Source organism: Bufo bufo, chromosome 1 (assembly GCF_905171765.1).
Source record: "Bufo bufo chromosome 1, aBufBuf1.1, whole genome shotgun sequence".
NCBI classification, from domain to species: domain Eukaryota; kingdom Metazoa; phylum Chordata; class Amphibia; order Anura; family Bufonidae; genus Bufo; species Bufo bufo.
Genome location: NC_053389.1, coordinates 742,983,573 through 743,092,094, shown reverse-complemented (window position 1 = coordinate 743,092,094; position 108,522 = coordinate 742,983,573). Strand labels below are relative to the sequence as shown.

The 108,522-nt window shown below is 45.0% G+C and overlaps 1 protein-coding gene across 1 annotated transcript; it reads left to right on the top strand.

Moving 5' to 3' along the window:
- The first annotated feature begins 43,521 nt into the window (after positions 1-43,521).
- Positions 43,522-108,290, top strand: CDS2 (CDP-diacylglycerol synthase 2). Its single transcript, XM_040414456.1, has 13 exons — positions 43,522-43,660; positions 83,461-83,603; positions 91,808-91,904; positions 91,981-92,078; positions 93,535-93,674; positions 95,110-95,168; positions 98,162-98,244; positions 100,469-100,556; positions 100,941-101,009; positions 103,454-103,606; positions 106,169-106,288; positions 106,458-106,561; positions 107,621-108,290. The coding sequence occupies exons 1-13, from the start codon at positions 43,616-43,618 to the stop codon at positions 107,748-107,750; spliced, it is 1,329 nt and encodes a 442-aa protein (XP_040270390.1). The 5' UTR covers positions 43,522-43,615; the 3' UTR covers positions 107,751-108,290.
- The last annotated feature ends 232 nt before the right edge of the window (positions 108,291-108,522 follow it).

Genomic DNA, 108,522 nt, shown 5'->3' with positions numbered 1-108,522 from the left:
CTAGCAACCCATGTCCTCAGCTCTATTCACTAAATCCCAGTGACAGGTTCCCTTTAAGCCTATATATGCCAAGCTAGGTAGCAAAGAGACCTTCACTAAATCCACACCCTTTATTTTTTTGGGAGACGGAATTAAATAAATCCTTCTCAAATGCTCAATGGACAATAGCCTTACGACTATCCCCCAGATTCCTTAAATGCACTACACATTATGAATCTATAATGAAGACCACGCTACGGTGGTATTACACGCCAGACAGATTATGTCACATGTTCCCTGGAACCTCAAACCATTGTTGGAGGGGATATGGAAGTAGGGGTACTTTAATACATATATTATGGTCTTGCCCCAAACTTGAGAAATTTTGGAAGGAAGTCTATGATATAGCGTTTGAATTAGCTGGCTGCCCATTGTCCCTATCCCTTTCCTTAGCCCTATTATACCTTGACCTGGGGGACATCCCTTGCAGAAGCAGAGGAATCCTAGCACACTTATTTTTAGCCACAAAATTAGCGATCACCTCAAATTGGAAGAGTGACTCAATTCCTTCATTGTCCAACATAACACACAGACTTAACTCTACGTATACATATGAGAAAACACTCTCATTCTTATGTAAGCATCACAAAGGATCTTTAACCCTTAGGATACCGGATGTTTTTTTTTTTTTTTTTTCGTTTTCATCTTTCTTCCCTATTTTCCACGAGCCATAACTTTTTTAGATTTCCAGTCACATAGCTGTATGAGGGCTTATTTTTTGCGGGACAAGTTGTACTTTCTAATGCCACCATTAATTATGGCATAAAACGTAGTGGGAAGCGGGAAAAAAAAATTCGAAATGGGGTGGAATTGGAAAAAAAAAAACACAATCCCACTACTGTTTTACGGGTTGTGTTCCCACTGAGTTTTGTTCACGGCAAAACTGACCCATGCCCTATATTCTCTGGGTCAGTACGATTACAACGATACCCCATATGTATAGGTTTTTTATGTGTAAATAGTGTAAAAATACATTTAAACTTGAGAATTTTTTTTTTTTTTTTACATCACCATATTCTGACCCCCATAACTTTTTTTCTACTGAACCGTTTAGGGGCTCATTTTTTGCAGGATAATTCATAGTTTTTATTGATACGATTTTGGAGTGTGCATGACTTTTGGATCACATTTTATTTATTTTTTTGGGGTAAGAGAAGCAATGAAAAAATGGCAAATCGGCCAGTTTGACCCTTTTTTCCGTGACGCCATTCGCCGTATAGAATTTTTTTTTCGATTTTAATATTATGGGTGTTTTCGGTCGCGGTAATACCCAGGATGTTTATATTTATTGTTATTTAGTTTTTTGGGTTTTTTTATTATACGGAAAGGGAGGAGATTTAAACTTTTATATTTTTTATATATTTTTTTACTTTTTTTATCATCATTTTAAGGCTCATAAATGATTCTTTAAACAATGTTTTTGAATTTTTCATTTTGATCTTTTAGCAATTTAAAAAATGAATTTTTTTTTGCATTTTGCTCATTTCTTATGTTGGCCCGCCATCTGGTGGTCAAAATAAGTATTGCAGCATTAATGCTCTGAATTTCTTTGTAGAGATTCGGAGCATTCAGCGCATGTACTGAAGTCCCGATTGGCCGCACGGGGCTTCAGTACTAAACTAAACTAGGTTTTTGCACATTCAGGTGCCGTGATCTCACTTGATCCACCGAGATCCTGGACTGTCCTGCCAAATCAGGGACAGTTGGGAGGTATGTTATTAAGTCTTGCCTCTGGAGGCCACTATTATGTCCATAACTGCCACACCATGCTCTTGGCATCCCCACGATTGTGTACTGTTGGTGGGGCGATGGGGTGAATGAGTGAGATCCTCCCTCTGTCTAACCACTTAGATACCACAGTCTCTATTGTCGGCGACATCCAAGGGGATACAAGTATTGGATCACTGGCCTTTAAAATGGGTGATAAAACGGTAACAACTTCTAAAGCTGTGTGATCACTGTGATGTACATGTACACCATGATGCACCAACTAAGGCCCCTTTCAGACGAGCGAGTGTCTTGCTGCAGACTAGCAGCGAGGCACCCGGCCTGAACTTCCAGCACTGCCAGGGTCATATAGGCATGCTATGCTATGTAACCCTTACAGTTCTGGAATGTATTGGATAACACTGACAGCATTATGTCAGTGTTATCCAATACATTCCAGACCTCTAAGGGTTACATGGCATCATAAATCAATATATTGCTATGTGATCCTGGCAGTGCTGGAAGTTCAGGCCGGGTGCCTCGCTGCGAGTCTGCAGCGAGGCACTCGGTCGTCTGAAAGGGGCCTAAAGAGTTCCATGACATACATGTAATGCCAGTGGGTTGAATTCATGGCCAACCTATTAGACCTTACTGATTATATTCATGTGTGTGCAATGGTAGAAAAGTTTTTGACATATACAGTACATGTCCTACATATATGGACCCAAATGAACTCCAGACGAACAATTCTTGAAAAGAATCCAGAATGAAAAATACATGACAATTCTGCCATTCTGAACTTGAAATTTACAAACAATGGTGCACTACAATGGTAAATGTAATTGACAATATATGGCTAAACCCTCACACTGATATTAAAATGAGACTTTCGCCAATATATTCTTATATCAAGAACATACCGGAGCCCACGCACCCCCTCAAGGTATCTCAAAGTGGCACGGCACCTAAAGCTAACCTACCTGTGCCGTATGGGAAATTACAAGGGCATAAAGTCATACACACAGCGAACAGCTCCCAGGTTACCTCCAGCGTGAAATAGGAGTCCCACCTATCACTGACTCATGTGACGCAGGCTGCACAGGTGCATCTGAATGTTACCCATAGATCAACATTTTTTGTAAATTTCTGTTTTATTTAGCCAATCACATCCACACATTTGGCCACCCTGTGCAGGAGTCTTTGTGGTACATGTGGTCCGCTGTGGGCATCCTCCATTGTATGCATTTTTGCTGGATATTGCTATTAGCAACGGACCACATGTGCAGGATTTGCACCCCCCGGTTAGAAATGCGCAACAGCATTTGGGGTTTTGAGCGTTTTCTGCCTTTTAAGACCACTTTATTCTGTTATTCCATTCTGAACTTGACCTTAAAGTAAGCCCAATAACCATGATCAGTTTTATATTGATGACTGCAGTACTGCAGGATTCTCCGAGACAGCATCACCATTAAAGACATATCGGCTTGAATGAACAACTGAAGAGTCTTAAACCCTTCCTGACATGGGCTCAAAAGCTGAGCGGGCGCCATTACACAGCAGACACCTGAAGGTAAAGTCTATGATCGGCGATAACGCAGATCACAAAACTTTTTACCCCTCAGATGCCAAAGTCAGTTGCGACCACAGCATCTGAGAGGTCTTTCCCTGGAAGTGCTGTGCTCTTGGGGCACGAATGGCTCCCCCGCACTGAGATGGGGGGCTGTTTATTTGCTGTCCTAGCCTTGGGCCTTCTGAAAGCTCTGAGACCTGTCACAGCAATGTTCTTATGGAGCCCTGTGGAACATAGTGTATCTCCCATAGGCTGCAATGATAAATCAATGCAGTCTATGGGAGAAGAGATCTGACTATCACATGTTTTCTCCAGTATTAAAACTGTGGTAACACTGATATGTCAGTTTTACCTCATACGGTAAAAAAACAAAACAAAAAAAGCTTCCAGCTTCCTACTGCATCATATGCAATCTTAAATGGTGCCATTAGAAAATTTTCTTGCAAAAAAACAAGCTCTCATATGGCTATGTAAATGGAAAAGTAAAAAAGTTATGGCTCCAGGTAGGCAGGGAGTAAAAAACTAAAATGCGAAAATGGAAAATCTTTCGGTCAGGAAGAGGTTAAAACCTTATTAATAGTAATAATAATAATAATAATAATAATAATAATAATAATAAATAATAATAAACAGGAACTTTCTTAAAGGGAACCTGTTACCGGTTTGTAACCATAAGAATCATCGGCATCCTGAGATAGTTCTCCCCCACCCTAATCCTCCCAGGTTTTTTTTTTTTAACACCTCCAAGTACTTTTTTTTACAGTCCACTTTTGCTTTTTTCAAGTTATGTAAATTAAATGCTTACCTCATCACTTCCCATTCCTAACCCCAACTCCCGTTACATGAGTAACAGAATCTAAAGATCCTACCCTCCTCCTGAACTCACGTCCCAAATCCCGCGCATGTGCAGAACCAGTCACCTCACTCCTCATCTCACACTGATCATATAATGTATACTGCGCAGCTGCGAGACTTGGAAGAGAAGGGGTGAAGATGAGCAGTGGAGAGGGCGTGTCTTATTCGTTTGTGGGCGTGGCTGCACTCCAGAGAGGAGTCCAGCGTTCTCTGACTCTTGAAGCATGGAGGAGGCAGGACTCATCTAAGGTGCATTTACATATATGGCACGAACATTTATTTTAGGGTTTTCTCTGAACTGATAGTTCATTCAAATATACAAAAGAATGGCCAGCTCACAAGAAGTTAATTACATACAATTTAATCCCAACCTATAAAATGAAGCCAACATATTGCCACTGAGGAAGAAACCCATGTGGTTTTGAAACGCGTCTGGCTAGAAAAGTGACTGCACCCCTGTTATAATTGGTGTAATACCCCTACCATCGGGAATCGAAGAATTGGAAAATCTACAAGTACGAGGTTGAACCAGTATAGTGCAGTGATCTGCAGGCCGTGAGCAGCCGAAACTTTCTATTTGCGCAGGTGTCTAGCACTGTCAGGATTCGGGGTCCACACGTGGAGCAGTCGGCGTCCGGAACATCATACTGCGCAGGCGAGCAGCGTTATCGACGGCCGGAGACTATCCGTGAGCAGCTGACATCTGAACCGCATGCCATTAGACTCCACCGTGCAGACACCACCTGTATAGGGTAAGAAGCGCATAAGCGCTGCAAAAGAAAATCATCTGTTACATCAAAAGGCGGCGAACTGTCCGGATATGTAAGTGGACTCGCACATCGCCACTGTTAACTATCTAATGCACTCATTAGTGTGAATTGAGACATTGAACACTCACATATGTTCTATAGAATACTTTGCCAACTCAAGGAAAATACACCAATAGGAAAATTGAATAAGAAAAAAACGTAGGGCTGCAGTCCATACATTATAGAGTAAGCTGCGAGAGCTCCGCAGCTTAGTATAAAAGGAGGGACCGTGATCATTTATTAATTGTTATTTTTTTATATTTTTATGTATTAACTTTTATTGTCAAGTCTTGGATCTAATAATACATTTAATTGCATGCTGCCATATGGTATATCTATGTCAGCATAAGAACGTATATGTATGTATACTGTATGTATGATCAGCCAACACTTGGCTTAATTTTATAGGTTGAGATTAAATTGTATGTAATTAACTTCTTGTGAGCTGGCCATTCTTTTGTATATTTGCTGTTTGGCTATTGGGTGGTAGCAGGCCGTGCTCTATTTTGATGAGCTTCCCACAATTGGTCTTTTGATAGTTCATTCAGAATTGATTTTAACATCATTATTAATGTCTTAAAAAGTATTTATAGAAAAGTGAGTGGATAAATAAGCTTAGAAACTGATGACAGGTTTCCTTTAAAAGTAAGACATCAAGGAACAAGGAAGCCATGTTAGACCTTGAGGACAACTCTGACATATTTGTGGACCTAGAATGATCTAAACCTGAGCATAGACATAAAGATCTCCCCACAATACCTCAAGCATTCTAGTTATTTTCTGCCATCAGCTGGAATGAGGGCGTACATGAAACGACAATGATAATAATCATTTTTCCCATAGAAAGTTGTTGACAATACAGAAAATTTAGTGCATTTGCTTTGTTCTCTTCTGCTTTCACAATGGTAAAGTAAATGCTCCTGTTACCAACTGATACACTTTGAAGCATGACGCATGAATAATGATTTTTATTTGTGAAGCAGTAAATGAAATATCATGCCGTTTCCATGGTCCCCCACAGTTTTTTGTCACCCGGGTTCAAGGACGATGCGTCATATTGAGATTTGACCACTATAGCCGCAGTACATGCTGCAGTAATCAAATGAGTCAACACGTTTGTTAGCCCAGGGGATTTGTGGGGGTATATGAGATGGGGAAACAGCTCTCCTTGTCTGAACACTGTGTAGATTAAATTAAATTATCTGGACTGACATTCTGCTGTTTGGCCACAAGATGCTGCTGTTTCCTAAACACAGCTACAGACTGCATATACAGTTGCAAAAAAAAGTGTGTGAACCCTTTGGAATTATATGGATTTCTGCACAAATTGGTCATAAAATGTGATCTGATCTTCATCTAAGTCACAACAATAGACAATCACAGTCTGCTTAAACTAATAACACACAAAGAATTAAATGTTACCATGTTTTCATTGAACACACCATGTAAACATTCACAGTGCAGGTGGAAAAAGTATGTGAACCCTTGGATTTAATAACTGGTTGAACTTCCTTTGGCAGCAATAGCTTCAACCAAACGTTTCCTGTAGTTGCAGATCAGACGTGTACAACGGTCAGGAGTAATTATTGACCATTCCTCTTTACAGAACTGTTTTAGTTCAGCAATATTCTTAGGATGTCTGGTGTGAATCGCTTTCTTGAGGTCATACCACAGCATCTCAATCGGGTTGAGGTCAGGACTCTGACTGGGCCACTCCAGTAGGCGTATTTTCTTCTGTTTTAGCCATTCTGTTGTTGATTTACTTCTATGCTTTGGGTCGTTGTCCTGTTGCAACACCCATCTTCTGTTGAGCTTCAGCTGGTAGACAGATGGCCTTAAGTTCTCCTGCAAAATGTCTTGATAAACTTGGGAATTCATTTTTTCTTCGATGATAGCAATCCGTCCAGGCCCTGACGCAGCAAAGCAGCCCCAAACCATGATGACCCCACCACAATACTTAACAGCTGGGATGAGGTTTTGATGTTGGTGTGCTGTGCCTCTTTTTCTCCACACATAGTGTTGTGTGTTTCTTCCAAACAACTCAACTTTGGTTTCATCTGTCCACAGAATATTTTGCCAGTACTGCTGTGGAACATCCAGGTGCTCTTGTGCAAACTGTAAACGTGTAAAACAATGCTTTTTTTGGACAGCAGTGGCTTCCTCTGTGGTATCCTCCCATGAAATCCATTCTTGTTTAGTGTTTTACGTATCGTAGATTCGCTAACAGGGATGTTAGCATATGCCAGAGACTTTTGTAAGTCTTTAGCTGACACTCTAGAATTCTTCTTCACCTCATTGAGCAGTCTGCGCTGTGCTCTTGCAGTCATCTTTACAGGACGGCCACTCCTAGGGAGAGTAGCAGCAGTGCTGAACTTTCTCCATTTATAGACAATTTGTCTTACCGTGGACTGGTGAACAGCAAGGCTTTTGCAGATACTTTTATAACCCTTTCCAGCTTTATGCAAGTCAACAATTCTTAATCGTAGGTCTGAGAGCTCTTTTGTGCGAGGCATCATTCACATCAGGCAATGCTTCTTGTGAAAAGCAAACCCAGAACTGGTGTGTGTTTTTTTTATAGGGTAGGGCAGCTGTAACCAACACCTCCAATCTCATCTCATTGATTGGACTCCAGTTGGCTGACACCTCACTCCAATTAGCTCTTGGAGATGTCATTAGTCTAGGGGTACACATACTTTTTCCACCTGCACTGTGAATGTTTACATGGTGTGTTCAATAAAAACATGGTAACATTTAATTATTTGTGTGTTATTAGTTCAAGCAGACTGTGATTGTCTATTGTTGTGACTTAGATGAAGATCAGATCACATTTTATGACCAATTTGTGCAGAAATCCATATAATTCCAAAGGGTTCACATACTTTTTATTGCAACTGTATGTCTATATTCATGAGAGGTGGGGTTACACAGAGCCTGGAGAGGAAGAGAAAGCGAGCACCCATCTTAGAGGGAGCTGAACGGATCTCACAAACGGAAAGCCAAAACGCTAGTGTGAAAGTTCTTTAAGTGAAGCTGATTGTGTCCAAGACCCTGATCCTGTCCAGAGAAACGAGGATTGCTTCCAGGAACGCTGATGAGAGCTGAGGAGCAATGCTACATACACTGTGGCAATGCATGCTTGTTGGAGAGGCATTTGTTCAGTTCCGAGCCACCAGCGGAGGCAGAGCAGTCCCGGGTCGGTAAGATTGTGCACGCACCTCATCACAGTGTTGGCGCCTAGAGACTGAGACCAGGCCTGTAGTTAGTTAGGGTCTCTATTTGTGTCAGGCCACAATTGTTTCTATTGTTCATTGCAAGGACTCCATAACTTAAAGTGACATTTCACACTGGAGAGCTGATGAACTTCCCACAAACTCAAGCCAGGCTGGCGTTTTGCTCAGAAGGTATACTCAGGCATGTGCTATAGGACCAGTTATGGGAGGGGGAATGCTGTAGAGCTTTGTAAGTTTGTAAGCTGTTGTGCTGCACCGCAGGCTAGCCCACACCACACACCCATATAGTTATTCTTGTTTATTTTAGGGTAATTACAGGTAAGGTGTGGCGGTTTAGTCATGCCCGCCAGTAGCTAAATTACCTCGCTTTCCTTCTGCATCCATCAGAGGGCACGGTGCACAAGGGTCTCAAGCCTTCGGGGTGTTTGTATGTAAATTTATTGTATGTTCCCAGCATTCGTGGTTGTGTTTATTGCCACATTTAAGTAAAATTTTGTTTTGGCAAAAGCTGGTGTTGGGGTTGCTTTCCTCGTTCGTGACTTCACTGCATCCTGGGGAGCCCACCCCAGTACACGACTTACAAGTATACAGCTTTTTTTCTGCTGCAAACCTGTTACATGTGAACGTACTGTACCTTTAGGCTATCTGCACACATTGCGGATTACAAGTGTTTTTTCCGTACAGAAAACACTACTATTCCACAGAGTAATAGAAGGTTAGGCTACTTTCAGAGTTTTTGCTGGATTCGGCAGGTTTCAGCAAAAACGCTTCCATTACTGATAATACATCCATCTGCATCCGTTATGAACGGATCCGTTTGTATTATCTTTAACATACCCAAGACGGATCCTTCATGAACTCCATTGAAAGTTAATGGGGAACGGATCCGTTTTCTATTTTGTCAGAGAAAACTGATCCGTCCCCATTGACTTGCATTGTGGGTCATGACTGATCTGTCTTGCGCCGCATCCCAGGATAGAAAGCAAACTGCAGCATGCTGCAGTTTGCTGCTCCGGTATGAGAATGGAAAGGAATGCATTTTGGAGCATTCCGTTCTGTTCAATTATGTTTTGTCCCCATTGACAATGAATGGGGACAAAACTGAAGCGTTTTTTTTTCTGGTATTGAGACCCTATGACGGATCTCAATAATGGAAAATAATAACGCTAGTGTGAAAGTAGCCTTACACACAAAAAAAAAAAACCCCAAATAAAAGGTTGAGAAACATCCAAAACACCTCAAAAAACTACCCGACTTTATATAAACAGAAAAACCTACATAAAGATACCCGAGTCTCTGTAGCTCAAAAGGTACAATAATCTTTATTAAATAAATGTACATAACAGGATAAAAAAAATAAAAATAAAATGAACATAATCAGTATAAGCTGTGGTACCACTTGAGGGACAGTATGACAGTATAATTACCGTAGAGCAGGGATGCTCAACCTGCGGCCCTCCAGCTGTTGTAAAACTACAACTCCCACCATGCCCTGCTGTAGGCTGATAGCTGTAGGCTGTTCAGGCATGCTGGGAGTTGTAGTTTTGCAACAGCTGGAGGGCCGCAGGTTGAGCATGCCTGCCATAGAGGGTGGCTGTATAAACGGTATTCAATATATTATCCTATAGATAACAAACAGTGATGCTTAGATATTGTAAATAAATAGCAAGTGCTGTAACATCGATCAGTTATATCTAATACATAAGCCTCTACCTCCAAAGTAAATAGCATGTGGATCAAAATAATCGTTACATACCCATGGTAACTGGTCACCCCAAAGCACGTTTCGGCAGGAAGGTTTTGCCGAGAAGCGCGTTGGGGTGTGCAGTTCTCCTGAGGTGACCAGTTACCATGGGTATGTAATGATTATTTTGATCAATATAAATATATATTGTGGGGTTTCGCTCTGGTAGATAGGGTAAGCAGGCGCAGTGCAGAGGCAAAATACAAGTTCTTAACTCAAAACGTCAGTGTTTTTTCACACTTGAGGCAATTGCACAAAACAGCACGTAACTTTGCAGTCTTGGTGTTAATTCACACACAATGGAAAGTTCATGTAACACAAGTCACCTTGCTGGCAGTTCTGCCTCCAGTAGTCCACAGCAGGCTTTAGGGGGCCTGTTTCCCCAGCATGCGTCTCTCAGCCCTCCAGCACGGCACAAAGCCTCAGATCCCAAAAACAGAGACCTCTCTGCTGAGCCCAGCTGCCTATTTAAGGACAGCCAGGTGCAGCCAAAACCCGGACTGGCACTTAAACTCCAGTCCGGTATTTGACCTCACCTGGCGGAAAAACCAGCCCAGTCGCACATGCTGGGAGCAAAATACCTGCCTTGCCAGACACAACCCCTCACTGTGTCACATACACCCCCCCCCCCCTATTTAAACCCTGAGGGGGTGGACACACGTTAGACAATGCATCCGGGACAGGGCATCCTCTTTTCCCTGCAACCTGCCTGCTCTGTGTTCTACTGAGAACTTAATGTTCTGCAGAGACAAAAAACATCTGGTGACCCGGGCATTCCTGTCTTTGGCCTGGCTTATCCACTTGAGAGGGGAGTGGTCGGTCACCAGGCGGAACTTTCTCCCCAACAAATAGTAGCGGAGAGACTCGAGTGCCCACTTGATAGCCATGCACTCTCTCCACTATACTGTACCTGGTTTTGGCTGGGGTGAGCTTGTGGCTTAGCAAGACAACGGCATGCTCCTCCCCTTCCTGAGACAGTACAGCACCGAGGCCTACTTAGGAGGCATCCGTTTGTACCAACGAACTCCCTCTTGAAGTCGGGAGTCACCAAAACCGGTGATTCACAAAAGCCTCTTCCGCCCGATCATCCCAGCGAACCATCACTGATTTTCATCCCTTCAAGAGCCCTGTCAAGGGCGCGGCTAGAGTAGCAAAGTAGGGAACAAACCTCATGTAATAGCCCACCATTTCCAGGAATGACTTTATTTGCCCAGTGGTGACAGGTTGGGGCTGATTCCGTATCGACTCTATTTTGTTCACTTGGGGTTTGATGACTCCACGTCCAATGACATACCCCAGGTACTTAGTCTCTTCTAACTCTATCGCACATTGTTTTAGGTTAGCGGTTAGGCCAGCTTTCCAAAGGAAGTCCACTACAGCCTGCACTTTGGGTAAGTGACTTTCCCAGTCGGTGCGGTGGATGACCATATCAACCAGGTAAGCCGAAGCGTACCGACGATGTGGACGAAGCACAATGTCCATTAGTCACTGAAAAGTGGCGGGGGCGCCATGCAGACCAAAGGGTAAGACCTTATATTGATACAGACCCTCAGGCGTGATGAAGGCAGTTTTCTCTTTGGCAGCCTCTGTTAAGGGCACCTGCCAGTACCCTTTCACTAGTTCCAAAACATAAAAATACCGGGCTTGTCCCAACCTCTCGATGAGCTCATCCACCCGGGGCATTGGATATACATCGAATTTGGAAACCTCATTAAGTTTTCGAAAGTCGTTACAAAACCGGCACGTCCCGTCCGGCTTGGGTATCAATACTATAGGACTGGCCCACTCACTTTTTGACTTCTCAATGACGTCTAGCTGCAACATTAGCTGCACCTCCATCGATATGGCTTGTCGCCGAGCCTCAAGTACCTGGTATGGTTTTGATAGGACTTTTGCCTGAGGCTCAGTGACAATGTCATGCTGGATTATGGAAGTGCGTCCAGGGAGGTCAGAGAACACATCCGTGTTCCAACTAACGAATTCCCTGGCCTTCTGAGTCTGTTTAGAGGAGAGGATGTCAGCAATTTTTTACTGTGGCAGCCGCCTCTCTTGCATCAGACAGAGGGTCCAGTACCTCTTCTCCGAGAAAACCCAGCCGCAGGCTGTCTTCTGTACAGGTTTCCCTATCTTTCCATTGTTTGAGTAAATTCACATGGTAAACCTGCTCCAGTTTTCGCCTCCCTGGCTGGTTTACCTTGTAGTTTAAATCTCCAATTTTCTCGAGTACCTCGTAGGGCCCCTGCCACCTATCCAGGAACTTACTGTCCACGGTCGGCACCAGAACCAAAACCCGATCACCCGGGTTAAAGATCCGGACCCGAGCCTGCCGATTATAGACCCGACTCTGGGCTCGCTGAGCTGTTTTCATATGCACTGTCTCTATCCGATCTTGCATCTGGATAACGTAATCAATGACACTTTTATGTGGAATGGGTTGTTGTTCCCATGCTTCTTTGGCCACGTCCAAGAGTCTGCAAGGGTGTCTGCCATATACAGTAGCAGTTTGAAGGGCGAGAACCCAGTAGATGCCTGGGGTACTTCTCGCACTGCGAACATGAGATAGGGCAGAAGGAGGTCCCAGTCCTTCCCATCTTTAGACACTACATTTTTCAACATATTTTTTTATGTTTTGTTAAACCGTTCTACCAGACCGTCCGTTTGCGGTTGGTAAACGGACGTCCGTAGTTGTTTTATGTGCAACAACACACAGAGTTCCCTTATCACCTTAGACATAAAAGGGGTCCCTTGGACGGTCAGAACCTCTTTAGGTAGTCCTACTCGGGAAAACATCTCAATTAACTCCTTAGCTACAAGTTTGGCCGAGGTATGTCGCAGTGGCACAGCCTCCGGGTACCGAGTGGCGTAGTCTAGAATGACTAAGATGTGTTGATGCCCTCTGGTGGACTTCGGTACTGGGCCTATGAGGTCCATAGCTATTCGGTCAAACGGTACTTCGATAATTGGGAGAGGTACTAGAGGACTACGGAAATGTGGCTGGGGGCTAGTTATCTGGCAGGGCGGGCAAGACTTACAAAACTTTTCCACTTCTTTGAAAATGCTGGGCCAGTAAAACCACTGTAGAATACGATCCTGAGTTTTCTGCAGCCCCAGGTGACCCCCGAGAACGTGTTGGTGGGCTAGATCTAACACAAGCTTGCAATAAGCCTTGGGGACCACCAATTGTTCAATAGGCTCACCCCATAGTTGGTTTACCCGATACAACATATCCTGATGAACCACAAAACGGGGAAACACTGAGTCTGCCCCAGGTTGTTGTAGTTCACCATCTACTATTAACACATTTTCCCAGGCACGGGATAGGGTTGGGTCCAGACGTTGGGCGGTACCAAAATTATCCCCGGAGACATTGAGGTCTGCCAATTCAGGACCCCGCGGCAAGTCCTCCACATCTCCCACATCACACTTAGCAGGGTTGTCTCCCTCTCTTCCACCGAAGTGGCGGTCACCCCTACCGCTGGCCCTTCGGTCTCAGATTCCCAGGGTTCTGGCCTCCCCCTGAGCCGGGCCACTCTGCTAGGGTTACCCCTGTCTCATGGGTATCAGTCACTCTCATAGCACGCCACAGTGCCGGGAAGTCTCTCCCTATTATAAGTTCGTAGTAAAAGTAAATTTTGGGCAACTGCCACTTCGTGAGTCCATCTGCCAGCCCCTGTGGTTAGAGACATGGATGCACATGACCCTGACTTTCCGGCCAGTATACTCCGCTGACCGTACCAGGGGAGCCCTTACTAGGGTCAACAGACTCCCTGAGTCCAGCAGAGCCTCCGCTGGAGTGTCTCCTACCTCCACCTGACACAGGTGGTTTAGAGTTTTTGGGATACCTGCTGCACACAGCTTTCTGGCATATAGCGACTGACAGTAGCTATAGTTAGTATCCATGGGTTCCACCTGATGGAGACAGTCAGCTCTTACATGGCGTAGAGGGTACACCCTGGGTGGGTTTGGTTGGCACAAGTCGTCGGGATGGAGATTTATGGGGTTTGACTGCCCCCTCCTAAAAGAACCCCCTGTAACAGTCTTAGTAGCCTTGTAGTTCTCCACCAGGTCCACCATTTCTAGGGCGTTGCCAGGAGACACCTGGCCGATCCAGTGCTGGAGATGGGGTGGCAGAGCCCTCCAGAACATATCAGCCAATAGTCTATCCAGTATAGCCGTAGGACTCAGCACATCAGACTGTAGCCACTTTTGCAAGAGGTGGAGTAAGTCATAATACTGGGTCCTCGCAGGATCAGCCGGCTTAAACCCCCACTGATTTACCTGCTGGGCCCAGACCAACACATTCACGCCCAGTCTTGCCAAAATCTTACCCTTTACTTTTTGATAGTTGGCCGCTTGATCGTCCGGCAAGTCGAAATACACCCGCTGGGAATCGGATGCCAGGAATGGAGTGACGACCTCAGCCCACTGGTCATGGGGTAGCTTTTCCCTGATGGACACTTTCTTGCACATCGCCAGGTAGGTTTCGGTGTCGTCTGCGGGGGTCATCTTAGGAATCGCGGCATGGACTGCTTTCCAGGCATCGTGGACGCTCGGGGTTGCTCCTGCAAAGCCATCACTTGTTGTAGCAGCAACTGATTAGTCTCCTGCTGCTGCTTATTAGCCTTGCGTTGCTGCAAGTTTGTCTCTCGCTGCTGCAGATTAGCCTCCACAGCACGTAACTTTGCAGTCTTGGTGTTAATTCACACACAATGGAAAGTTCATATAACACAAGTCTCTTTGCTGGTAGTTCTGCCTCCAGTAGTCCACAGCAGGCTTTAGGGGGCCTGTTTCCCCAGCGTGCACCTCTCAGCCCTCCAGCACGGCACAAAGCCTCAGATCCCAAAAACAGAGACCTCTCTGCTGAGCCCAGCTGCCTATTTAAGGACAGTCAGGTGCTGCCAAAACCCGGACTGGCACTTAAACTCCAGTCCGGTATTTGATCTCACCTGGAGAATAATGAAAAAGTGAGGAATCTAACATGTTTGTGTGCACAGTTGCACAGTTGGCACATGGCTGAAAGAAATAGTCAAGGGGGTCTGGTCCGAATGGAGAAGATGAGGAAAGAGAACATCTACATTAGAGGAAACATCACTGGATAGAATAGGTATCTGGAGCTATATTCTATTAACAATAATCTTGTATTGTATTGTAGTTGAAATGAATACGGCCTATCAACTGGAAATCTTTGCTATGTGCAGCCCATATATCCCACCGAGTTTGAGACCTCTGATTTAAAGGGCATTTATCAGTAGACCCGTTACATGTGCACTTGGCAGTAGAAGACACCTGTGTTGCTGTCATGTTCACATGTGCCCGCATTGCTGAGAAAAATGATGTGCAAGGGCGCTGCAGTTAGATTTTCCACAGTGCGGGAGCACATTGACCCCCAATGATCAGATATTGATGACCCTATTAATGGGAGTGGAGGGCATAATATGGTTCACTACGGGCCCTGCGAGATCTGTGTACACCCCTCACCACAGTCGTGGTATTTTGTTTTCTATTTATAACATCAAATGAGAGATTTCATGTAATACTATTTCTTTTAGCATACGCAATGGAAAAATGTAAGACGGAGATGTTAGAGTACTATACAAGAATGAAATATGTGTACAGCTCTTGTACAGACAGCACTAAAGAGTCTACAAATTGACTGCCTCAGAAAATATCTACAGGGTATCTTTAGAATCACAAAATCTTTCCGTTGTATTTGTACGAGATATAAATGTAATCATATCATAAAAATCCCATGCAGCTCCCTCAGCAGGATGATTTATTTATACCAAGTGCTAAGAAATGTATGGAGGATCTCTGTAGTAAAAGAGCTGTAAGACTCAGTTCACACTCCATAGTTTCACTATTCGATTACCTGTCGCTAAAATATAACTTTTATTAGAATAATTAAAAATAGGAGTCAATTCAATAAACTGCCATTGCAATTTTTATTGCAGGTTCACCATGTTCTTATGGAGCTCTGCCACCTACAGCACTCAATAGGACCAGGGCTTTACATACAACCACGTACGGAGGAGCCGTTCATGCCCAGGAAGCACAGCACACCTGGGGAAAGCTGCCTTAGATGCCGTGGTCACAATTGACTATGGTATCTGAGGGTTTTAATGTCTGCGATCGGCAGAAACGTTGCGGCTACGGTGCCTGCCGCGCTTGTGAGCAGGTGCCATTTTTAAAGACCAGACTTCCACTGTACATGTACTATCAGAACTGTGAGTATAACTACTACACTGGCCACCGGCCTGGTCGCTGCAAGGGTAAGAAATTGTGGGGTTCATTTTTTCCTGTTACACCTTGTGAAAATGACAAATATGGGGCTAAAGTGGCATTTTATTTTCATGGCCAAGGGTCTCTAAATTCTATGACAAGTGTTTCTAAATTTTATGAATAGTCTGTTGGGTCTAAGAGCTCACTACACCATTGAAAAATTTCTTGACAGGTGTGGTTTCCAAAATGGGGTCACTTCTTGTGGGGCTCTTTTTTTATTTCACATCAGAGCCTCATCTATTGTTAACCAATGCTGTGTAAATCACCCTATAAGGCCTCTATTAGGAGCTCCATACAGTATTAGAATGTATTGGCTCTGATGAGCCGAAGTTATTACTTTGCAAAGTCTCTCGAGACTTCGCATATTAACTTCAGAAATTAATTTATACTGTAAAAAACCATTTCCCCGAACTCGGGTTTGGCTCCAAGTGAATCCTGTAACGTAAGTGTGAAAGTACCCTTAGTGATGCAATGGGACCACCAGATATAGTTTTGCTTGTCAAATCTGTCCCTGTCTTATGCCATGTCGTGGGTTTCTGTCCATGTAGATCAGCACTTTGTGGCAAAAGGTTCTGCAGCCACTGAGTTTTTTAGCTATGTCTCTTTGCTGCATTTCTTTTTTTCTTTAAATCTGGCATACTTGAGGGTGTAAGAAAGAAAATACAGGATGAGCTGACCTATGATGGCCTTTCCTGGCAGGACTCGGACCACTCTCAGTTCAACCCTTGTTCCATTACACAGTGGAGGACATGAAATTGCTCTGTATCTTTCAGTTTTATATGAGGACTAGCAGAAGGACCCGGCTTCGCACGGGTATATTTCATCTATTTCATTTAATGTTTGTGTGTGTCGTTAAAAGAAAGACAGTATCCCCCATAACAGTGACCTCTACTGCACCCGCCCCTTTAACAATGAACTCCACAGTCCCCCACCCCTTAATACTGACACCCCCCCCCCACAGTACTCCGCCACTTTAAAATGGGACCTCCACAGCAGCCTATCCCCTTAACTTTGACCTTCACAGCAGCCCGCCCCTTTAACAGCGAGTTTCACAGCACCCCACTCCCTTGACAGTGACCTCCTTAGGGGCCTGCCCCCTTAATAGTGACTTCCACAGTACCCTGCCCCCTTAACAGTGACTTCCACAGTGTCCGCCCCTTTTACAGTGACCTCAACAGCAGCCTGCCCTCTTAACAGTAACATCCACAGTGAACGCCCCTTTAATGCTAGGGCTACACGACAACATGTGTCGCGCGACATTTTGTCTCAACAAATTTTATAATGATAGGCTATGGTGTCACACTGTGACATGTAACATGCTGGGACTACAACACAACAGTCGCAAAAAATCCATCCAAGATGGATTTTTCTGCGACTGTCGCGTCGCAGCATGTCACATGTCACAGTGCAACACCATAGACCAGGGATCAGCAACCTTCGGCACTCCAGCTGTGGTGAAACTACGACTCCCAGCATGCACACTTGCTTAGCTATTTTCAGGACTCCCATAAAAGTGAATGGAGCATGCTGGGAGTCGTAGTTTCAACACATCTGGAGTGCCGAAGGTTGCTGACTTCTGCCATAGACTATCATTATAAAAATTGTCGTGCGACATCAATGTCGGGCGACACATGTAGCAGTGTAGTTGTGCCCTATTGTCACGGCCTCGGTGTTGTGTGCTGTGACACGTTTGCCGTACATGCCGGTTGCAAGGGGCAACGTGTGGTTGTCTGCATGTATGTGCTTTGCTCCCCTTCTCCTGGTTCATCCTCTGTCTGGTGCTGGAGGGGTTAACTACCTTGCTGGGTGTGGTCACTAGGTGCTTTTGGCCAGGAGTCAGTTGTCCTCCAGCTTTGGTGTGTGCTGGAGTTATGCTCATTGTCTGGTTGTTCCATCTTCCAGTGTGAGGGCCACCTTGTGGGACATTGATGTCTCCAGGGATGTCTTCCCATTCTATCCTCCATGTTCCCCTACCTTATCTGTGTGGTTGTTTGGTGTGGGTTTATGTTCAGGGTTTGGGGTCTCGTCTTGTTGTTGTTACATGTCTGGTCAGTTGGTGTTTTTGTGTCCGGCGTGTATACAAGTCGTACCCTGTTTGTTGTGCCTCTGGAAGGGGGCTCCATGGTTTCCCGGAGGGGTGAACAAAAAGTCAAGTCTGTGAGCTGTTGCTGGAGTGCTGGTTCCTGTGTGTCAGTACTTACTGCATCTGTTTGGTGTTTGGATTGCAGTGCGTTTGTATATGGGTTCCAGTTTCCCTTGGTGTGGTCTTCTGTTGTGCCGTCCAGCAGCTGCAGCAGGTAAGTTACCATGTCTTCCTGGGTTTTTGGTTTAGTGGTTATCCCCGCCACTGGATACTTACCTGCCGTTCCACTTGACTTCCTCTCCTTGCTGTTAGGCCTGCAGAGACTCCTGCTCTTCCGTGTCTTGGAAGAACAGGTCGTCTCTCCCCTGCTCCTATGTGAGGGATTATCAGGGTGACTCTGGGTCCTAGGTATCCTGGGTATGAGCCGTCCTACCATCCAGGTCTGCTCATACGGTGAGGAGTTAGGGCGAGGATTAGGGGCGCTTTAGGAGGTGACCTGCTCCCAGCTTCCTGGCCTAGCTGCTTCCCCGCTTACCTTATATCGTACGGTGTGTGGGGGGGGGGGGGTTCCCCCACTCCCCACTGTGACACCTATGTGTCGTGCGGCACATGTCGTCCTGTAGCCATAGCCTAAAGCTGACCTACAGCAGTGAAGAAGTGGCTGGGTTGTTATGGAAACCTGGAGTAAAACTGTGTTTATGTGGAGACTAAGGGCCTGCGAGCTTCTACTGGCTGATAAGGGACATGTGACCGTGTGTATGGCAGTTGGGATATGAAGAGAAAGACTTGCAGGCTTGTATTGGCTAATGCAGGTAGTTTTTTGGGAATATCTCAGGAACGGTATGTCCTAGAGAGCTGAGACCCCCCTTCCCCCACAAGATTTTTTTCAAGGTAGTAAGGTATGTGTATACCAAGTTTCGTTGAAATCGATGGTTGCGTTTTTGAGTGATCGCGGAACATACATATATACTGTATGTCCTTTATATAAATATATATCCAATTTATTTCGGAAGTAAAAGCATTTTGTAGCATGTAATACACTCATCTACTTACAAATGGCTGGAAAACACTTCTTTTCAGCCTTCCATGTCATTCATTATACAAGCCAAGATCTTCCTTCCACCCGGGTCAGTTCACTTCTGATTGATCTGTGCAAGGCAACCGAGAAGCCACCATAAGACGATAACGTCTCTGTAGGAGACAAAGCATGCACCGTGCAAATTATTAACCAATTAAGGCCTCAATTAACCTCTAATTGACTGGGCTCTCTCCTGGACCAGTTATTAATTCATAATGGATAAGAGAAAAGGAGACAAGGGAGATTTACAAATACATGAATCTGTTGAATTGGAGTATGGGAGGCTGAGATGTGCCCACCATGCAGCCAAAAAATGCTCCATCGTGGAAATCTGGCGCAGTTGTCAAACTGATTGTCAGAAAGACAGTTGTTAATGGTCAACAGCAGCGAGTTTTTGCTCACTGGCCATTAACAATCAATGAACAATCATTGGCTGCTATGTAGGATCATACCCCTGTATATTATTATACTCTTTGTATATTATATCACAAGAGTATACATGCAGGTGAGATATTGATATATAATTAGATTCTATTTATGACAGATGGGTGGATTGCAGATTTTGGGAAGAAAGTTGTAGGACTAGAGCACTTTATTACTGACTAATGGTATCATCTCTTAAGCTGGCCATACAATCTTTTGTCGACCAAACCCACCTAGAACGACACTCTAAGGCCTCTTGCACACGACCGTATGGCTTTTTCAGTATTTTGCGGTCCGCAAAAAATACAGATGACTTCCGTGTGCATTCTGTTTTTTTGCGGAACGGAACAGCTGTAGTACTATCCTTGTCCGTTATGCAAACAATAAGGCCCCTTTCACACGGGCGAGTATTCCGCGCGGGTGCAATGTGTGACATGAACGCATAGCACCTGCGCTGAATCCTGACCCATTCATTTCAATGAGGCTGTGTACATGAGCGTATGTTTTTTACGCAGCACTTGTGCGTTGCATGAAAATCTCAGCAGGTTCTATATTCATCGTTTTTCACGCATTAAAGAAATTAATGGGGCTGCGTTATAATCGCATAGCACCCGCAAGCAAGTGCAGATGCGGTGCGATTTTCACGCATGGTTGCTAGGAGATGATGTTAGTAAATAGGGATGAACTCCGGACCCCATTAAAGTCACTTCACTGTATTATTTTACCTTCTAACATGGTTATAATGGAAAATAATAGCATTCTTAATACAGAATGGTAACTAAAATGCCCATTGAGGGGTTAAAAAAATAAAAAATAAACTCACCTCATCCACTTGCGTAAAGGAGACTGGGGGCACTTGACTATCTGGCGTCAAATGGACACAAATCACGTACAGTAGATTAAAAATATTGATTTATTCCCAATAGATAAAACAAATTGATGTATCACTATACCAGCCCGAATGCATTAGTGCTATATGGCATGATGATACATAAGACACTGTATAAGAATATATAAGATAAAAAAAGCACCAAAAAAGTATTTAAATCACTGGTGAAAAACACATTGAAAAAAACACATTAGAAAAAATCCAGACGAGATGATTATATGGGGGTTATGGATATACCGTAGTCTGATTTTTGTATCAAATGTCAGGGCAATAGAGATCCAAATGGAGTCAAAATAAGCGTGGTTGGATCGTTGTTTAGTCCATTAAATATCTCTGGTGTCCCGAAGTGGAGGTAAAACTGGACATGTATATATGCACAGCACACAGTTACTATACTACTATATATAGCTGAATGATATTGGCGTTCAGTAGGCAGTAATTGCTGCAATATTCTACATTAGGTTGGTATAATCCACAGTTAGTATAGGATGTTAATATGGGAAATTCATTGCTATAAATCGCTTGATAGCTTTCACATTAAATTGTCAGTCAATACTGCGGTGCGGTACTTCACCGGTCTTGAAGTTGTTGTATGGCGTAGTGCGGTTAGTCAGCTGTGTTCAGCAGGACTTTCTGTCCGCCCGATGTTGGTGTGTCACGTGTTACACCACGTGGTTGCGTATTAGCCCACGTGATCGGACTGGGTCACGTGATATGTACTGCCGTAGTTTGACGTCCGGACAACACCTTGAGTGGCTTGCTATAAAAGTGAAATATAGTTTATAGCTTGCAGGCTTTCCGGAAGACGCATTGGCCAATTTCAAGAGGTAAATTATATGGGTCACTTCTTGCTGTGATTACTGCTGTACACCATACGCGTTTCGGGGCAGAACATGCCCCCTCCTCAGTGGTCAAGAGTAAATGATTGGTGGCGTCTTTTTATATGGATTATAATTAAAAATAGGGGCGTTTCCTGGAAATGTCAGTTTCTTTGGAAACACTGGCCTGGAATCCCAACATATCTGTTATACATGGATGAATGTTGTATCTTGCTGTGTAAATTGATACGACACATAATGAAATATTACCATATTTAAAAACCATTATTTCAGATACTTTCCTTTTAGCTCATATGTAATAAATACATAAATATTAACTATTACAATAAATACATAATATAAAAATTAAGGAAACGATCAGTTTTGTAAAGATACAAACAGAAGTATAAAAAGATAGTACATTAGAAAAATGCTCAATGGTTGATATCATTCCATCTAAAAAGCGCACCTGCGGTTTTGTTGCGTTTTTCTCTTTTTAGAACATATGAAACAAAGGATTTTGTATCTTATGGTAATTGATTATATTCTTATTGCGTATATCTATATTATATATAGGTGGAAAATAAGTATCCAAAAAAACAAAGAAAAAAAGAAAAAAACATATATATAATATATATATATATATATATATATATATATGAATGAAACAACGGACAGCACTCCAGGTAAAAGAAAGTGGTGTTTATTCACCCATGTGGATGGCAACGTTTCAGCTCATACAAGAGCCTTTGTCAAGCAATGAACACAATACAAAAGGGGGTATATATAGGCCAACCCCTATGACATCACAGTGTAATCAATTAGCAGCCAAATACAATAAAGTGCAAATAGTGCATGTATAATACATAAAAATGTAGATATAGCAGTGTAAAATGTAGAGATGAATCAATAATATACATCAAATACATTACGTAGTGAATGCATCATCGCAAATAGAGTGCAAATAGATAAATTGACTAATCAATACATATCAGGTGTGTACCAGAGTGTGTATAAAGTGGGAGGGACGAAACGATGCTGCCAAAGGGAGGAGGAGGGATGACATACCCAGTGTCGCTGCCCGTGCCACACATGTCGAACATCGCCACGTCCGGCGTTCAGCTGGATGCAGTGCGCAGGCGCCAAGTCGCGTGAGGAGCAAGATGTAACTTCCTCATGTGACGTAGCCGGAGCATGCGCATAAGTGTAAAAAGCTATGTCGGCCATCTTGGAAGAGGTAAAAAACCTCAGATGAAAGAAACGCAATTCCTAGACCGCATCATAGACGCGATATAGTATAATAGCCCCACAAATAACGGTGAGAATATGCGCAAGATGGCAGAACACTTAAATCAAAGAGGGAGAAAATACCTAATGTTAATCACTGTGTGTGCGCATAGCCTGATAATGAACAGAGTAGCGCAAAACGGAAATAATGCCGTTTACCTGATTGTGTGTCCATAAGGGACAGAGAGAGGAGAATGCATCCACAAGATGCAACTCGTCTCCCACATGTGCCATTTGAAGCAATGCACCAAGCAACGGATGCTGCGGGCATGCCGCAAAAAGGCACACAATGCCCAGTGGACACACACACAATGTAGGACACACAATGAACAGTGCAATGCACCAAGTATGAAAAAAGTATGCAGAAAGTGTAACCAAAGCAAAAAACAACATAAATACTGCATAAAAGCATGTAGGCAAATACGGAACACATCGGGTACGTCTCACTTCTCCAACCCGCAGCATCATTCTTGTCTGTGCAAAGAAAGAAGAAAATAAAAATAAGAAACTGGCTTAATAGTGTTCATAATACACTAGATACCCTCAAGAAGTAGACACATATCACACACATAACAATTGTGGGGCAAACCGCTCCTCTAAACATATAGCCCCGGATTGTAATCCGCATTGAGACCATTGGGTCTCAAGCTGTTGAGGGTATAGATCCAAAAAAGCTCTCTTTTTCTAAGGATCAACACCCTGTTGCCCCCACGTCTAGGCATGGGAATGTGGTCAATGGCCCAACATTTAAGATCTCTTTCGGAGTGTTGAAGCTCCGTAAAATGTTTAGCAACCGGGAGGTCCTTTTTTTTTTTGCGTATGGACAATCGATGATTGTTCAATCGCGTTCTGAGATCCGTCGACGTCTCACCCACGTATAATAATTTACACGGACAGATCAACACATAAGTTACATAGTTTGAATTGCATGTAAGGTGGAATCGAATTGGGTAAGAAACTCCAGTGGTGGGATGAACAAAAGTGGAACCCCTACCCATATATTTACAGTCAATACAACATAAACAGGGAAAACTACCCTTGCCATGTGTGGTTAAGGAGGTTTAAACAGACCTGGACCTAGGCCCAATGTCTGCTCTGACAAGTTGGTCACGCAGATTTCTGGATCGACAGAAAGAGAAAAGGGGAGGGGATCTAAATTCTAAGATCTCACTGTGACACCCACCCAGGATCCCCCAGTGTCGCTTGATAATGCGATTAATGGCCTCACTTTGCTCCGTATATTTGGAGATGAAGGGTATCCGACTAACAGACCTATCGGACACCTTCCTCTCCAAAGTGCTGCTCCTGTCTACACTACGGACCTTTTGTATGTGAGAATCAAGGAGCTGGGTGGGATACCCCCTATTCTGAAATTTCCTGGACATGTTGTCCAAAGCCAGGTCAACCTGTTCAGGTTCAGAAACAATGCGTTTCACTCTAAGAAACTGAGAGAAAGGCAAACCTTTAAGCATACTTCGGGGATGCCCACTATTAAAACTAAGGAGAGTGTTTTTGTCCGTGGGCTTGGTGTATAGCCGTGTATGCAGCTTACCCTGATTGTAAATGACCGTTGTGTCTAGAAACTGGACCAAGGTGAATTGAAGGTCCCTATTGACACTGTTGAGAAACAGGTGAAAATCGTCAAGTTGGGCAACACTACCTGTCCATATGAGGAAGATTTCGTCGATGTATCTCCACCACCGCAGCAATTGGCTGCGGTGGTGTGATACAAGGACGACATCTTCCTCAAAGCACCTCATAAAGATGTTTGCATACGTAGGTGCTACGTTAGAACCCATAGCCACGCCCCTTTGTTGTTGAAAAAACGTATCCTGAAAAAGGAAATAATTATGTCTTAAGACAATCTGCAGTAGATCAATGATAAAATGTCTAGCAGCCATGGAGTAAGAAGAAGAACCCAACATACGTTCAATGGCACCAATACCCAGATCATGATCAATCGAGGTATATAACGAGGTGACATCGAAAGATGCCAGGTGGACCTCATGGACACCAGTAAAATCAATCTTATCCAGCCTACACAGGAAATCAGTCGTATCCTGTATATACGACTCCGCCCCTGTAGCAAAATCACGCAAGACTTTATCAAGGAAGATGGCGATGCAACTAAAGATGGAGTCCGAACCGGACACAATAGGGCGTCCGGGTGGATCCACAAGCGACTTGTGCACTTTGGGAAGAATATACAGAACAGGTGTGACCGGATGGTCAACAGTAAGAAAAGTGCACAAGTCCTCATCAATAGTGCCAGCCAGCCTGGCATCATCCAAACATTCCCTGATAAGTCTAGCTATCCCAAATTTAGGGTCAGTCTGGAGGACCGAATAAACATCCTTGTCATCCAGCTGACGTAGAATCTCACCGATATATTTACTGGTGTCCATGATGACGACAGCGCCACCCTTGTCAGCAGGTTTAATTGTCAAAGAAGGGTCCTGTCTAAGTTGGTCAATTGCTTCAACCTCCACCTTGGAAAGATTAGGATGTTTGAAAACATGATCCCTACATCTCAATTTATATGTATTTATATCAGATGTAACAGCAGTAATGAATGCATCAACAGAGGCCTCATTGACAATGGGAGTAAAATGGCTCTTAGTGGACAGATCGAGGCGTCTCAGGGAGAACTCGCTAACCTGAGGCGCCGCGATCCGTGCCCTAGTGTTGAACCATATTTTTAACTTGATTCTGCGAAAAAATGCAGATAAATCTGAGTCCAGATCAAACCAGTTAGGGGAAGACATAGGACAAAAAGAAAGTCCTCTATTAAGAACACTCACTTGCGCTGGAGTGAGCATCCTGCTGGATAGGTTGATGACCGTCACTTCCTCTTGTTCACCAGAGATTTGCTGGTCTGAGCTCTGGTTTTGTTGATTCTGGACACAGTTGGTTCTATGGTGTCTGCGACCCCCTCTCCTGGTCCGACCTCGTTTTTTCTTTGTGAGTCCACATTGTTCCCTAAAAAAGGAGTAGATGCTGCAGAGGTAGCTGGTGTATTTCTTTTTCTCTTTCTTGGATCTTTATAGTTGGAATTCATAGTATCAGCCTGCCAAGTATAAACCGCATCCCTTTTATAATCATCGGAGTCACGATTCCATTTAGATCTTTTACCTTCCTCCAATTCGGTTTTGGCACGTGCCACATGAGCCAATATGTTGTCGCTGAACAATGCATATTCCTCAGTGGACAAGGATGTCCGTAATGTGAGGTCAATCTCAGCCGTATCATTGGCAATGATGGATAATTCCTGTTGCAAATATTGGATATTTAACAGGATGAAATCAAGTGAATACCGATTGGATAACATTTCAAACTTCTTGCAGAATGATGCATTATGTGAAAATAAATTAGGTCTCAAATTGGACCTCATGCCACGTGGAATCCTCTGCATTTTAAAATATTCACCAAGTGTGGTCATGTGTAGTCGTAGTGAAGCCGTCTTCTTAGACAGAAACTCAAACTTCTTTTTGAGCTCATGGATAGAGGGGGTGTTCAAAAAAGCAGCATCTTCCCCAATGTCATGCAATATGCGATCGGTCTCCTCCTGGGAGTATATAGAGCCACATGGGAAATCAATGTCCGTCATAGTGAAATGTCAACGGACAATATTCACAATGTAGAAGTGAAAAGGTAAAAAATCCGTGCTCAGCCACCCAAGCGATATGAAAAAAAGAAAAACAATGGCGGCACCGGAAGAACGACACAAGGAGGGTGCTATGTCCAGGGATGTAGCAGCTTACCCCGTCAATGGAAGATGAAACAACGGACAGCACTCCAGGTAAAAGAAAGTGGTGTTTATTCACCCATGTGGATGGCAACGTTTCAGCTCATACAAGAGCCTTTGTCAAGCAATGAACACAATACAAAAGGGGGTATATATAGGCCAACCCCTATGACATCACAGTGTAATCAATTAGCAGCCAAATACAATAAAGTGCAAATAGTGCATGTATAATACATAAAAATGTAGATATAGCAGTGTAAAATATAGAGATGAATCAATAATATACATCAAATACATTACGTAGTGAATGCATCATCGCAAATAGAGTGCAAATAGATAAATTGACTAATCAATACATATCAGGTGTGTACCAGAGTGTGTATAAAGTGGGAGGGACGAAACGATGCTGCCAAAGGGAGGAGGAGGGATGACATACCCAGTGTCGCTGCCCGTGCCACACATGTCGAACATCGCCACGTCCGGCGTTCAGCTGGATGCAGTGCGCAGGCGCCAAGTCGCGTGAGGAGCAAGATGTAACTTCCTCATGTGACGTAGCCGGAGCATGCGCATAAGTGTAAAAAGCTATGTCGGCCATCTTGGAAGAGGTAAAAAACCTCAGATGAAAGAAACGCAATTCCTAGACCACATCATAGACGCGATATAGTATAATAGCCTCACAAATAACGGTGAAAATATGCGCAAGATGGCAGAACACTTAAATCAAACAGGGAGAAAATACCTAATGTTAATCACTGTGTGTGCGCATAGCCTGATAATGAACAGAGTAGCGCAAAACGGAAATAATGCAGTTTACCTGATTGTGTGTCCATAAGGGACAGAGAGAGGAGAATGCATCCACAAGATGCAACTCGTCTCCCACATGTGCCATTTGAAGCAATGCACCAAGCAACAGATGCTGCGGGCATGCCGCAAAAAGGCACACAATGCCCAGTGGACACACACACACAATGTAGGACACACAATGAACAGTGCAATGCACCAAGTATGAAAAAAGTATGCAGAAAGTGTAACCAAAGCAAAAAACAGATCTGTCCACTAAGCCTCGATCTGTCCACTAAGAGCCATTTTACTCCCATTGTCAATGAGGCCTCTGTTGATGCATTCATTACTGCTGTTACATCTGATATAAATGCATATAAATTGAGATGTAGGGATCATGTTTTCAAACATCCTAATCTTTCCAAGGTGGAGGTTGAAGCAATTGACCAACTTAGACAGGACCCTTCTTTGACAATTAAACCTGCTGACAAGGGTGGCGCTGTCGTCATCATGGACACCAGTAAATATATCGGTGAGATTCTACGTCAGCTGGATGACAAGGATGTTTATTCGGTCCTCCAGACTGACCCTAAATTTGGGATAGCTAGACTTATCAGGGAATGTTTGGATGATGTCAGGCTGGCTGGCACTATTGATGAGGACTTGTGCACTTTTCTTACTGTTGACCATCCGGTCACACCTGTTCTGTATATTCTTCCCAAAGTGCACAAGTCACTTGTGGATCCACCCGGACGCCCTATTGTGTCCGGTTCGGACTCCATCTTTAGTTGCATCGCCATCTTGCTTGATAAAGTCTTGCGTGATTTTGCTACAGGGGCGGAGTCGTATATACAGGATACGACTGATTTCCTGTGTAGGCTGGATAAGATTGATTTTACTGGTGTCCATGAGGTCCACCTGGCATCTTTCGATGTCACCTCGTTATATACCTCGATTGATCATGATCTGGGTATTGGTGCCATTGAACGTATGTTGGGTTCTTCTTCTTACTCCACGGCTGCTAGACATTTTATCATTGATCTACTGCAGATTGTCTTAAGACATAATTATTTCCTTTTTCAGGATACGTTTTTTCAACAACAAAGGGGCGTGGCTATGGGTTCTAACGTAGCACCTACGTATGCAAACATCTTTATGAGGTGCTTTGAGGAAGATGTCGTCCTTGTATCACACCACCGCAGCCAATTGCTGCGGTGGTGGAGATACATCGACGACATCTTCCTCATATGGACAGGTAGTGTTGCCCAACTTGACGATTTTCACCTGTTTCTCAACAGTGTCAATAGGGACCTTCAATTCACCTTGGTCCACTCTGAAACTGAATTACAGTTTCTAGACACAACGGTCATTTACAATCAGGGTAAGCTGCATACACGGCTATACACCAAGCCCACGGACAAAAACACTCTCCTTAGTTTTAATAGTGGGCATCCCCGAAGTATGCTTAAAGGTTTGCCTTTCTCTCAGTTTCTTAGAGTGAAACGCATTGTTTCTGAACCTGAACAGGTTGACCTGGCTTTGGACAACATGTCCAGGAAATTTCAGAATAGGGGGTATCCCACCCAGCTCCTTGATTCTCACATACAAAAGGTCCGTAGTGTAGACAGGAGCAGCACTTTGGAGAGGAAGGTGTCCGATAGGTCTGTTAGTCGGATACCCTTCATCTCCAAATATACGGAGCAAAGTGAGGCCATTAATCGCATTATCAAGCGACACTGGGGGATCCTGGGTGGGTGTCACAGTGAGATCTTAGAATTTAGATCCCCTCCCCTTTTCTCTTTCTGTCGATCCAGAAATCTGCGTGACCAACTTGTCAGAGCAGACATTGGGCCTAGGTCCAGGTCTGTTCAAACCTCCTTAACCACACATGGCAAGGGTAGTTTTCCCTGTTTATGTTGTATTGACTGTAAATATATGGGTAGGGGTTCCACTTTTGTTCATCCCACCACTGGAGTTTCTTACCCAATTCGATTCCACCTTACATGCAACTCAAACTATGTAACTTATGTGTTGATCTGTCCGTGTAAATTATTATACGTGGGTGAGACGTCGACAGATCTCAGAACGCGATTAAACAATCATCGATTGTCCATACGCAAAAAAAGAAAGGACCTCCCGGTTGCTAAACATTTTACGGAGCTTCAACACTCCGAAAGAGATCTTAAATGTTGGGCCATTGACCACATTCCCATGCCTAGACGTGGGGGCAACAGGGTGTTGATCCTTAGAAAAAGAGAGCTTTTTTGGATCTATACCCTCAACAGCTTGAGACCCAATGGTCTCAATGCGGATTACAATCCGGGGCTATATGTTTAGAGGAGCGGTTTGCCCCACAATTGTTATGTGTGTGATATGTGTCTACTTCTTGAGGGTATCTAGTGTATTATGAACACTATTAAGCCAGTTTCTTATTTTTATTTTCTTCTTTCTTTGCACAGACAAGAATGATGCTGCGGGTTGGAGAAGTGAGACATACCCGATGTGTTCCGTATTTGCCTACATGCTTTTATGCAGTATTTATGTTGTTTTTTGCTTTGGTTACACTTTCTGCATACTTTTTTCATACTTGGTGCATTGCACTGTTCATTGTGTGTCCTACATTGTGTGTGTGTCCACTGGGCATTGTGTGCCTTTTTGCGGCATGCCCGCAGCATCCGTTGCTTGGTGCATTGCTTCAAATGGCACATGTGGGAGACGAGTTGCATCTTGTGGATGCATTCTCCTCTCTCTGTCCCTTATGGACACACAATCAGGTAAACGGCATTATTTCCGTTTTGCGCTACTCTGTTCATTATCAGGCTATGCGCACACACAGTGATTAACATTAGGTATTTTCTCCCTGTTTGATTTAAGTGTTCTGCCATCTTGCGCATATTCTCACCGTTATTTGTGAGGCTATTATACTATATCGCGTCTATGATGCGGTCTAGGAATTGCGTTTCTTTCATCTGAGGTTTTTTACCTCTTCCAAGATGGCCGACATAGCTTTTTACACTTATGCGCATGCTCCGGCTACGTCACATGAGGAAGTTACATCTTGCTCCTCACGCGACTTGGCGCCTGCGCACTGCATCCAGCTGAACGCCGGACGTGGCGATGTTCGACATGTGTGGCACGGGCAGCGACACTGGGTATGTCATCCCTCCACCTCCCTTTGGCAGCATCGTTTCGTCCCTCCCACTTTATACACACTCTGGTACACACCTGATATGTATTGATTAGTCAATTTATCTATTTGCACTCTATTTGCGATGATGCATTCACTACGTAATGTATTTGATGTATATTATTGATTCATCTCTATATTTTACACTGCTATATCTACATTTTTATGTATTATACATGCACTATTTGCACTTTATTGTATTTGGCTGCTAATTGATTACACTGTGATGTCATAGGGGTTGGCCTATATATACCCCCTTTTGTATTGTGTTCATTGCTTGACAAAGGCTCTTGTATGAGCTGAAACGTTGTCATCCACATGGGTGAATAAATACCACTTTCTTTTACCTGGAGTGCTGTCCGTTGTTTCATCTTCCATTGACGGGGTAAGCTGCTACATCCCTGGACATAGCACCCTCCTTGTGTCGTTCTTCCGGTGCCGCCATTGTTTTTCTTAAATATATATATATATATATATATATATATATATATATAGACGTAGAAAAAAGGGCAGCACTCCAATAGATAAAAAATCAAAAAACTTTATTTACCCATAAGGCTGTAGCGACGTTTCGGCTCTAACACAGGAGCCTTCCTCAAGCAGTGTGTACAAACCAAAATCTGAACATATATAGTGTTACAGCTAACCATAACCAATTACATGTCAAGTGAACATGATTAATAAAAAAACAATATACAAAATACATCATACATGTGAATACGGATAAAATCAGCAATACAATATGATTCAATCGTGATGTACCTAATTGCATACAAATAATTACCATAAATATAAAGCATAGTGAAATATTCATATAAATACATAATTAATAATATAATCGGTGTCAACTGTAGGTGATTACATAAAGTGTCATGTGCTTACTGATACAGGTGATGCATGCTGAGAATGCAGGATGAAGACCGGTTGTAATCCATGCTGACATGTGCGGTCCGGCGTGCCTAGATCCCCACTGCGCATGTCCATATGACGTATAATACATGTTCCCGGCCAGTATCAATCTCGTCACATGACGCATGCGCTCTTACGTCACCGCACTAAGACGGCCATTATGGATAAGGGCAAGCAGCCCATTCTATCGCCCTGACGCTCATGATAACAACTCAGTCCGGTACAGTGTGGAATCAGGATGGTACTGGCCAGTACCATCCTGATTCCACACTGTACCGGACTGAGTTGTTATCATGAGCGTCAGGGCGATAGAATGGGCTGCTTGCCCTTATCCATAATGGCCGTCTTAGTGCGGTGACGTAAGAGCGCATGCGTCATGTGACGAGATTGATACTGGCCGGGAACATGTATTATACGTCATATGGACATGCGCAGTGGGGATCTAGGCACGCCGGACCGCACATGTCAGCATGGATTACAACCGGTCTTCATCCTGCATTCTCAGCATGCATCACCTGTATCAGTAAGCACATGACACTTTATGTAATCACCTACAGTTGACACCGATTATATTATTAATTATGTATTTATATGAATATTTCACTATGCTTTATATTTATGGTAATTATTTGTATGCAATTAGGTACATCACGATTGAATCATATTGTATTGCTGATTTTATCCGTATTCACATGTATGATGTATTTTGTATATTGTTTTTTTATTAATCATGTTCACTTGACATGTAATTGGTTATGGTTAGCTGTAACACTATATATGTTCAGATTTTGGTTTGTACACACTGCTTGAGGAAGGCTCCTGTGTTAGAGCCGAAACGTCGCTACAGCCTTATGGGTAAATAAAGTTTTTTGATTTTTTATCTATTGGAGTGCTGCCCTTTTTTCTACGTCTGCATCATTGGATTGGCTTGTATCCATATTGGGCTTTTTTTGCACCCTTCATTCCCTTTTTATCTGTGACGGTGCTGCCATCTCTTTTTTCTTTTATATATATATATATATATATACATACACACATACATACATATATATATATATATATATATATATATATTTTGTGAAAATATGAAAAAGTCCAGCGGGAGCACCATCCAAGGTGTGGGTGCAGAGTCCAACGAAGGGTAGCGGCAATACCCAATAATATAAAGGCGAAAAAGTAGGGCTCTTGTGAGCCGAAACGTCGAAAGTTTGCCACACCATGGGTGACTAAAAGTTTTTGCTTTCACTACTACTTAGGAGTGCAGCCCTACTTTTTCGCTATATATATATATATATATATATATATATATATATATATATCAATCAATCACACACACACTCACCTAAAGAATTATTAGGAACACCTGTTCTATTTCTCATTAATGCAATTATCTAGTCAACCAATCACATGGCAGTTTCTTCAATGCATTTAGGGGTGTGGTCCTGGTCAAGACAATCTCCTGAACTCCAAACTGAATGTCAGAATGGGAAAGAAAGGTGATTTAAGTAATTTTCAGCGTGGCATGGTTGTTGGTGCCAGACGTGCCAGTCTGAGTATTTCACAATCTGCTCAGTTACTGGGATTTTCACGCACAACCATTTCTAGGGTTTACAAAGAATGGTGTGAAAAGGGAAAAACATCCAGTATGCGGCAGTCCTGTGGGCAAAAATGCCTTGTGGATGCTAGAGGTCAGAGGAGAATGGGCCGACTGATTCAAGCTTATAGAAGAGCAACGTTGACTAAAATAACCACTCGTTACAACCGAGGTATGCAGCAAAGCATTTGTGAAGCCACAACACGCACAACCTTGGGCTACAACAGCAGAAGACACCACCGGGTACCACTCATGTCTACTACAAATAGGAAAAAGAGGCTACAATTTGCACGAGCTCACCAAAATTGGACTGTTGAAGACTGGAAAAATGATGCCTGGTCTGATGAGTCTCGATTTCTGTTGAGACATTCAAATGGTAGAGTCCGAATTTGGCGTAAACAGAATGAGAACATGTATCCATCCTCTGATGGCTACTTCCAGCAGGATAATGCACCATGTCACAAAGCTCGAATCATTTCAAATTGGTTTCTTGAACATGACAATGAGTTCACTGTACTAAAATGGCCCCCACAGTCACCAGATCTCAACCCAATAGAGCATCTTTGGGATGTGGTGGAACGGGAGCTTCGTGCCCTGGATGTGCATCCCTCAAATCTCCATCAACTGCAAGATGCTATCCGATCAATATGGGCCAACATTTCTAAAGAATGCTATCAGCACCTTGTTGAATCAATGCCATGTAGAATTAATGCAGTTCTGAAGGCAAAAGGGGGTCCAACACCGTATTAGTATGGTGTTCCTAATAATTCTTTAGGTGAGTGTATATATTCAGAGAACCAAGGAAAAATTATCAAAAAAGAATATCTCTTTATTTAGCAGGACCTGCGCTGATGTCATCATGCTCACCACGTGGTGAGCGCGATGATGTAATCGAAGGTCCTTTTGCAGGTCCTGCAGGAAGAAGAAAGAAGATGATACCGGCTGCGCGATCAAGTGGATGAGGAGAGTTTTTTTTTTTTTTTTAACCCCTCAATGGACATTTTACTTAGCATTCTGTATTAACCACTTCCCGCAACTGTAACGCCGAAAGGCGTCATTGCGGCGGCTCCCCCAGGCTACGCTAACGCCAGTTGGCGTCATCTCGCGTGAGCCGAGATTTCCTGTGAACGCGCGCGCTCACAGGAACGGAAGGTAAGAGAGTTGATCTCCAGCCTGCCAGCGGCGATCGTTCGCTGGCAGGCTGGAGATGTGATTTTTTTTAACCCCTAACAGGTATATTAGACGCTGTTTTGATAACAGAGTCTAATATACCTGCTACCTGGTCCTCTGGTGGTCCCCTTTGTTTGGATTGACCACCAGAGGACACAGGTAGCTCAGTAAAGTAGCACCAAGCACCACTACACTACACTAAACCCCCCCCGTCACTTATTAACCCCTTATTAGCCCCTGATCACCCCATATAGACTCCCTGATCACCCCCCTGTCATTGATTACCCCCCTGTCATTGATCACACCCCTGTAAAGCTCCATTCAGACGTCCGCATGATTTTTACGGATCCACTGATAGATGGATCGGATCCGCAAAACGCACACGGACGTCTGAATGGAGCCTTACAGGGGCGTGATCAATGACTGTGGTGATCACCCCATATAGACTCCCTGATCACCCCCCTGTCATTGATCACCCCCCCTGTCATTGATCACCCCCCCTGTCATTGATCACCCCCCCTGTCATTGATCACCCCCCCCGTCATTGATCACCCCTCTGTAAGGCTCCATTCAGACATTTTTTTGGCCCAAGTTAGAGGAAATTATTATTTTTTTCTTACAAAGTCTCATATTCCACTAACTTGTGTCAAAAAATTAAATCTCACATGAACTCACCATACCCCTCACGGAATCCAAATGCGTAAAAATTTTTAGACATTTATATTCCAGACTTCTTCTCACGCTTTAGGGCCCCTAGAATGCCAGGGCAGTATAAATACCCCACATGTGACCCCATTTCGGAAAGAAGACACCCCCAGGTATTCCGTGAGGGGCATATTGAGTCCATGAAAGATTGAAATTTTTGTCCCAAGTTAGCGGAAAGGGAGACTTTGTGAGAAAAAAATTAAAAATATCAATTTCCGCTAACTTGTGTTCTAGGGGCCCCAAAGCGTGAGAAGAAGTCTGGTATCCAAATGTCTAAAAAGACAACTTTTACCATTTTTTTTATACAAAGTTGTCTTTTGCCAAGATATTTCTCTCACCCAGCATGGGTATATGTAAAATGACACCCCAAAACACATTCCCCAACTTCTCCTGAGTACGGGGATACCAGATGTGTGACACTTTTTTGCAGCCTAGGTGGGCAAAGGGGCCCACATTCCAAAGAGCACCTTTCGGATTTCACCAGCCATTTTTTACAGAATTTGATTTCAAACTCCTTACCATACATTTGGGCCCCTAGAATGCCAGGGCAGTATAACTACCCCACAAGTGACCCCATTTTGGAAAGAAGACATCCCAAGGTATTCGCTGATGGGCATAGTGAGTTCATGGAAGCTTTTATTTTTTGTCACAAGTTAGTGGAATATGAGACTTTGTAAGAAAAAAAAAAAAATCATCATTTTCCGCTAACTTGTGACAAAAAATAAAAAGTTCTATGAACTCACTATGCCCATCAGCGAATACCTTAGGGTGTCTACTTTCCGAAATGGGGTCATTTGTGAGGTGTTTGTACTGTCTGGCCATTGTAGAACCTCAGGAAACATGAGAGGTGCTCAGAAAGTCAGAGCTGCTTCAAAAAGCGGAAATTCACATTTTTGTACCATAGTTTGTAAACGCTATAACTTTTACCCAAACCATTTTTTTTTTTTACCCAAACATTTTTTTTTTATCAAAGACATGTAGAACAATAAATTTAGAGCAAAATTTATATATGGATGTCGTTTTTTTTGCCAAATTTTACAACTGAAAGTGAAAAATTTCCTTTTTTTGCAAAAAAATCGTTAAATTTCGATTAATAACAAAAAAAGTAAAAATGTCAGCAGCAATGAAATACCACCAAATGAAAGCTCTATTAGTGAGAAGAAAAGGAGGTAAAATTCATTTGGGTGGTAAGTTGCATGACCGAGCAATAAACCGCTAAAGTTGTGGAGTGCCGATTTGTAAAAAAGGGCCTGGTCTTTAGGGGGGTATAAACCTGTGGTCCTTAAGTGGTTAAGAATGCTATTATTTTCCCTTATAACAATGTTAGAAGGGAAAATAATAAAATCAACAGAACACCTAACCCAAACCTGAACTTCAGTGAAGTAGTAAGGGTTCGGGTCTGGGTACCACATTCAGTTTTTTATCATGCGCGTGCAAAACGCATTGCACTCGCGCGTAAAAAACTGAACGGAATGCAATCGCAGACAAAACTGACTGAAATTGCGTGCCTAGTCTCGCGGGTTTGCCGCAATGCACCCGCGACTCATTCGGACAAAAAAAAGTGACGCCCGTGTGCAAGGGGCCTAATAGGACATGTTCTATCTTTAAACAGAACAACGGAAATACGGATACGGAAGGCATACGGAGTACCTTCCGTTTTTTTGCGGATCCATTGAAATGAATTTTTCCGTATACGGTCCATATACGGAACGCAAAAAAACAGAACGTAATTGGGAAAAAATAAAGTTTGTGTGCAAGAGGCCTAACGTGTGTGGGGAGCTCCCGACTCTCCCGAGAGATGATGCCTGGGTTGCCATTGATCGTGCAAAATGAATATATTTTCGCCAGATCCTTTTATTCTCCAGGGAAATAAGCTGCCGTCAGACGGTGTCTGCCGGCAGCTTTTTTCTCTGTCCCTAAAGAATACACATACGTGTTTGGAAGAGTCGAGTGTGTATGTGTATGGGGGAGCTGGGAGGGAGTCTGCCAACAGCTATTGAACATGTATGGACAGCTTTAGAAAGTAAAATAGTTTTCAAAAATGTTTAAAAATCACCCTTTTTCCCCATTTTACAAATAAAAAAAGACAAATACACAAAATTGGTATCACTGCATCTGGAAATACCCAAACTATTAAAATATAAAATAAAATTCCATATGGTAAATATAACTGAAAAGAAAAATTGGTTATTTTGCCTCCAAATACAGTAATCAAAAAGTCATAGGTATCCTAAAATCGCATCAATAAAAGCTACAGCCCAGAGGTGTGGCTAGGCTTTCCAGCACCAGGGGCAAGGATTCAGCATTGTGCACTTTTGACAGTAGTTATGCCCACCTTTGTGCCACTTCACAGGAGTTATGCCCACCTTTGTGCCACTTCACAGGAGTTATGCCCACCTTTGTGCCACTTCACAGGAGTTATGCCCACCTTTCTGCCCCCTTACAGTAGTTATGCCCACCTTTCTGCCCCCTCACAGTAGTTATGCCCACCTTTCTGCCCCCTCACAGTAGTTATGCCCACCTTTCTGCCCCCTCACAGTAGTTATGTCCTCTTTGTGCTCCCATTTGGCCCCTAGTGTCCTCTCCAGCTCTATAAAAAAAAGAAAAACATAAATACTTACCCGTTTCCCTGAAGATTGGCACATTCAGCGCTCCCAGCAGCACAACGCGCTCACACACACTGCTGGCTGTGCAGGATGCCGATTCCTGGGCTTTCAGCGCTCCTCCCACACAGCCAGCAGCGCAGGGTCGCCTGCTGAGGAGCGCCAGAGCACAGCAGCACAGTGAAGCAGGGATCCGAACGAACTGCCCGGCAGGTGCCCCCCCCCCCCCCCCCCACCAGCCTCTGCCCCAGTGGTCATCCCTCTCTCCCCTAGCCCCTGCTACAGCCTGCCCTGAAAAAAGAGCCCTTACACAGCTCTTTTTATGGAAGTCAAAAGTACAGAAATGCTAAGAAAATTTTATTGATTTTAAAGTTTTATATACCGTATTTTTTGGACTATAAGACACACCCATGATTAGAAGCACAAATATATAAAAATACAGTTTTTTTCTGTATATATTCCTATGGGTTGATACGTTCCAGACACAGTATAAAAGCCAATGCCTCATAAAATTGCCAGCCACAGTGCCTTATATTGCTAGACACAGTGCCCCCTGTCTATGCCAGAGCACTATCATTTTAGAGATAGTCTTGCTGCCTAAGCATACCCAGCCAGAAGCAGTAGCAGGAGTGTGGAGTTACTGGAATGGATGATGTATGACTTTGGAAGGCAGTGATTAAAAAACAAAAGCACAAAAAAGGGAAAGGGCTGCAGTGGGATGGGGAAGATCGAAATAATAAACACAGTAATGTCACAATACAGTGATAAACGTGTACGGTGAAGTCTGAGTACAGTAATAAACACAGTACTGCCAAAAAAAGGAACAACGTGATATCACAATGCACACAATGATGTCACAATACATGTGCAATGCACACAATGATGTCACAATACATACACAATGCACACAATGATGTCACAATACATGTGCAATGCACACAATGATGTCACAATACATACACAATGCACACAGGGATATCACAATACATGTCCAAATAGTAGGGTAAGGCTACTTTCACACCTGCGTTCAGTGCGGATCCGTCTTGTATCTGCACAGACGGATCCGCACCGATAATGCAAACGCTTCTATCCGTTCAGAACGGATCCGTTTGCATTATTCAAATAAAGGTCTAAGTCAAAACGGATCCGTCTTGACTTAAATTGAAAGTCAATGGAGGACGGATCAGTTTTCAATTGCACCATATTGTGTCAGTGAAAACTGATCCGTCCCCATTGACCTACATTGTAAGTCAGGACGGATCCGTTTGGCTCTGCGTCGTCAGGCGGACATCAAAACGCTGCAAACTGCGTTTTAGTGTCCGCCTCAAAAGCGCAACGGAGCCAAACTGATGTGCACAGTTTTTTCAGCTTTATTTTTAGATAGCATGTTCGCATCGACATACGTATGCAGAAAGCTCCTTAACAGCTTTTGTATTTTGAAGGTTGGATCACTCAGTAGTTTTTTCTAAGTCAGAGTGTCATTGAGCTGCCCGTGGGCCTCTGCCACATAGTATTCTTTACTGAGTAGTACTAGGTTTCCCCCCTTGTCTGCCGATTGAGGGGTTATCCCCTTTAAACTACTTAATACAGCCATGGAAAAAGCGACTGCTGTAGGCCGAAAAACCCACCCATGCTCTGAGCCCCTACAAAAAACAAAAACCAGCGTGACACCCCGCCCCTTTGTATTTTAATTCAATGGCCGATATAATTAAAAAGGTCATCAGAGATAACTGGAATATTGTAGCAAGTGATACCAACCTGAAAGATTCCCGCCCCTTGATTGCATTTCGGAGGTGCCATACCTTGCGTGACAAATTGGTCCGCAGCCATTTTAAAGAAACAAAAAAACTCTACTTGGCGAGATGGTTGGTCACCCAAAGGCAATAAAAGGTGCGGCAGCTGCTCTTTTTGCAGGTTCACAGTGGTCACACATATCTTTCGGAGGTATTAACCATAAAGTGAACACACTAATTACATGCAGGAGCAAATATGTAGTTTACCTAATCCTGTGTCTATATTGGCAAGACGGTCCGCTGCCTCTTTGAACGTATCCGTGAACATATACACTCAATCACCTCATAGAACACATACAGTCCGTACAGAACGGGGATAGTTCAGTCCTCAGAGGTCGTTCAGAATCCACCGAGAGGACGGGAATTATTAAGAAAAGAAGGCAGATGGATTTTGTGCTCAAATGCCACCGGTCCTCTGGGACTGAATGAAAAACTTGACATGAGTGTCTTCCTGTGAGGATTCTATATTATGTGTTTTTTTATTGCTTTTATTATTTCACCGATATCTCATTTGAAACATTGATACCTCCCCCCCCCCCCCCCCCCCCCCGTTGCTGATGTGGCCTGCACTCGCAATGATGTGCAACAGCCCAAGTTAGAGCGTGTGGCGCATAAAGGATGATGTCATTTGCGCCAAGGGGTTGTCAGTATTGGCCAGATACGCGAAACGGCCGTCGCCATGTTCTTGTGATTGCACCGTCTGTTATTCCCCTCTCTGTACCCAGCATAAAAGAAATATTCGCATCGAATAGCGAGTGCCGCTTATCTATTTCTATGTGTGGAATCCTATTTGCATCTGACAAGCTGTGCACCACCAGATTGCGAGACCGTGACCCCTGTCTTCTCCATGTGACCGGTGGTGAAGCGATAGTTTGCCGTAGTGCCACCTAATCCTGGACTCTAGATTATCATTTGCACACATATCATGGGTTAAATGGGCAATTTGCAAAAAGGGATGATTATTGGATTTCGGGCCAAGGATGGCACTGTTTGGTGAAAGTGTATCATGAGTGGACAAATGGCACCACTGCTCATAAGTGACATGGAGACTTCAGAGCACTACGAGCCATCGATGTGATCGGTGAATGTCGGCTACGAAGGTGCACAAGGGCGGACTGACACCTATAGTGGAGCAGGTCACCGCCAAAATGAACCAGGGGGCTACCAGACGTGTGTCTAAAGCAGGCATCCTCAAACTGCGGCCCTCCAGCTGTTGTAAAACTACAACTCCCACAATGCTCTGCTGTAGGCCGATACCTGCAGGCTGTTTGGGCATGCTGGGAGTTGTAGTTTTGCAACAGCTGGAGGGCCGCAGTTTGAGGATGCCTGGTCTAAAGCATAGGTTCAGCGAACCCTTATGTGTATAGGGCTCCGAAGCAGACGGAGGTCACTGCACCTCTGCTAACCCATTTTCATCGGCAGAAAAGGCTTCAATGTCCGCGGCAGTTCTGGAATTGGACATCCGCTTATTGGCAAATGATTGCCTTCTCCAATGAGTCGCATTTTCTGCTTCATTGAATGGATGGCTTCATTGAATGGATGGACGTTGGCGTACTAGGTGGGAAACATCGGAGAACAAACCCGTCTCAACCATTGCTGGTGGTGGTAGCGTTTTCATTGCTTTCTCTGCGCCCACTAATCCACATGGACGTCACTCTCAACCAACTTGGGTATGAATCCATCCTTGCAGATGACGTACACACATACATGTCTTCCCTGCGGCAGATGGGATCTTCCAGCAAGACAATGCCTTGATACTGGATGGACATAGGAGCCTGTCCAGCAAGAACCAGTGTCTCTTGTGATCCTATGAAAACCATTTTCCATATCAATTAGTACATAGTGTATATGAAATTTTATTTCCCAGCTGGCAGTTTTGGAAATTACCAATGGTGCATGGGCCTTCTACATCGGTTCCTGATAAAGAGGGACTGTTCCAGATACCAGCCCTAGTACCCCCTCCCCCCCTAACCAGGATCCCATAAGCTGATGATCGGTCTTGGGAAATTCATGTCTCCTACATAAGCAGCGCTCCCTGCAGGTGGTAGCAATACTGATACATGGGGGAAGGTGTCATCTAGAGGAGTTAGAGGGTTTCTACCAGCAGATTTTCACCTATTTAGCTGTCTGACACTAGCGATCTGCTAGTGTCTGCTCTACCTAACCATGCTATTGTAATCCCTTTATCTGCAGCGGTTACCCTAAAAAACTTAGTTTTATTGGTATGCAAATGAGCCTCTAGGTGCTATAGTGTTTTCAGCACCTAGAGGCTCTGTCCACTCACCATTTCTGCCGCCCAGCGCGCTCCTCTCCTCTAGATTGACAGCCTGCTCGCGCCTGCGCCGTGTGCTTCTGTATTCAGCGCAGGCGCAGTGACTGTTAGACTGCTCCCTGCGCCGTAATCGGCGCAGGTGCAGTGAAGATGCCGGCGCAGGAAGACAGTCACTGCGCCGAATACAGAAGCACACGGCGCAGGCGCGAGTAGGCTGTCAATCTAGAGGAGAGGAGCGCGCTGGGCGGCAGAAATGGTGAGTGGACGGAGCCTCTAGGTGCTGAAAAGACTATAGCACCTAGAGGCTCATTTGCATACCAATAAAACTAAGTTTTTTAGGGTAACTGCTGCAGAGAAAGGTAATACATGAACATGGTTAGGTACAGCAGACAGTAGCAGATCGCTAGTGTCAGACAGCTAAATAGGTGAAAATCTGCTGGTAGAAACCCTTTAAAGGTGTTGACCACTGTCTGACTACTGCTGACTAACGTGTATGTAAGATGACCATACGGCCCTTACTAATATATCCTTTGTTGATATTCTGCGCTATTTTCTATATTTCATAAGATATGCTCCTTATTGGCCAAGTCTTTTGTGCTGTCCACATGCATGTCCTGTCCATAAAATGGAGGGTCATGTGACCAGGCAAATTGCCTCCATCCAAATACACTGCACCTGTCGCCTGCATTGATAAGAATTTAGTGCTGGTGCAGTGGGTTAGAAGGGAGAAGACTGAGCGATGTGTCTGGTCACATGACGCTCCAGTAGCGGCCATCTTTGAGGACAGCACAGAAGATTTGCCCAGTGAGAGGATATACCGTAAACAGTACATAAAATCAACAAAGACTATTATTAGTAAGTGCCGTAGTCATCTTACATACACATTGGTCAATAGTAGCCAGAAAGTGGGCCTCCTCTTTAAATATTGTGTTGGGGCTGTGGTTAAACCATCCCTACATCAGGATTTGGCGGTGTCGCCTGTGTGCGGCATTAGTCTCCCCTGCTCCATCTAGTCATTGTGTTGGGAGCTTAGCTTCTTGGATGTTCTCCCCCACTCAGGAGCTTGCACCCTGCCCCCCAGCACATCTGCGCCTTCTTCTAGTGAACTAGTAGCGGATTCTGAGGTTCTCACAGCTGATGCTTTTCAGTGAGTGCGGAGATCCTGAGCAGTCACAGACACTGCATTAACCAGAGCCCTGATGAAAGCAGAACGCACACATTTGCAGGGGCACAGGTTGATATCGGCTGTTCCCTTTAGGGCTAATGCACATTACTGTATGTATCTTGCCGTCTGCAAAACACGGATCTGCAAAAAAACAAAAAACAAACAGACGACAGCCATGTTACTTCCTTTTTTTTTGTAGATCCATAATGCCAAGACTACAACATGTTCTATTTTTTTGTGGAATGGACTTGCGGCCATACTGACATGGAACGCACACGGAGTAATTTCCATTTTTTTTGCAGCCCGTATGTGGAAATGGGCCCAATAAAAAAAAAAAAAAAAAAAAAGGAACGGACACAAAATACGTGTGCTTGACCCCTTAGCGCTAGTAAGATCGGTATGGTAACCAGTAGCGACTCACCATCCTCACTTTTTGCCCACCATAGATTTGAAGAGTGAGACCTATAGACAAATACAGCCACAGCGCCTCCACTAGGTTCCTCAGTGAACCTGCAGCTTATGACGGGATCTGCCCCCAGCTGGCTGCGCACTTTAGGTTTAGGAGGGAGCGGAACCTCCAGCATTATATACAGGCTGCATGACGTCATCACAAAAGGCGTGGTCTAGCCAATGGGCGTGGTCACGTAGCCACCGCTCATTATACGCTGTGTGCGCGCCTTCCTTGTCAGCCAATAGGGGCGGGGTTTGGCTATTGCTTCGTCCAATGGGGGTGAGGATGGCGGCGCGTGTGTCCGCTAGGCGCGCTGCCGCTCAGAGACGGCGGAGGAGGTCGGGGAGCGGTACTGTACGTCAACAAGGGCCCCGGACATCTCTGCACGTTATAGTCCTAGCGGAATAGAAGGCGGCGTCCGTCCTGCAGCATGACGGAGCTGAGGCACCGGGTGACAGGGGAGCTGGACGAGAAGGTACATAGGGGAGGCTGGCAGCGGTACATTCATTGGGTGACATCCTATCAGCGTCTCTCTAGATAGAAGACTGCTTGTGCTGTGCGTTTCATGTCACATGATGCGACTTTCCTTGGACAGGGTTCTCCACTAGGACCAGATGCAGACAGATATTACTGCTGGGCTCCAGGGCAGTGCAGTGTATGGTGTGATTAGGGATCTACCCCATAGGAGTCAGCAGAAGTTCACACCGGTGACCACTGTCCAGATGTTATTACTGCTCATGGTCTTCAGCTCAGGACCCCCATCTAGGAGTCAGATCCGAGAGGCGCTCTTTAAAAGCAGATCCGTCACCGGTCAGGCTGATGTCACAGGTTATGGCTAGGATTTGCAGGAGTTGGACCCATGGCAATCGGTGCAAACTTCCTTTAAAAAAAAAAACCTTTAGGCTACTTCCACACTGGCGATTTGGCTTTCCGTTTGTGAGATCCGTTCAGGGCTCTCACACGCGGTCCAAAACGGATCAGTTTTGCCCTAATGCATTCTGAATGGAAAAGGATCCGCTCAGAACGCATCAGTTTGCCTCCGATCAGTCCCCATTCCGTTCTAGAGGCTGCCTGCAGCGTTTTGGTGTCCGTCTGATGATGCGGAGGCAAACGGATCCGTCCTGGCACATAATGTAAGTCCATGGGGACAGATCCGTTTTCACTGACACAATTGAAAACGGATCACTCTCCCATTGACTATCAATGGTGTTCAAGACGGATCCGTCTTGGCTATGTTACAGATAATACAAACGGATCCGTTCTGAACAGGTTCAGACAGTTGTGTTATCTGAACGGAAACGTTTGTGCAGATCCATGACAGATCTGCACCAAACGCGAGTGTGAAAGTAGCCTTAAAGGGTAAGTATACCTTCGGAGGAATTTTTTGTTTAGGATTGCATTTTACTTATTTTAGGCTCCAAATCATATTTTCAATTGGCCTTTATTAAAAATATTGAGCCGTTCTGTCACAAAGGGTTAACTGTTTTTCTAGCTGTGTGACTGGTTCTTTCACGTTGCCTGCCTTATCTCTAAACTACTGAGAGGTCATAATCACTTATTTAAGCCCCATTCTTATCAGCACTGAGCTATAATGAGTGTTTGTAATGTCAGAGATCAGAGATAAGGAGTCCATCAGCTCTCCAACTGACAGAAAAGACAAAAAATCCACAGGCTGCTACTACATCATGTCAGCTCTGTACAGAAAAAAGGGCTAGTTTTAATAAAGACCAATTAAAAAAATGATTTTTAACTTAAAATACTGGTAAGTACAAAGCCTTTAGAGGGGTTCTGCAGTTTATTTAAACTGATGATCTATCCTCCGAATATATCATCAGCGTCTGTTCGGTGGGGGTCCGACACCCGGGACCCCCGCCGATCAGCTGTTTGAGAAGGCAGTGGCGCTGGCAGTGGCACCGCGGCCTTCTCACTGTTTACCGCCAGCCCAGTGACATCACGACTAGTATCACTGGCCTGGGCGGGGCTAAGCTTCATTCAAGTGAACAGAGCTTAGCCCCGCCCAGGCCAGTGATACCAGTCGTGATGTCACTGCGGTAAACAGCGAGAAGGCCACTGCACTACTGCCGGCGCCACTGCCTTCTCAAACAGCTGATCGGCGGGGGTCCCGGGTGTCGGACCCCCGCCGAACAGATGCTGATGATCTATCCAGAGGATAGATCATCAGTTTAAAATAACTGTAGAAGCCCTTTAAGGATGCCCAGAGATTGGCGCTTCTTCCTAAGCTGCACCTGTACTTTCTCTGGTTTCGTGCTACATGTACGGATACAGCGTGGCATTCTGAGGTCATACATCCATACCTCCCAACTGTTTGGACGGTTAGAGGGACACTTGTGATTCATTGTGTGAAAGTCCAGTTTTCCTGTATATTTCTACACTTTAATACGTTTTGCGCTATCGTGCACTAAGAAAATTATCAGAATATAGAAATGACTAAAATCCAAAGTGCATCAAAAATGTAATAATGTGCAAGTTGGGGTCAAATATCCAAACACTTTCTTGGTCACTATTGTAAATGTGAGGGTTCATGCAGACCTTCAGGATTCATGTGCGGAGATGCTGGCAATCCGCATCAATTGGTGCAGATTTTACTAAGTGAAGAAAATCCGGTCAGGAAAAATAAAATAAATTGACATGCTGCGGATTTTAAAGTCCGCACCGCAGGTCAAAATCTGCATCGTGTGCATTGAGAATTTCAAATTCTCATAGAATACAATGTACACGACATATTGCAGATCAAAAAGAGGGACATTTAAGGAGAAAATAGGGACTGGGAGTAGGGATCGACCGATTATCGGTTTTACCGATATTATCGGCCGATATTCAGGATTTTGAACGTTATCAGTATCGGCATCTATTTTGCCGATATACCGATAATGTATTGGGAACACAGATCGCCCTGCTGTCAGCGCTCTCTGTGTTCCCTCCGCAGCACAGGGGAGAAGGAAGCCGTGTCTCCTCCCCCTGTGATGCTGCTGCCGCTGCCGCCAATTAGAGGAGAGAGGACAAGAGGAGGGGAGGGGCTGTGGCCACTGCTCCACCAATGAAGATGAGTCTTTCATTAATTCATATACAGGAGGCGGGAGCTGCAGAATCACATAGCCGGCTCCCGACCTCTATGAGCGGTAGCTGCGATCTGCGGTAGTTAACCCCTTAGGTGCCGCAGATCGCAGCTACCGCTCATAGAGGTCGGGAGCCGGCTATGTGATTCTGCAGCCAGCTCCCGCCTCCTGTATATGAATTAATGAGAGACTTATCTTCATTGGTGGCGCAGTGCGCCCCCCCCCCAAGCCCCCCAGTATTAATCATTGGTGGCGCAGTGCGCCCCCCCACCCCCATCCCAGTATTAAAAACATTGGTGGTGCAGTGCGCCCCCCCCCACCCAGTATTAATCATTGGTGGCAGTGGCCACAGGATCCCCTCTCCCCTGCTCCTCCGATCGGAGCCCCAGCAGTGTAATCCTGGGGCTCCGATCGGTTACCATGGCAGCCAGGACGCTACTGAAGCCCTGGCTGCCATGGTAAGCTCCATGCTGCTGTGTGCACAAAGCACAGAGCAGCAGGGACAGTGTGAGCTCCTATTCACCCTGATAGAGATCTATCAGGGTGAATAGAACAAGGGTTCTAGTCCCTAAGGGGGCTAAAAGTTAGTAAAAAAAAAAATATTAAGTATAAATGAAAAAGAAAGATTAAAAAAATAAAATAAAATACACGTTAACAATAAACATAAATTTTCAGCAGATTTGTGTAGGAAATTATTTTTTTTTAAAAGTGAAAATTCCCAGAATATCGGTATAAATTATCGGCTATCGGCCTGAAAGTTCACAAATTATCGGTATCGGCCCTAAAAAATCAATATCGGTCGATCCCTACTTGGGAGGTCTGCACATGTGCGGTTACCTCAGCTTGGCCAAAACGTTTACGGGCACCCTAAATACGTTTTCCTAACTAAGGATATGCTAACACTTGATAACCAGAGGGGTCCAAGCCCTATCATACCCCCACGTTCGCTGAAATGAAGGGGGCACAAGGCTCTGTTGGATGCTGTATCCAAAATACGCATTGGAAACCTTTGCAGATTATCATGCTGCGGATCTGACCGCTGATGAGGCCCATCAGTAAGGGGAATGCTCGTGTGACCCCCGGCCTGCATTACAAATCTGCATGTGAAAATTTGTGACCCTATAAACGACTACACAGATCTCCACCGAAATTCGCATACATAGTTTTGTAGTTTCTGGGTGTGGAGACTGTTTCAGTTCACTTACAGCAAGCAGCTGTACTAAATATCAAAAAACATTCAGAGCTTCACATCTCCGGTGAAGTTTTCCAGCAGAGAACAACCTGCCGGAGTTCACCGGATTCGACAGATCACTGCCGGATCCCTATTGACAATAATGGGATCCAGCGGTGATCCGGCTGCTTTGCGGCGTAAATGCTGGGTTTAATCTGGACAAAGACCCTTCCATGGAACGGTTTTTGGTCCAGGTCATCTTGCTGCAGATGAGAACATGGCCTTAGCAAAATGGTGGGTCACCTTCTTTCATGCCGATGAGTCCTGATACTCGCGAGGACCCGCTTCTCCCTGACGCTCATTGACATAGTTGTATTCTACTGCGGTCAGCATCGGGCGCTGGTAGAACCCGGTCCTTACGTGTTTCTGGACTCATCGATTCAGGCCGTGTATTGAACCGCCCCAGCACCTACAAAGAGCATCCGTCACCTCTCCTGACTGGTCTGTCTTAGTAACTGTGTGATACCTTTCAGGACCATCTGTCCTTATGACTCGATGATGTCATTCCTCTATTATTCCTGCTAGACGTTTATGAATGAATTGGCACCAGTCTGCAATAAAGGTCCATCTGGGTGTTACCAGTTGGGGGGTGTCCCTGCACAGTCTGACACTATTCAGTCACCTCCCCAACTGGGACCTTAATTGCAGACTGCTGGCAGTTCATTCATAAACTTCTTGTAGCAATAATAGAGGAATGGCACAACATAGTCGTAGGAATAGATGCTCCAGAGTTATTACATGGGGAATGCAAGTAGTTACTGGATCAGACATGTCAGGAGAGGCGACGGGTGCTCTGTAAGCTTTATTTGACTATGACCAGAAAATCCCATTAAGGGTCCATTCACACGTCCATATGTGTTTTGCGGATCCGCAAAATATGGACACCGGCAATGTGCGTTCTGCATTTTGTGGACCGCACATCACTGGCACTCTCATAGAAAATGCCTTTTCTTGTCCGTAATTTCAGACAAGAATAGGACATGTTCTATTTTTTTGCAAATCCGGATGCGGACAGCACATTCCGGCCCCATTGAAAATGAATGGGTCCGCACATGTTCTGCAAAATTGCGGACCCATTTTGTGGACGTGTTAATGGACCTTAAATAGCATTTCCAGGAGGGAAGAAGGATCGTTGTGCTGGACGCTGCAGGACACAAGTATCTACTGTAGAAATCCAGCGGACTATACATTTGTGGCCAAAAGTTTTGAGACTGACACAAATTTAGATTTTCACAAGGTTTCAGCTCCAGTCACATGTGTCTATGGTACGCTGAAGTACAAGTCTAAGCATTTCCTTTTATTGCCTGGTGTTTCAGGTCTACTAATCCTGTAGCTGGTGGACCTGCCCAGGAGTCATCACAGGGGCTCAGACTGGATGAAGAGACGTTTACCAGCATGCCCTGATACCTATAGGCTGTCCAAGCATGCTGGGAGTTGTAGTTTTGCAACAGCTGGAGGGCCATAGGTTGGACATCCCTGCTCTATACCAACTATTGGTTGGCTTGCTTTGAGACAGGTTTTTATGCCAGAATTGTGGTGCAAAAATGGACCTCCTATACCCGCCGCGTTGTCAAGCACATCTGCTAAAAGTGTAGAAACCGTAGAGGCTCCAAATTGTGCCATTTTGCGCCACTTATTTAGACCGTTTTTTTGACACATTAGTGAATCTGTGTTTAAAGGGGCTTATACTGATAACCTAGCTTCAGGATAAGTCATCAATATCTGGTCGGCGGTGGTCCGACACCCAGCACCCCCACCGATCAGCTGTTGAAGAGGAGCTCCATGCAAGCGCCACTTCCTCTTCTTGTAAGCGCATTGTAATTACCAGTACTCGCTCCTTTCACTTGAATGGAGCGAGTACTTGTAATTACATTATGCCACCGACGGGCAGTGTAATGGAGAGGAAGCAGCACTGGCATGGAGCTCTTCTTCAAACTGCTGATCCGGAGGATGGGTCATCAATACAAAACCCCTGCACAACCCCTTTAAAGGCGATCCCCCATTATTACATGTGATCCATATGATATCCAGAATGGAGCTATGCGGCCATTTATTGCCCACTGGATGGCTCACAGCGCTGCTGTACAGGGAGAGCGGTGCAGGGTACCATTCCTGTTGTACCCTAAGGCCACAGCTCGATGAAAACTTCTAAAACTCTCTAATATACTTTTGTTCCAGTTCTTCACCATTTTCAAGATGTTTGTACATTCTTAGGTCTCATACACACGGCTGTTGTTTGGCCGTTCCGTGCATTTGGGACCGCGATTTGCAGTCCCCAATGCATGGGTGCCATCCATGCGCCTGCCGCGATGGATCTAGACCCACGTTCTATATATTTTTTTGCAGTGCGGAGGCACAGACACAAACACCCACACACATAGTACATAAGCACCGTCTGGATTGCATACGGGCACAGCTGGGCAACGGCAGTGTGCATTAACCCCTTATTTAGATTCACAGTCCTCTCCGAAGGCGGATACTGATGTGTCCCATCTAGGAAATGCCCTGTGAGCTAAGCGTGTCCTCCGCTCAGAGCAGGAGCACTGTGAACCTGTGAATGTAGGGACCTTTTACACAGGCCGATGACTGGGAACCAACGACGCTCATTCCCGATCACTGCCCCGTGTAAATGTGCTGCTGATCAGATCAAATCTCCATATGTCTAGTCTCTATTCAGGTACTGCGCGATGCACTCCCTATGCACCTTCACGATCTGTCAGTGCCCAAGAGCACACCGTATACAGTAACTATACACCCTCAGATTGGTAATTACCTGTTTCTGAGTCTTTGTCTGTTCGACTGTATGTCCTGTGTCTTCAAGAATGAAGGGAATACGGGAGGCTGGACCCTATTGATTTAGCTGATATTGAGCTTTCCCCGGCCGGTGGCACAGCTCAGTTTGAAAAGTCTGCTTACTCGCGCTCACACGGAGCGCTGTGTGACGTCACAGTAAGAACTACGGGTGACTAGGAGGACCAAAGTTACTCCAACGCATCAGCAGCACGTCGCCCTGCGTGAGTGTGCTGCCAACAAATAAAAGCGCAGGCATTACTGATCGCGTCCCCCTATTGATCTGTCGTCCCTTTATTCCTGATTGCTGAATGTAAACGGCACTTGCTGTATTGTCAGAACCTGGTAAAGCAGTTCTCTCACTTCAGCAAATGCCATTTAGGCTACATTCACACGACTGTAAGTGTTTTGCGGTCTGCAAATTGCGGATAAGCAAAACACGGATACCGGCCGCGTACGTTCCGCATTTTGCGGACCACACGTGGCCGGCTCTATATAGAGAATGCCTATTCTTGTCCGCAGTTGCGGACAAGAATAGGACATGCTCTATAAATTTTTGCAGGGCCGCGTAACGGAACAACGAATGCGGACAGCACACGGTGTGCTGTCCGCTTCTTTTGCGGCCCCATTGAAAGGAATGGGTCCTCGCCCATTCCGCAAAATTGCGGAAAGGGTGCAGATCCATTTATACGGTCATGTGAATGCACCCTTATCATGTAGAGAAAGTTAATACAAGCACTCACTAATGTATTGTAATTGTCCATGTTGCCTCCTTTGCTGGCTGGATTCATCTTGCCATCACATTATGCACTGCTCATATCCAGGGGTTATGCAGCTCAGATACGAGGTGGCCGGGATGTGAGCTGCTGTGTATGCATGGCTATGTGCGCGCCCACGGTCCCGGTCACCAGAGAGGTGGGTGCTTTTTCCTATAGTGTGCAAGCACAGCCACTGCTGGTGGATTTGAGGGTGGTTGTAACACCTGGAAAAGAGCAGTGTATAATGCGAGGGAAAAATAAATCCAGCCAGCAAAGGAAGCAATGTGGACAATCACAATACATTAGTAAGTGTCTTGTAGTAACGTTCTCTACATGTTAAACGCCATTTGCTGAAGTGAGACAACTGCTTTAAGGGATAGAAATCTGAACGGAAAACAAGAGTGTTCTTATTCACTGACAGCAAACAAATGTTTTCAAATTGGTAAGGCTAGTTTCAAACTAGCGCTTTCGTTGTCCTGCAGGCTGTTCTGGCAGAGGAGCAGCCTGCCGGAGATCACATCTGACATAACCAGAAACTGCCAGAGCACCGCCAGGCCCCATTGACTTTAATGGGACCCAGTGGGAAACAGGCTGGATCCCTGCCAAGTCCCATTATATTCAGTGGACTCTGGCAGGTAAAGGTAGTGTCCGGCTATGGAATAGAAACACAAACTACGAGAAAGTTCTTAAAGTCTTATTTTATAAACTGATTGAAAAAGCCATTTAAAAGAAATTTCCATATTTTTTTTTTTTTTTTTTTTTTTTTTTTTTTTTTCCCCCCCCCCCCCAGCAGTACCAGTGTAGTCTTCCATTTCTACTCCCTGCCGCTGAGCTCAAACTCCCTGGCCCCGAGTGGTCTTCATTCGGCTTCTAGTCCACGTCTGTCATCTTCCACATGGATGGGGTCACATGCGCCACTGCAGCTAATGACTGGCCTGAGCGGTAACATGTCACTGATGGGTCACATGCTGCTCGAGGACATGTCACTGCTGAGCATAGTCTGCATTGGCACACATGACATTACATAGTAACATAGTACATAAGGCCGAAAAAAGACATTTGTCCATCCAGTTCGGCCTGTCATCCTGCAAGTTGATCCAGAGGAAGGCAAAAAAACCCTGTGAGGTAGAAGCCAATTTTCCTGACTTTAGGGGAATAAAAAATTCCTTCCCGACTCCAATCAGGCAATCAGAATAACTCCCTGGATCAACGGCCCCTCTCTAGTAGCTATAGCCTGTAATATTATTACACTCCAGAAATACATCCAGGCCCCTCTTGAATTCCTTTATTGTACTCACCATCACCACCTCCTCAGGCAGAGAGTTCCATAGTCTCACTGCTCTTACCGTAAAGAATCCTCTTCTATGTTTGTGTACAAACCTTCTTTCCTCCAGACGCAGAGGATGTCCCCTCGTCACAGTCACAGTCCTGGGGATAAATAGCTGATGGGAGAGATCTCTGTACTGACCCCTGATATATTTATACATATTAATTAGATCTCCCCTCAGTCGTCTTTTTTCTAAAGTGAATAACCCTAATTTTGATAATCTTTCAGGGTACTGTAGTTGCCCCATTCCAGTTATTACTTTAGTTGCCCTCCATCTGGACCTTCTCCAGCTCTGCTATGTCTGCCTTGTTCACAGGAGCCCAGAACTGTACACAGTACTCCATGTGTGGTCTGACCAGTGATTTGTAAAGTGGTAGGACTATGTTCTTATCACGGGCATCTATGCCCCTTTTGATGCAACCCGTTATCTTATTGGCCTTGGCAGCAGCTGCCTGACACTGGTTTTTTGCAGCTTAGTTTGCTGTTTATTAAAATTCCTAGATCCTTTTCCATGTCAGTGTTACCGAGTGTTTTACCATTTAGTATGTACGGGTGACTTGCATTATTCCTTCCCATGTGCATAACTTTACATTTGTCAGTGAAATCTCATCTGCCACTTCTCTGCCCAAGCCTCCAATCTATCCAGATCCCTCTGTAGCAGTATACTGTCCTCTTCAGTGTAAATTACTTTACACAGTTTAGTGTCATCTGCGAAAATTGATACTTTACTGTGCAAGCCTTCTACAAGATCATTAATAAATATATTGAAGAGACTAGAGCCCAATACTGACCCCTGAGGCACTCCGCTAGTGACAGTGACCCAATCTGAGTGTGTACCGTTAAGGCTACTTTCACACTAGCGTTCGGGTGTCCGCTCGTGCGCACCGTTTGAAGGGGCTCACGAGCGGCCCCGAAAGCATCCGTCTGGCCCCAATGCATTCTCAGTGGAGGCGGATCCACTGAGAATGCATCCGCCTGCCAGCGCTCAGCCTCCGCTCCGCTCAGTGAGCGGACACCTGAACGCTGCTTGCAGCGTTCGGGTGTCCGCCTGGCCGTGCGGAGGCGAGCGGATCCGTCCAGACTTACAATGTAAGTCAATGGGGACGGATCCGCTTGAAGATGACACCATATGGCTCAATCTTCAAGCGGATCTGTTCCCCATTGACTTACAATGTAAAGTCTGAACGGATCCGCTCAGACAACTTTCACACTTAGAAAATTTTCTAAGTTTTAATGCAGACGGATCCGTTCTGAACGGATGCGAACGTCTGCATTATCGGAGCGGATCCGTCTGATGAAACATCAGACGGATCCGCTCCGAACGCAAGTGTGAAAGTAGCCTTATAACCACCCTCTGTTTTCTATCACTCAGCCAGTTACTTACCCACATACAGACGCTTTCTCCCAGTCCGAGCATTCTCATTTTATATACTAACCTTTTATGTGGTACAGTGTCAAATGCTTTGGAGAAGTCCAGATATACGACATCCATTGATTCGCCGCTGTCAAGTCTAGAACTTACCTCCTCATAGAAACTGATTAAATTAGTTTGGCATGACCGATCCCTCACAAAGCCATGCTGATATGGCTTTATTTGCTTATTTCCGTTGAGATGCTCTAAGATAGCATCTCTCAGAAAACCTTCAAACAGTTTACCCACAACAGATGTTACACTTACCGGCCTATAGTTTCCAGGCTCTGTTTTTGGCCCCTTTTTGAATATTGGCACCACATATGCCACGCGACAATCCTGTGGGACATTCCCTGTCAGTATAGAGTCTGCAAATATCAGAAATAAGGGTCTGGCTATGACATTACTTAATTCCCTTAGGATACGGGGGTGTATGCCATCTGGTCCTGGCGATTTGTCTATTTCAATCTTTTTAAGTCGCTGATGTACTTCTTCCTGGGTCAGACAGGACACTTTTAATGGGGAATTTACTTTTACATTCTGCATGTCATCTGACAGTTTATTTTCCTCAGTGAATACATTGGAGAAAAAAATATTTAACAGCTTTGCTTTCTCCTCGTCGCTCTCTGCGACTCCCCCCTCATTACTCTTTAACCACCTCAGCCCCCAGTGCTTAAACACCCTGAAAGACCAGGCCACTTTTTACACTTCTGACCTACACTACTTTCACCGTTTATTGCTCGGTCATGCAACTTACCACCCAAATGAATTTTACCTCCTTTTCTTCTCACTAATAGAGCTTTCATTTGGTGGTATTTCATTGCTGCTGACATTTTTACTTTTTTTGTTATTAATCGAAATTTAACGATTTTTTTGCAAAAAAATGACATTTTTCACTTTCAGTTGTAAAATTTTGCAAAAAAAAACGACATCCATATAGAAATTTTGCTCTTAATTTATAGTTCTACATGTCTTTGATAAAAAAAAAATGTTTGGGTAAAAAAAAAAATGGTTTGGGTAAAAGTTATAGCGTTTACAAACTATGGTACAAAAATGTGAATTTCCGCTTTTTGAAGCAGCTCTGACTTTCTGAGCACCTGTCATGTTTCCTGAGGTTCTACAATGCCCAGACAGTACAAACACCCCACACATGACCCCATTTCTGAAAGTACACACCCTAAGGTATTCGCTGATGGGCATAGTGAGTTCATAGAACTTTTTATTTTTTGTCACAAGTTAGCGGAAAATGATGATTTTTTTTTTTTTTTTTTTTTTCTTACAAAGTCTCATATTCCACTAACTTGTGACAAAAAATAAAAAGTTCTATGAACTCACTATGCCCATCAGCGAATACCTTGGGGTCTCTTCTTTCCAAAATGGGGTCACTTGTGGGGTAGTTATACTGCCCTGGCATTCTAGGGGCCCAAATGTGTGGTAAGGAGTTTGAAATCAAATTCAGTAAAAAATGACCTGTGAAATCCGAAAGGTGCTCTTTGGAATATGGGCCCCTTTGCCCACCTAGGCTGCAAAAAAGTGTCACACATCTGGTATCCCCGTACTCAGGAGAAGTTGAGGAATGTGTTTTGGGGTGTCTTTTTACATATACCCATGCTGGGTGAGATAAATATCTTGGTCAAATGACAACTTTGTATAAAAAAATGGGAAAAGTTGTCTTTTGCCAAGATATTTCTCTCACCCAGCATGGGTATATATAAAATGACACCCCAAAACACATTCCCCACCTTCTCCTGAGTACGGAGATACCAGATGTGTGACACTTTTTTGCAGCCTAGGTGGGCAAAGGGGCCCATATTCCAAAGAGCACCTTTCGGATTTCACTCATCATTTTTTACAGAATTTGATTTCAAACTCCTTACCACACATTTGGGCCCCTAGAATGCCAGGGCAGTATAACTACCCCACAAGTGACCCCATTTTGGAAAGAAGACACCCCAAGCTATTCCGTGAGGGGCATGGCGAGTTCCTAGAATTTTTTATTTTTTGTCACAAGTTAGTGGAAAATGATGATTTTTTTTTTTTTTTTTTTTTTTTTTTTCATACAAAGTCTCATATTCCACTAACTTGTGACAAAAAATAAAAACTTCCATGAACTCACTATGCCCATCAGCGAATACCTTGGGGTCTCTTCTTTCCAAAATGGGGTCACTTGTGGGGTAGTTATACTGCCCTGGCATTCTAGGGGCCCAAATGTGTGGTAAGGAGTTTGAAATCAAATTCTGTAAAAAATGACGAGTGAAATCCGAAAGGTGCTCTTTGGAATATGGGCCCCTTTGCCCACCTAGGCTGCAAAAAAGTGTCACACATGTGGTATTGCTGTACTCAGGAGAAGTTGAGGAATGTGTTTTGGGGTGTCTTTTTACATATACCCATGCTGGGTGAGATAAATATCTTGGTCAAATGACAACTTTATATAAAAAAATGGGAAAAGTTGTCTTTTGCCAAGATATTTCTCTCACCCAGCATGGGTATATATAAAATGACACCCCAAAACACATTCCCCACCTTCTCCTGAGTACGGAGATACCAGATGTGTGACACTTTTTTGCAGCCTAGGTGGGCAAAAGGGGCCCATATTCCAAAGAGCACCTTTCGGATTTCACAGGTCATTTTTTACTGAATTTGATTTCAAACTCCTTACCACACATTTGGGCCCCTAGAATGCCAGGGCAGTATAACTACCCCACAAGTGACCCCATTTTGGAAAGAAGAGACCCCAAGGTATTCGCTGATGGGCATAGTGAGTTCATGGAAATTTTTTTTTTTTGTCACAAGTTAGTGGAATAGGAGACTTTGTATGAAAAAAAAAAAAAAAAAAAAAAATCATCATTTTCCACTAACTTGTGACAAAAAATAAAAAATTCTAGGAACTTGCCATGCCCCTCACGGAATACCTTGGGGTGTCTTCTTTCCAAAATGGGGTCACTTGTGGGGCAGTTATACTGCCCTGGCATTTTCCAGGGGCCCTAATGTCTGGTAAGTAGGTAAATGACCTGTGAAATCTGAAAGGTGCTCTTTGGAATGTGGGCCCCTTTGCCCAGCTAGGCTGCAAAAAAGTGTCACACATCTGGTATCTCCGTACTCAGGAGAAGGTAAGGAATGTGTTTTGGGGTGTCATTTTACATATACCCATGCTGGGTGAGAGAAATATCTTGGCAAAAGACAACTTTTCCCATTTTTTTTATACAAAGTTGGCATTTGACCAAGATATTTATCTCACCCAGCATGGGTATATGTAAAATGACACCCCAAAACATATTCCCCAACTTCTGCTGAATACGGAGATACCACATGTGTGACACTTTTTTGCAGCCTAGGTGGGCAAAGGGGCCCAAATTCCTTTTAGGAGGGCATTTTTAGACATTTGGATACCAGACTTCTTCTCACGCTTTGGGGCCCCTAAAATGCCAGGGCAGTATAAATACCCCACATGTGACCCCATTTTGGAAAGAAGACACCCCAAGGTATTCAATGAGGGGCATGGCGAGTTCATTGAAAAAAAAAAATTTTGGCACAAGTTAGCGGAAATTGATTTTTTGGATTTTGTTCTCACAAAGTCTCCCTTTCCGCTAACTTGGGACAAAAATTTCAATCTTTCATGGACTCAATATGCCCCTCAGCGAATACCTTGGGGTGTCTTCTTTCCAAAATGGTGTTATTTGTGGGGTGTTTGTACTGCCCTGGCATTTGAGGGTCTCCGCAATCATTACATGTATGCCCAGCATTAGGAGTTTCTGCTATTCTCCTTATATTGAGCATACGGGTAATGAGATTTTTTTTTTCCGTTCAGCCTCTGGGCTGAAAGAAAAAAATGAACGGCACAGATTTCTTCATTCGCATCGATCAATGTGGATGAAAAAATCTCTGCCAAAAAAAGAAAAAGGAGGGGAAAGGCGTCTGCCAGGACATAGGAGCTCCGCCCAACATCCATACCCACTTCAGCTCGTATGCCCTGGCAAACCAGATTTCTCCATTCACATCAATCGATGTGGATGAATAAATCATTGCCGGGATTTTTTTTTTTATACACTGCGTGCAGAATTATTTGGCAAATGAGTATTTTGACCACATCATCCTCTTTATGCATGTTGTCTTACTCCAAGCTGTATAGGCTCGAAAGCCTACTACCAATTAAGCATATTAGGTGATGTGCATCTCTGTAATGAGAAGGGGTGTGGTCTAATGACATCAACACCCTATATTAGGTGTGCATAATTATTAGGCAACTTCCTTTCCTTTGGCAAAATGGGTCAAAAGAAGGACTTGACAGGCTCAGAAAAGTCAAAAATAGTGAGATATCTTGCAGAGGGATGCAGCACTCTTAAAATTGCAAAGCTTCTGAAGCGTGATCATCGAACAATCAAGCGTTTCATTCAAAATAGTCAACAGGGTCGCAAGAAGCGTGTGGAAAAACCAAGGCGCAAAATAACTGCCCATGAACTGAGAAAAGTCAAGCGTACAGCTGCCAAGATGCCACTTGCCACCAGTTTGGCCATATTTCAGAGCTGCAACATCACTGGAGTGCCCAAAAGCACAAGGTGTGCAATACTCAGAGACATGGCCAAGGTAAGAAAGGCTGAAAGACGACCACCACTGAACAAGACACACAAGCTGAAACGTCAAGTCTGGGCCAAGAAATATCTCAAGACTGATTTTTCTAAGGTTTTATGGACTGATGAAATGAGAGTGAGTCTTGATGGGCCAGATGGATGGGCCCGTGGCTGGATTGGTAAAGGGCAGAGAGCTCCAGTCCGACTCAGACGCCAGCAAGGTGGAGGTGGAGTACTGGTTTGGGCTGGTATCATCAAAGATGAGGTTTGTGGGGCCTTTTCGGGTTGAGGATGGAGTCAAGCTCAACTCCCAGTCCTACTGCCAGTTTCTGGAAGACACCTTCTTCAAGCAGTGGTACAGGAAGAAGTCTGCATCCTTCAAGAAAAACATGATTTTCATGCAGGACAATGCTCCATCACACGCGTCCAAGTACTCCACAGCGTGGCTGGCAAGAAAGGGTATAAAAGAAGAAAATCTAATGACATGGCCTCCTTGTTCACCTGATCTGAACCCCATTGAGAACCTGTGGTCCATCATCAAATGTGAGATTTACAAGGAGGGAAAACAGTACACCTCTCTGAACAGTGTCTGGGAGGCTGTGGTTGCTGCTGCACGCAATGTTGATGGTGAACAGATCAAAACACTGACAGAATCCATGGATGGCAGGCTTTTGAGTGTCCTTGCAAAGAAAGGTGGCTATATTGGTCACTGATTTGTTTTTGTTTTGTTTTTGAATGTCAGAAATGTATATTTGTGAATGTTGAGATGTTATATTGGTTTCACTGGTAAAAATAAATAATTGAAATGGCTATTTATTTGTTTTTTGTTAAGTTGCCTAATAATTATGCACAGTAATAGTCACCTGCACACACAGATATCCCCCTAAAATAGCTAAAACTAAAAACAAACTAAAAACTACTTCCAAAAATATTCAGCTTTGATATTAATGAGTTTTTTGGGTTCATTGAGAACATGGTTGTTGTTCAATAATAAAATTAATCCTCAAAAATACAACTTGCCTAATAATTCTGCACTCCCTGTATATACAAAGTGTTTGCCAAAGTATATGAACACCGCCACCTCCTCAGCTCATATGCCTCGGCAAACATATCTTTTACTGCAGAGGAGAAATCTCGTCTTGCAGCGCCGCATACACCGACTTGCGTGTAATCTGACAGCAGCACAATGCTTCTGTCAGAATGCACATCAGTGCTGCAGCTAGTCGATCGGTTGGTCCACCTGGAAGGTAAAAAAAACAAAACAAAAAAGAAAAAACCAGGCCGCAAAGCAATAACTTTATTAACTTTAGAACAGAACATATTAACTTTTTTAAACTTTTTTAACTTTTTTACTTACCGGTAATTTTTTTTTTGTTTAGTTTTTTTTACCTTTATAGAACAAACCTCTCCTTCCCCATGGGACAATGTGCAAAGCGCAAATCGCCCAAAGATGTGGCGAAGTACGTTATGCACTTTATCCCAGGTGAAAGGAGAGGTTTGCAGCAGCTGAGAGTAAAAGGGCCCTAATAGCCCTGTGTGCCTGTCCTGTGAGATGCAATCCCTATGCTAGGTGTACCTGTGTGTGGTACTTCCGGAAACACTCTCCATAGCATAGGGCAGGGTGGTCAGCACAGTCAGGACAGAAATAGCGGGTGTCACGCCTTATTCCACTCCTGCTACAGACACGACATCTTTTTCGGGGTGACGGTTGGGTTGAGGTACCAGGAACGACACTGGGGAAATGTCGCTCGTGTAGACGGCTAACTACACTGGGGGATGGGGCCACGGAACCTCCTGGGTAAAGGAGGTTCTCGATGATCTCTTCCTGGAATTTGAGGAAAGATCGTGTTCTCCCAGCCTTACTGTAGAGAACAAAACTATTGTACAGCGCCAATTGAATTAAATATACAGACACCTTCTTATACCAGCGTCTGGTTCTGCGGGAAACTAAATACGGAGACAACATCTGGTCATTGAAGTCCACCCCTCCCATGAGCGCATTATAGTCGTGGACACAGAGGGGCTTTTCAATGACACGGGTTGCTCGCTCAATTTGGATTGTCGTGTCTGCGTGAATGGAGGAGAGCATGTAAACGTCACGCTTGTCTCTCCATTTCACCGCGAGCAGTTCTTCGTTACACAAGGCAGCCCTCTCCCCCCTTGCAAGACGGGTGGTTACAAGCCGTTGGGGGAAGCCCACGCGACTAGTTCGCGCGGTGCCACAGGCGCAAATCCGTTCTAGAAACAAATGCCTAAAGAGGGCCACACTTGTGTAAAAATTGTCCACATAAAGATGGTACCCCTTGCCGAATAAGGGTGACACCAAGTCCCAGACTGTCTTCCCACTGCTCCCCAGGTAGTCAGGGCAACCGACCGGCTCCAGGGTCTGATCTTTTCCCTCATAGACACGAAATTTGTGGGTATAGCCTGTGGCCCTTTCACAGAGCTTATACAATTTGACCCCATACCGGGCACGCTTGCTTGGGATGTACTGTTTGAAGCCAAGGCGCCCGGTAAAATGTATTAGGGACTCGTCTACGCAGATGTTTTGCTCGGGGGTATACAAATCTGCAAATTTCTGGTTGAAATGGTCTATGAGGGGCCGAATTTTGTGGAGCCGGTCAAAAGCTGGGTGGCCTCTGGGACGGGAGGTGGTGTTGTCGCTAAAATGCAGGAAACGGAGGATGGCCTCAAATCGTGCCCTGGACATAGCAGCAGAGAACATGGGCATGTGATGAATCGGGTGCGTTGACCAATATGACCGCAATTCATGCTTTTTTGTCAGGCCCATGTTGAGGAGAAGGCCCAAAAAAATTTTAATTTCGGAAACTTGGACTGGTTTCCACCGGAAAGGCTGGGCATAAAAGCTTCCCGGGTTGGCGGATATAAATTGTGTGGCATACTGGTTGGTCTCTGCCACGACTAAGTCCAAGAGCTCCGCAGTCAAGAACAGCTCAAAAAATCCCAGGGCCGAACCGATTTGAGCCGTCTCAACCCGAACTCCAGACTGGGCGGTGAAAGGGGGAACTACAGGTGCGGCTGAAGTTGGTGACTGCCAATCAGGGTTTGCCAGCACCTCAGGGATTCTAGGGGCTCTACGGGCCTGTCTTTGCGGTGGCTGCGACGGGGTAACTAGTGCACGTGCCACCGTACCAGCTTCAACTGCCCTTCTGGTGCTCGCCACGTCACCATGTTGTACGGCAGTGCTGGTACTAGGTCCAGGGAGGGCTGCGCTGCTGGTGTATGCCTCACCACGTGATCCGGCAGCGACAGCCCCACTCTGCTGCTCTTGAAGCGGATCCTGCATAACCTGTGGTCTAGCGACATGGGGCCGGGTACGCCTGGTGCTGCCAGGGACCTCCACCTCCTCGTCCGAACTTTGGGTCAGAGAGCCACTGCTTTCCACAGGTTCATATTCTGACCCGCTAGATTCATCAGATGAGGGTTCCCACTCCTCATCCGACTGGGTCAGAATCCTGTAGGCCTCTTCAGAAGAATACCCCCTGTTTGACATTTTGGACTACTAAATTTAGGGGTATTCCCTGAGACTACCCAAGAAAAAAAGCAAACCTGTCTTACAAAGGGGAGGCTAGCGAAGTACCGGAGGCCGCTGCGGTTGATAAAAAATATCAAAACTGATTTTTTTATCGCCGCAGTGCGTGTAAAATGAATGTGCAGTGATCAAAAAATATATATTTTTTGTCACTGCGGTGGGGCGGGCGTGGGTGAACGCACGTGTGGGCGACCGATCAGGCCTGATCGGGCAAACACTGCGTTTTGGGTGGAGGGCGAACTAAAGTGACACTAATACTATTATAGATCTGACCGTGATCAGTTTTGATCACTTACAGATACTATAAAAGTACAAATGCTGATTAGCGATACGCTAAACAGCGAATAAAAGTGACTGCGGTGCGGTGGGGTGGGCGCTAACTGACGCTAACTACCTAACCAAGGGGCCTAAACTATCCCTAAAACCTAACAGCCAATACTAGTGAAAAAAAAAAAAGTGACAGTTTACACTGATCACTTTTTTTCCTTTCACTGGTGATTGACAGGGGCGATCAAAGGGGTGATCAAAGGGTTAATTGGGGTGCAGGGGGGTGATCTGGGGCTAAGGTGTAGTGTTGGTGCTACTCACAGTTCAGTCTGCTCCTGTGCTGGATCCAACTGACGAAAAGGACCAGCACAGGAGCAGAGAAGCCATATAACAGATCATATTTACTAATATGATCTGTTATATGGCTTGTGATTGGATTTTTTAAAAATCGCCAGCCTGCCAGCCAATGATCGTTGCTGGCAGGCTGGTGACGAACTTGTTCTTTAACTTTTGCCGACCCGCGATGCGCATGCGCGGGCCGGCTTGGAGCGAAATCTCGCGTCTCGCGAGATGACGCGTATATGCGTGACTGTGCGCAGCGCTGCCACCTCCGGAACGCGAATCTGCGTTAGGCGGTCCGGAGGTGGTTAAAGGGCCGACACCTTCAGATTTATACTTTTTAACATTTATATAATTGAAGAACATTTTAGGGTTAGTTTTACTCTCTTTGGCAATTAATCTCTCGGTCTCTAGTTTGGCCGCTTTTATTAGTTTTTTACATGTTCTATTTTTTTCCTTATAGTTTTTCAGTGCTTCCGTGCTACCCTCCGGTTTTAGTGTTTTATATGCTTTCTTTTTGTCATTTATTGCTTTCTTTACAGTTCCGTTTATCCACATTGGTTTCTTTTTGTTCCTTAACCTTTTATTCCCATACGGTATGCACCTCTCACAATGAGATTTTAGGATGCTTTTAAAGATATCCCATTTTGTGGCTGTATTTTTATTTGTGAGGACTTTGTCCCAGTTAGTTAGGCCTATGGCCTCTCTTAGTTGGCTAAATTTAGCTTTTTTGAAGTTTGGTATTTTTGTTCCTCCCTGTAGAAACGCTCTTTTGAATGATAATTGGAAGGTTATTAATTTATGGTCACTATTTCCCAGGTGTCCCCCAACCTGCACATCTGTTGTTCTGTCAGGTCTATTGGTTAATACTAAGTCCAGTATGGCCGTCCCTCTAGTCGGGTCCTGAACCAGTTGGGAAAGATAATTGTCTTTGATTATTTGATTTCCTTTATGAGATATACAAGTTTCAGTTTCCCAGTCTATATCTGGGTAGTTGAAGTCCCCCATAATAACCACCTCATTATGATTTGCCGCCTTGTCTATCTCGTTTAGTAGTAGATTTTCTGTGGACTCTGGTATATTAGGTGGTTTATAGTAAACTCCTATTAGTAATTTATTGTTGTTTTTAGCTCCATGTATCTCTACCCATAGTGACTCCACATGTTCATGTCCCTCACTTACAGGGAGTGCATAATTATTAGGCAAGTTGTATTTTTGAGGATTAATTTTATTATTGAACAACAACCATGTTCTCAATGAACCCAAAAAACTCATTAATATCAAAGCTGAATATTTTTGGAAGTAGTTTTTAGTTTGTTTTTAGTTTTAGCTATTTTAGGGGGATATCTGTGTGTGCAGGTGACTATTACTGTGCATAATTTATTAGGCAACTTAACAAAAAACAAATATATACCCATTTCAATTATTTATTTTTACCAGTGAAACCAATATAACATCTCAACATTCACAAATATACATTTCTGACATTTAAAAACAAAAACAAATCAGTGACCAATATAGCCACCTTTCTTTGCAAGGACACTCAAAAGCCTGCCATCCATGGATTCTGTCAGTGTTTTGATCTGTTTACCATCAACATTGCGTGCAGCAGCAACCACAGCCTCCCAGACACTGTTCAGAGAGGTGTACTGTTTTCCCTCCTTGTAAATCTCACATTTGATGATGGACCACAGGTTCTCAATGGGGTTCAGATCAGGTGAACAAGGAGGCCATGTCATTAGATTTTCTTCTTTTATACCCTTTCTTATCAGCCACGCTGTGGAGTACTTGGACGCGTGTGATGGAGCATTGTCCTGCATGAAAATCATGTTTTTCTTGAAGGATGCAGACTTCTTCCTGTACCACTGCTTGAAGAAGGTGTCTTCCAGAAACTGGCAGTAGGACTGGGAGTTGAGCTTGACTCCATCCTCAACCCGAAAAGGCCCCACAAGCTCATCTTTGATGATACCAGCCCAAACCAGTACTCCACCTCCACCTTGCTGGCGTCTGAGTCGGACTGGAGCTCTCTGCCCTTTACCAATCCAGCCACGGGCCCATCCATCTGGCCCATCAAGACTCACTCTCATTTCATCAGTCCATAAAAGTCTTGAGATATTTCTTGGCCCAGTCTTGACGTTTCAGCTTGTGTGTCTTGTTCAGTGGTGGTCGTCTTTCAGCCTTTCTTACCTTGGCCATGTCTCTGAGTATTGCACACCTTGTGCTTTTGGGCACTCCAGTGATGTTGCAGCTCTGAAATATGGCCAAACTGGTGGCAAGTGGCATCTTGGCAGCTGCACGCTTGACTTTTCTCAGTTCATGGGCAGTTATTTTGCGCCTTGGTTTTTCCACACGCTTCTTGCGACCCTGTTGACTATTTTGAATGAAACGCTTGATTGTTCGATGATCACGCTTCAGAAGCTTTGCAATTTTAAGAGTGCTGCATCCCTCTGCAAGATATCTCACTATTTTTGACTTTTCTGAGCCTGTCAAGTCCTTCTTTTGACCCATTTTGCCAAAGGAAAGGAAGTTGCCTAATAATTATGCACACCTAATATAGGGTGTTGATGTCATTAGACCACACCCCTTCTCATTACAGAGATGCACATCACCTAATATGCTTAATTGGTAGTAGGCTTTCGAGCCTATACAGCTTGGAGTAAGACAACATGCATAAAGAGGATGATGTGGTCAAAATACTCATTTGCCTAATAATTCTGCACGCAGTGTATATCTTCTCGGACTGTGGGCTTTAGACAGGACTTTACATAAAGGCAGACCCCTCCCCCTCTCAGGTTTCCTTTCTAAACAGACTGTAACCTTGTACATTAACTGCCCAGTCATAGCTATCATCCAGCCATGTCTCCGTTATTCCCACTATGTCATAGTCCTCCTCACACATCACTGATTCCAGTTCACCAGTTTTATTAGCGACATTGCTCACTATACAGTGGGAGATTTCTATACTGATCGTCAGTATCTGATCAGTGGGGGTCCGACACCTGGGACCCCTGCCGATCAGCTGTTCGAGAAGGCAGCAGTGCTTGCAGTAGTGCCGTGGCCTTCTCTCTGCTTTTCCTAGCCAAGTGATGACACGTTCACCGATCACGTGGCCTAGGAGCAGCTCAGCCCCATTCACTTGAGCGCAATACCAAGCATAGCCACTATACAATGTACGGCGCTGTGCTTGGTGAGCAAGGAGAAAGCAGGAGTGTCGATGCCTTCCCAAACACTGATTGGTGGGGTTCTCGGGTGTCGAACCCTCTCTAATCAGATACTGGTGACCTATCCTAAGGATAGGTCATCAGTAGTAAAATCCTGGAAAACCCTTTCAAGTATAAGAGCGGTTCACCCTCCACCAGGGATTAATGTCAGAAAAGAATTTGTTATTCTTGTCCACTTGCATTCGGTCCTCCAAGATGAGATGGTCCAGAGGAGACTCCACCGCCGCATTTGTTTTTATTAGGAATAAACAAGTACAGCAGAATAGCAGGTACCCCATAGGTAGCGTACTATCACCGCTCGTGGAAGAGGGTCATCACAAGTATCCAATATACAAAAAGGGGAAGACCTCACAAAAGACAGGACATGGGCACAGTAGGGTGGTCAAGCCAGATTGCTGCCAGAAGCTACGAGTGCAATATACAGTGACGTCAGGGGAGGTTGGACTATCATGTAGAGTCCAATAAATGCCCCCATCATGTTGAACCTTTCCATTGTATTATGAGAAAGTGCCTGAAGATACTCCACACTCCTCACATCTCCCACCCTCACCAGTAAATCCAGTGATTTCCTTCCAGAATCTAGCAGCAGTACTTATATGTGAGGACAGCAGAAGGATTTTCTGATGTAATCTTGTAGGTGAAATATTCAGAAGGAAAAATAATGGATCAAGGGGGACATTGACATAAAGACTTGGCACATGAAAGATGTCACCTTCTGCCAGAAATGGGGGTATACCTCGGCATGTCCAGAAAATATGTGGGAGCGCACCAGGGTCTCTCCCACATTTCTAACATATGTCAGACGTAGCTGGATTGTGGAGGTACCCCCAACGTGTGTTCTATTGTTCATCCTCGGACATCCACTCTCGGCAGTGTGAGTGCTACAGATGTCCTAGACGACTTGTAAGCCATGTCTGCCACCCTGAAATTGTTTGAGGTTCTCTGAGATTTTGATATGGATGTCCTATCCTCAGAAAGGTCATTAATATCAGATGTGTGGGGGTCTAACTTCAGACACTCCTACTGATCCATTGTTTGAAGAAGGTTGCGGCGCCCTGTTCTGTTACTAGGCCAGTGACATCGCGTTTATCAGTCACATGACCTAGGTGCAGCGCAATCCCATTCAAGCTGCAATACCAAGCACAGCCACAATTCAATGGAGAGCATTGTGTGGAGGCCGCAACGCTCACTAGCCCCCCGCGGCCTCCTCAAACTGCTGATTAGCAGGGGTCCCGGTTGTCGGGCCCCCAAAGATTTGATATTGCAAACACAAAAGTTCTGCTCAGACACTGAATACATGGATTATTGTAAATGACTTGCTGCTCGATTCTCTGTGCTTAGAAATGTGAGGTTCTTGGTGCACATTTTCATCAGATTGTGAGCCCACCTGCCACTACAAGGTGACCTCATACAGAAGGGTCACCGTGCTAACTCGCCTCTCCCTTGGGCCTAGGCTGTAGCTGTATTGTGACAGCCGGCATGAGAAGGGATGCAGTTTGTGTAGGTTCGTCTTACTCATGTGTATGGGGCCTCTATATATAGAGCCGTATATGTAACAATTCCTTGCCCGTGAATAGAGAATGGGAGCAAACATTACATGGTAGAACACATATCAATGACAGTATATGCTTACAGCTCCTCTGTGCTGCTCATGTGTCCTAGACAGGCATATAAACCAGTCCAATCTCTGTACTTTGCAGAATGTTAGTCTGCCCTTTGTCCTCTGCTTCTTGACACCAGGCTATCCTCCAAAAGCCTTCGCCTCACTGTGCATGCAGATGGACTCACACGTCCTGCTGCCATTCCTGAGCAAGCTCTGCGCTGGTGTTGACCCCACACCATAGCTGGAATTCTCTTTAGGAGACGGCCATGGCTCTTGCTGGACTTCCTTGGTCTCCCTAAAGCCTTCTTCACAGCAACCAAACCTCTCCCCTTGGAGTTCTTGATTATCCGATGAATGGTTGATTTAGATGCAGTCGTACAGGCATCAATGGCCTTGCCTGTGAAGCCCTTGCGATGCAAAGCCATGATGACTGCAGGTATTTCCTTGGAGGTAACCATGGTCAAAGGGGTTGTCTCATTTCAGTAGCATTTATCATGTAGAGAAAGTTAATACAAGCCCCTTACTAATGTATTGTGATTGTCCATATTGCTTCCTTTGCTGGCTGCATTTATTTTTCTATCACATTATAGACTGTTCGTTTCCATGGATACGACCACCCTGCAATCCATCAGTGGTGGTCGTACTTGCACACAGTAGGAAAAAGCGTCAGCCTCTCTGGTGGCCAAGACCACGGGAGTGCACATAGGCTGGTGCTTTTTCCTATGTTGTGCAAGCATGACCACCACTGATGGATTGCAGGGTGGTCGTATCCATGGAAACGAACAGTCTATAATGTGATAGAAAAATGAATCCAGTCAGCAAAGGAAGCAATATGGACAATCGCAATACATTAGTAAGTGGCTTGTATTAACTTCCTATTTAGAGAGTAAACGGCACTACTCACTGGATGTATGCAAAAATATGTCCCAATGGTGGCGGTGCCAGCGGTGTTAGGTCCAAGCCCAACGGGCCCCCAGTAATCCATAAAAGAAAATAATTCTCCTCCATTTCAGCCCTACCACAAAATGGCCCGCTAACATTATTTCAGGGATCTTCTTGTTGTTAACAAGGACAAGGTAGCTGATATCACTGTCCTGCTGACTGACTTAGAAGAGAAGACTACTAGTCGCTATGAAAGGGGAAGTGGGACATTACATTGTCTTCTTCTCTTAAAGGGGCTCTCTCACTTCAGTAAGTGGCATTTATCATGTAGAGGAAGTTAATGCCACTGTGAAGACGTTCTACTTCAGAGTCTCGTTCACACAAATATTTTTTGCGTTCTGTATACAGGCCGTTTGAGTTCCGTATACGGAACCATTCATTTCAAGGGTTCCGCAAAAAAATATTTTACTCCGTATGCTTTCCCTTTTTCCGTTCCATTCAAAGATAGAACATGTCCTATTATTGACCGCAAATCACATTTCGTGGCTCCATTCAAGTCAATAGTTCCGCAAAAAAAAAAAAAACGGAACACATACGGAATGTACTCCGTATGTCTTCGGTATCCGTTCCGTATTTGCGGAACCATCTATTGAAAATGTTATGCCCAGTCCAATTTTTTCTATGTAATTTCTGTGTACTGTTAATTACTGTATATGCCATACGAATAAACGGAATGGAACCAGAAACACTACTGAAACAAAAAAACTGAAAAACGGATCCATTAAAAACGGCCCGCAAAACACTGAAAAAGCCATACATTTGTGTGAACAAGCCCTAAAGATGTGATTTTTTATTTTTTTTAAAGGGATTTCCCATTCATAACTTGGATCAGGACAGCCGTCATAACTGGTGGCTGGGGTTACTGGAAAAGCATTGCACAACGGACTCTGCTGTTTCCGTAACCCCCGACCACCTCTGGATAAATGACTGAGATTTGGAGTAACCCTTTAGGTTATTGAATGCAGCTTTAAAGTGTTGTCCTATTCTAGACACTTATCCTCAATCCACAGGATAGGGCATAAGTGTCTGATCGGCAGGGGTCCTATCGTTGATGCCCCCGCTGGCCACAAAAAGGTTGTGTTCTTCCCTTTGAATGGAGAGGTAGTCACACATGCAGGCTGCTGCTCCGTTCAGCTCTATAGGACTGCCAGAGATAGGTGAGTCATTGTATGGGACTATATCCAGCAGTCCTTACAGTTAAGTGGACTGCAGCATCATTGAAACAGGGCACCTTGGCCCCCAGTCTTGTGTTTGTTAATGGACATCCCCTTTAAAGGGTTATTCCCACTTTAAACATTAAATGTCTAATAAATGCACATCCCACCTCTTACTTATACCCAGAACAAGGGTCCCCAGGACTCCCATCCCTCTTGTTCAGGCAGTCACTGGATCCAGACGGACAATGGACTGGTGGCCGCACATGTCCACCACTCTCTCCATTCACTTATGTGGGAATCAAGGAAGGAACTGAGCACGCTTGCTCGGCTGACCCCCATAGAAGTGAATGGAGAGAGCCACGGGTATGCGCTGCCACCACTGTTCATTCTCCTCCTGGATTTGGTGGCCTGTGGTCCCCTTACCAAGCAGGATGGGGTCAGAGGACCTGCATTCTCCGCACAGGTACAGGTCCTGAGGAGAACATCAATGTGGTGGGAATCTGAAATATTTATTGGGATTTCTCCTTTTAGTAACTGGATGTCTGGTTAGGCTGGGGCTACACTGGTCGTGGCCAGGATTGCTGAGTAGCGGCGATCCTATAGAAATGAATGGGATCGCCACGACAGTCGCCAGAAATACAACATGGCTGAATTTCTTGCATTTCTATGGGATCACCACTACTCAGCGACCCTGGCAGTGACAGCTGTCCCGCGACCAGTGTAGCCCTAGCCTTAAAGAAATCCTGTGATCTGCCACGTCTCCTGGCACACAGATGGGCAAGTCACTTACAGCTCATGTGCTACAGGCCAACAGGTGTAGAAGCCTCATATAAAGCAGTAGCCATTCATGGAGCATCGCGGGGGTTACTGAGAATCGGAACCGCACGGATCAGATACTGAGGATCGGTCATCAGTACTAAAGACTCGGACAACCCCTTTAAGAGGGAACTTGTCACCTCTCCTATGCTACCCTCACTGAAGGCAGCATAGTATAGTGACAGACGCGCTGATTTCAGCCGGCTGTCTCTTCTGGGCTAGCATTCAGTACTTTTACAGTCCAAACCTCGCAGTGAGGAGATGAGTCCGCTGAGACTTGCTGGCCTGCTCAAATCCAGGTGAGTTGAAAGATGTAAAATATGCTGTGTGACAAAAAAAACCTTAAAGGGTTTCTGTCACCCCATTAAATATATATATATTTTTTTCATTAATAATAATCCCTATAGTGCGATCTCTTGATACATAATAAAATTAATCATTTTGATTCAGTAGATTTAGCTAAAAAACGATTTTTAAAATATGCTAATTACCTTGCTACCAGCAAGTAGGGCGGCTACTTGCTGGTAGCTGCCGCATCCTCCGTTCGTAATAACGCCCCCTCGGCATGCTGATTGACAGGGCCAGGGAAGGGAATCCTTCTCTGCTGGCGCTGTTCGAATTCGAAATCTCGCGCCTGCGCCGTACCTGGCTTCAATCGGCGCAGGCGCACTGAGCGGCGGCCGCTCGCTCGACCGCTCCATCCTCAATGCGCCTGCGTCGATGACGTCATCGCATACACCCGGAAGAGAAGACGCCTTTAAGGTTTTTTTTGTCACACAGCATATTCTACATCTTTCAACTCACCTGGATTTGAGCAGGCCAGCAAGTCTCAGCGGACTCATCTCCTCACTGCGAGGTTTGGCCTGTAAAAGTACTGAATGCTAGCCCAGAAGAGACAGCCGGCTGAAATCAGCGCGTCTGTCCCTATACTATGCTGCCTTCAGTGAGGGTAGCATAGGAGAGGTGACAAGTTCCCTCTTAAAGGGGTTGTCCGAGTCTTTAGTACTGATGACCGATCCTCAGGACTGTGGAACGGACCTACAGATGCAGACAGCACAGGTCATCAGTTCCTGATTGGTGTGTGTCCGACTCTCAGTAATCCCTGCCGATCATCTGTTTGAAGACGCAGTGATGCACTGTAAATGGCTGCTGCGCCTGCGCAGTGTTGGCCTGTAACGCATGAGCTGTATGGGACTTGCCCTCCTGTGTGCACAGATTCAGTGCCCTTTATGCCGTTTCAAAATCCATTTTCCACAGGGCTGTTGGCACAGAGTATTTGCATCTCGACTGTGACACGGTTGAAGATATTAGGTGAGGGGGGTGAGAGCAGCATATTTTAGTAACCTTTGTCGGCACAGGAGGCTGTGTGATGAATAGGCTTTGCTCAGTGTTAGGTAACCTGCGACATTCCAGCTGTCGTTCAGCCTCCTATGTTACTTGCTTCATCTTCTTCCACTACCCGGTCACATACACTGAGGGGGGGCCACATTACGCCTCTTCCTCTGTCTGCTGCATGGATTTGACAGGACAAAGCCTCTGGCTCAGGGCTGGCAGTATTTCTGCAGGCTTGCACTCTGATGTCTCTCTGAGAGAGCTGTCACGCTGGTCATGTATTGTCTCGTGCTCCCCGGCTAATCCGACAGTCTCTTCTGGCTGATTCCATTTATTTTTAACCATTTTCCCTAAATGGTTCCTTGTGATTTGATGTAATATGTGGGAGGAGGGTGCAGCATCCAGTCTAAACATGGCCGAGATCATCGCTGAGGAGGAGGAGGGGGATAATTCAGTGTAATATACAGTTATGCTTTTCTGCAGGCCTGGAGTATGAGATAGTCAGGTCCATAAATATTGGGACATGGACACAATTCTAACATTTTTGGCTCCATATACACCCACAGTGGATTTGAAATGAAACGAACAAGATGTGCTTTAACTGCAGACCGTCAGCTTTAATTTGAGGGTATTTACATCCAAATCAGGTGAACGGTGCAGGAATTACAACAGTTTGCATATGTGCCTCCCACTTGTTAAGGGACCAAAAGTAATGGGACAGTATAATAATCATAAATCAAACTTTCACTTTTTAATACTTGGTTGCAAATCCTTTGCAGTCAATTACAGCCTGAAGTCTGGAACACATAGACATCACCAGACGCTGGGTTTCATCCCTGGTGATGCTCTGCCAGGCCTCTACTGCAACTGTCTTCAGTTCCTGCTTGTTCTTGGGGCATTTTCCCTTCAGTTTTGTCTTCAGCAAGTGAAATGCATGCTCAATCGGATTCAGGTCAGGTGATTGACTTGGCCATTGCCTAACATTCCACTTCTTTCCCTTATAAAACTCTTTGGTTGCTTTTGCAGTATGCTTTGGGTCATTGTCCATCTGCACTGTGAAGCGCCGTCCAATGAGTTCTGAAGCATTTGGCTGAATATGAGCAGATAATATTGCCCGAAACACTTCAGAATTCATCCTGCTGCTTTTGTCAGCAGTCACATCATCAATAAATACAAGAGAACCAGTTCCATTGGCAGCCATACATGTCCACGCCATGACACTACCACCAACATGCTTCACTGATGAGGTGGTATGCTTAGGATCATGAGCAGTTCCTTTCCTTCTCCATACTCTTCTCTTCCCATCACTCTGGTACAAGTTGATCTTGGTCTCATCTGTCCATAGGATGTTGTTCCAGAACTGTGAAGGCTTTTTTAGATGTCGTTTGGCAAACTCTAATCTGGCCTTCCTGATTTTGAGGCTCACCAATGGTTTACATCTTGTGGTGAACCCTCTGTATTCACTCTGAAGTCTTCTCTTGATTGTTGACTTTGACACACATACACCTACCTCCTGGAGGGTGTTCTTGATCTGGCCAACTGTTGTGAAGGGTGTTTTCTTCACCCGGGAAAGAATTCTTCGGTCATCCACCACAGTTGTTTTCCGTGGTCTTCCGGGTTTTTTGGTATTGGGTTTTTTAAGAATGTTCCAAACAGTTGTTTTGGCCATGCCTAATGTTTTTGCTATCTCTCTGATGGGTTTGTTGTGTTTTTTCAGCCTAATGATGGCTTCCTTCACTGATAGTGACAGCTCTTTGGATCTCATCTTGAGTTGACAGCAACAGATTCCAAATGCAAATAGCAGACTGGAAATGAACTCTGGACCTTTTACCTGCTCATTGTAATTGGGATAATGAGGGAATAACACACACCTGGCCATGGAACAGCTGAAAAGCCAATTGTCCCATTACTTTTGGTCCCATAACAAGTGGGAGGCACATATGCAAACTGTTGTAATTCCTACACCGTTCACCTGATTTGGATGTAAATACCCTCAAATTAAAGCTGACAGTCTGCAGTTAAAGCACATCTTGTTCATTTCATTTCAAATCCATTGTGGTGGTGTATAGAGCCAAAAATGTTAGAATTGTGTTGATGTCCCAATATTTATGGGCCTGACTGTATACAATGGCCGGTGTCCTCAGTGACTAGAAACATCAGTATAAGGGCTCATTCACACGGCCATATGAACGGATCCGCACCCGTTCCGCAATTTTGCGGAAGGTCTGCGGATCCATTCATTTCTATAGGCGCTCAAAAGATGCGGACAGCACACCGTGTGCTGCCCGTATCCGTTATTCTGTACCATGGCTCCGCAGAAAAGATAGAACATGTCCTATTGTCCGCACTCGCGGACAAGAATAGGCATTTTCTATTATGGTTGGTGCCATGTGCGGTCCGCAAATAGCCGGTATCCGTGTTTTGCGGATCCGCAAAGCACTACGGCTGTCTGAATAGGGCCGCTTGCACACAGTCAGGATTTGGTCAGTCTTTGATCAGTGCATTGCATCTGTGATTGTGCGAGTTTGAAACACCAAACAGGTGCAAGTCTTATACCTTTATTTCTATTCAGGCTCTACTCCTGGTTTTGGCTCACAATCGCTGATGGAAATCACTGATCAAACACTGACGGTGTGAAAGCGGCCTAAGGCAAGGCCCTGCTAACTTCTCCAGGTGTATAGCGACATACACAGTGGCACCATGCTGTGACTACCTGAGATTTACAGGCACATGATGTTAAAGGGGTTGCCCACTTTTATACTGATCTGATCAGTATCAGATCAGTGGGGGTTCGACTTCCGGCACCCCCCCGATCAGCTGTTTGAAGAGAAAGCAGCACTCATATGAGCACCGCCTTCTCTTCACTGTTTAACTGCTCGCAACCAAAGCAGTGAGCAGGAGTAAGGCCTCTTGCACACGACCGTATGGCTTTTTCTGTATTTTGCGGTCTGTTTTAAACGGATCAGTTTTTGTGTTTCCGCTTCCGTTCCGTTTGTGATCCATTTTTTTTTTTTTGCAGATCACAAATGGAATGTTTAAACAGTAAGTACATAAAAAAATTTTGCTGGGCATAAAATTTTCAATAGATGGTTCTGCAAAAATGGAATGGATACGGAAGACATACGGATGCATTCCTTTTTTTTTTTTTTTTAACCATTGACTTGAATGGAGCCACGGAACATGATTTGAGGGCAATAATAGGACGTTTTATCTTTGAACGGAAATATGGAAACGGAATGCATATGGAGTACCTTCCATTGTTTTTGCGAACCCATTGAAGTGACTAGTTCGCAAACGGAACAGAAAAAAACAGAACAGAAAAGGGAAAGAAACGTTTGTGTAAAAGAGGCCTAATTAGAATGAAGCTGTCCCCTTCACTTCTATGGCACGGCTCCCTCCTGTTCAAGTGAATAGGAAGGAGCGGTTCCATTGAAGTGAATGGGACGGCTGAGATGTAATTAAACTGCTCACAGCTGCAGTTGCGATGTTGAGCGGGTAAATAGTGAAGACAAGGCGGCGCTCGTAGGAACGCTGTTTTCTCTTCAAACAGCTGATCGGCGTGAGTGCTGGAAGTTGGGCCCCCCGCCGATCTGATATTGATAACTTATCTTGAGGATAGGTCATCAATATTTAAAAAGCGGACAACCCCTTTAAGAGTGCACTGCTTTCCTCTGAAACTGCATTATGTCCCACCTCTGGCGTATTGTACACTGCCAAATGTATGCTGTCCTTAAAGAGGACCTGACACCTCTCCTGATATGTGACCACTTGCATTCCCTTTGTAATAATAAGTCATTTATTCTTATGACTTCATGTTGTACCATTTATTCATTATGCCTGCTACAAGTTCTGAATGAATTGCGAGCAGTTTTCAATTAAGGTCCAGCTGGGTGTTACCAGTTGAGGAGTGTCCCTGTATGGTACTAAACTGGCAGCACTGATTGGTTAGTGTCAGACTGTGCAGGGTCACATCCCCAGCTAATAACACCCATTTTGACCTTCATTGCAAACTGCCAGAAATGTATTCCTAACGTCTAACAGGAATAATAAAGGAATGGCGCACCATATAGTCATAAGAAAGAATAGATGCTTCAGAATTGTAATTACACGGGGAATGCAAGTAGTTACTAAGGCCTCATTCACACGACCGTTGTTTGGGTCCGCATCCGAGCCACCGTTTTGGCGGCTCGGATGCGTAGCCATTCACTTCAATGGGGCCGCAAAAGATGCAGACAGCACTCCGTGTGCTGTCCGCATCCGTGGCTCCGTTCCGCGGCCCCGCTAAAAAAATATAACATGTCCTATTCTTGTCCGCGCTTTGCGGACAAGAATAGGCATTTATATTGCCGGCGCCCGTTCCACAAATTGCGGAAGGCAACACGGGCAGCTTCCGTTTTTTGCGGATCCGCGGTTTGCGGACCCCAAAAAATGGCACGGTCGTGTGCATGAGGCCTAAGACAGACGGCCCATGTCCTCTAACTTATCCCAAGCATTGATGTCTGTGACCATGGCTTAATTTGCATGGGAATCATCACTGGCACATTGGGCCCATTCACACGACCGTGAGAGCTCCGTGCCCGTATTGCGGACCGCAAACAGCTGGTCCGCAATATACGGGCACTGGCCATGTCCACTCTGTGGTGCGAATGCGGACTCATTAACATGAATGGGTCCGTGATCCACAAAATATGTCAAAAGGTAGGACATGCCTATCTTTGGCGGAATGGAGGCACGGATCTGAAGTCAAGAAGGCACTAAGAAGCAGTTCCGTGGGCTTCTGGGTCTGTGTCTCCGCGCCGCAAAAGATAGGACATGTCCTGTCTTTTGCCTTATGTTGCGGATCACGGACCCATTCAAGTCAATGGGTCTGCATCCGTACCACTGAGTGCACAAGGCAGGTGCCCGTAAATTCGGACCGCAGCACGGGCACTGGGCCCTTACGTTTATCTGACTGAGCCCTAAAAGGTTGTTTTGTCAGACGTTGGTTTAGGTAGGTATTTTCCACATGAGCTGGGGACCATTGATGTGATGTGGAGCGTGCTGACAGCAGATGCTCCCTTCTTCTGGTCAGGCCTGTCCATTATCCGAATATTGATTTACCATGGAGACAGATGAGGTGTATTATAGCTGGACAGCTGTATCTTCCTTAAAGGGGTTTTCCGGCACAGTAAGAATTGGTAGCCATGGGTTCAGAGGGGCTTAAAGGGGAGCCCGTCAGCACGATTTCACTAATAGAAGTACCAGCAGTGCCCGAAAATACATAACAGCGCTGCAGACATTCCTGCACGTGTGATATTTGTAGATGTGCGGAAAATGAACTTTTTTTCTTATTTAAAACAGCTGCTAAGTGGCCATACGCGTTAAAAAAAAAACAACCGACCCCTGGCCACTTCCGGTCCGGTGCCCGCTGCTCTCCGTGTCCTGTCCCAGCTCCGCACATCAGAAATGCCATAAGCTGCCCGCATAGCCAGTCACTGGGGGAAGGGTCACCACTGGGAACGCTAGGAAAGGCATGCCCAGCCGATCACTGGCTGAGGTGGGTAGGTGCGAACGTCCATGAGTGGTAGTGCTGGCATTTTAGTACATTTTAGAGGGAGCGGAGCAGTGCAGCCGTGAGGGTTGCTCGTGATGCCAATTACCACCCATTCATCATTTCGGTGCACACTGCTTCATATATGCCGCACACATAAAGGTACTCGTCCACAATGGACGGAGGATGTTACCGCACGCTGCGCCACTTTTCTGGTGCATTACCTTCCGAGGAGCATTCGAGAGGATGAAACGTTCACTTGTCTTGTATTCGGTCAGATGTAGATGGCGGGGGAAGGGTTATCTATTCAGACTACAGAGCCTGCTGTGTGGAGGTTTAACCCCTGTCTGGATAGATCAAAATGTAAAGCTGAGATGGGGGTGTGACACGTATTTTATTAGATCTTGTTAAAAGATATCTGTGGGGAATATGTGTAGAAGGCTGGGATGGTGGCAGTTACACAAACGGTCCGCTCCCGATAATGGCCTCATCGCGAGAAGAGGTGAGAGCTGCATTTACATGTAGCAATATAGAGATGTGCGATCGCTCCTCCTCCTACAGATTCATTGGGGGGAATTTATCATGATTTGAAGTGTTGTGGGACTGTTTATTGGGTGTTCTGTTCCCTATTATAATGGCGAGTATATTAGTGAGCGTACAGTGACCCGTGTTACTCTATTTTAGCTTTTCCACCCCCTTATGCAGACCAGATTTCTTTTGACAAATGTTCACATCTACATACTGGCCATCTTCTTTGAGAATATCGCCCCCACTCAAAGACTATGTCCCTGATTAATCAAGACCGGTGTCTGCGCTGCCGGAGCCCTGTCAATCAAAGTGGAGAAGGCACAGCAGTTGCAGAGAGAGCAGGGGCTCTAGGTGTAACGGTAACGCCCCCATAAAACATAATTTTTCTCCGCAATGCGGGCACATATGTACATGGGACCAACACAGATGTCTTCAGCTGCCAAGTGCACATGTAACAGGTCAGCAAGTCTCATAGGGACAAATCTGCATGAACAGTTGCTACTCCGGAAGTGGAAGCAGACCCTCTGCACTTGCGCTGCCACCCTTTCAGTCAGGCGGCAGGGGGAGCTTCATCGGCAGTGGGGACAGCACCTCGCAGGGGGAGAACTCGTCATGATGAAAGAATCGATTAGCTTGTCTCTAGTACAAATGTTCATTCTCGATATTCATCCCATGTAAATGGGCCTTTATTCATACATTTCCAGGAAGAATAACAGATGAAACACTCAACAAAGAGTTAAAAATAAAAAATAAAAATCTCCAGAATTGTACGTCATGGAGAATACATGTACTAAAAGAAAGGTGCAGAGTATGTAAGCTGTGAAGGTAATTGTGCTCCTTGGTTGCCGTATCAGGCTGGGGCTGGGACACCAGATACACTGTATACTTCCCTCGCCCTATTGTCTGCACCCGCAGTGTCTAGTAATGGCGATCAGGCTATAATGCTGACCCATGAATCTGTAGAGAAGCTCTGCTTGCTTTTCTGTCAGATGCTCGAGTCCAAAGAAACGGCTGTCATTAAAGAGCCATTTCTCAGAGGCCCCAACAGATTACAGGGCAGGATGCAGCATTGGATACTGACGAGAACCTCATGTTTTATCATCTTCATTAAAGAGTCACTCCGGCAATTTTTTCACCACTTATATTCCAGCACTGTAATATCTTTGATAGCAGCTCGTTTGTGTCCATACATTTTTAACGCTTTCATTTTGGGTGTGTAATCTCCACTCTGACTTCATCCTTGCCTTTTAAACAGGAGGTCAGTCTCTCCTGTGTGGCTGACTTCCTGAGAGCTACAGGATTGCATCACAATTTATCCGATCCCTCCTGGCACTTCACAGAGACTCCCCATCTAGCTCCCCAGTCCTTGTTCCCCTGTATGTCCCCGAGTACTGAAGATATCATTTCTGCCGTGTCTAAGTGGCCGGGGCTGCAGTGATGTAGTATGGGAGTCTACACCGTGGTTAGCGACCGTGTTATGTAACTCCTGTGACTGACACTACGAAGACTGGAGTGTGCTACACCAGGGCTGCCAGAGCAGGCAAGTAATTTAGGATAAGGCATAGGCCTCGTCACAAATTAAATGTCTCCTCCAGCAGTCTGTGCACCAGACTCAAATCTAGATTTCAGCTTCTGGCGTAAATAATGGTGAATGTCATAAAAAAAGTAGCAAAACTGGGTTTTGCAACATTTTATCGACAAATTTGTGGCATAGGGGAATGATAGATTTGTCTCTACTGTCTGTGTATAAATGTGCAGTATGTTCCTATGTGATGCAGCTTCACACTTCTGCCTCCTGCTTGTAACAGCTGAGACGGAGAAACCTCACAAGCAGGAGGCAGGGGAGACGGGCTGAATCTGCATCACGTAGGACGCGGTGGGAAAGACATAGAAGAGATCACTGGATATTGGGTACCTGCGCAAGGGAGCCATTAAACATGCAAAAGATCTGCACTAATTTCCATCCGGATTTTTGTGCGTTTTTGCGCCTGAACAGCATGTGTTACTTTTTTTTCCAGGAGTGAAATTTGCACCAAAAATCACAAACATAATTGACATGCTGTGGATTTCAATATCCGCATGGTAGGTCAGTTTCCGCAAGGAATAAAGAAGCAAAGTATACATGAAATTTACCTAGTCTCATACACTTTACTGGTACTATATTACGCTGCGTAAATCCGCGTGCAGGTAGCCATAGCGTCCACCTGTCCAAGCCACGTCTACCAACAGCCGCCAGTGACAGCGGTCCGGCCTCTGGCTGCCCCAGGGGACTCCTGACAGATTTGTTTCAAACATCTGTGAATGGGCTTTGCAGAAATCCATGCAGATGCTGCAGAAACCACCCCACTGACACGTATGGAGCGGTTCTTCAGTTGCAGAAATTACTGAAGCAAATCTGCAGAGTGTGAACCTAAACTTAGACTTGTGTAAAGGAATTGGCTGTAGCTCTATTCGTCACCTTTGGAAATAGATGTGCAGGTCAGGTTAGTCTTCCCCGTCCTACACCAAGTATCTCACTGATGGACTTGGAGTTTGCTGAAATGTCATCTGTGACCTGTAGGATGCTGCAGAGATGAGGCATCGACGAGGCTGGATTAAGCAGATTAATATAGGGTTCCCGGGGAGGGGGTTGTCACAGTAACCTGGCAGGGCTGTGCTACGTCCCCTGGAAGCCAGTGCTTCAGACTCTCATATTAACAGGCAATTACAAGGATAATGTGCGGGCAGCCGACTGCCGACCTCCTGTCTGCTAGATTGCTGAGATAGATCGTATCCTCTGTTAACACTCCTAGCATATTCTGAATTGCTGTGGGAAGCTGGTAAACCACCAGGGATTTTTTTTAATTTTTTTTTTATCAGATTATTTTTATTGAAAGTTTTTTTCAACAACAGAAAGAAGACAAAACATTTCGCACGTCCCACCCCCCTCCCTTCCATCCCTGGTCCCAGAAGTCCCACAGCACCTCGGAGAAGTTCCAACAGTCTCTTAGGTGAAAAGTCCAAGCAAGAAGAGCAGAAACAAAAACCAATTTTAAGTCGTTGCTTTTCAGATACATATTCTGCAATGGTATGACATATACATCAAATCATCCGTTCGACTCTCATGACAGCATGTCACAAGAATAGGTATTGAAGCACATGTACCATAGCGACCTCTCATAAGAAGATTCCCCCCCACCCAGAAACCCTAGCATCCCACCTGCTTCCCAAGAATACAGTCTCCTAGATTTCTGAAGAATAACGCCCAAAAGCTTGCATGAGACCGGGGTGTTGTGATCCGGAAATCCTACTCCAATGCAACTACAACCTCCAGATTAATCCTCAATGTTAGGCCTCATACACACGACCGTTGTGTGCATCCGCGGCCGTTGTTCCGTTCTCCGTTTTTTTTTGCGGACCCATTGACTTTCAATGGGTCCGTGGAAAAATCGGAAAATGCACCGTTTTGCAGCTGCATCCATGATCCGTGTTTCCTGTCCGTCAAAAAAATATGACCTGTCCTATTTTTTTGACGGTCAATGGGTCCATGAAAAAACACGGATGCACACAAGATTGCCATCCGCGTCAGTCATCCTTGTCGGTAGGCTACTTTCACACAGACGGATCCGCTGATCCGTCTGCATAAAAGCTTTTTAGATCTGATTTTTCACTTTGTGAAAACTTAGATCCGACAGTGGTGGTGGTGATGGGGACGCTTCAGGTTAGAATATACTAAAAAAACTGTTTACATGACTGCCCCCTGCTGCCTGGCAGGTGCACAGTTTACATGACTGCCCCCTGCTGCCTGGCCTGGCAGACCCCCCCCCCCCCCCTCCCTCTCCCCCCTGTATTTAACTCATTGGTGGCCAGTGCGGCTGGCCCCAACTCCCTCCCTCCCTTGTATTTAACACATTGGTGGCCAGTGCGGCCGGCCCCCCCTCCCTCCCTCCCTTGTATTTAAAGAGGACCTTTCAGTAGTTTAAAAACTAAAAACTAACTATATCAGTGTGCAGAGCAGCGCCCAGGGGTCCCCCTGCACTTACTAGTATGTCTGGGCGCCGCTCCCTTCGCCCAGTATAGGCTCTGGTGTCTGCAGCTCCCTCTGTTGTACTGGGCGGAGTTTTTGTATTCGGGTTGTCCCTTGCTGCTGCGCTGGCCAATCGTAGCGCACAGCTCATAGCCTGGGACTCGGTCAGAAAACCCCTTTAACTACATCAATGCAAACGCTTTCATCCTTCTCGTCTCTTCAGTTTCTGTGGACCAGCGGCGGTTTGTCTCATGTGACCACCACCTCAGCATCGCTTGTTAACCCCTTCCTCGCCTGCATAGAAAATATTCCCTCACACACAGCCTCAGTGATTTCCTCTAAATTTCCTTCTCCACTGTCTAGAGAGATAGAGCTGTGTATAAATATATGAATTTAGAAATGGGGACCAGTGAATGAAAGATTGCTATGTCTGCAATGAGAGGTGGAATAGAGCAGGGACGCTACTGAGCATGTCAGTCCACCTCGGAATGCAGGAAATGGTGGACCAGAATCTTGTAAAAATGTGGTTCACGGCTGGCATAGGTTTAAATTTCTGCCGCACAGACTGCCTGGACATGCACCAAACTTACCAAGAGACTGTGCCGAGGGACTTTATGCTAAGGCTAGGTTCACACAGATCTGCCTGCAGGATTCAGAAATATAAAGGAAGAACTTGTACTTCTCCTTCCTGGTGGATCCACTTCTGGCTTTGGCTGAAAACCCTCCAGGCAGATCTGCCTCAAATAATTTTCTGTGGCTGTACCCTAAGGACCAGTTCACACTGAAATGCTCGAAAAAAGCAGCAGCGTGCTCTATCTTGGGGCGGAATCTGTGCTGCATCTCCCATTGAAATGAATGGGAAGCATTGTAAGTCCATGTGTTTTTTGTGCATGAAAACGCAGCTTTGTATTGAATACCCATTGGTTAGGCTACTTTCACACTAGCGGCACGGACCTCCAGCAGGCTGTTTCGTCGGGTGAACCACCTGTCGGATCCGTCCTGCTGCTAGTGAACGTGTGCCCCCGGACTGCCGCTCCGTCCCTATTGACTATAATGGGGGCCGGGAGGAGTTCCGGCGGAGGCACGGCAGCGCACAGCGAGAGGCTGACGGAATAAATGTCTGACATGTCGTAGTTTTATTCCGGCAGCCTCTCGCCGTGCGCTGCCGGAACTCCGCCCCCATTATAGTCAATGGGGACGGAGCGGCAGTCCGGGGGCCCACGGTCACTAACGGCAGGATGGATCTGACAGGCTGTTCACCCGACGGAACAGCCTGCTGGAGGTCTGTGCCGCTAGTGTGAAAGTAGCCTTGAAAAAAAAAATATGTGAACAGATTTTGAAAACGCGCTGAAAAAAAATCAGCACGAAAATCAAATGTGGTATTTTTCAGCGCATTTATTGTGCTAATAAATGCGCTGAAAAATACCACGTTTGATTTTCGCGCAGATTTTTTTTTTCAGCGCGTTTTCATCGTCTGCTGTCCGCGTCCGTATGTCTGTTCCGTGGACCCACAAAAAAAATAGAACATGACCTATTGTTGCCTCTATTTGTGGACAAGAATAGGCATTTCTATCATGGAGGAGGATGTTCCGGTATCCGCTATAAAGCTGGGGGCTGCCTGTCCATTTGACAAGTGACCACCAGTGGTCTGATACTGTGGTGTGAATGAGCCCTAAAGCTGACACATGTAACCCCAGTCTTATTAGATCTTTCCCAGTGTTTTATTTCACATCTGTAGTGCCCTGGTAATTGCATAGAAGTACAGTTTGTGGGATAATCTCTTCAGGATTTTGTAAATGTTCAAATTCTTTTCTTCCAGGAGATCGAACCTGAAGTCAAACATGAGGGGGAGACGGCATCGGACAGTGAGGGCAAAGCAGAGACCGGTGGTACTCTTCAAGGCAGCCCGTCTGATGACACCCCAAAAGTCCTCAACCGAGCCTTGTCCAGTCTGTCTTCCAGGTGACCTCTCTCTTTCTGGAGCCAGGCCTCCTATGTCTACCATTGTGTGCAGGAGTGAAATGCTGGTTGTGAGGCCATCAGAGCTGGTGACTGACTGCGCTGTAAGCAGATTACAGACCATCCTCCACCGGCAGCACCACTAATGAATTTGCTAGAAATCCCCAGTCAGCTCATGGGCTGTGTAAATGGTTTACTTCACTCAAAACTGGGAAACCCAGCCTTTACAGGCTTCCAACTAAAGATGATTGCCATGCCATTCACTGCTAGAAAGCTGGGGGCTGCCTGTCCATTTGACAAGTGACCACCAGTGGTCTGATACTGATGTTGCAGGTCATCACATGGGTGTCTGCTAGGTGGAGGTCATAACTTCTTCTGGCCTTTCATACCAAATTCTGCAATTTTTATGGACCATGTGTTACAGAATTGTTACTAAACTTTCCTTCATCTGTGGTAAGGCATCCGAACATGGGGGGAGATTTATCTAGAGCGGCACCTTCTGCACCGATCAGGCCTGGTCATTAGGTGCATCCTCCGGCAGTCCATGCGACTGTACAGGAATCTACAACAGCTCTAAGCTGTCATACATTTTTGGCTTCATTTGCACCAAAAAACTGGTGTAAATGAAGAAAGATTTGTCTCAGGTGTTGGCCATGCCCCCTTCTCTGGCCATGCCCCCTGTTGGAAAAGCGGCGAGAGCGGCCTAAAAAGAGACACTTGTGACTTTTTTTTAATTTAAAGTTGCGTATGAAAAGTCGCAATCAGACAGCCTGAGACTTTTTAAAGCCACTTTTTCTGGCGCAAGGGAGATAATAAATCTCCCCCTTTGCCCTGCCAATATCTCATTTCCATGGTCAAGGCAGAGTGACTTGTTGGTGTCCCCCACAGTCACCAGCTACTGGGGCACTCACCCTGCCAGTCCCCCTATCTATGCCGTACAGTCTTTTACATGGTATTACTTTTACAGGCAGTTGCAAGGCTCCCTTTATCCTATGATTATTGTAAAACACGAAAATCGGCCATCAAAAAGTACATGGCAATCTCTTTCTAACAAAGCCAGAACCAGCCCTGGACCTCACATGGATCCAGAGATCTCCACATTTATTGCTCTGCTAGATTTATATCAAGCTGACAGCTTATGGGATGTGTCCTTTCTGCTGCAGTTCTGTCATTATTACAGCTCAGGAGGCAGTTGATGGAAGGGAGCATGTGCGTCCTCCCCAGCGAGGTGGACAGAGAAATAAAAAAAAGAGACAAACAGCAGGTGGCACTATACAGATACAGTTTGTCTAATAACTCAGTGGCTATGCAAAATGTCTAATTACATGCAATTACAAAAGTATTTAAATCCAGGTCCTGGGTTAAAAACAACCTCCTTTAAGCAGAATTTTTAAAGGAGGAACCTGGTAGCACATTTAGGATTTTCCTTCAGCTCCACAACAGGGGAGGTGAAGCACTACACAGTGTTCATTAACCAGCTAGCTGTGTAGTATATGGGCACGGGATGTTCTGTGAGGGGTTGTCTGATTGGTATGATCACCCCCCTCCACATTTAGGGGTATTGGGATGGTTTTCGTGTATGTCGGACACCCCTTCTATGCTGCCGACAGAAGATAAAGGTCACCTGATTTTGGCCAAACATTGTTTGAAAAGTTTCATTCACAATTTGGCAATGTGAGGTCTTGTTAGAAACTTTCCGCTGTTGTTGGCTGAGACTACTTGTGTATGGCATTCTCGTCTGGATTTGGCTTATTGTCTGCAATTTTGTGCAAGCACACTGCACTTTTTTTTTTTTTTTTTTAAATAAGTCCTTAAAGGGTAACAGATTTTTGGTCCTAGAGACATATCGCCAGAACGAGGTGTGAGAAGCACACATATATTGCACTCGCTCTCCAAGGTGCAGAGGACAGAACTGGGACAGGCTCATGGACTTTTGTTGAGCCCGAGCAGAGAGAGTGCAATATGCGCGCGCTCCTCTATCCTGGTTCTTGTGATTGGTGGGGGTCCCATTGATAAAAACTTATGTCTCTGTGACACATCAAAAGTTTTACCAAAGCTCTGTGACCCTTTATTCTGCCAGTTAAAGGGCTTGTCTGGGCTATGGATGATCAATATCAAATTAGAGGAGATCCACCACCCAGCAGTCCCACTGATTGACTGTTTTGGTGGTGGTGCAGGGTGTTGGAGCTCCTCTGATCTGACATTGATGTTCTCCTGGGGATAGATCATCAATATGTGTAGCCTGTACAACTCCTTTTAAAGGGGTTCTGCACTTTCATTTAACTGATGATCTATCCTCTGCATAGATCATCAGCTTCTGATCGGCGGGGGTCCGACACCCGGGACCCCCGCTGATCAGCTGTTTGAGAAGGCGGCGCCGCGGCCTTCTTACTGTTTACTGCTGGCCCACTGACGTCACGACTAGTATCAACTAGCGTGGGCGGGGCTAAGCTCCATTCAAGTGAACAGAGATTAGCCCCGCCCACGCTAGTTGATACTAGTCGTGACGTCACTCGGCCAGCGGTAAACAGTGAGAAGGCTGTGGCGCTCCTGGAGCGCCGCTGCCTTCTCAAGCAGCTGATCGGCGGGGGTCCTGTGTGTCGGACCCCCGCCGATCAGAAGCTGATGATCTATCCAGAGGATAGATCATAAGTTAAATGAAAGTGCAGAACCCCTTTTAAGTCTGACCTATTGCTGTTCAGAATCAGATTGATTGTGTGAACGATCTGACAGACGGTTGATCGGGCGCAGTCTGGCTGATCAGACTCTTATGTCTTTGGCCATCCTTAGCAGAGACTCTGCACCATGGCTGATAGTGTGTCTCATGAACTCAACACCATCTTCCTTGGGCCACATTCATACGACAGTATTTTTGATACCCATCCGATCCACATTTTTTCGGGACGCTTATGGACCCATTAGTTTCTATGGGTCCTCAAAAAAAAAAAAAAAACGGACAACATATTGCATTCTGTCCGCATCTGTATATCTGTTCCGTAGTCCCACAAAAAAGTGAGAAGGTGTCCTACTCTTGTCTGTTTTGTGGACACGAATAGGCATAGTTACAATGGGTACACAAAAAGAAAAATGGATGCAACATAGATGTCACTCGAACGTCATCTGTATTTTTTGTGGATCTGTGTTTTGCGGACCACAAAATACACACAGTTGTGTGAATGCACCCCAAGTGTCCATTCACAAGTCCTTAAGTCTTTTGCGGATCCGCCAAACACTGACACCGGCAGTGTGCATTCCGCAATTTGCGGACTGCACATTGCCGGCACTATAATAGAAAATGCCTAATCTTGTCCGCAATTGTGGACAAGAATAGGACATGTTCTATTTTTTTTTTTAGGAAACAGAAGTGCGGATCCGGAAATGCGGATGCGGACAGCACATAGTGTGCTAAGACAATGAGGAAGAAACCGGCACTCCAATTTGCTGACGGATGTTTTCTTTATTGGTCACTCATACATGCAGCAGTGACGCGCGATTTGGCGCATACATGCGCCTTTGTCAAACAGTGTGAGTGTACAGCTGATTGCAAAAATACAAAGTGAACAAGGGTTTAAATAGCCGGCCCCCAAGTCACATGATCTAGGCGTCATGTTACCAGAGAAGCTGTGGGCGGTAACCTTGTCTCTTATATTGCCCGCCCACTTGTGACACCTCATTGGGAGAAGCGCTTCGGCAAGCAGAAGTCCACTATAAGCAACACAAATTTACTGTTACCTATTCCAGCTCACTTTGACCAATTGGGACATAATGTCTCGTAGCTACGTTTCCAAATATGTGAAGAGGTCTTGTTACCCAGATGTGGGAGAAATGGAGCCGAGATGCTACCCAAAAGAGGCTTTTTGGATTCATCGCTTGCAGACGTTGGCACCCGAGGGGTTAAAGCGTGATTATTCTGTGACAAGCTTCTTGTGATTATTATTTTTCCTTTTTCTTTAGTTTTTTGCATCTGACTTTCCAGGATTATTTTATTTACCATCTCATGCCTTATTAGATGTATTCATGATTTTTCGCAGTGCAATTAAGAAATTTTCGTAACCCGACTATGGAGAAGAATCGCAGAATCCACATGTTACTATGTATATCTCTTTCACCTGTCTCTGTTACCGCGCACAGCTTCTCTGGTAACATGACGCCTAGATCATGTGACTTGGGGGCCGGCTATTTAAACCCTTGTTCACTCACTGTTTGACAAAGGCGCATGTATGCGCCAAAACCCGCGTCACTACTGCATGTATGAGTGACCAATAAAGAGAGCATCCTTCAGCAAATTGGGGTGCCGGTTTCTTCCTCATTGTTTGACCTGGGATGACACCCGCTGACCGAGCACCCATCTAAACGCAGTGCCGCCCGACATTCTTGTACAAGCACATAGTGTGCTGTCCACATCTCCCCCCCCCCTCCCCCATTGGAAATTAATGGTTTCGCACCCATTCCGCAAAATTGCGGAACGGCACGGACCTGTGAATGGTGCCGTTTTTTGCGGAACAGATCTGGACCAGATCTGGACCCATTCATTTTCAATGGGTCCTGAAAAAAATCGGACAGCTCAATGTCTGATTTTTTTTTTTTTCAGGACCTATTGAAAATGAATGGGTCCAGATCTGGTCCAGATCTGTTCCGCAAAAAACGGAACAGATCAGGAAAGAAACAACGGACGTGTGAATGGACCCTAAAGAGGACCTTTATTAAATCAGTACCTCCGGCTGTAGCTTATGATTAGGAGATCTCACCTCGGTACATTATTATAATTTTTTTTACTTAGCCCTCCGTTGTGTTTGGTGCCTGTATCGGTACAGGGAGGAGGAGACGGCCGTGTTTATCCTTCTACCTGGCTGTGAGCTGCTCAATTGCAGCGGAGAGCGTCACGGCCAGGGAGAAGGAGAAGCCCCCTGAGAAAAGCTGCCGTCTCCTCCTCCCTGTACCGAGAACTACTGATTAGCGTACAGGGCCGCACAAGAGAATGGGGGTCACAGCGGTGTAGCAGATCCGTAAAAAAATAAATACCCAGGTGACATCTCCTGATCATAAGCTACAGCCTGAGGGGTTGATTTAATAAAGTGGTGAAAGGTCCTCTTTAATGTGATCTACATTCTGCTAACGAAATGTCCCACTCTGTCACCAGATGCCATTTAGGGCAGCCATGTTTAATGAGATCACATGACAGTGCGACCCAAGAGCGGTCACCCAATACTACGTTATCAGTACTGCAGGACGTTGTGGTCCCACTATTCACGAGTGGTAACAGAAGACCAGGCCGGGTGAAGACCTCGCATGTCCACGTCGTCATGTCCTTGGCCTCAGCAGTCTGTGATGAGATGGGCTTTCCTCTGATTGTAACAATAAGTCCATTGTCCATTAGGTTCTTCCCTTACAGGATAAGGACTTAAGATCAGGAAATGGAGCTTTAAATAGACTGATGGTGGGGGGGGGGGGGCATTGGACGCGGTCGTAGCTCTATAATCCTCATCGTGCAGGGTTTTCCTGTGGGAGTCCTACAAGTGGCAGAAATAAACTGCAGTAATATGAAACTGCTTGGATATTGCTGTCTCTGATATGAATTTTTATGAATTTATGCTCATAATTTCTAATATTGTTATACTGTGGGCTTATTATACGGTATGAGGAAATAAAGGTGCAGTTGTGTTCCTCCTTGCTTCATGGCTAACGTCTTTCCCTGAGCCATAACTTTGGCCGTGTTCACATCTGGGTTGGAGCCTGTTGCATATTCTGCATCTGTATGTCCGTTCCGCAGTCCTGCAAAAAAATAGAACATGTCCTAGCCTTGTCCGTTTTGTGGACAAGAGTAGGCATTGTTACAATGGGTCTGCAAATAATCGGATGCAACACGGACGTCATCTATATTTTTGGTGGACAGCAATACATACAGTCGTGTAAATGCAACCTTAGCCAGCAAATCCCAACAGACTTCTATCGTCAAGGTTCGAGTATTATTGATGGGAAGAGTAGTTCTGCACATTGTCATATGCCGTATTTTCGCTTTATAAGACGCACCCCAGATTTTAGAGGAGGAAAATAAGAAAATAAATGTTTTCCTCAGATCATACCCCCCATATTAGGACATCATATCAGACCCCCATATTAGCCCTCCATGTCAGAACCCCATCAGACCTCAAATCAGCTTTTTATTATTAACCCCTATCAGACCTCAGATCAGCCCTTTATTATTAACCCCCATCAGACCTCAGATCAGAATAAAATAAAAAACATCCTTGCCTCTCCTGCGCCGTGGCTCCGGGTCCGGCGTCTCGCTCCCCCGTCTTCTCCGGCCCGTGCTGCACTGTCCCCTCACAGCGCACAGCATCAGGTCATAGTGCGCGCACTACGTCCTGACTCTGTACGGGGTCAGGACAGTGCAGCACCGGCAGCAGCAAAGAAGACCGAGGAGGGTGAGTGCCGGAAGCGTTGCAGCATTTCTTCCCCGATCCCGTCACCTAATGTATACTAGTGAGTGCTTCCATAATAGATTTACCGCACTATATTTAGTTATTGTGGGAATAGCATACGTTCTAGTTTCTGGATAGATTCTATAAGAATCTATGAGAAAAACCTCTGCCCACAAGCTTGTCCATTTTGCGGTCCACAAAATACGGACGCCTTCCTTCTGAAGAGGATACTTTGTCAGGCTGAAGGGGGAGCTTACTGCAGATGGAGTGCACTGTGGTGCAGCTCTAACTGTTGTAGTTGCTACATAGCCCATATAATTGAATAGCGATGCTATAAGCAGTATTCTAGCAGTGCCATATATACATGATATCATGATTTAAAACCACTATCCCACAAGTTACTTCTCAGTATAGTGCACATAGATGTGGATACAGGAGGTGGGGGATGTATTAGACCCAAGGGGAATACACAGGTCTCCTTGTGGGGCCTCCTCCCCCCATAGGGGAGTATGCCTCCTTGTGGGGCCTCCTCCCCCCATAGGGGAGTATGCCTCCTTGTGGGGCCCCCTCCCCTCCATAGGGGAGTATGCCTCCTTGTGGGGCCCCCTCCCCTCCATAGGGGAGTATGCCTCCTTGTGGGGCCCCCTCCCCTCCATAGGGGAGTATGCCTCCTTGTGGGGCCCCCTCCCCTCCATAGGGGAGTATGCCTCCTTGTGGGGCCCCCTCCCCCCCCCCCCCCCATAGGGGAGTATGCCTCCTTGTGGGGCCCCCTCCCCCCCCCCATAGGGGAGTATGCCTCCTTGTGGGGCCCCCTCCCCCCCCCATAGGGGAGTATGCCTCCTTGTGGGGCCCCCTCCCCCCCCCATAGGGGAGTATGCCTCCTTGTGGGGCCCCCTCCCCCCCCCCCCATAGGGGAGTATGCCTCCTTGTGGCCCCCCCCCCCCCCCCCATAGGGGAGTATGCCTCCTTGTGGGATTTACCACACTATATTTCGTTATTGTGGTAATAAACATACGCTCTTGTTTTTGGAAGGATTCTATAAGCTTGTCCATTTTGCGGTCCACAAAATACGGACGCCTTCCTTCTGTAGATGACTATTATGGACAAGTATAGGACATGTCCTATAATTTGCTGAACGGACAAAGGGATGTGTATACCCCTCGGATGTGGACCAGTAGAAGTGAATACGGTTGTGTGCATGAGGCCTACCTTTGTATAAGGCCTTATGAGCGCGGCCGTATCAACCACAAACCATGCGTGTGCAAAATACGGATACCGTCAGTGTGCATTATGCATTTTTCATCTAGAACTGGCTATTCTTGTCTGCAAAACATTTTTTGAGGACCCTTAGAAATAAATGCGTCTGCGTACAGCCCGTAAAAGATGTGGATCGGATGCGGACCCAAACTGCAGTCCTGTGCATGAGGCCTAAAGATTACAGTACGACAGTATGTGGACTTTGCTGGGGTTCGTGCTGAGGAAATCTGGGCTGAAAATCTGCAGCTTTTCTGCAACATAACGGGCATGCTGTGGATTGGAACTGTGCAGCGTGTTCATCCTCCCACATGGATTTCACCCCACTGTGTGCAGATGAGGTTTTGAAAACCCTTCCACATGTATTACACTGTAAACTGCCTTGGATTTGCATCACAGAAGCTGCACCACAATTTCCTGGCATTTCCATCACATCTGGACTTACCATAAGACACTGCTGGGAGGTGTAAAATGTTTAGTTGCTCAGTTGTTGACTTTGCTAACAGCGATATCTTCTGTATCTCTGACTAGATGGAAGAACTGGTGGATCAGAGGCATCCTCACACTGGCCATGATTGCATTCTTCTTCTTCATCATCTATTTAGGACCAATAGTGCTCATGATGATTGTAAGTACCACCCGGCGGTTTCTGCTCTTGTCTGAGAATACACGGAGTGTATAACCTGGTGCCGTTCTTCTTACAGGTGATGTGTGTGCAGATCAAGTGTTTTCAGGAGATCATCATGATCGGCTACAACGTCTACCATTCCTATGACCTGCCCTGGTTTCGGACACTTAGCTGGTGGGCAAATGATTTTGGTGAAAGACTTCCAAGCCTTCATTTTAACTACATTGTTGTCAGATCTGTCTGTCTATCGATCTATTATCCATCGATCAATCTATCATCCTCTCTGTTTCTCTTGATCTTTCCGTCTGGATGTATCTCGCTCTCCTAGCTCTCTCTCTCGTGTATCTCTCGCGCTCTCTCTCTCGTGTATCTCTCGCGCTCTCTCTCTCGTGTATCTCTCTCGCGCTCTCTCTCGTGTATCTCTCTCGCGCTCTCTCTCGTGTATCTCTCACGCGCTCTCTCTCGTGTATCTCTCTCGCGCTCTCTCTCGTGTATCTCTCTCGCGCTCTCTCTCGTGTATCTCTCTCGCGCTCTCTCTCGTGTATCTCTCTCGCGCTCTCTCTCGTGTATCTCTCTCGCGCTCTCTCTCGTGTATCTCTCTCGCGCTCTCTCTCGTGTATCTCTCTCGCGCTCTCTCTCGTGTATCTCTCTCGCGCTCTCTCTCGCGTCTCTCTCTCGCGTCTCTCTCTCGCGTCTCTCTCTCGCGTCTCTCTCTCGCGTCTCTCTCTCGCGTCTCTCTCTCGCGTCTCTCTCTCGCGTCTCTCTCTCGCGTCTCTCTCTCGCGTCTCTCTCTCGCGTCTCTCTCTCGCGTCTCTCTCTCGCGTCTCTCTCTCGCGTCTCTCTCTCGCGTCTCTCTCTCGCGTCTCTCTCTCGCGTCTCTCTCTCGCGTCTCTCTCTCGCGTCTCTCTCTCGCGTCTCTCTCTCGCGTCTCTCTCTCTCTCTCGCTCTCTCGCGTATCTCTCTCTCGCTCTCTCTCTCTCTCTCTCTCGCGTCTCTCTCTCGTGTATCTCTCTCGTGTATCTATCTCTCTGGCGTATCTCTCACGCTCTCCTATATCTGCCTGTCATGTATGGATAATACAAACACTGAACAGATAAAAGGGTTGTCTCAGGATTACATATTACATTTTCTATTAGATCACACAAAACAGAATGTGTTTTTTGTTAATTGTATGAATTGAAGCCATTCTCCTGTGCCTGGATATTACTGTTACACATTTTCTAATATGTCCAGTCCTGTTGCTCTGATTGTCGTTGTCCGCGCACACAACAGCAGGAATCCACCCTCCATGTACAAGAGGATCCGGGTGGTGGACTGCGCTACTGAGCATGTGTGACCACCAGCACAGGACACTTTAGGGGAATGTTCTGCGATGGAATCAAAAGAACACTAGGGGGAGCCAAAACAAGTGTGTAATAGCAATAACTAGACACCGGAGGGATTGTTATATTATTCTGACAGATTTTTCTGCGTTGCCTCATCTGACGGAGGAATGTAACATGTACTTGTGAGACAACTCTTATAAACGTTAATAAGAAAAGGCTTATTTGCAGCTATCGCTCTAAAAACACCCCAATCACAAGTTAGTATTATTGCTGATTACTGTTCTTGGTTCCTTGATTATCCACAGGTACTTCTTGCTGTGTGTCAACTACTTCTTCTATGGAGAGACGGTCACTGACTACTTCTTTACTCTGGTCCAAAGAGAGGAGCCGCTAAGGATCCTCAGCAAATATCATCGCTTCATTTCCTTTGCGCTGTATCTCATTGGTAAGGAGGTCCTTTTTATTATTTTATTTTTATTGTTTTTTTTTCCTCATAGGACATCATTTGGACAATGTTCGTAAGGAACATCATTCGTTTCCTTGGCATTTAAAGAGAACTTATCACCTCTCCTGACACATCCATTTTATTAACTACTTGCAGTCCCCATTTAATAACAATACTGGAGCTAATTCTGGAATAGTTCTTTATTGTGGCGTTCCTCTATTATTCCTACTAGCATATATGAATGAATTGCCAGCAGTCTGTAATGAAGTACCGACTGGGTGTTACCACTTGGCGGTGTTTTTCCTGCACAGTTTAACATTATCCAGTCGGTGCTGCCAGGGTCACACCGTGCAGGGGCACCCCCCCAACTGATAACACCCAGATGGGCCTTTATTGCTGACTGCTGGCAGTTAATTCCAAAACTTCTAGTGGCAATAATAAAGAACTGTCACAACATAGTCATGAGAATAGATGCTCCAACATTCTTATTACATGGGAAATGTAAGAAGCTGCTAAAAGGAACATGTCAGGAGAGACGGCAGGTCCTCTTTAAAGGGAAGGGGGATTCTATTAAAGGGTACCTAATGTTTTATAAAACTTTTGACATGTCATAGTGAGCATTGTGCCCCTTTGGCTTTCTTGGAATGAAGCATGTGCTGTATGGACTCGCAGACTCTCTATGAATCAAAGCCAAAGGGCGTAGCGCTCAGCTAAGTGCTTCTGGCCTTGGTTTTAGTGATTGGTGGGTGTCACTGACGCCCCCACCCATCCACACTTCCGGTATGTTGCTATGACATATCAAAAGTTTTAGGAAGTAATCGTTAAACGTTAAGGCTAAATGCACACGATCAGGATTGTGTGCGGATTTTCCGCGCAGAAAATCCGCACCGTATGTCATGTACATTTTATTCTATGAGAATTTGAAATTCTCAATGCACACGATGCTGATTTTTTCCGCGCAGATTTTGACCTGCGGTCTGGATTTTAAAATCCGCAGCATGTCAATTTTTATTTTTCCTGACCGGATTTTGTTCATTCACTTAGTAAAATCCGCACCAATTAATGCAGATTGACCGCACAGATTTGCCTGCGAAGTTCTCCGCACATGAATCCTGAACGTGTGCATGTGCCCTAAAGGCTTTGTTCATGGATTTAGTTCTCTGCGGAGCTATGACTAGTGTGACAGAGCTGATTTCATACTGCTGCCAACAACTCCAGATCCCAGTGACTATATATTCTTATACAGTATCTAAAGTTTTTGCCAATATTTTTCCTACATTGCGCTGATTTCTGCCTGCATTGTTTGCTTTTGATCAGATGCATAACACGTGTGAATAGCTCTTTTGACAGCAGAACTTTGATAAATAGGCAGGAATTGCTATTCCTACAGTTTGTTCCCATATCTGTAAAAGTAACAGTTTTTCTTTATTTCCAGGGTTCTGCATGTTTGTGCTCTCCCTGGTGAAGAAGCATTACCGGCTGCAGTTTTACATGGTATATGATATATGGTTATGATATAAAAATTTGGTTGAAAAAAGACATCTGTCCATCCAGTTCGGCCTGTTCTGGACATTTGAACCAGAGGAAGGCATAAATCCTCATGAGGTAGAAGACCATTTTCCTCATGTTAGAGAGAAAAAAAACTCCTTCCCGAATCTGAATATCAGAATAACTCCCTGGATCAACGGCCCCTCTCTAGTAGCTATAGCCTGTAATATTATTACACTCCAGAAACACATCCAGGCCCCTCTTGAATTCCTTTATTGTACTCACCATCACCACCCCAGGGCTCCAGATGGCGACCAAAATGGTCGCAAATGCGACCTAGAATTGCGACCCGATAAGTGGTGTGAGCCCGATAAGTGCGATTGTGACCAGTTCCATCCGTTGGCGGACGTGCGGCGGTATGAGGGAGCACTCCGCCATTTGTACAGCCTACGATGCGGAGATGCCACCACGCTGGGGAGGCTCAAATGTGGCTGGCAGTGAAGGTGTTAAGGCCGCAGGGCTGCCGGTCGTTAAAGTAACGAGCCTGGTATAACAGGCTAATATAAGGGGCAGCAGCGCAGCCCACCTACTCCTTGCAGGACTCTGATCATGCACCCTCCCTATCCGCCCTTCCCAAACTATGGACCCACTTACCGGCTACAGCCCCCCTACTACAAACCCAAGGGGCCCTACTAGAAGCCTCCCTACAAGGGGGCCCCAGGGCCCATGAAGTCTGCCCTTCCCTTTGACTGCCTGGATAACTACCGGTGGGCTCAGCTGTAGGCCTTGCTCAGCCAGCTGGGGCCGGAGTTGGGGCTGACTGAGCCGCTCTTACACCAAAGAAGTAGGGGTTCAGGTGAACCCCAGAGTGGACGCGTCTGTTCAGTGTTCACTGGGGCACCGTACGCTGAAGAGCCGCAAGGGATGGCCCCTACTGTGCCGTGTGTACTATGCACAGAGCTGCAGGGAGAGTGTGAGATCCTATTCACCCTGATAAAGCTCTATCAGGGTAAATAGGACGAGGGATGGGGGGGAAATGGTTATTAAATAAAAAGTAAAAAAAAAGGTTAAAAAAAACAAACACCAAAATATTAAGTTTAAATCACCCCCTTGCCCAATTTTCCATATGTATTTTTTTTGTATTGTTTATATATTTTATATCGCCACGCCCGAAAAAATATCTCCTATGCGGTGAACGCCGTAACAGAAAAAAAAAAAAAAACGTGCAATTTGCCTTTTTTTTTTTTTTGTCACCTTGTCCCGGCAAAAATTAGGTTTAGGACTGTTTTATTATAGTCCAGACGTTCCATAAAATCTGGAATGCACGCGGCTTGTTTGGTGTTTTTATTTTTTTAACGTGGTATCTAGTATCGCAATACTTTTTTATGGTATCAAAATCGAGTCAAAATTTTGGTATCGTAACAACCCTAGGTAAGACCTGTTATTTATTTTTTCTTTTTTTTCTTTTTTATTATTATACCGTAATTCTATGTATTATAAATTTGGCGACTAAAATTTTTCAGATTAGGAGCCAATGGCTCCTTATTTTTTTTAGTCTGGAGCCCTGCACCTCCTCAGGCAGAGAGTTCCATAGTCTCACTGCTCTTACCGTAAAGAACCCTTTTCTATGTTTGTGTACAAACCTTCTTTCCTCCAGACGCAGAGGATGTCCCCTCGTCACAGTCACAGTCCTGGGGATAAATAGATGATGGGAGAGATCTCTGTACTGACCCCTGATATATTTATACATAGTAATTAGATCTCCCCTCAGTCGTCTTTTTTCTAACATGAATAACCCTAATTTTGATAATCTTTCAGGGTACTGTAGTCCACCAATTCCGGTTATTATGCCAGTTGCCCTCCTCTGAACTCTCTGCAAAATTTTTTATTTTACTGTGAAGCCTTCTACAAGATCATTAATAAAAAGAGAATAAGGCCCAATACTAACCCCTGAGGTACCTCGCCAGTAACGGTGACTCTTTCAATACTCACACCTATGGTGCCCCACCAGTAATGCCTACTCCCTTTAATACTGACCCCTGAGGTACTCCACTAGTGACAGTGGCCCAATCTGAGTATGTACCGTTAATAACCACCCTCTGTTTTCTATCATTGAGCCAGTTACTTACCCACTTACAGACGTTTTCTCCCAGTCCGAGCATTCTCATTTTATATACTAACCTTTTATGTGGTACAGTGTCAAATGCTTTGGAGAAGTCCAGATATACGACATCCATTGATTCGCCGCTGTCAAGTCTAGAACTTACCTCCTCATAGAAACTGATCAGATGCAAAATCTGCATGCATAATGTGGATTTCACAGTAGATTGTACGTCTCATAGTAAAAGAAATTAAATCGGCTAAATAAGTTGATGATCTGTGGATTTTAAAATCTGCATCGGGAGTCAGTGCATGCGCAGGAGGTTTCCACAGCCGGTAGATTTGTGTCATGTACTTTTTCTAGTGCTGTGTTCCGCTGTGGATTTTCCTGACTCTTTCCCCATGTTGCTGCGCTCTCATCTGCCGGTTGTGCAGGGGAAACCTTTGAAGGAGACCTGCACCTTAAAGGGGTATTCCGGTTACATTAAGTTATCCCCTCTCCACAGGATAGGGGGGATAACTATTATATCGGTGAGGTGGAGGTTCCGGAGATAGCGGAGTACAGTGCTCGGCTGTCTCCAGAATTCCCCTAGAAATGAATGGAGCGACCGCACGCATGCCCGCCTGGCCGCTCGGTTAATTTTAAGGGGGGTACGGAGTCCCAGTTCTTGTGATTTGGTGGGGATCTCAGCAGTAGGACCCCCACTAATCTAATAGTTATCCCATATCCTGTGGATAACGTAATGTAACCAGAATACCCCTTTAACTAGCTGAACAGATAGTGGGGTCCTGGCAGTTGGATCCCCACTGATCAGGCAGTGATGGCATATTCTAGCCATGCACTTATAAGTTTAGCATTTGTCTGTGCTCACATCTACACGTTTTGGTTGTTTTTCTAGTTTGGCTGGACCCACGTCACTCTTCTGATCGTCGTCACACAGTCTCACTTGATAATTCACAACCTGTTTGAAGGCATGATCTGGTGAGTCCTCGCTCTGTCCTGATCCAATTGGCCCCCAGATTGTGGAAATCTGACATCACGTATGCTCAGCCTGACGTATGAGAAAATGGTGGCGCTATAAATTACATTCTAGTCTAAATAACTTCCTAAAGAACAATTGGGGTCCATTCACACGTCCGTGTGTTTTACAGATCTGCAAATTGTGGATCCGCAAAACACTGACACTGGCATTTTGCGGACCACACATCGCCGGCACTCATAGAAAATGCCTTTTCTTGTCCGCAATTGCGGACAAGAAAAGGACATGTTCTATTTTTTGGCGGAACGGAAGTACGGATCCGCAAATGCGGACAGCACATTCTGGCCCCATTGATAATTGAATGGGTCTGCACTTGTTCCGCAAAATTGCGAACGGATGCAGACCCATTTTGCGGACGTGTGAATGGGCCCCAACAGTGAGGAACTGCAGTGCTGTAAGGGGTTATTTCCTAGGTCGATCTAGCAGCTACATTTATGTTGCTTTTTTGCAGAATGAACACTTTGCATAAATGCTGTTTTGCATAGGCAAACTACCTGAGCGGCTCCTGACATGTCATAGAGCGTTGCCCCCTCCCCCCCCGTATAAACCAGAGCTGAGAGCTGCTGCAGTCCTCCTACGCTGGGGGACTCAGCATGACCACGTATTATGTGGTCCCCCTTCAGTTAAAGGGAATGTGTCATCCAAAAATGACCTATTGTTTAAATCGTGTTTTTTTATATTGAACATATTTTTTTAAGTATTTTTCATGATGTTTTTAAAGCGGTTGTCTCGCGTCAGCAAATGGCAATTATCATGTAGATGCAGTTAATACAAGGCACTTACTAAAGTATTGTAGTTGTCCATGTTGCTTCCTTTGCTGGCTGGATTCATTTTTCCATCACATTATACACTGCTTGTATTACATATAATGCTATGCGACCCCGGCAGTGCTGGAAGTTCAGGACAGGAGCTGCGCTGCGATTCCGGAGCGTGACACTCGCTCGTCTGAAAGCGGCCTTATTTAGAGAACATGGGATCCACCAATCACAATAGGTGATATCGCAGCTTGTCTTCTCCTTCCTGACCTCTGCACAGGTCAAAGAGCATGCCGAGAAAACTCTCCCGTAGAAGTCAGTGAGGTCCTCTTCAGACCATTGTGTCTATGGACCATGGGGCTGCTGTGAAGCATTTCTCTAAATGCTGTACACAGCTCAGGCAAGATGGCTGCCCCATAATCCTGTTCAGATAGTAGAATAAAAAATCTACAATCATAAAATATCTGGTTTTAACAGTAAAATATAGATGACACATTTCCCTTTAAATAGAAGATCTTCAATATAGAGGGAGTCATCCTGGGATCAGAGGACATTCTGTTATCTAATCCCTACAGGCTAATACAGTGCAGGCTTATGTTCCAGTGCAGTAACTGGGCCAAAATCATCAGAAGAGCTGCATTTTGGGACATCTGACTATTCTTGGAGTTTATCCATCTATTTTTACATTATTACATAAATTCAAAAGTTACATCCTTTTTGCTGTATATTTAAGAACTTTTGAATTTCCTGGTGCCTATTTTTGCACTTTTTTTTTCTTAGGCGCATTACAAACTTATTTTCTTTTACAAGGCATTTTTCTTCACTTGCTTTGCATTTATAGGTCAGTGCCTTTTTCTTTTTTTTTCTTTTTTTTTTTTAAATTGTTGCGTGCTCTGGATGTAGTATTTTCCCCTCAGTTTCTGTCATTTTTATATTTTTATTTATTTTATTTTTTTCCCATAGATATCCATTAGTTTTACATCTCTAGTCAAGTCTGTGTTTTGGGTTTTGGCTTTATATAGCTTTTTTCGTTTGACTTTTTTTTTTTTTTCTCATACTGATCTACAGAGGAAGTGACATTAGAGGGGGTACATCATTTTCTCTAGAAAAATGCATGGCCCAAATGGCTCCCCGGCACTGAGATTGAGGGAGCTATTTGGCTGCTATGGCAGCCTTGGGCCCTCTGAAGGATCCGAGGCCTGCCACAGCAATGATCACAGTGCATTCCTCATAGCCTGCCCCGGCACAGCCCGAACTTGCAAGTTATGTGCAATAAAACAAAAAATTTGACAAATTGGATGTTGAACACAGAAATGATAAGACCTAAAGCTTCTAAATATAATCTCTGGCTTCTCTTCAGCCTTCTTACAAATATACAATGGATTTAGTCCTGTTCTTCCTGTCCCCTCAGGTTCATAGTGCCCATCTCCTGTGTGATCTGTAATGACATCATGGCATACATGTTTGGCTTCTTCTTTGGTCGAACTCCTCTCATTAAGGTAAGGACTATACTTACATTTCCTATTTGGCACAAACGTCTCCTGTCGTCCGGGCAGAGCCACACGCTTATAGAAGACATGTCTTCTCAATGAATCTTGCCATTTCCCCTGCACTTATACCCCGTCAAAGGGACGGATGACCATGTAATAACATTTTGGATGCTTGCGGCCACCACTAGGGGGCTCTTACTGCGTATGGATTTACACAGCTTCCATTGAATTTAGTAATACGTCTATGTGCACTGGTGACCGGAGGCAGCCAGAATGGGGCTTTTCATATAATTCAGGATGTAACTCGTGTGGAGCGGAGATGTTCACCTGCTCTTTGAAGCACTTGGGCAGCTTTAATCTTGACTTCTGCTCTGGTTCTCTCTATATTCCCAGCTGTCACCTAAGAAGACATGGGAGGGATTTATTGGAGGCTTCTTCTCTACAGTTTTGTTTGGCATATTGGTAAGTACTTGGGTTTTGCCCTATTCTCCTGCATTGTTCTTCTCTCCGCAGAGCTCCATATTTCTAACTAAAGGGGATTGCAGAAAGTTTGATGAAGTGCACTGAAGTAAAGTTCAAAAAAGCATCTCTTATTCATTCACATGTGCGTTGTCTGCCTCCATGCGGCCTTTCTCAAGCCTATATATTTATTGCTTCTACTTAGTACATCATAGATCTGATAAGGGGGTAGTATGAGGCCGCTTTCTGCCTGTAACAGCACCCCTCCAGTCCGAACGCTGTGTCTGGTACTGCAGTGTGCCAGTGAATGGGGCTGAGTTGCAAAACCAGACACAGCCTATGGCCAAGAGTGGCACTATTTATGTAATAAAGCAGCCATATTTCTCAAATATCCTATAGCACGTTTAAATACCAGCACTCCCCTATTGTATATTGAAGGCAACTTATTCTTGACGTTTACAGGTGTGGATAAACTTTATGGGGGACATTTATTAAGACTAGTGTTTTCAATGCCAGTCTCAAGTCCCTTTGTTCTGCAGGGGGAGGCCTCTACATAAGATTGGCGCGTCGTCCGGCAGGCTGTGGAACAGACTTAAAGGGGTTATCCAATACTATAAAAATGTCCCCCATATGCCTCTCCCCTCACAGTGAATATACTTACCCCGCTCCCTGCACCATTCCTGGTTCCCACATCACTGTTGCATGCTTCTTCCTGTGCGCAGATGAAAACTTCCGGTATCGGGGGGAGGGGCGAGCAGCCAATGGCAGGCAGGGACAGGGACGAGCCTCCCTAGCATCCCTGCCTGCCATTGGCTAACAACAACACCGGATGTTTTCATCCGCGCACTGGGAGAAGCAGCAGTGGTGGCGCGGGGACCATGAGCGGCGCGGCGAGCCAGGTAAGTATATTCACTGTGAGGGGCCTGACACATGGGGGACATCTTTATAGTATTGGATAACCCCTTTAACTCTACACCAGTCCTCTTGCTGGCATACATTTATAAGGGGTTTCCGAGATCTTTTTACTGATGACCTATCGTTTGGATAGGTCATCAGTATCTGATCAGTGGGGGTCCGACACCCAGGACCACTGCCAATCAGCTGTTTGAGAAGACAACTGCTCTTGGAGTTGTGCATAGGCCTTCTTACAGCTTTCCCTAGCCGTGTGACGTCCCGTCCATCTGTCACATGGCCTAGATGCAGCTCAAACCCATTGAAGGGAATGGGGCTGAACTGTGATTCCAAGCACAGCCGCTATACAATGTACTTGGTGAGCTGAGTATAACGATCTCAGAAAACCCTGTTAAGCTATTATCCACTCCAGAAACGGGTGTGAAAAATGATAAAAGAGCTGGGCCTAATAGAACAAAGTGTATTTGGTAATTTCTTAGTTACATCTGTTCTTGGAAGAGCTGGGTGATAACCAGTATGACAGCTAAAATAATCACTTTCTCAAATATAAAGCAAATCATTACTGGTGATTTTCAAAATGTTTTATATTTAGGGGATATGCAAAGAGGTATCCTGAGAAAAGAGAAGCCTCTCACTAGCACCACCTTGTGGAAGTGGCTACCTATGAGTTACAATCTGACTATTAAACAAGCCTTGAGACATGTCCCAAGGGCTGGTCCCTTTGCGGAGAGCCAGTACCCTGCCTAAGCTATATCTAGGAGTATACTGTCCTCATACACGGTAGCATGGTGTGTAATCTGACATGTAGCTAAAGCCCCTGTCTTCATAAGAAAAAGGCTGTGCAGCTGTAACCTTCTCTTTTATTGCTAGTAGATTGTGACAGGAAAGGTGAAACTACAGAATAAAAACTGTAGTATTTCAGAACATGGATATCCATAGTATATTGTATAGGATACAGAATAATCTGCTATACATACAGTACATGAGGTAATTATGCAATGACAATGCTATCAAATGCAATTAACATATAATAAACTGCAGTATAATGACACATAGACAGTGCCCTTACCGACTATGCTGGAAACAGGCTGTATAACAGATGATGAGCAGAAAAACAAGGGACCGTGTGGCTCCTCAGACAGACCTAAGATGGCTGCTGCTTCTAAACAAGATCAAGACCATAAAGAACCAGGAACTACCCACAATGCCCTGGGTACTTCAGGCTAGATGAAATACACTAAACTCACCAGTAGATGGTGCTGTTACCATATAATACAGATGGAATACAAACACAGGTAATAGCAATGTCTAAACTGATAAACACACAGAAATAACTGGATTTGCATCTGAGGACAGAACAAGGGGAGATTGAGAAAACTCATGCTTGGACATCCAGAAGTTGCATACCAGGTGTGAATTTTCACCAACACTATGTTGCCTGTGTAGTTTTTACTGCAAAAGTGTCTTGGTCTTCACAGTTGCTATCCCAGCGTCATCATGTTTTAACCACTGTCCTCGGTTTGTATTCCCGGTAGTTGTCCTACTTCATGGCTGGCTACAGTTCCTTTGTGTGCCCCGTGGAGTTTAACAATGACACCAACAGGTTTATGGTGGACTGCGAACCATCGGACCTCTTCCAGTTACAGGAATACCACATCCCTGCTGTGCTGCAGTCTGTCATCAGCTGGGTAAGGACCCATCCAGAGATATAGCTAGATCTATATAGCGGTGTATGGATAGATAGAGGATATGTACAAAATATATCGATTTTATTTAAAGAGAGTTATCAAGTTCTTTCAAATGGATGGCCCATTCTTAAATCAGGTCCATCAATATTAGATTGGTTGGGGTCTGATTCTCGCCTGCCGTTCTGCTGTGTCAAGGGGTTGTGGTGCGCTGGTAAACGCCAGATCCCCTTCATTGTTTGCCAGGCACAGCTCCATCCTTTAGTAGCGGCTGTGTCTGGTGTTACAGTTTACTACAGCTTTTCCCATTCAAGTGAACTGGACTGAGCTGCAATACTGGGCACAGCCGCTGCGAAAAGTTCAGACGTATCTGGTAAATAATAAAGGGGTCCATCTCTTGGGTGGGCTGCCAAGAGTTGGTCCTGCACCAGTCAAATATTGATGGCCCATTAGATTGTCTGTTAAACCGACCAGTTTTGGTGCAAAATGCCAACTATCTAATGTGTAATGGAATGTCCTGTGTTTCTTCTAACTGCATATGTCAATTGAGTGGGGAAGGGTGGTGGGGCCGAAATATTGAGCTGTTAAGGGTGTATTAGATAGCCCGCTTTAACAGGCGATTATCAGGAAGGAAATGTTCCTGCCTAGCAATCGCCTGCTCTCTAGTGGAAGAGAGACCGTTGCTATTACATGCAGCGATCTCCTCCTCAGTATAGGGAGGAGCGATCGTTACACCATCACTTTTCCTTATACTGAACCATTGTTAGCCGGCAGCAGATAGTAATTAGACACCATGATCTGCTGCCTGCAAACAATGATTTTTTAACTAGAGTAAAAAGTGTCGGCAATTACCTCATGAATGAGTGGTTGTTCATCGGGTGATCCTGTCATCATCATCATCATCATTTCTGTGCAGCAGATCGTTCTTTCTAAACAGTGATCTGCTGCCAAAGACCAATGGTTTTCTATGGGAACAAGCAATCGCTTGTTCCCATATAGCAGAGGTGATTGCTGCACGTAAATGCAGCTCTCATCTCTGCTGATGATCTGGCAATTATCGGTAAGGTTTGGTTTATTCCTGATAATTGCCTAATACATTGCTCTGTGTAAAAGGACCTTTTTTCCCGTCTCTCCATTCAGAACACATGTACAGTCAGCAAAGCTGAACATCTGTGTCAATGGGGGACCAGGAAGAATAGCTGAGAGCTGAACTACTGTATCTAAAGTGTATGACCTGCTTTAGGACAGACTGCCAATTTTAAAGAACTGCACACCCTTTAAGTATTTAGACTACTTAAGAAGCATGGTTACCACAATACAACATTTTCTCTGCATCAGTTGTTAGGCTCCATGCACTAGCTTCCTATGTTTGTGGGTTTCACATTTAGGGTAGGTTGACGCAGAGTTTTTTTTGGCGGAGGTTTGGAGGCAGATTTTCCTGCAGGTTTTTCAGCCAAAGCCAGAAGTGGATTCGAAAGGAACTGAAAATATAAAGGAAGGATTTGTACTTCTGGTTCCTGCTGCATCCACTTCTGGCTTTGGCTAAAAAAAAAAAAAAAAACTGCCTCCAAAACACCAAAAACTGTGTGAAGCTCCTCCTAGCCTACACTTGGATGCAGCACTTTATAAAGGAGACCTCTAGTGGCCATACTGCAGATTGCATCTGTAGATGTTGCAGAGCCTGCCAAGGCCACATCTGGCAGCCCCGTTGGTCTGTCACGTATTGGCTTGTTATGCTTGATATGTACTTTGTAAGGGTCCATTCACACGTCCGTAATTTGGGTCCGCAATTTGCAGACCCTTTCACTTTCAATGGGGCTGGAACAGATCCGCATCCGCATTTTCGGGATCCGCAATTCCGTCCCTAAAAAAAAAATAGAACATGTCCTATTCTTGTCCGCAATTGCGGACCAGAAAAGGCATTTTCTATTATAGTGTCTGTGACGTGCGGTCTGCAAATTGCTGATCACACATTGCAGGAGTCCGTGTTTTGCGGATCCGCAAAACCCTTACGGATGGGTGAATGGACCAATACAGATTTCTGCTAATTTTGCAGATTTTTTGCCGCTGTTTACTAGGTTGTCCAGCACATCTCTAGTAATATTATAGGCTGTGTCTAGGCCTCCATATTTTTTTAGTTTAGACCCATACTAAAAGATTCTATACTAAACCGACCTTTTCAATCTGCGCTAGAGACGGAGCCCCTTGCCAAGTAAAGTAAGACAAATGTAGCTTTAAAATGTAATTGTGGCATAATTATCAAGTGTATTTATAGAAGCCAAATTGTTCTCATTAAGAAATGGCTCTTCCCCTCGATGCCAGCCCCCACCTTGTAATTCATAGTTAGCAGGCTGAACTGCTTCGGCCTTGTACAAGTCTCATAGATAAGACTAAGATGCAGCATATTTTATTATAAGTGAAGGTAGAATAAAGTGGCTGTCATTGCTCCATTACATGTGAAGATGCTGAGAAATATAATAAATCCACTAATATTTATCAGATGAAGAGCCCCATGCACAAGTAAAGCCATGGCCTAACATCTCATGTTATTGTCTTCTCCTGCAGAAAACCGTCTGGATGTATCCCTTCCAAATACACAGCATTGCGCTCTCCACGTTTGCATCACTCATCGGTCCATTTGGAGGATTCTTTGCCAGCGGATTTAAGAGAGCTTTCAAGATCAAAGTAAATATTGTGATTGTAGTAGGCGCCTGGCTTATGAGACCATGCGCAGGAGAGCGGTGCACGACTGTTGTGGTGGGGCCTCCGATCTGCTCACCACTAGTCGAGGAGGTTCTTTTTATTCTCCATGTTCATGCTGCCACCAATTTCTCATATTCTTTTCATTCTACAGGATTTTGCCAACACAATCCCAGGTCATGGAGGCATCATGGATAGGTTTGACTGTCAGTACTTGATGGCCACCTTTGTGAACGTGTATATCGCAAGTTTCATCAGGTTAGTTATCAGTGGATCCCACCCGCCTCTATCTGCTGCCTTTTATCAAAAAACAACTTTTAGGGCAGCTGCACACAGTGCAGAATATCTGCAGGACGTCTGCACTGTTTATTCTGGTTTTGGTGCATTTTTCTTGTGCAGATTTTCATGGGGATTTTCCCTAAAGTCTATAGAAAAAAACACTCTACATAAGGAGTCGCAAAAACATGCAAAATTGATATGCTGTGAATTTTAAAATCCGCACGGCAGGTCAATTTCTGCGCCTAAGAAAAAAAAAAATCTCCGACTTTGCTGGTACTGTATTACGCTGTGTTTTTTCCACACGAGAATCCGCACTGAAAAAACACATAAAATCACCACAGTGTGCAGCCATCCTTACTTTTTCTTCATGAAAAAGATCCTACTGTTTTTTTGGATACACCTGCAGTGCAGACCTATGTGTCTCCATGGTTACAGACTACAAACAAACCCTGTGTAGTCTGACCCTGCAATCTTGTCCCTTAAAGTTTTTTTTTCCTAGACTTTTCTACTGATGACCTATCCTCTGGCCATCAGTAGATCCAGCACCTGGGACCCCTGCTGATTAGCTTTTTGCGAGGCAGTGGCACTCATAGTAGTGTCCTGGCCTTCTCTCAGCTTAGTCTAAGCCATGTGACGTCACATGGCCTACGCGCGCCTCAGCCCATTTTAAGTGAATGGGGCTAAGGTGTAATACCTTGCAAGCACAGCCGCCATTAAATGGTTGTGCTTGGTGAGCAGAGGGAAAGCTGTGGCGGTACTGCGAGCGCTGTTGCCTTCTTAAACAGCTGATCGGTGGGGGTCTCACAGAGAGAGACTCCACCCTCAATATAAGCACCACCTATAGAGAATTTTACTGACTGTTTCAGATGTAACCGACTTACCTGACATACCGTGAGGTCTAGCGGTCGTCATGACCATCCGATCCTGCATATTGCACCTTGCTTAGAGCTGAAACCGCTCTGGCGGAAATAAATGGCAAATAACACGGTATTTAAAGAGCTTTATTATTTTCTGTTTGATTTCCTTTTTCTTTTTCAGAGGACCCAACCCAAGTAAACTAATCCAGCAATTCTTAACGTTGCGTCCCGACCAACAAATTCACATCTTCAGCACACTGAAATCCCATCTAACGGAAAGGGGAATGCTGGAAAATGGCGAGGGTTTGTAAAATAACGGTTTGTTCAGTCGGGGCAAAACACCTCTACCCGGCGCATGTGGGTTCACTGTCCAACAATGCTGTACCAGCCCTTCCCAGAGAAGACTCCTTAACCCCTCTGCTGCCGGGGAAAGTTCCAGAAGCTCCTTCCTCCTTTTGTGCGATGTCATATCTTGGCTGTATGATTTTAGTTCCTTGTTCACCATGTTTACATATAATAACAAAGCCGGTTACCCCAGCCATGCCCACGAAAGGGGTTCCTGTGGAGCATGGCGCCTCACCAAGGCAAGATGTTGGAGACGGTTTGGAAAGTGGAGTGCAGAACAACATTCAAAGTTCCTGAAATCTATACAGAAGATAATAGAATGATTACAGGGGCTTTCCAGCGTCTGATTTTAATCGGTTGCTTTGTACATGCAGCTTTTACTAAATCTAATCGGATTTATTCATCCGGCTTCCTTAGTTTTCTCCTAATTAATTGCTACCCCCCTTAGGATTTTGTGAGGGAGCTAATTTAATAAATCTCAAAAATGCACCATTCCTCAGTCACACTGCCACTTATGGGAAGGCTACCTTGTACAATGAAAAAAGCCCCCGATGGACCTACAGGATCCCCTCAGCTCCTCAGTAAGGCCAGTTTCACACAAGTTTAATATTGGCTCATTTTTCTGCCCTTATTACGGCCGCAAATCCCTACTCCACCCAGGATCTAATGGAGTAATAGTATCAGAGGGATCTGTAATCCTGTCAGGTCTCCTTATTAGACCTGCCATAAGCAAGGGAC

What these genes read in the sequence shown, in the direction of transcription:
- CDS2 (XM_040414456.1), top strand. Translation starts at nt 43,616, where the DNA reads ATGACGGAGCTGAGGCACCGGGTGACAGGGGAGCTGGACGAGAAG. An exon ending in CTTTGCGCTGTATCTCATTG is followed by an intron (nt 93,675 to 95,109) that starts GTAAGGAGGTCC and finishes CTTTATTTCCAG; the next exon opens with GGTTCTGCATGTTTGTGCTC. An exon ending in GTCGAACTCCTCTCATTAAG is followed by an intron (nt 100,557 to 100,940) that starts GTAAGGACTATA and finishes CTATATTCCCAG; the next exon opens with CTGTCACCTAAGAAGACATG.